The following is a 144,179-nucleotide window of genomic DNA, read 5'->3' on the forward strand; positions in this document are numbered from 1 at the left end:
CTTTGCCATACTTTTATTCTCTTTTTATGATCTCATATAATGGTACTCATTTAAAGCAAAAAGACAACTGGGAAGGAAGTGACAGAGAGATGCTGTTTTGAGTTAATATCAGAGCTCTTTTTTCATAGTAATAAATATGTTTATTGGCTCTCAAGTATACATACTTGAAGAGAGGTAAGATGAGTTCTTAAAACAAAATGTCTGTACTTTGCTAATAATCAGACATTTTTTCTGATGCTAGTATACTGATTATTCCAAAACTGTAAACCTTTATTTAAGAGTGTCTGTGATTCTCACTTTTGCTGGTAAGCAAGACAGACAAAGCTCTACCTTAAACTAGGAGCTGCAGATGGACTTTTTATATTCTTGTAGTTAAATACAACTTAACATTGCAAATTGAAAAGATTCTATACTGTCTACTCCCAGGAATTTACTGCAGTGCCATGCACACAGTGGGTACTCAATAAATGCATGGTAAAAGAATGAATGAACCGTGAAGTAGATTTCTCTTAGTTTCCTATCCAAAATATGTACCAGTTTATACACATTATCAATATAATTTATTTCCCTTTACATGGGCATCAGCCATTTTGATTTTTTCCCAAATAACCTCATGTCCATGTAAGCTAATTTATTTTAGCTGTTATTATAAATTATTTTGTGGCATTTATTTTATACTAATAAATCCATCATAAAGCATCCCACAATATTCTCTGTGTAGAAATAGGTTTCAGTTGGTTATGAATAGGAATTGAGTCTAGTTGATTGAGAAATGAGTGATAATTCACAGGGGTCTGTGAAAAGAGCTGGCTTCATTAGCTCAGAAGGCATCTCCTGCAGGGGCCACATTTCTACCCAGATGAACGATGGAGCATATGTCTTCTGACTTCCTTTGCTGTCAATAGATCTTCTCTGTCTGTAGTTATACCAAAACTGATGGATCATTTCTTTGAATGGTCTTGTGGTCAGAGTATAGAGAATTGGGTTCAAAGCACTGTTGATAGGCAGAATAAAAATCACTACCCAAGACGTTATGGTACCTGGAAGAGAAAAATGAAATTCCTTGAGTGTTTATAGATGTTTACAAGGTATGGAGACACCTTGTCCTTGTTTCCCCTAACCCCCCAGCCCCCCACACTGACTTTTGAGTCTTAATTTTTTCCCCTTGATATCATATAATTAAATACCAAGTCTGTACGTGTTTCCAGGACGCCAGTGTTTGAGGGAGGTGCTAACACTATCAAAAACCAGGTTTTTTTGCTAAGTAGCTTTTCTCGAATACATCAACAAAAGTATTCTATTGGGTAGAAATGTGTTTTACCAAGTGATTATATATTACTCAGATATGATTCCATCTTAGGAAAAACAATATTGTTTAGTATTTGAATCATACCTTTTCAAGTGTTTTAATTATTAGATAGTACATGTGATATTTCTCAGGATATATAGACTTAGCTTTAATAGATTTCTGCTATTTATTTGGTTTGAAAAACACGTATGCAGTTTTAGGCTTTTGACTAGATACTTATTTCAGTAAAAACATCTTTGGCTAACCTTATCTTAAAATTACTGCAGTATATATGCAACTACCTAATACTCAGATATTTATTATAATTTAATTTATGCTCTCTTCCCTCTTTTACTTATAAAATGTAAGGCACTATCGCCACCAACCATGGGATAAAGCAAAGTTAAAGTTGTATGTTTATAAATTTTTAAAGTGTGAATATATATTGCAGTATACTTACAGCTAACAGGATTTTATACATTTTTTTATTGTGGTAAAATATACATCACATAAACGTTTCCATTTTAACCATTTTTAAGTGCACAGTTCAGTGGCATTAACTACATTCACATTGTTGTGCAACCATCACCACCATCCATTTCCAAAACTTTTTCATCTTCCCACACTGAAACTCTGTACCTTTAAACACTTCCCTCCCCTCCCCCCCTCCCCCCCCCCCCCCCCCCCCTCCCCCCCATCCTGACAACGCCATTCACAAACTTTTCGTCCCTGTGACTTTGACTACACTAATTACCTCATATAAGTGGAATCCTACAGAATCTGTCCTTTTGTGACTGTCTTGTTTCAGTAGCATAATGTTTTCAAAATCTATCCATGTTGCAGCATGTATCAGAATTTCCTCCCTTTAAAGGCTGAATAATAACCCATTGTGTGTATATAACTCATTTGCTTTAAGCATCCATCCACTGATGGACCCTTGGGTTGTTTCGCTCCCACATTTTGGCTACTGTGAATAATGCTGTCATGAACATGGGTGTATGAATGTCTGTTTGATTCCCTGCTTTCAATTCTTTTGGGTATATACTCAGGAGTAGAATTGTTGGGTCACACGGTAATCCTATGTTTAAGTTTTTGAGGAACCACCATACTGTTTTCTACAGCAGCTGTGCCATTTTACATTCCTACTAGCACAAGAGTTCCAATTTCTCCACATCCTTGCCGGTACTTGTTGTTTTCTGTTTTTGAGAACGGCCATCCTAATGAATGTGATGCGCCTTATTTTTAAATATCAAGAGTGCCTTCTTCTGTCGTCTCTCACACTCTGGGGTAATGTTCCCTAAATTGCTATGTATTTCAGGAAGAAAAATTTCTTATGTTCTAAAAAAAAAATGAAGTAATTATTTGATAATCATTTTGACCTGTGTTCCTTTCTGGTCATCTTAAGCATGGGATTATCAGAATTTCAACACAGTGAGTATAATTTATTGGAATCATTGTTCCTTTGTTCCCATAGTCACTATGTTTTTTGGCATTTGTGGAAAAAATTGAACACGTGGCAGCCTCCAGCTTGCACCAGGAGAAGCTGTAACCCCCGCCATGCTCTGGCTCCAGCCCCCCACCCCTCAAGGCAGCAGCTGCCAGTGGCCCAGGAGAAGCCCTGGCTCACATGGGGCTCTGACTGTAGTCCCTTCGTCTCCAACCCCAAACCCCCACCAAGGTGACGGGCCTGACATGCCCCAGGAAAACCCTTGCCCCTGTTTGTTTCAGATTCAACTCTCCCACCAAAGCCACTGGGCATGTGCAGACCGCATAGGGCTGCTCCCACATAAGGACACAAATCAAGCTCAGGATAGGCAACTGTTTTGCCTAATTTCACAGAGACAAACAGAGAAAGTCAAACAAAATGAGATGACAGAGGACTATTTTCCAAATTAAAGAGCAAGATAAAAACCCAGGAGAAAAACCAAAAGAAGTGGAGATAAGTAAGTTACCTAACAAAGAATTTAAAGCAATGGTCATAAAAATGTTCACCCGCCTTGGGAAAGGACTAGAGGAGCACACAACTGTAACAAAGAAACAGAAAATGTAAAAGAGAGCCAATCAGAGCCGAAGAATGCAATCACTGAAATGAAAAATACACTAGAGGGTATCAACAGTAGAGTAAGCGATACAGAAGAATGAAACAGAAGAATCCTTAGCGACCTGGAAGACAGAATAGTGTAAATCACTCAATCAGAATAGCAAAAAGAAAAATGTAATTAAAAAAAAATGAGGATAGTTTAAAGGACCTCAGAGACAGCGTCAGGTGTACTAACATTTGCATTATAGGGTTCCCAGAAGGAGAAAAGAGGAAGGGGGCAAAAAATGTATTTGATTAAATAATGGCTGAAAATTATTTAATTTAACCTGAAGAAGGAAGCATCTGATCCAGGAAGCACATAAAGTCCCAAACAAAATGAACTCAAAGGGATCCACACTAAGACATATAATAGTTAAAATGGCAAGAGTTAAAGCGAGAATTTTAAAGGCAGCAAGAGAAAGGCAAAGAGTCACATACAAGGGAAACCCCATACGGCTACCAGCTGACTTTTCAGCAGAAATTTGCAGGCCAGAAGGGAGTGGCATGATATATTTAAAGTGTTGAAAGAAAGGAAAAAACCTGTAATCAAGGATACTGTACCTGGCAATGTTATCATTCAGAATTGAAAGAGCAGCAGCCGCATAGCACAGTGAGATCAGCTCGGTGCTTTGTGGTGACTTACAGGGGTGGGATAGGGAGGGTGGGAGGGAGGCTTAAGATGGGGGGCATATGGGGACATATGCATGCATATGGTTGATTCACTTTGTTGTACAACAGAGACTCACACAGCATTGGGAAGCAATTGTACTCCAATAAAGATGTATTTAAAAAGAAGAGTTTCCCAACAAGCAAAAACTAAAAAAATTCATCACCACTAAACCAGCCTTACAAGAACCGTTAAAGTGAAAAAAAAAAGGCCGTAATAAAAAGTAAAATATATGAAGGAAGAAAATCTTACTGTTAAAGGCAAATATAGAGTAAAGGCAGTGGATCAAGTACTTAAAAGAGCTAGTACTAAGATTAAAACCAAAAGTTTGTAAAGTCAAAATCAACTATAATTACAATAAACAGTTAAGGGATACATATAAAGATGTAAAATATGATATCAAAACAAATAACACGGGGGAATAACAATGTAGAGCTCTTAGAATGCATTTGAACTTAACTATCAGTTTGTGTGTGTGTGTATACATATATATATTATATATATAATATATATATATAATATATATATTATATATATATATATATGGCATGATAACTACAAACCATGAAACAACAATAGATACACACACAAAAAAGGGAAAGGAACCCAAATATAACACTAAGGACAATCAAGGGAATATGCTAAAAGAAGACAAGAACAGAGCAGAACTACAAAAACAACCAGAAAACAAGTAACAAAATGACAATAAGTACATACCTACCAATAACCACTTTAAATGTAAATGGACTAAATGCTCCAATAAAAAGCCATAGGGTGGATGAATGGATTAAAAAACAAGCCCCATCTCTATGCTAGCTACAAGAGAGTCACTTCAGAGCAAAGATACACACATTCTGAAAGTGAAGAGACGGAAAAAATATTCCATGCAAATGCAAATGAAAAGAGAGCTGGGTTAGCAATACACATATCAGGCAAAATAGACTTTAAAGAGAAGTCTGTAACAAAAGACATAGAAGGGCACTTATATAATGATAAAGGGGTAAACCCAAGAAGAGGCTATAACATTTGTAAACATATGTGCACCTAACATAGAAGCACCTAAATATGTAAAGCAAATATTATCAGACATGAAGGGAGAAATTGACAGTATTAGAAGATGGTAGGAGACTTTAATACCCCACACACATCAAGGGCTAGATCATCCAGACAGAAAATCAATAAGGAAACAGTGGCTTTAAGAGACACATTATACCAGTTGGACTTAATAAATATCTACAGAACATTCCATTAAAAACAGGAAATTACACATTCTTTTCAAATGTGCATACAACATTTTCCAGGATAAATCGCATGCTAGGCCACACAACAAGTCTTAGTAAATTTAAGAAGGCTAAAATCATATCAAGCATCTTTTCCAACCACAGTAGTATGAAACTAAGAGCGAATTACAGGAAGAAAAGTGGGAAAACACAAATTTGTAGACTAAACAACATGCTACTAAAAAACCAATGGGTCAACAAAGAAATCAAAGAGGAAACAAAAAATTACCTTAAGATGAATGAAAATAGAAACACAACCCTCCAGAATCTATGAGACACAGCAAAAGCAGTTCTAAGAGGGAAGTTTACAGTGATTCAGGGACACGCCAAGAAACAAAAAAATCTCAAATGGACAACCTAATTTTCTAATGAAAGGAACTAGAAAAAGAACAAACAAGGCCCAAAGTTAGTAGAAGGAAGGAAGTAATAAAGATCAGAGCAGAAAGAAATAAGAGACTAAAAAGTAGTCAAAAAGATCAGTGGAACTAAGTGTTCATTTTTTGAAAAGATAAAATATTGCTAAATCTTTAGCCAGATTCATCAAGAAAAAAAAGAGAAAGGATCAAAATAAATAAAATTAGAAATGAAAAAGTAGAAGTTACAACTGATATCACAGAAGTACAAACAATCATCAGAGAATACTACTAACAGTTGTATGTCAACAAATTGTACAACCTAAAAGAAATGGATAAATTCCTAGAAATATAAAAACTTCTAATAGTGAATCAGGAAGAAATATGGAAAAAGGTATTCCATGCAAATGGAAATCAAAAGAAAGCCAGAGTAGCAATACTCATATCAGACAAAATAGACTTTAAATGGAAGACTGTTACAAGAGACAAAGACTGACACTACCTAATGATCAAGGGATCAATGCAAGAAAAGGATATAACAATTATAAATGTATATGCATCCAACATAGAATCACCTAAATATATAAGGCAAATATTAATGGACAGATTTTTTATTTCTTTACAGGAAGAAAAAATTCATACCTGGTATTTCTACCTGAAGCAATGACAGAAATTTCAGTATAAAGATGGGTATCCAGCATAATGCATCGGTAAAAACAATAAAGAAAAAACGTTTGGCAAGGATCATCTCTTTCCTAACTTGATTCCGTACTTCGGTTGCTGTTATGGCACTTTGATGGATGCTGTAAAACATGCTTGCATATGAAAAAACTATGATGATAAATGCTGCTAAGTTAATACCTATAAAGAACACAAAGATGATGATTAATGAATAAGCACATTCTTTCAGAACAAGCAAACATACCCTTAGCTGCTATTGTAAAGGAGAAGATACAAAGACCACAATGTGTTTTTTGTTCTTTGTAAGAATTACTAAGGCACAAAAATCATTAATTAAAAAATTCTAAATATTGTTGAAGCTATAAGAATGATGAAATGTTTATTTTTAAAATGGCATATTAAAATTAGATTGTAGTGATTCAATGACTATCTTGGGCTTATTAAATTAATCTGTCTTGTGTTAATTTTTTTGGTAATTCAATTACTTTGTTATATTTTGAGAATATTTTTCACAAGAGGACATACTTGGTTGTCTGCTCCCAAGCCAAAGACTTGTGTGGCTACTTTGACTTTGTTCATATGATAAAGGCAAAGAGTTAAAATATGTTTTGCTTAGTATTATTAGGGTGATTGCATGAAATGCAAGTGTTTAGCATCTTGTCTTTTATTCAAGTGTATCATATAAGAATTAATATGATGAAGTGGTAATTTAGAAAAAATAATCCCTTTAGGGGATTCTGATACAATCCACCCTCAATGTCCATTCTGGTTAGAAGATCTGAAATAGAAAGTTGTAAATATTAAAAGGCATAATGAGATTCAGATTGTGATTTATTCTAGCATTTGAATGAAAGGGCTTCTAATACAGAGTTTCTTACCGAGAAAAATTGCCACTGAATAAATCTGGGCTCCAGTACTTTCTGTATCTTCTGAATGAAGAGGGAAGCATACCCCATTGGTGCCGTAGTAGTTTTTGAAAAATTCTTTATTGCTCAGTGGAATGAAAGCCACGATAAAACCGATAATCCAAATGAGAATCAAAACTGTAATGGTTCTGCATTTTCCAGGTCTTAAACATCTGAAAGGATATACAATGCAGATATATTTTTCCACTGTCAGAAACGTTAAAAGTAACACTGATACTTCTGTGGACAGAATGGCCAGGGACCCCAGAAGCTGGCAGTGAATACTCTCCATCCACAGCTGTGCGTGCTTGTTGTATTCTCCTCGAAACTTCAGGTCAAAGGCTCCGATCACAAACAAATAGATTCCCATCAGGCAGTCGGCACCTACAGGGATCAGTGAATTTCACAAATTTAGAGAAATAAATAGGTAAGATGGAATTATCATTAAGCAGAATTTTTAAAAAATGTATTTATCTATTTATTTTTGGCTGTTTTGGGTCTTCGTTGCTGCGCGTGGGCTTTCTCTAGTTGCGGCGAGCGGGGGCCACTCTTCGTTGCAGTGCACGGGCTTCTCATCGCGGTGGCTTCTCTTGTAGCGGAGCACGGGCTCTAGGCGCACGGGCTTCAGCACTTGTGGCTCGCGGGCCCTAGAGCACAGGCTCAGCAGTTGTGGTGCACGGGCCCGGTTGCTCTGCGGCATGTGGGATCTTCCCGGATCAGGGCTCGAACCCGTGTCCCCTGCATTGGCAGGCGGATTCTTAACCACTGTGCCACCAGGGAAGCCCCAGAAATATTTTTAATATTAGCCCCAAATAGCCAAGTTCCTTGTATCTTGGGGGCGGGGGAGGGAAGTTTTATTCTAAGAGTTCATTTATGGGTAAGGACCACTTCATCAACTCTCCCTGCTAAGCACTCTTAGAGCACCCTCTGCAGCCAATTATGTAATCATTCCTCTGTTTTCGTCTAACACACAGTCTGTAAGAGCAGGAGTCTTGTCTGTTTTGCTTTCTGTTCTAGTCCCATCACCTAGCAGTGCTGAGTAAATGAGTAAAATGCACGAGCGTTCAATTAGGGACAAGACTGGGAGGTTATAATTTGGTTCATCTCTTCCATGGAAATTCTCCCAGCTTAAGAAACTTAAGTCATTCAAAATCCCAGAGAAAGTAATCCAGAAGTTGCTATGACAGAGTAATGACTATGAATTTTGAGGTCTGTCATTTTGAAGATGTGAATAATTATGAAGTGCTCTGTAGTCAGTATAATTCTGAGGGGCTTCAATGAGTCACCCAGGGGTGGTCGAAGCAAAACTGTTCTCTCTGATTCTTTCTTCCCATCTGAACATCTTTCTCTGTCTCTTTTCAGACTCCTCCATCCCCCACATCAGCTGTTAATGTGATACACTTCTTGGTGTATTTGCTTTTCAAGCAGATATTACATATCAGAGAGTAGGTGAGATTTTTTATTTGACCGCGCAAGCATTCTATACAACGATCCTAAAGTCACATCACGGTATACATCGTAAGGCTGGCCCTAATCTTTAAACACCGAGGTTATATTCCAGCCTTTATCAGGGAAATTGAGCAAACTCAAAATTGTGTAGCTAACAATACAAAGTAGTAAACCATTTCTGAGTTCTGTTTCTTGGGTAGCTTGCAATGAAAAGACAGTTCGACATTCTACTTTGAGTGAGGGCGAGGGTAAGACATGGCACAGCACTTGTAAAGGAGAACATCGTATAGATTGATTCCTGCTTGAGGTAGGATGGGTAAATTATAGGCCACTTGACCAAGATTATAAACACCCTGAGGACTGGTTTCTTGCTTTTATTTAATTAATTAATTTATTTTTGTATTCCTCATTTAACATAATACCTTGCAATCAAGTTTCAAAAACTTAAAAAATTTAACACTGCCTAAAACACTTTCTTATTTAAATATTTCAAATTATGAATGGAAAAGAATGTAGAAGCTCAGAGACCAGAAAAACAACATTTGAAGTCAGTATCCATGAACTGGACATTCAAACAAGAAATAAACACAGCTCTGGAACCATGAAAGGGTCCAATTTGATTATAGTAAAAGATTTTACATGCTTTGATAAAATATGATTTTATTAAATAATAAAGATATTATTTATAATTTTAAATAAATTATTTAATAATATTAAATTCACTTTCTTCGTCAGAGAAGAAAGCAAATGAACAAAAGCTTCTTTATGAGAAAAAAATTAATGAATGAGCCCTTCATTAATCTGTGTAAAGTGGCTGAGTTTTCTTATTTTAAAAACTTATTTTCTTTCTTATCGCTAAAGTAATTTTATTTTCATTGTAGCGAACGTGAAAACAACATATAAGCAAAGGGGAGAGATTTTTAAAATCTCATAATTCTACCGCTCTCGTTACATATTGTCTAATAGCAACGCTTTCATATATTTTGAAACTGTTATTCCTCTTCAGCCAGGAAATACTCACAGCAGAGGGAAATGATCGACATGGCATGCAGCTTGTTCTCAGATCTGATATAAGGTCGCATACAGATGACAAAGATGTTTCCAAAGCATGTAACTGCAGACACAACCCAGACGAATACTCTCTGAATAATGCTCGCCAAGAGATCCTCTAAAGATGAGATTCCATCGGTGTTTGGTTTACAGCTGCGAACATGGGGTGCATAGCCACAGTACTGGAACTTCTTAAAATAGCTGACGTGCAGAGAGAAGGGAAAAGAAGATTTTAAACTGAACTCAGTGTCACTCTACATTCATATCTATTTTCTACATTCTCTCAGTAGAAAGAAAACGTCTTTATATGAGATTCAGAGGAATGAATGTAAAACATTAGGGATACTGAAGATTTAACCTTAAGTTTAATTCTCATTAACTTGGTTTTTAAAAGAATGTGTGGGTGAGAGCCGCAAAAAGACGTAATAAACATACAAGTGTTAGACATGTCTTAGAATATAAATCAAATGTTAGCATGTGATCAGGACAATCCACCCAAGGAAACTTGTCACTGGGTTTTCAGTGTTTAGTGCATGTGTTAATAAATCCACCGTTACATAACTCCTATGGTTGCTGCAACTGATTTTTCTTTTTCAAGCCCAGGGGAAGAGAATTTGTCCTCTGTGTTTCTATGGCTTTTCTAGTATAGAATTTGTGTGATCTGTAGCTACTTGCTAACAACATGCTTACCCTCACACTAGAGTTTGGTACATAATAGGGTGTTCGATAAATGTGTGTTGAGTGAATTCTTTCATCAGTAGAGAGACCTCCCTTGTTAATAAAACACCACCGAGATAATCAGTAATTACTACTGTGCTACCACCAACACCAGCACCGTTTATTGAGCATCTTCCAAGTATCAAGAATAACTTCTCAGATCAGCTCCATGAGCTTGATATCAGTATCACCATACAAGAAGATGACTCTTCAATGGAGGCAAAGTATCTGCTAGGAAATTTTCTAATAAATGCAGAAATTAGGATTTAAATTAGATATTTCTGCCCCTAAAGCGATGTACTCTGGCAAAAAATATAAGTGATCTTTATAGTATAAGGAGTTGTAGTAAAATACAAGATAAAAATTTGACAATTACAGTATATTGTCCTGTTGTTTAACTCTTGCTGCCTGGATCCCAGGATCTGCCGTGGTTTCTGCTCAATTCGGTTCTGCTCCTTGTTTCTTGGGTTTTGTGACCTACACCATTTTCTTCCAATAAACTCTGCTTTGCTTAATTTAGTCAGAGTGTTTTATGTTGTGTGCAACCAAGGAAACTTTTATGGGCATGCTCTCTGAGGAATTATGGGAAAAAAAACTCCCAGTATCCTCCGTTAGATTTAAAATACAAGCAAGATTATAGAGTGGTGGTGACTGCCATGACACTTTCTAAATTATTGGGAATTAATTACCTTGGCGTGGAGACCATTCGAATATATTTCATATATATACTGCTATATATTACATTCAATTAAAGAAAATGTTTCTGAAGCATGTAATTGATGGCATGATGAGATACACTGTTTGAATAAAAGATTTTTCATGGTTTACCATGTTATCCATACACTCTCGCACATCATGCCCTGACACTGTGGGCAATTTTCACTGACGAGGATTTCTCTCTTCCCTTCCTCCATTTACATGAATTATTTATAATTATTTTATGTTGTTTATGTAACTTCTTCATCTGGTCACATTTGTGCCATGTGCACAAATTACTAGCTGAGTGGACAAACGTGACTATCAGTGAGTGGCATCAGGGCTCGGGAGAGTTTACAAGCCTGAGTGGGTTCCCTCCACACTCCTGCTGTCTGACATTCAGACAAAACTCCTTTCATTCTGCCAGATCATGGAGAACTAAAAATCACCCCACCCAATACCAACTCTTTAAGAGTTAATTATTGTTTAGGCAAATTAATCAGTAGAAAATGTTAATAGATTGGATGCATTGGGTATGGAGGTATTAGCACAATACATGTGGAAACGTAAAAGACTAAAATCAAGGTGAAGAACAAGAAAAAACATCTGCTTACATGTGAGAGAGATTCGTGAGAGGTCTAAACATCCTTTGTTGGATATTTGAAATTTCAATTCCTTCTAGGCTGCTAAAAATATCAAATTAATTATCAAAAAAATGTTATGCAGGGTATAATAAAATGAGTTTTTGTGACAGACAGTTTAATAAAATTCTGTTAGTTAACACTTATTCGGAACCAAACATTCATACTTAACCTTCCCTAGGCACTTCCCCAACTCCTTTAAAAATGTTTTTATTAAAACATTTTTTTTATTGAATGAAATATTCTTTAAATTCTACAGTGCTTTACAATTTTCAAAAGTTTCACACACATGATTTCATATGATCCCATAATAACCCATTTTTTTCTCCCAATGCCTTTTTGATTCTGCTATTTATATGTATATATCCTGCTTATTTGAATTTTTTGGCTTCTAATAGAGAGTGGAACAATGTTTTTTTCATAGTAACTACTCAATATATATTTTTGAAATAAATGAACAAGCATTATCTTTTAGACAATATTGCAATAGCAGAGGCATTTTACATTCTTGAAGTTTTTCTAATAATTTTAAATAATAAATGTTTTTCTAATAAAATGCCATTTTACTGAGGGAACACTTAAAAGAACTGAAGCTTACCTTCTTAAGGCAATTCTTAGACCCTAACATAATTTGTGTGTGTGTGTTTATGTGTGTGTGTGTTGCAAGTAATGACTTATATCATCTAGAACATTCTATCTTGGGATAACGATGGCTATAATAAATTCTTAGATACCCAGTGCTAATGAAGGAATAAATATGCATAGATGCCTTCAGAGGATCAAGCAAACAATCCAATATAAGCTTCTGGTGATTACAGAAATATATGAAATGATTAATCATTATCTAATTTGTGGCTTATAAATACGAAAGATTAAACTAATAGCTATCTGTTTGTAGACCAGCAAGCACTCATCTTATATGTTTTTCTGGAGTTTAACCAATATCCTGGGACTAAAGCTTCTGATTTGAGATCCTATCAATCTTATTACATAGAATTTATTAGCTATTAGCATGTAAATAAAAATTACATCATAGAACTATCCCCATAGGTGTATACTTACAGAGACTTGAGTTTGACAAGGTAATCAAATTGGTTTGCTTGAATTTTCTGGATTGGGTTATAGGAAAGATTCCTGTTTTAAAAAAAGAGCAGCAATAAGTCAATTCTTAAAAAGTATTTGAGTAAAGAGAAAATGTCTCTTGACTTAGGGTTACTTTTAAACAGTAACAAAAAAAGTACAACAATGTCACTTGACCCCTAGGGCTCGTTGGACATTCAAATGGATTAATGGAAACAGAACTCTTAGGCCAGTGCACGGCTGTCAGTAAGTGCATTAATGACAGAGCTGAGAGAATGTAAGTGCGAAGGTGGGGAGGTCCAGAGACGGTCCCACCAGAGGAGCAGCAGGGTACCCAAAGGGAAGCCACACCTCTTTAGGTTTTGCCTATCATCAGGTGTGGTTTAAATGAAAGAAAGAAGAATCTCATTTAGTCAAAACTTGAATTGGTGAAATCACATTGAATGCTTTTTACAGTAAATCATGTCAAAGAGTGGCATATTGTGTTAGCAATTTGTGAGGCATGAAATGAAAAGTAAAAGGCTCTATAGTTAGAAATGAAGAAACAGAGGTCAGAGTGACAGTGTAGCTGAGTGTAAATGGAGAAAATTTCAGAATCTTTGCAAAACAACACCTTGAAACAAGAATTGTTGATTAAAGGGACCTTCTCAGGGCAGGTTCAACTTTTAAGAAATTTATTGCAGATTAGACCATTAGTTGGGTGGGGGAGGGGCAGTGACTACAGAAAGAAGGGAAGAGAGGAAGGATGACAATAAGAAATGTGTTGTATGAAAGAAGGGAAAGGGACTCAACAATCTATGAACAGAAGGAAACGACCTTAACATAATAAAAGCCATATAGGAAAGCCACAGTGAGCATCATAGCCAATGGTGAAAGGCTGAAAGCTTTTCCTCTAAAATCAGTAAGAAGACAAGGATGCCCACTTTTGCCATTTCTATTCAACATACTACTGGAAGTCCTAGCCAGAGCAATTAGGCAAGAAATAAAAGGCATCCAAATTGCGAAGGGAGAAGTAAAATTATCTCTGTTCACAGATGACATGATTTTATGTGTATAAAACCCTAATGATTTCACACACACATACACAGAAAAACTGTCAGAACTATTATAATAAATTCAACAAAATTGCCATATGTGAAACCAACACATAATAAACAATAATCAATAATCAAATGCATTTCTATACACTAACCATGAGCAATCCATAAAGAAAATTAAGAAAATGATTCCATTTACAATAGCATCAAAAGAACAAAGTACTTAGGAATAAACTGAATAAAGGTGAAAGACTTGCACTTTGAAAACAAAATGTTGCTGAAAGAAATTAAAGAAGACATCAGTTAAAGAAGACATTCTGTGTTTTGGGACTGGAAGACAATATTGTTAAGATGTTAATACTACCCAAAGCAATCTACAGATTCAGTGTCATCTCTGTCAAAATCCCAATGATTTTTTTTTTGCATAAATAGAAAAATCCATCCTAAAATTCGTGTGGAATCTCAAGGGAACCTGGATATCTAAAACAACCTTGAAAAAGAAGAACAAAGTTGGAGGTCTCACTTCCTGATTCAAAACTTACTACAAAGCTACAGTAGTCAAAACAGTGTGGTGCTGGCTAAAAGATAGTTGTATAGAACAATGGAATAGAATGGAGAGCCCAGGAACCAGTCTTTGTATATATAGTCAAATAATTTTTAAAATGTGCCAAGATTGTTCAATGGTGAAAGGACAATCTTTTCAACAAATAGTGCTGTGAAAACCAGATAGATATCCACATGAAAAAAAAAAAAAAAGAGCTTAGACCCTTAGCTTCCACCATGTACAGAATTAACTCAAAATGGGTTAAAGGCCTAAATAGAAAAGCTAAAACTTTAAAACTCTTAGAAGAAGTCATAAGAGAAAAGCTTCATGACATTGGATTAGGCAATGACTTCTTGTATATGATACCAAAAACATAGGTAACAAAAGAGAAAAAAAACAAGAATTGGACTATATCTAAATCAAAAACTTTTGTGCATCAGAAAACACTGTCAACAGAGTGAAAAGGCAACCTACAGAATGGGAGCATACATTTGTAAATCATATATCTGAAAATGATTTAATATCTAAAATATATACACTCCTACAACTTAACAACAAAAACCCAAACAACCCAGTTTAAAAGCGGGCAAAAGACTTGAATAGGTATTCTCTAAAGAAGTTACATGAATGGCCAATAAGCACATGAAAAGATGCTCAACATCATTAATCATTAGAGAGATGTAAATCAAATCCACAATGAAACACCATTTCACATCCATTAGATTGGCGATTATCAAAAAATATAAAATAACAAGTGTTGTTAAAGAGATGGAGAAAGTAGAATCCTTGTGCACTGATAGTGGGAATATAAAATAGTGTAGCCACTATGCAAAAGAGTATGGTGTTTCCTTTAAAAATTAAAAATAGAGTTGCCATATGATCCAATAATTCTACTTCTGGGGTTATATGCCCAAAGAATTGAAAGCAAGCTCTTGAACAGATATTTGTACACCCACATTCATAGCAGCTAAAAGGTGGAAGCCACCCAAGTGTCCACCAATGGATGAATGGATAAACGCCATGTGGTACTTACATACAGCGGATTATTATTCAGAATGATAATATTCAGAACTTCTGGCACATGCTACAACCTGTGGATGAACCTTGAGGACATTATGCTAAGTGGAATAAGCCAGTCATAAAGGGACAAATATGTATGATTCCACTGATTTATGAGGTACTTAGAGATGCCAAATTCATAGAGCCAGAACAGAGTGATGGATGCTGGAGGGGCAGGGGTTGATGGGGAGTTAGTGTTTAATATGTATGGAGTTTCAGTTTGGAAAGATGGAAAAGTTCTAGAGATGGATGGTGGTGATGGTTGCACAGCAATGTGAATGAAGTCAATGCCACAGTTGTACACTTACAAATGGTTAAAATGGTAAATATACATACTTATGTATATTTTAATCACAATTTTTAGAAATAAAATAAGTTAAAAAATAAAGGTACAAAATTCGTATCAGTCTTACAACTGTGAGAGCTCCTTCAGATCCTTAAAGACAAGTGATGAAAGATTTTCAATCTTATTACTTCCTAAATCCCTAGGGAAACAATTGCAAATGTCATATTATTTCCTTAAGACTTTACTCATAGTTCTGTACTTTATTAAAAAAACATTAGACTACTTTCAAACAATGCCATTAGTGAGTTATATTAATTAATAGAAGTCAAAACTTTAAAAAGGGAGTGAGATGGTATTGCTCACTCAGAGACAGTACTTGGTGGTATTTGATCTAGTTCTAATAGATACAATTTTCTAATTCAATTAGTATATGTGTTGTGCCCTTCTTCCTTTCTCTTCTTCCTCCCCTCGCTCCCTCCCTCCCTCCCGCCCTTCCTTCCTTTGCTAAAGTGGAAATACGCTTTGGAACCTTAATTTTTTCCTTTGCTTGGGTGTATTGTAATTTTCAACCGGAAGTGGATTAATTCAGTTTCCAGTTTCTTCCACAGCTGATATACACCGGACCTCATACACACCTGGGGCAGGATATTTTGTATGTTACTTCATGTACGTATTAGAGGTTGGGCTGCCTAAAGTGGTATGAACTTGTAGCTTAGTTGTGAGAAGATTTTGGACAGTAGCAGCTCTTCCGGTAGCTTTGACAGCGGCCACCTGTCAAAGCCTCAGATTCTTCTAAATAAGACAATCTTTCAATAGGCTTGAGTTCTTCAATGTCATCAAGAGATACTAAGAGAAAGCCTAACCACTTTCCCTGTCCATCTCCAAATCCTATCAGTTGCTACAGGGAGAAGCATGGGAATAGATCTATTTGTTATTGCAGTGCTTATAAATCAAAAGTTAGGTTATTCAACTTGGAAGGGCAAGATAGATTTAGACTGAGTGTTTAAAACTAAAAAGTAGCTCATGTAATCAATATTATAAATGTCTTTGCTGTAAATGTTTTATTTTTATACTGTAAACTGAACCTTGAGGCTGTTTTGGTTATTTATGTTTTCATGGGTGAATTGCCTGTGAAGATAGATAGATGGTCTGATTTGACAACAAAAGGAATGTTTCTAAAATTTCGTCCCTTAAAAGCCTTTAAATATCTTGCCACTGTCTAGCTTTCCAGCTCAGTTTCCTACCACATTCTACTCAGTCAAAATGACTTTCACCAGGGCCTGAAGGCATCTCAGTATTTCAACCTCCGGGTTTTTGCACGGGTGCTTCCTTCTGCCTGGAATAAGCTTTGATTCTTGTCCTTCTGGTGAACTCCCTATTCATCCTTCAAGATTCTGCTCAGATAAACAACAGGGATTTACTGTACAGCACAGGGAACTATATTCAATATCTTATAATACCCTGTAATGGAAAAGAATCTGAAAAAAGAATGGGTATGCATAACTGAATCACTTTGCCTACATCTGAAACTAACACAATATTGTAAATCAACTATACCTAAAAAAAAAAAAAAAAAGATTCTGCTCACGTGTCACTCCTCTGTGACCAGGGAGCTTAGGCGTCTTCTTCTCTGTTCTCCTGTATGTAGCATGGAGAACACATACAGCACTTATAACATCATATTAAAACTGTTTCTGTACATACGTTCTCCTCTTCTGAAGGATGTGATCTCTTTCAGAGCAAGCCCTGTACCTATTCAACTTGGGCTCTCCAGCATCTAGCTTAATTTTTGGCTAGCTATTCTTTGTATCCCTACCTAGAAGACCATTAACAGACTCGACCTGCTTCATATTTAGGTAAAAGTGGCGGCACAATTCCAGTTCTTTGTATGGAAAGCCAAGTAAAAGATGGATCTTGTTAGTGAGGCAATGTGAAAAACAGATTTCGAAGAGTCCACGAGGATATTAAGTCTTGAAATATCACGTTCGGCTGTTTCTAGTGGGAGTCCTGTTTCGGCTATTAGAGCCAATTCTGACATATAGTTCTTTTATCATGAATCATGTAATGGGGACCATTTGGCCTAGACCCTAAGTGATGTGTGAAAAGACCATTTTCTCAGTTTCGTTTTAGGAAAGTTGGTCTAAACTTAACTGGACTTGAGGTCCATTTCTGAATGGGCTCAGGAAACACATTATCACCTAGAGTAGTTGACTTTAAAAGCACAAAGTAAATCAGGCATGTAGCCACGAGTTTCTGCCATCAGAACTAAAGTCTACTGTGAGAAGTCAATCCTGATTATTGCCAATTTATTTGCCCTCATTAACTCTGTCAGTGGGATCAAGCCAGGAGAGGCACAGAGTATAGTCCAAACCCTCTCTCAAAGGGAGAGTCACTCATTTGAGGTCTAGACCCACCCATTTAAAGCCATCACCTCTTAGAAAACATGCCATTCTCATCCCTGTAAATCCGATTTTTCAAGCCAGCGTTGGGTATGGGACTCGGCAGGGTTTAGGCAGGACTAATTCTTGGCCTTGGTGCCCCTCTCTGCCCCTTTGTTGCTCTTTCCTTTATCTCTGAACCTGCATTAGCACTGGTTACGGACCAAGCTGTTGTGTTCCATGCTCACTACTGGTTACTGATACTTAGAACCTGCACCTCAGCGCCACCATGCAAGTCAGGATTGGCAGAAATTACCTTCTGGTATTCAGATCGCGGTGGCAAGTAGGATAAAACAAGGAAAAGCATGGACCCCTTGACGAGCGTGTATTTTCATGGCTAGATACTACCTTTCGAGTCACCTACACGCACCTCTCCCTACTACTGAGACTAAAATAATTTCCTATGTGTTGATGGTATGGTTCACTTGCCAGACACTGGGAGCTGTTACAGCAGGTGCTTGGTTCTGATATCTATTGAGATTTTCTTGTGCGTTTTGTGAATGATTGGTACTGTCTACTGAAAAATGTTTCGAGCTAATGGTCATGGAAAAATGGGGTTTCAGTGGCTTGTTTATTGATGTTTTGGAGCACAATGCTTCACTGGTTCCCGAGGAACGTTTCTGTCTGTGGCCTGTGTATTCCCTCCACCTGTCTTAGTTTGCAGGTAAGGTGTCCCAAGAAACAGTTTAGTTACACTCTTTAATTTTTATGGACAAGTTTTAATGAATCAAAGTTCTGCCCAGTTAATTGTCAAACATATACCTTCTGTCCATACTCCAGATTCTTTCTAGAACTCACAAAATCAAACTGGTGGCTAGCCTAAACTTTAGCAAAAACCCAGTTGAAGAAATTAATGGTAAAAAATAAAAAATTGTCTGAAGGACATGTACTTCATTTGTTGTCCTGTGTATATTTTATTTGGACAATCAGCTCCTATGTGCTTGGACCACAAGGCTTTGATTTATCAGAGAGTTGTCTTAATGTCCTTTGGAACTGTGTCATTGATCTTAAAAAAGGGACATTATAAATAGCTCTCTTTTCCATTATTACAGTCTGGGATGTTACCCATGGTAGTGTCTAATTTCCTTATGGATCCAAGATTACCCTTTGGTTTCAGAATCAGCAGAGTGGTGTCTTTTTATCTCCTGGTTTTTAAATCCTAACTCTCCAGGAAACTTAAAGATAAATTTGCTATCCCTCTCCAGCAGTGGGTTAGAGTGGTGCAAGATGTATTTTATTTATTGATCTCCCCAGACTTTGTTCTTTCTCCACAGCTATGTTTCCCTTACCTCACTTTCCTCAAATATTTATTTTATAGTTTTCCTTTACACATATATTTTAAACTATCAGAATTCCTTTGTGGCTCAAGGTATGCAGAAATAGTGCTAGGAAGAGAGAAAAATAAATCTTTCTTAAATGTATAAAAATGTATACGTGTGACAACTATGAACTGGAACAGTAGAAAGAAAATTCTTATCAATATATGTGTAATCGAGCTTACAATTCATCTAGTTTCTGGAGCGGTGCAAACGCGTTTTCACTGAGGTGATTAATTTTGTTTTTCCTCATTACCCTGAAAGTAAAAAGAAAAGGATGTTGCAGCTTCCAGAGGTAACTGATAGGTGAGTTATTGGAGAAACAAAGATAATTATGTGGAGTGCACTTTTCACGTCAAGAGAGGTTGAAGTAGCGTGATAAATTACCCAGTCTGTAATAACTTTAATCTTAAATTTCCCAGATCTTTCAATGATGATAAAAGTAAAGCAGTGTTCAAATTTCTAAGTGATTTAGGGAAGAGCTCCACATGGGAAGAGTGAAAACCTCGACTCCTGAGAATGCAGACTGAGCGTCAGCCCAGGGAGCTGCCTTAGGGTCGCCTCTGTAGGCTTCATGGTGTGTCTGTCGAACAAAATACCTCCCACACAATAGCACTGGTGCACTTTGGGCAGCTGATGTGATTTAGGGTGGAGATGCTGCAGGAAGTCTACTTCAAGCTGGACCAACTCAGAAGATCTCTAGTTTGGGATGCTGAATGAGACTGTAAGTCCTGACAGTTCATCTCTGCCCTGACGTCGTGTTATGAGATAGCATAAAGGACTAACTCACAGGAAACCTTTAAAAGATTTCCAGTTCTTGAGGCATTGTGGGACATGCCTGGAACCTGGCCTCGTCCCATCCTTAAGTATTTATTTCCTCTCAGCACTCCAAACCGTTACCACTTTCTCCCAGCATCCTTGGACCAGAAAAACACAAGCACCTGTGAAGAGGAAACTCACGAATGATTTCTTCATACAGAGGGTTCTCTAAAAACAAATACAAGTAGAATGGAAAAGAAGGGCTACATTTTTTGGATATTTATTTGGTCTGTGTCCCTTAAGTGCAATTTGGTTTCCTTTGGGCAATTACCATGAACTGTTTTGCATGACTGATAGAATCCTGCCTCTGAAGACTGCTAAACGCACTGCAGAAAAGTTCACACATTTCAGTGGCTTTGAGCCCACTGGAATGGGACGGAGGGCATAACTGGGTAAAAATTTTTGTTGTGTCAGTGGTAGCTATTGCATTGCCCGTACACAGGGGTCCTGTATATCTTAATATGATGATTTTCAAACTTTTCACATGGTAACCGACAGTAGAAAAATGCATTTTGCATTGGGACATAATATACACCCACACAACCCAAGATTCATGGAACAATACATTTAATCATCTGAATTGCACTCTGATGTTTTTATTCAATTCAATTCTATTCTTTTTCATTTAAAAAATCTGGCTCGGGACATACTACGTTGCTTTCGTCACCTGCTTGTGAGTTTCAATACACAATTTGAAAAATACTCTTCTGGAGGAATAAACTGCAAATGAGGCAGTTATACTTTTATACTGAAGGAAGCCCCAGTATCCCTCACTGTTATGGAAGAGGCACCCTGAATTTAAAGTAAGCCAGAGAGGAGTATAAGGAGAAATTATACTCGATAACATTCTAAGGTTTATCCTGGTGTCCGCAGTTACATCCTCAGGGGTGTGAACATTCTACAGTTTCTAAAAGTTATAATTAATTTCCCCCACAGTCTCTGCAGTAATAATTTTTATAGATTAGGACTTTAATTTGGTGTTTCTGAAACTGAGATCCAAGGGCAGATTCTAGGTGGTTTATGAGAAATGTTTTTTCCCTTAAATTGGGTCTTACTTGTAAGGTTGAGAAAAGCAGGTCTCACGTAAGATAGTACCATTGTGATGACCCACGTATGTTGTGAATCTGTGGTTATGCCTGGTTTGAACTTCAGTAATTTTGCCAATGTGCTTCCTTTTCAAAAAACTTCAAGTTGAGAGGGAACATTTGCTGTAATTACTATGCATGTTTATGCTAGATTCTGTTCGCATAAAGGATTCATTTTATTTGTAAAGAGATAAAACGATACTTCAAAAGGACAAAACATTACTTACAAAACAGTTAAATTACTGCAGGAAATAAAAGTCAAATTCCTTAAATTATGGATATGGTTGCCTTCAAAGTCCCTGAAATATAAAAATAAAAAATGATAAAGCTAAATTTTAATCACACACAAAAGTCGGTTAAGAATGATTTGTTTTCTAGTAAAATATTCTTTTCCCACGTACTGCTGATTTCATAGGGATTCTCACATAATGTAAGTGTAGCCACTTACATAATAGCCGAAATGATATATTTATATATAATGTTTCTTTTTTTCTGTGTTAGTAGTAAAAATGTTTTGAGTTGCGTAGGTATGAGGTGTTCATATGGGTACATATGTATCCTAAGGAGTGTGAAGAGAATGAAAAAAGGCACATGGAAAGCTTTTGTTGTGGTAACTACCAGCTATATAAACAGAAAGCACATAGTGATCTGCATTGAACACCCGTCCAGAGGTACCACTGGCATTTCTCTGAGTGGTGTGACTCTATCTGCTACAGCCCGCAGAAGATTCTACCATTGCTGAGAAGAGGCTACCGCAAAGCAGTGTTTAACCTCTACCTCCCTTGCCTAGACACTCGCAGAAAAGATTCTCCATAGCCTTTTACCCCTGAGAACACGCTTTCTTGCTTCATTATATGGCCACACAGGCCAGTGCAGAGGGAGACCCACAGCTGCCCTTGGCTCTCCACTCCCGACTCAGGGCGCTGCTTGGAGACCTGACTTGAGCTCCCTTGCTGTTTAATTGTCTCCGCTTCCTGGTTTTCATGAAAGCGTTCTTCTATTGCCTGTCTTTTATCTTGTCGTAGGGTTTATGGTGGAAGTTCATAGAACAGAGTTAGCCGAGCTCAGGGATACACTTTCAGAAGCAGCTACTGGCTCTTAGATCTACGTGTTTTACCCCAGCACTTACCTTACCAGTCACCATACCACGTAAAGCCATTCAGGAACAATTGCCACTAAAATATCTGAGCTGAAGTCTGACACAGCTACTAAAATCTATGCGGGAAACACGAGTGACATTAATGGACATGCCTATTTTTTCTGCGGGAGAGGCTGTATCTGGGAAACACGAGTGACATTAGTGGACATGCCTATTTTTTCTGCGGGAGAGGCTGTATCTGGGACAGTCAGTTTTATTGTGGCACTGCAATACAAATAGATGCTGACAAATCAAAGTCCATCTGGAAGATCTGGAAGGCCAGCATGTAAGCGTTCTAGAAATCAAGTCCATGGACTAAAAGGGTGTATTTACCACAGAGACGAGCAAAGAAGAGAGATATATTTGAAGTCAGACATAGGGCTTTTCTCTGTTGCATCAGACTGCAAAATCAGATTTACTCGTTGAAGGACACAAAGCATTTCAAATTTAAGCTCACAATCCATGGTGTCCAGAGAATAAGCTTCTTCTTACTATAGTGATCTAAGAAGGGCATATACTATAACAAGGTTTTTGTAGACAGGATTTCTGTACGTATGGAATGTTGTGTTAAAATCTTAAATCTTGATTCTAGATCACCCTTGTAAAGAAAAACCTCTATTATTCTATTAAACTGGAAATAAAGCACTTGTACTATCTTTTTTTGATTATTAGGCTTGGCCAAGGCTTTTGGCCTTCCATAACGAAGGTTATCATTGACAGACTGTTCTATTTCCTTTTCCGATTTTGTTGTTGTTACCAGGAATCTACCACCAGGGGGTGACGTTCTCCTAAGCCTCACAACATTTCTTGATGTTAGTTTCTTGTTAATTACACCTGTAACTTTTTTTTTTCTATTAAGGTAGCAAAAATCTTTACGTTAATATTAATTTACTATTTGTAAAAGTAAGAGGCATAAACTAGGGACTTCTGATTAAATTGTTAAATTCAATGTTGAGTTTATTTTAATCTTTATTTGTGAATTTGCTGTGGCTTTCTTCCGAAAATTAGAGGTTTTAGTTCTTGATATGCAGGGGTATGGCATACAAATCTGTTCCTTGTGCCAGGGCTCCAAGTTCTAATGGACCTGAGGGGGTGTTTCGCTTACTTAATGCCTGGATCACTTTTCCAACTTAATGATCTTCTGAATCTAACCACTTTTTGTCTCCCTCTATACATGGCGGAACTGGCTGAAAATGAAAATTTCGTTCTTGGATCTGAAGAACAATAACAGAAAATAAAAACACCAAGAATCTTGCCCTCTCAATTCCCTCTCTCATCCCCTAGGGGCTTTTTGTAAACACGCAAATCTCCTCTCCCTCTACTTCCTCCCGTACTTTTCTGGCTCCTATCTCACAGAGAAAATTGAGGTGATGAAGGAGGGGAAAGCCTTCGCCTTTCTGCCCGACATCCGTGATTTACCTGTATGTGCACCTGGTCTCCTACCCAGGATGCGATGACCTCCTTCTGCTTTAGGCTAATCCCGCGTTTTCTGAGTTTTGTTTGTGAACGTGTAGGTCCTAAATTACATGGTCAATTCTGGTGAATGTTTTTTGGGCGTTCTTCACTTTCAGTTTATATCTATTAAGCACAGGTACATAGAACAGAGACCCAACTATAACAGCATAACTACACAAGGATTAAAAAAAAAAAATCTAGGGTTAGGTAGTCCAAGGCTACTCTGGTAATTTTACTAAGTTGTGAGAAACCTAAGGTCTTTCATATTCACTGTCCACAGGTCCTTGTCTTTGTGTTCCAAGATGTTGCTAAAGCTTGAGCCATCATATCTGTCTTTTCTGGATAAGGAAAGAAAGGGAGGTTCTGCCTGTTTCTCTTTAAGGAGGTTGCCCAGAAGTTCCACACTATACGTCTTCCTCCTCATTAGTTAGGGCTCGGCCACGTGGCTCTGTCTAGATGTGGGGAAGTCTGGGAATATAGTATTTTAGCTGGGCACTTTGCCGCCCCAAATAAATCTGTTCTGTTATCGGGAAGGGACTTTGCACTTTGATATGTGCCAGTTAGAGTTAACTCGTTAACTATGTTATTTAGTTCTCCATATCCTTTTTTTGGTTTTCCTTGATCTTTCATGGACTGAAAGAGGTGGATTATTATTTCCTACCGCTTATGTATGTCTATTTTTCTTTTGTTTTGGTTGTTATATGAATCTATTTGGTGCATATATATACTCCTAATATAATATCTTGTATTGGAAACTGCACTCTATAGCATTTAAATGTCCTTCTTTGTACTGCTTAATGCAAATTGGCCAAACTTCTACCTACTTAGATAAAAAATGATGCCTACTTTCTTTGGTTTGCCTTTACATGGCATACTTTCGAGAAGTCTTTTATTTTTAATCTTTCTTAATCACTTAGTTACAGCTGGACTTTTTTGTACATAGTACTGAGTTAGGTTTTGCTCCGTGATCCAGCTTGAACATCTGTTTTTCTTTTTAGTAGGTAATTTTAGCCCACTTATGTTTATCGATCTGACGAATGTATCTTACCTTAGTCTGCTATTTAAAAATATTATTATGTGGTTTTATAGATTAAAAAATCTTTCAACAAATGGCTTAAAATTTTATTTATTCTAACATTGAAAAAGGCTTGTATATTCTATTGGTAACCTTTATAACTACAACTTTACGCAATACACCGTATCTTCTCTTTCTTAGAGAATAACAATAACATTTATCAATTTCCTATTATAAGAAATGATGGAATTAGTATGTATTGTCTTCCTTCCTTTTGCTTCCTCTCTCTCTCTCTCACCATAGGATTTTGATCAATATGCTACTTATTAATATTCACCTTAGGAATATCAAATAGCCACATATTGGTAGATTTCTTAGTTTTAAATGACATCTCTTGACGCCAGGCTATTTTTCTTTATAGTTTTATGGTTTCACTTTATTCCTTTGAAACTGCTTACTCAGTTAAGATTATTGTGGCTCTTGCCATATTGAGCCCTATATCATTCTGTGATACTTCTCTTTATCCCTGGTGATAGTCTTTGTTCAGAAGGCTATTTTTTTCCAATGCTAACACAGCCCCTCCATCTTTTTAAAAAAATTAGTGCTGCATTTCTTATCTTCGTTTTACAGCTTGAATATCCCTGTTTTCTCTGGTTGTCTCAAGCTTTTTTCTTTGCTTTTCTTTATCTTTGGTTTTCAGCAGTTTGACTATGATTTGTCCAGTTTTTTTTTTTTTCTTTTCTACTTCTGCTTGTTTTCTTTTCTGAGGTTCTTAGATTTTTTTTGGTTTTTTGTATAACATCATTTTAGAAAATTCTTGGTCATTATCTCTTCAGATATTTCTTTGAAAAATGAGCAGGACCCTATGTCCCCCACCTCTTGTTTGTAGAAAAGCTTTAGCCTCCTAGGCCTTCCCTGAGTTCCAAAGAGGAGATTTAATCAGAGAAGTGAGAAAATGGTTAAACAAAGGAAAATAGTCAAGCAAGACAAAATACTAATAGTTTAGCCATAAAAGAAATTCAAGGTCCTTTAGTTCCTCCTCAAGGGCAATAGATAATACCCTGAGCCATATCCTTGAGTTGTTTTGCGGACACTAAAACCGTCACCAGGTGGAGAAAGTTAATGGCATGTTGATCACCAGCACATAGACCCCAGGCTGGTTGGAACCAGAAGGTTGATGATTGAGATTCCCGTAACATCACCCTGTTACCTCACCACCAACCAATTAGAGAATCGTGCATGAGCTGATCACACACCTTGCAGTCCTCTCCATCACCCGCCTTTAAAAACCCTTCCCTGAAAACCAACAGGGAATTTGGGTCTTTTGAGCATGAGCTGCCCATTCTCCTTGCTTGGTACCTGCAATAAATGCTGCACTTTCCTTCACCACAACCTGGTGCCAGTAGACTGGCTTTGCTGTGTGTCTGGTGAGCAGACTCAAGACTTTTGGTAGCATCTTCTGTCCTGTTGTCCTCCTCTTCTTTTGTTGTGACAACTTTAATGCATTTTGAGACACTTTTATATTATCCTGTAACTTTTGGATTCTCTGTTCTATCTTTGTTTTACTCTCCGTTCTCATTTTGATTCAAATGAAAGCTTTCTATTGACCTATCTTCAAGGTCATTGATACTTTTGTTAGCTGTGTTCAGCCTGTTGAAGTAATTCTCTGATTCTTTTTAAAGCTTCCATCTCTTTGCAGACATTTTCCATGTGTGCATGTTTTGCCCACCTTTCCCACTATATCATTTAACTGATTAATCATAAGTATTTTAACTTCCTTGTTTGGTAGTTGTAACATCTGAGTTATCTCTGGGCCTAGCTCTGTTGATTGCTTTATAATTTGACAAGGATTGTTTCTCTTGCTCTTTCTGGGCTGGGGCTTTCTCAGCATTGTTGTCCCACATGCCCCAGAAGCCCCAACCCACTTGGCAACAGTGCAGGATCCTGGGCTGGAGAGGTTTATTTGCCCCTATTGCTGGAGTAGAGAGCTTTGGCTGCTACCGCTCCTTTGGAAGCAGTGGATCTATGCACAGTTCCGGGCTACAGGAAGATTTTCTGTCCCTCTCCCCATGGTGTAAAGACTTTCCTTCCTAAGAGGGAAGAGTCTAGGGGAGAAGGTGGGGTTTGTGCCTGCATGCCACCAAAGAAGACTCTGTCTGGTTTCCTTAATTACTCCCAGCTTTTTCCATGAGCTGGTGGAGGCCAGAGAAAAAGAGCCGGTAAGGAATAGCTGACTCCCTTGAGTGTGGGGTTCCCAGTATTCCAAAGGGTTACACTAGCCCACACTTAACCTTTACAGGTTTATTAAAATTTTAGCAGTTTTCTTTGTACCTGCTCTATGAGGGTCAACGCTTCACCTTGTGCTCTGCCAAAGGTGAAATACTGTATATGTCCCGTCTCTCTTGGTCACTCCTTAGAATTCAGTTTCCCTGCTTGCCTTATGACTGACAGGCTGGAGAAAATTAAGACTGTGTAGATTGTAAAGTCCTTCCTCATTGGTAGAGTGGGAGCAATATTGTCTTGAGGCTGCCTACAGCTTCAGCACAGCATTGTTGGAATGGAATTGTCATATATAATATGTATCCTTCCGTGACTTTTTCTTTATACTTCATATTATGATCTGGAAATTGTGCCCTGTCGATTGAAGCAGGGCAGGTGCATTCATCTTTATTGCATATGTGTGTGTATCCCATCTTATTTGTCCATCCTTTCCACGGCTTCCAGGACCTTGCTCCATAATGCATCCTCACTGTTTTCCATGTTTACAAATTCTTTACATTAGCGTCTTCTGCCTATATATAAACTTGCTTTGTCTCATCCCTGGATAAAAGTTTACTTTACCCTCTTGCTCTTTAGCTCATCTTTGGCTATTGCCCCATCTGTTCATATGCTTATTTATTAGTTATATTCCTTCCTTTTGAATTTCACATCTTTTAGTGTGGTGTTTATAGTCTTTTTTTTATTGCTTTGAAAGAACTATATTAAAGGTTTTAATCTGTTGTCTGTTGTATATCTTGCAAATATATTCTCCTGGGCTGTCATATCTCTTTTTGTTTTATTTCTATTTTTCTACTTAACCATAGTTAAACAAATGTTTGTCGACACATCCAACAGATTTTCTAGTTTACACTTTGCTAAATGAAAGTTCATGCACAAGGTAAAGATATTGTAATTAATTAAAAAAATGAATACCTATAAAGCAAAAATTATTACTAGCACTAAAATTGGGGCAACATTCACTCTCAGGGATGCATGTGGAGTGAGTTGTTCTGGATAGCTAAAATTTAAAGATTATAATTTTAGTAACAAAATTTAAAAAGTCCACGTCTTTAGTTATAAATCCTAATCATTTTTAATTTTTATCTGACATATACATTTGGCTACCTTTTTAAAAGCAAAGGAAAGATTTCTTTTTGTATGGGCATAAAATCTCCCACATTTGCTTCTGGTCTCAATGCATGAATTTTTAATTTACTCATATAAATATTAATCAGTTTTACTTCATTACTAAGTTTGGATCACTGAGCATGTAATTACCATTACTGAATTCTTTTGAGCCCAAATTTAATCACCACAAAGAATATTGCACTTAATTTCCCCTTTCCTTGATGACTTAGTTCGTCATTACTGAGGGTACTATACTGTCATATCAAGATGCCCTCTGGACTTACTAATGATTTGGGGGATGTTTCTCTTCCCCTAGATGGTTCCAAACTAGTGTGTTTTGACCAAACTTTTGGGAATTCCCTACAAATAAAAGACAGAGGGGATTTTCATATATAGAGTATATGCAGGTTATTGACTGATCATTTAAAGAAATATTTTGGATTTATTTCTTCATTTTTGCCTGTATTTTAAATAGACACATTTACTGGGTAATTGAGTTCTGCATAGGTAGAGTGATGCTAATTACCACAAACAAATCTACTGTGTGAAAAACTCTGTGGAACATATTCTGTTGTGATGAGACTTCAAAAATAAAGCCTAAGTATCATAGTCTTATTACACAGAATTTAGCAATGAAACTAAAGTGGCTTAGTCTTTCTGTACCAAATGAACAGGTGAACAGATTGACAGGGGGGAAGGGGTGATGTTACATAGATATCATAACATCCCTTCTGTCTTCCTTCTTCCTGCCTCCAAAGTATGTCTTGTGTTTTGGAGATGTTTTATTTTGGTAAGAGTTTAGAGGAGTTAGTTTAGATAATAGGGATGTTTAATAAGAAAATCATGCTAAAAGTATTAACAACTACCATTTGAAAAAGCCTGACATCTGAAATGAACTAGGCAAAACCAGAAAAGTTAGTTGCCTTCTTTAAGAAGAGATAGAGAGAACCCTCCTACACTGTTGGTGGGAATGTAAATTGGTGCGGTCACTATGGAGAATAGTAGGGAGGTTCCTTAAAAAACTAAAAATAGAGCTACCATATGATCCAGCAATCCCACTCCTGGGCATATATCTGGAGAAAACTCTAATTTGAAAATATACATGCACCCCTTATGTTCATAGCAGCACTATTTACAATAGTCAAGACGTGGAAGCAACCTAAATATCCATCAACAGAGGAATGAATAAAGAGGATGTGGTACATGTGTACAGTGGAATATTACGCAGCCATAGAAAGAATGAACTAACGCCAGTTGCAGCAACATGGGTGAAGCTGGAGATTATCACACTAAATGAAGTAAGTCAGAAGGCAACAAATACCATATGATATCACTTATATGTGGAATCTACAAAAATGATACCAATGAACTTATTTACAAAACAGAAAGAGACTCACAGACATAGAAAACAAACTATGGTTACCAAAGGGGAAAGGGGGGGAGGGATAAATTAAGAGTTTGGGATTGACATATACACACTACTGTATATGAAATAGATAACTAATAAGGACCTACTGAATAGCACAGAGAACTCTACTCAATACTCTGTCATGACCTATATGGGAAAAGAATCTAAAAAAGAGTGGATGTATGTATATGTATAAGTGAATCACTTTGTTGTACACCTGAAACTAACACAACAGTGTAAGTCAACTACTATATTTCAATAAACATTTTAAAAAAGAGGAGATACAGCAACTTACAGCCAGTGCAGCCTGGGCATGTGCTGACAAAGAGGTTTGTCAGGCAGGCGGGTAAGGATGTTATTCATCAGTGCTCTGAAAAAGAGAAACACAAAGAGTCTGAGTTTTCTGTCTCTTTTCTCAACTGAAGTCAAAACGTGGTTTTATCATTATTCTTATGAAGTCGTGAACATCTACTAAGTTCGTTGTCTTCTCACTCAAATTTTTCTCTGTAAGTCTTGATATACTTAAGTGCTTGTTAGTAATAAAATTAGACAAACGGTAGCCATCATATGGAGGAAGCAGTAACATTAGCAACTGAAGAAAAGTCCTGTGCCCTTCAGTAGTGGGTACTGAAAAGGAGGTGATTTTAAACAAACGTACTTTTCTTTACCAAGATTAATATAGGATAGTACTGGTGTGCTTAAGAATATATCAATAAAGCATGGCAGTGGGGCTGTGTTCAGTTTTGATGCGCTGACATTCTAGAAGATGGAAGATCTTATAAAACTGTTACAACTACAAAACAGCCTCATAGGATATGACTAGGAGATGGTTTTTAGTTGAAAATTCCATTTTAGGGTTTTAATTCCAAATGTCATGTTGTTAAACCCAATTTTTATTCATGCCTTTTCCTTCAGTTGAAATATTTGCATAAATTTTTAGTACTTACAGGAGAATAAGAGAATTTAGTCCATAAAATGTTAGTGGGGAAATTCGACTGAGATGATTCTCTTCAATTATCCTGCCAGCCAGAAGAAAAAAAATGGGTTCCTTTACATATTTTTCGAACATAAAGGCTAGTACTATAAAATGCCACATAAATTAAACATACAGCCACTCTAGTCTGTGGAGATCTTCAAAAACACCCGGCTTCAAGAAGGTTATTCTGTTATGACTGAGATACCTGAAAAAAGAGAAATAACTACAGTAAATTTGATACCTTCTTGATATCTTATAACAAGGAAAGGAAGAACAATAATTGTCCATCTTAAATTTTCTTATATGTTGTTCTCATCAGGCCATTTCCCTGTCCTCGGAGCCCTGAAAGTTCTCTATCACTTACCTTTTCACGTCTAGTTTTTCATTTCCCAATAATCAACCCACCATCAGCCAATCCCTCACTCCCTCTGTCTATTCATTTATTCATCAAATTGTTTTGAGCCCCTATGCTACGGCATTGTGCTAGGTGTGGAATCGCTTTCTCCGAGGGGCTTTGCATCTAGTAGAAGACAGCATGTGAGCAGGTAGTTATTGCAGCAGCAGAGGGAAAAGAACAAGAGCATACAGGTCCTCTGACTTTTCAGTGGAGGAGGTGTCGGCCGCTGCTGGGACTGGGGAAGCAGAGCTTGGAGGGGAGAGGGGACAGGGAGTGTTAAAGAAAGAGGTCTCTATTCCTGCCCTGCAAATAGATTCATCTGTGCCATTTTTCTAGATGCCACATATATGCGTTAATATACGATATTTGTTTTTCTCTTTCTGCCTTACTTCACTCTGTATGACAGTCTCTAGGTCCATCCACCTCACTACATACAACTCAGTTTTGTTCCTTTTTATGGCTGAGTAATATTCCATTGTATATATGTGCCACATCTTATCTTATTTGCAAAGCATAGACACATGGACGTAGAGAATAAATGTATGGACACCAAGGGGGAAAGGAGGGCGTGGGATGAACTGGGAGATTGAGATTGACATATATACATTATACTGTGTATAAAATAGATAACTAATGAGAACCTACTGTAGAGCACAGGGAACTCTACTCAGTGCTCTGTGGTGACCTAAATGGGAAGGAAATCCAAAAGAGAGGGGCTATATGTATATGTACAGCTGATTCACTTTGCTGTACAGCAGAAACTAAGACAACATTGTAAAGCAACTATACTTCAATGAAAATTAATTACAAAAAAAGAAAAGAAAAAAAAAGGCTCTTCTCAACTGAGCCTTGGATGAGGTGTATCATTCACAAAGCAAAGCATGGCTGGGAGTGATTCCAGGCAGAGGAAATGGCTTATGCAAAGGTGAGAGGTGTGACGGTGACAAGGTGAGGGGTCACGGTAAAGAGGCTGTGAGGGGATGCAGGAGATGCCCCTGGAGGCAGGTATGGACCTGCTCTGGAGAAAAGACACTGAATGCCTTGCTGGAGAGTCAGACTCATTGTACTTTGACCCGACTTTACTTCTCACCCTTATGCAGAGTGAACCAACTCTTCCTTCTGTTGTGCTGATCTCTTATGTGTTTATTTCTTTGTTTTCTTCCAAAAGCAAACACCAGCTTTTAACAACTTTCAAAATCACCTCTCTTCTTTTATAGAGGCCTTATTTATTTTTTTAAAAAATTTATTTATTTTATTTATTTATTTTTGGCTGCGTTGGGTCTTCGTTGCTGCGCGCAGGCTTTCTCTAGTTGCAGTGAGCAGGGGCTACTCTTCGTGCGGTGAGCGGGCTTCTCATTGCGGTGGCTTCTCTTGTTGAGGAGCATGAGCTCTAGGCACGCGGGCTTCAGTAGTTGTGGCTGGTGGGCTCAGTAGTTGTGGCACGTGGACTCAGTAGTTGTGGCACACGTGCTTAGTTGCTCTGTGGCACGTGGGATCTTCCTGGAGCAGGGCTCGAACCCGTGTCTCCTGAATTGGCTGGCAGATTCTTAACTACTGCGCCACCAGGAAAGCCCCGGCCTTAGAGTCTTTACGTGGCCTTTTCTCTTTTTTTTTCTGAAGAAAACTTTTGGACACACACACAACCACACACAGCCCAACAGAAGCTGGTAAAGAAAGGGAAATATTTGGAAAACTCTAATTCCACTTAACTTTGTCCTTTTGGTTTGGTCAAGTGGAGGTGAGACTCTCAAAGTACCTAAGGTTGCCAATGGTAGCAAAAGCACTGCAAAATTCCTTTCCTTCCATTTTGTCTTAAAATGGCAGAGAAATTGTCTTGCGTGTTTATTTTTGTCTCAGTTTCTCTAATGCAGCAACTCACTGCTCTGAATCTGCTGTCAGACAGTTGGGTTCCTGGCTTCGCTACTTGTTAATAGTGTGACCTGAAACAAACAGCGACTTCAGAAATCCTCAGTTTCCCCAACTCTAAAACGGAAATAACACCAATACCTAGTTCACTGGGCTGTTGAACTTTTGAGCCAGGCATGTCAGGAACACTTGGTGCATATTAGTAGAATGAGGTCTCTGTTCAACCTCCCACTTCAACTTCTTTCCTGTTCTTTTTCCTCATTGCCTATGATTCTCATGTGAGTATTTGTTCAAATTCCTCTTCCCCTGATACATGGACCACACTGATTTCTCTTTTTGCTACTCTGACAGATCTTAGAGCTGACATCCTGTAAAATCTGTCCTTCCAGGAATCTCCCGTTCTCCATCAGATTTGACTTTTCTTGGGGGTAGCAAAGAATAAGGCCCCATATTAGAGCCACTTCCTTCCCTTGCAAGCCTGGAGCCCCAGTTGGGCACAGGAAGATGTTAAGAATCTCTTCAACACTTGCCCTGAACACCTCAGGGGTTCCCTTAAGAGCCACTAGAAATCCTCTAGAAAGGTACTTGATCCACCCCCCATGCCCTGTGCTGTCTGATTTGCCCTGTCATCTTCATTTTTCAGAGTCATCCTTCACTGCTCTGGACCCAAAATAATCACTCCTTTTAGGGAATCATCTTAGCAGTTGTGGTCTGAACAACATAGGTTTAAGTCTTAGTTAAGTAAACACCCTTGCCATTCTCTAGCTGTTGTGTGTGGGTTGGCATTGTTTCCCCACCGTAGACTGTAAGCTTCCAGAGAGCGAGTGGGTGCCTCTCCCCGGTGGAAGCACAGGGTTCTACCTGCAATACTGGGTCATAAGGAGCTAGAAGGTAGCAGGTCTGACTTCTCTTTCTATGCCCCCCACGGTGTCTCGCTGAAGACCTTGCACACTGTGAGGGGTAATGAGTGTCTACGGATGAATGAAGAGCAGTATCTGATGTTTACCCATGAAAGACCAGAACCGTGTGACACTTTAACAGCCAGACGATATTCCCGTGCCAGGAAAAAACCAAGGCGCAGATGGAAGACACTTAAGTTTACTCTCCAGTCTGTACCGTCTTTCAAGAGCCTCCTGCACATCCATTGAACATTAAACCAAGCAGATGCTGTTCAGCAAGTTTTGAATAGATTTGTGACAGGCTGTAGAGAAAGGTAGGCAGAAGCATGATGGGGACGACTGCAGTATTGACTTTGAGTAATTTGCTAAGACACGAAAGAGCAGGGAAGGGATAGACACAGCCACAGCGGTTACTGTTAAGACTTTGGGTCTCCGGTGACCTTCTCTGCTAGTAAATGATTAGGTGGCCTTCTTGACTCAACCCCAAACTCTGATACAGCCAGTGAGGAATCTGACCGGAAAGAGTTTCTTGGGTTAAGGAATAAAAACTGGGGTAGGATAGAAGGCAAGGGGCCAGAAATAGAAATACAGGGAGCTGTTTATTAATGTGATTTTTTTGGGTTATATTTCCATTCAGTAACTTCTAGGTGACTGAAAAATGCAGCTGCCTGGTAAAATGCAGCTGAAATGGAACGGAACTTTGAGAAAGACTGTTTCATAAAGTTTAACTCTTAACCACAATGAGATGCTACTTCACACCCATAAGGATGGCTGTTACTAAAAACAGCACAACACAAAACAACAACAAAATCCCAGGAGGTAAAATGGGGCAGATGCTGTGGAAAACTGTATAGTGGGTCCTCAGAAAATCAAACGTAGACCTGCCATATGACCCAGCAATTCCACTTCTGGGCGTACACCCAAAAGAATGGAATGCAAAGACTCAAATATTTGTACACCAACGTTCATAGCAGCATTATCCACAATAGCCGAAAGGTGGAAACGACCTAAATGTCCATCCATCAAGGGATGAATATAGAAAATGAGGTACTTTATATATATATATATACACACACAACGGACTATTATTCAGTCTTAAAAAGGAAGGAAATTCTAATATATGTTACAACATGCCTGAAACTTGAAGGCATTATGCTAAGTTTAAGACGTGATGAAAAAGGCCTGACACTAAAGGGAAAGTATTACCTGATTCCACTTCTGTGAGGTCCCCTAGAGTAGTCAGATTCTTAGAGACAGAAAGTACCGTGGTGGGTGCCAGGGCCTGGGAGGGGCCGTGGGGAGTTAGTGTTTAGTGGGTGTGGAGTCTTAGTTGGGAAGGTGAACAGCTCTGGAGATGGATACTTGTACAACAGTGTGAATGTACTGAACGCCACCGAACGAAACCCTTAAAGAGGATTAAAATGGCACATTTGTTATATATGTTTTACCATAATTTTTTAAAAAAGCTTTGTTCTTTTAAACTTATCGTGCTTTATGTATTTGTAAAAGCAGAATTAGTGGGAAAAGAGTAACTGGAGAAGTCTTTGGGTTTCTTCCTTCATAAATTTTAACCATCGCCAGGCTTTCCCATGGTGATAAAGTTCATTCAATCCTCATTCCCGTCACCACGGCTTATGTATATTGAGTTCCTACTACGTGCCCGGTACAGTGTGCCCAATTCTTCCCATTTTCTCATTCGTTCCTTACAACAATCCTGAGGTAGGTACTGTTGTAGTTTGCATTTTACGGTAGAGGGAGCTGATGCTTAGAAAGGAAATTAAGTTCTCAAGTTCACACACCCAGTACGTGGTGAGGGAGGACTGGGACTGCAGCCTGTGTGACTCAGGGTCCCATGCCCTTGGCCCCAGTGCTGTGTCCACTGTCTGCCTGTCCCGTGGGCACTGTCGTGGGCGGGAGAGCCTTGTTGGGTGGGATGGGTCGGGCTGGCAGGCCACCACGGAAGGGCAGACTAGTTGGCGCTGGTACTTACAGTTTAGTAAGACTGTAGAGTCCTCGGAAAGCATAGACAGATACGGATCTAATCTTATTGTTTTGCAGGCACCTGTGAAAATGATTATTAAAAGGAAAACGTAAGGAAATGGAGTTTCAGTTTTGCAAGATGAAAAGAGTTCTGCGGATGGCTGATGGTGATAGCCCTGCAAAGATGTGGGTGTATGTAAGGCCTCTGAATGTACACTAAATGGTCAAGCCAGTACATTTTATGTTGTGTGTATTTTACCACAATATCTTGTGATAACCTATAATGGAAGAGAATGTCAAAAAAGAATACATATATTTATACGTATATGTATAACTGAATCACTGTGCTGTACACCTGAAATGAACACAACATTGTAAATCAACTATACTTCAATAAAAATTTTTAAAAAAAGAGGAAATGTCAAAAATTTCTTAAAAATTGAAAAAGGTAAACATAACAAAATAATTTAGTGGAGCTGGGTATCATGTCATTTTGTTTCTTGATTAAGTTCACATATGATTAGGCTAGTTTTTATTTGGAACTTCTAGTTATAAAGGTAGGCACATAAAAGCTAAATTTTTTTTTTTTTTGCGGTACGCAGGCCTCTCACTGTTGTGGCCTCTCCCGTTGCGGAGCACAGGCTCCGGACGCGCAGGCTCAGCGGCCATGGCTCACGGGCCCAGCTGCTCCGCCACGTGTGGGATCTTCCCAGACCGGGGCACGAACCCGTGTCCGCTGCATCGGCAGGCGGACTCTCAACCACTGAGCCACCAGGGAAGCCCAAGAGCTAAAATTTAATGTTTGAATTTTTAATGAGTGAAGCTTCGGTTTTAGTGTATGGTAATGCACTCACTAATCAAACAAGCCTAGAAGCCTTTTTAACTTTTTAACATTTTCTGCTATAATTCTACAAACTTGACAGTATTCAACACAGTGTTGGCAAAACGACAAGGTTGTGACATCGTTAAGACCCCAAACCGTATTGCATGTAAACCACAAACTGGCCAAGCAAGTCATTGAATTGTACTAATTTGACACCTAAGTTTCACTCCAAAAACTGTTTGAGGAAACTTACCAAGAGTATATATGACAAAAGAGAAAAACAGAAATAGAAAGAATCAGGTGGACCGAGAAGATCGACAACATTCCAGAATGTACAGGGTGGGACAAGTTTCAGGGGAAGCATATATTAGTATCTTATTTTTAGCCTGGAAGAGTCCCCAAACTTCTGAAACCAAAAGTATAATGTTTGCTAAAAGAAAATTTCCAGGAGCAAGAAGTAAAAACAGTAACACTTGGTTTTCATATTAAAAAACAAACAGCAAAAAAGGATCAGGTCTAGAAGAAGACAAATTAGCTTGGAAGGCCAAGGAAGTATGCTGGCTGCGGAGTTCATTGAGGTCCTGCTGGAGGTTGGGCCTGGAGTTAACAGGAGGTCAAAGGAGACAGAACCTGGAGCACAAGCCGTTGCATCCCACACACCCATTTAAGCCCTGCACATCTACGTACACTGGCCCCAGGTTGTGAACAAGGGCAAAAGTAAGGGCTTCAAGTCTTATTTCTTCTGCTGATGCAGGTCACCATTGTTCTTCAGGGTTTGCTGAGTTTATGTATAATTTTCACAGATTTTAGGAGTGATAAGGGATAAACCAGTATGGGCCAACTCTCAGTTAATTAGAAATTTTGACTGAAGGAGAGTCCCTATTTCTCCAGCATGCAAGAAACCTAACTTTGATTGTAAAATGTTCAGTTTGTTATATACCTAACACTCTCACAGAACATGCTGTGGTCCAATCATTTACTAGGCAATGCATCTTTCTCACTAATAAACAGAAAAACTTTGACAAGTATTTATTCATTTATTTCTAAGTACTGTAATTTTCTGTTACGCAATAGATTATATTGCCTGGAGGCGGAGCCAATCACCAATTAGAACTTTTTTGGTAATTAGGCTATTTTGATCTATTACTTGGAACAAATTGGTTGTTCAAGAATTCAATGTTCACTGTGTAAAATTGCTGAACTATTGAATCCTGATGTTTAGAGTTGAAGCCCGGACTCCTTTTAAACCATGTGGACATAAGGTGGTGCTACAGATCAGAAAAAAATCTTCCTACTCCAGAAATCAGAAAATAAAGGAAGTGTCCTCTTGAAGTTTGTGTATCAGGTTTAATTTTGAAAAGCTCTTCTCACTTGATTGATAAATGTCTAGAATACAGCTCTGGAAAGTCATTTTTATTAGAATTTAATTTTCTGATGTGAAATATTTTTCTGCAGGTAATCCGAGCTTTGAGAACGTTTCATCAAACAAAGTGGATACATTTTTCTTCTGATTCTGCTCTATCTTTATTTTCTTAAAGAAAAAGTACAGATCGATGATATCTGTATACCAGGGGTCTCTAGTGTAAAAACAAATCCCAAACCAGTGTAGGTGTGAGAATGAAACTGGGAATTCTGAGACGTCTTCTAGATAGTGTGATTCAGACACAGACTGTTTAAACCCAACAGTTTAAGCCTATGACAATATGATTTAGCCACAAAATTGACCTAAATAACAGATAACCATCCCCTGGGCCATTATGGATTCTGAGAGTACATAGGTAATCTTAGACTGAAGAGAAGCTAGCATTTCAGATAAAACTCAACCAATGAGGCAGATGTGAAAATGGAATTAAGTCCCTAAAAAACATGCTTGGAGGTTTCAAACCACAAGGACTTTCTATCTTAGGTAGAGATTGACTTTGCAAACATATGGAAGAAAATTCTTCTCTAATCTTTTTTATTTTTTAATATTTATTTATTTATTTGGCTGTGCCAGGTCTTAGTTGCAGCACAGGGGATCTTTGTTGCCACGTGCAGGATCTGTAGTTGTAGCACGTGGGATCTAGTTCCCTGACCAGGGATCGAACCTGGGCCCCCTGCATTGGGAGCGTGGAGCCTTACCCACTGGACCACCAGGGAAGTCCCTTCTCTATGTAATCTTGAGGGCAGCTCTGGTAAGGGGTCATTACATCATTCTGTAAGATGGGCATTGAAATGCAGAGAGTAAAACCTCTTGAGTATCTTCACTTGGGAGGAGTGTGGTTGGAGGGTTCATAGCACACGTACTCTGGTTTCTTTGGGGATAGATATCATGAGACTTTTCTAGGATAGCTTCTAGAATTACTCAGGAAAAAAAATGTTACCTGGTAGTCTCCAGCTAATGGCTAAATAATTCCCCAAAGAGGGGTTAGACTTAAGCAGTGGTGCAGTGTTTGTCTCTGCAGAAGTGAGAAGAAACAGATATGCCAAAAAATGTTAGTTAATTCAATACTAAGAATTAAAATTTTCCTTACAGCTTCTGAAGATCATGGTACTTCTTAAAGCCATCAGGAGGAAGTTTTCTTATTAAGTTCCACTTGAGTGACCTGAAATAAATGTAAATTTTGGTTCTTACTTAAAGGTTTTTTCTTTACTTTTAACAACATTACGAATAATTATAAACTTTATTTACTTTAACACCAGCTTTCAGGAGACATTTTGCTCCATGATGTCACTCTTGTATTCATAATATCGTTTAAAAATTTTTAAAGAGATTTTATTTGAGAGGTATTTTTATTTTTATTTTATTTTTTTGCGGTACGCAGGCCTCTCACTGCTGTGGCCTCTCCCGTTGCGGAGCACAGGCTCCGGACGCGCAGGCTCAGCGGCCATGGCTCACGGGCCCAGCCGCTCCGCGGTATGTGGGATCTTCCCTGACCGGGACACGAATCCGTGTCCCCGGCATCGGCAGGCGGACTCTCAACCACTGCGCCACCAGGGAAGCCCAGCACATACACTTGATTGCATCTTTTGTTTAGATAAAATGTGGTGATACTAAATACTTCATAAGGTTTTTATGAGGGGCTAACTAAATAAGTGAACATATAGAATAATTTAGAGTCAGATCTATCATGTAATAAATGCAAATAAATATCAGCAATCATTATAACTGACCAAGGAACAATGATATCTTAAGTGACAATGCATTATTAATAAAGACAATTACACCTGAATTATGATACAGTTTTACAGGGGTTGTTCTGGCTGTCAGGATGAAGCCATTCTTTTCTACTTACATTAAAGTCACATTTGAAGAAACTGATGGAACAGCTCGTAAATTGGTCTCATCACAATCAAGCTCTAAACCTCGGCAAAGACATTGCACGGGCACAGAACCGACCACTGAATAAAGAGGAAGCAGTAAGGAATGGGGATGATGAGGGACCAGGAATAGGAGGGTAATGAAAAGAAAGAAACAAAAAGCTATAAGAAAATCATATACAAAAATGTGTCACGTCTTACATAAGCAATTTGTGCAAAGCTTTAAATTAAGGTTCCAAAGTTTTGCTTTTAACATTAAAATGATGCTAGAACTTGAAGAAAAGGAAACATACATTTACCAGCCCATGCATTTAAAGAAAAAAAAAAAGCAGCCTGCCCCTCTCCATTTGTTGCAAAATGAATGAAGTCATCTGCTCTTTCTTATCCTTGGAGAGTAGCTACGTCCCAGGGTGACAGGACAGGGTGTGATGGACGTTAATGTCCATATTAAAGCTGCTGTTTAAGAATAAAGTATTAATAGTTTTAATGGAAGACGAAGCCCTTTTTAACTAGCAAGAAAGAGAACTCAACTCTGAACTATAGTGCGGGGAGATCTATTTTTTTTTTAATTCAGGAGTTCTTCAAAAGACTTCTTTTGGCTTATGTAGGGATGTAAGGATGCCTACAGCTTCACTTGAGGAAGTGAATATTTCTTATGCATAGCCATTCTGTTCTCACTGATGAGAGTTAGAAAGAGAGTGGAAATGGAATGTGCGCCTTTGACTACCTTGTGGGGCTATAGCGGTAGTCTTAAACATGTGACCTGATATTTCTAAAGTCTGTTAGAGACTTGCGGTGGTGTGTTCATATAGCTAAGCAACGAAATGGGCTTATTATTCAGAGTAATAGACATCATCTGACTGCTGACTTGATGGGGAATGGACGGTTCCTGGGAGCAATGAGGTGTGATCTTTTCTACATTTACGTTGAAGCTCTGCACTTAGAGCAGAGGTTACAGCCTCGAATATCTACAGGGGCAGGCAAAGCGGGTAGAGACTGCACGCAGGAGTCCCAGTGGGACAGCTTCTCTGAACTGTTGTCCTATATTACAACAGGAACATCTGTGGCCAAGTCAACCAACTTCCTCAAAGAAGCCAGAAAGACAATATTTCATATTATATAATTACCTACTTAAAAATAATAATGCCTAACTTAAAACATTTTAAATCATCATAGGACAAACAAAACTTCTTGTGAGAACTGTCTGTTTGCAGACTTTTAGTCTATAACCTTTACAGCAAAGCTTCTGAAGAGTAGAAAATCATCGTGATGGCAAAGCAGGCACGCTGAGGCAAAGCTGGGGGGTGACAGAGATGCACACGGGCGGCTCCAGCCTTGGAAACAGTCACGTGTCTCTTTGCTCAGCTATGAGGCCACAGGTGTTTTCCCTCTCCTCCCAAATAACTCTGCAGACTCCCTACAGGATCCTGAGAGCTCACGATCGATCGTAATTTAGGTTTTGTGTGTTTTGTAAACAGAGTCTGTGCCAAGAACTTTAAAACAGGTTTATGGTTGTAAGTGACCATTCTGGCGATGGAGCTCTGGAAACTGATTCTCTCTCTTTATCCTCTGCTAACGTGAGCGTTGTGGGGATGGGATGTGCAGGGTTAGGGTGGAACACGAAGGTCCCGAGAGGGACAGTATGAGAGGTAAAAATGGAGGGCGGTGAAGTTGGCATTAACCCAGTGTGTCTTTTCTATTATGCAGATTGAATTCAGATAATCCATATATGCTGATCACAAGGTTACCTGTGATAGGGAAAAATGAAAAAATAACACCTAAATATCCGGCCAGGAAAGAAGGAGGAAACAAATTGTCACTTACAGAGTATTTTGAAAAGTGTATAATATGGATACCTGATTATGCTAAAATGCTACCTGAAAATATGATAAGAATGGATTGCATAGAAAATTTCAACTATGTTCAAATAAAAAAAGATGAGTAATGCACGGCAAGTTAATGCTGGTAGCTTCTGAGTGGTGAAATTATGGCTGAGTAAACAATTCTTTCCAAATCTCCATACTCTCCAAATTCTTGAAGTTTAAACTTTATTAATATATTGGTTAGTGATGGATATGTTTTCCATGATATTTTTCTTGAGAGGTGACTTTGTAACTGTGAATTCCTCACATTCTTTCATCCAGCCAAAAAGTATTATAAGCCATTTTCAGTTACATTTCCAATAAATCCTTATTATAATCTGATTTAAATAAAGCAGTACAAAAAAAATAATAAAGCGGTACCATAGGGACCTCAATTTAAGTTTCACCCCTTAATTTTACGTTACACTTCCCATTTCATTTTTACACTACTTTTAAGCTTGAAAAAAGACATTGAATTATTAATTACCACCCCTCCCCCATCTTTCTTGAAAACTCTAATTAAAAATTATATATTTGTTCATTACTAAGAATTGATAAAACGTCGCCTTTGTATTTTTTGAGACTTTTTTTTTTTGTGTGTAGCTGCATTCCTCTTATGTAAGTATACTTAGGACACATTTCTCCCAGAGTTCATCATCTGGCAAAAATTTATTTCTCTTGCTAACTTGATCTGTTTTCCCCCTTTGTTTATTTTTGTTTTACAGACCAGACTATGAAAAAGTCATGTAGCCCATTATTTTTCCTCTTTGACTTAATGACTACAGAATTAAGAACTAGGCAGTAACTTTTCTTAGTGAGGATTTCCTTATCTAATGTTTCTTCTCCATTCCTTTTCCCACTCACCATGGAATTTTTGTCTCTTATGTCATGTTAATGGGTTAAGTCTGTTCGTAGCCATATTTTTATTGTAAATTGCCTCACATCCTTTTGGGAATAACGTGAAATATAAAAAGATGAAATTAAAATTTAAGAAATGAAAAGAAAATGATGTACAATGAAACAAGAAAATAAAAACTACATTTTGAGATCATATGGCTTAATCCATTAGTTTTTTGCCTTGTATGAGTAGTTAAATTATACCTGTTAACTTTTTCCTTTCCCAAAAGCTTTTAGCTCTTTAATGATAAAGCAATCTGATCTCCATATTTGACAAGAAGACAACATGAAGTTGAGATAGATTGCTGAGTGACCTGTGAGACTTACAGGAGGGATGTATACCCCCTTAAAGTGGGGTTTGCTAGCAGTTTTTTTTTAGTCTCTTTTGAGTAATGAAGACAAAAATATATTTAAAAAATTTTTAAAAGCTGTACTTTACAATTTGTGGTAGAACATAAAGGGAAAAATACAGTGAAGTATTCTTTTCCCCAACGCCTGCTTTTTTTTTTTTTTTTTTTTTGTGGTAGGCGGGCCTCTCACTGCTGTGGCCTCTCCCGTTGCGGAGCACAGGCTCCGGACGCGCAGGCTCAGCGGCCATGGCTCACGGGCCCAGCCGCTCCGCGGCATGTGGGATCCTCCCAGACCGGGGCACGAACCCGTGTCCCCTGCATCGACAGGCGGACTCTCAACCACTGCGCCACCAGGGAAGCCCCCAACGCCTGCTTTTTAACCAAGGTTTTGAAAAGCTAGGATTAAAATTACAACTTTAAGACACACATTTACATTTGAATAATTTATTAGAATAGAGAACACTTATTTAAAAGGAATTATGTATATAGATCTTTCTGATCTTAAAAATTATAGCTTACCCTCAATGTTATACCCTCCTACAGACTCTTTCCAGGGTTTTTGTAAGTTTTCGGTATGTGACTAAAAGTAGCTGATTATAATTAATACGGCTTTTTTGGTAGCTGTAAGGTGTGGCTTAGACTCCAGAAGCTTTCTCACCTACAAACGTTAAAATCCAAACAGCTTCTCTGCTCTTCTATTTTCAGTTTCCTTTATATCAGAGTTGCTTTTATATCAGAGTTTATAATGATTGTGAAAAGGGGGCATGAAAAATAGCAACCCTGATGGACTGACATTAATCTTGTTCACAACAATACCTGGCATGATTTATAACCTTTGCACTTATGATCCTTGAGTGATCGTAAAATAAAATCCTCAAATTAAGGCTGCGTGTCTACTGGAACATTATAATTTTGCAAATAGAAAGCTATAAATTCTTTAACATGTTGGATCCAACTGTTAAGAACATGGTGTCTTACTGTGAACCTATAGGCAAGGACCGTCATTCTCTCTGATTACTTACAGCATTCAGATGTTTCTGCCACAAAAGGATACCAGGAAGTCATTTTGTAGTAACTGGCAAAATATTTGTCAAGTTGCATAGACCATCCATTGTTGTCACCTAAAATAAAGATCACAGAGCCGAAAAGTTCAAGAACAGAAATATTCTGTTGTGTTGGGGAAATCAGGTCCTCTCTTTAAAATAATTGAATGACCTATATGAGAATAGAATCTATAAAAAAGTGGTTACAGGTATATGTATAACTGATTCACTTTGCTGTACAGCAGAAACTAACACAGCATTGTAAATCAACTCTACTCCGATAAAAATTAATTACAAAAATAATGAGTGATTGACAAACAGAGGAACGTCATCTGGGAGCTTGTCACAGCATTCTCCAAAAGGGACACATTATCTGTCTCCATATAAACTTGCTATTCCTCCTAAGTTCTCTGGATTGGTGAATGGTCCCTACAATCTATCAAACTGCTCAAAACAGAGAAATTAAGTTTTTTGGAATATGCTCATATCTGATTAAATACAATTTGTACAATTTTCCTCCATCTCCATGTTATTTTCTTATTTTTTCATGGCTCATTAACTCTTCCATGAAGATTACATTTGGGGAAGGAAAGGTAGATTCTAACATAAGTGCTTGTAAGAGTATACTTCCTATTAAAGTCCCACTAAAAACAAACTGGAAAGAAGATAGACTACTTAAACATTGTATTTATAGCAGTTTCCATCCTTTAGTATTACTTATTAGTTTTAAAACTTCTTTATTACAGAAGGTTTCAAAATAAACACCAGTAGCAAAGTAGTATGATGATATCTCAAAGATATTATTATATCTCAATGATATCATTATGATATCTCAGAGATGACTGATGGACCTCAAGTTTACCAACTGCAGATGTCAGCCTGAGACTCCAGCTGAGTGCCAGTAACTGGGTGGACAAGAGAAGCACCCCAGAAACAGCTTCTGAACACCCAGGAACCAGGTCAAGGTGCCTCCCCGACCCTTGGCATTGTAAAGACATTGTAAAGAAGGTGGCACCTTAGGTAGAGAAAGAGGAGGAAGGGAAGGAAATCTGAAAGAATGGGCTTGTTCAGGCAAATAGAGATGGTAGCTTGTTGTGACTGTGGGATTTAGTGCATGTTTGCTGCCTCTGCATTCTATCTTCTGTTTAGAATGCTTTCTTGTTCTTCAGAAGCTGGTAACGTAGATCTACGTTGTCCAGATCCCAAGCAGCTCAGGTTCTTGTTATAGAAAAGCTTCCACCGAAGGGACTCACTCCTGCGAGACTGGAAGTTTGTAGACACCAGTCTTGTGGGTGCCTAGCGGAGGCGGGGCAGTTATCGTGGCCAGTCTCAGGTCCCAGCTTCCTGGGTGAAGAGCTGATGTGCAGTAGTAATGGGGCAGATGCTTGCAGCTATGGTGGTGTTTCCCCCACCCCTGACTCTTGCTTCTATTGTCTTTATAATGATTCTATAAACACATTCTTCTCTGTAAGAAATCTCTTTTTTCTTAAGCAAAAGCAAAAAAAAAATCTAGAGTGGTTTCTCTTTCCTCCTTCCAGAAGGGATTGCAGATAACAGAATCTCAAGGATAGTAAGGTTGGGCTGTTTATCTGACCTGGATGGTTTTGAAGATAACAGTAGTCCTGTCACCATTACAAAATGGTACTTTCATAGTTTATGGCACACAGCAACCAAAAATAGTTGTTTCAATGATCACTCTTGGCTTCCTGGATTATGAGCCTCTTGGAAGGATAGACTCTGGCAAAGTGGATGCTATGGTAAACTCATCAGAATGAAAATGAGAAATGTCAAGGGCTGTGGAATGAGATGACTATGGAGATGGCCCCAGAGAGATTAAGGAAAGAAAATGACAAGCTCAGGGTATGAGGTCATCAGCTCAAGAAAATTCAGAGAACCAGGGAGCTGCCATGACTACCCTAAGATAATCTTTTGTCTCTTGGGACCTCAGGACTCAGATAGAAGCTGATCCAATGGGTTGCTAAGGTTACAACATAAGCTGGATTCACATTTTGTCCTGTCTTTTAAGGGCACATTAGGACACTGACTTGGAAAGAGAGGGACCCTGCGAATTGTGATGGGACTTTTGAACATGTTCAGTTGAATTTGCAAACCCTAAATCCTCATCCGACTGAGCCTTCCTGCCCAGCATAAATGGGTCCCTTCCCCTGTCTGACCAGGTTACTTTTTTGTTGGAGGCCTGCTAGTTACTTTACTTGACGAAACTAACTTGTCAACTCTCCTAGTAACTCCATTTCGTCATTATTGCGAACTTTACTTACAGATGGAAAAACTGATTCTGAGAACTTTAAGTGATTTGACTAAGAAAGAGAATTATTAAAAATAACGAAAGAATTAAAATAATACCATTATTTTAATGTTTTCTTTTCTAGGTCCAAAGATGATTGAATCAGTTTATACTCCTCTTATAGAAATTCCAACTTTTATACGACATTGTCTTTAAATATTTAGCTGTTACTATCTGTTACCTATTTATTGTTCTATTGCCTGTTTCATTTCCATTCTTGAGGCTCTTACATCAGCATTGTGTGAATTATACAAAAAATTATTTAACAACCAGAAGTAGTTATTAACTTGAATTTAAGCTTATCATTATTATTAGTATCCATGGATCAATGGAAGTATTGTGAATCATTTGTAAAAAAAATTTTTTAAAAATTAATTTTCATACTAATGTTATGAATTTTTATACATTTATAAACGTTACAGATGAAACACGTGGTAAGATAAGTCTTTTGGCTCTGGGTATGTTGAGGCACTGATTATTTTTACAGACGAGTTTTTGTGTATCTACAGAGTGAGGGTGGAAAGGTCTGAAGGACTCAACCCCGCAGGCTGCCAGGGCCTGGTTGGGGGGCGGGGGAGAGGGCGCCCATGCTCACATTTGTGTCCTGACCCATCCTCCTGGACCTCAGAACACAGCGATGGGACGCAGGTGAGGTGCTGCATCGCAGGGCTGGACCTGTATTCGCGGGTGTTGTCTCACTGCTGCTGCGACATTCATGAGACAGAGTGGTTGGGTGACCACTGGAAGACGTTGCTTTTCCTTCTCTCTTGTTCTTCAGCAGGCCCTGTATTTAACTGAGCTTTTCAAGTGAACTGTTGCAATTTGCTGCATTCTTACCATTAATAGGTGGTGCAGTGCTTAACATCTGTTCTAGAGGGGTTCACTATACCTGGTGTAGTTGCAACGCTTTAGTCCAACAAATCCAAGTGATGTAGTTATTTATGCTACTTCTCTGTCTCTTTCTCAATCTTATTATTTTCTCTCCTTTTCTACCTCATTGTACCTCAACACACACACACACACACACACACACACACACACACACACACACACACACACAGACACAGAGTTGAAAAGAGAGGGAAAAGAGAAAGAGAGGTGATGGGGAATTTGAGAATGCAGAAGGAAACAGGACAAGACGGCTTATAGTTCTCCAAGTGAGAGCATATGTTTTGCGGGGAGATCTCTTTTTAAATAGCAGCATCATCAAACAAACAAGCTTCTTTGCAATTAGCATTTACCTTCTTCCCTGCCTTCCCAAAGCATTTTCTTCTTCCCACCCATTACTTCCTCTCACCAGAAAGCAGGAACACAGAACATAGAAGATGTAGCCAAAGTTGCAAAGTTGGAAAGTTAGCATTTTTAAGAAAACAGCTTTTGGAATATGTGTTTCTATATCTTAAATCCCATACCCTTCATATTTCAAGGATGTATGGGACAGTGGGCAGAATGGTTTTTCATACTTTACTTGTGATCCCACTGAAATTTGACTCTGAGTTTTCTTGAGGTATCACAAAGTAGAGAGCACAGTACAAGAGGGTATTGCGTTAGGGGATGTGGTTCTTAGTATGTGTTGGTAGCGCTGTATGAAGAGCATTAAGTATGTATATTTACTAAAAATAGGGTTTTTTAAAACTAAAAACATGTAATGATGTTCTGAATAAGAATGAATGACGTAGACCAAGAAAAATCTGGTCTTACACACTGCCTGAATGAGTATGTGCTAATTCAATGAATGAATGAACGAATGGGTCTCTGTCCTCAAAGACACGTCAGAGAAAACCCAGTCTCCCTGATGTTATAATAAAATTTGGGAACTGGGGCACTTAACAAAAACACAGATTTCCAGGCTCCTCTACTGGAGACTCTGATTTATTTGGCCAATATGGGGTCTGGAGGTCTATATAGTCCATCAATGCCCGGGGGGGAGTCTTACAACAAGTTTTGGAAGAACTGCATTATGGGATTTTCTCTGACTAGAGCCCTTCTCATGTTGCAGTGGAGGACGGCTAGATTTAGCCGAAGAATCCTGTCAATCAGAAGGATCAGATTTCTTTTCCTTAGTAACGTTGCTGTTAACAAGATGAATGCAAGTGGTCCGTAATTTAAGGGCACTTTGCTCATATGTCTTGTTACACTTATTATAATCTGCTTCATACTGTGCCTATTTAGATATGTATTTTATCTCCTTATGAGAGTACGACAGGAATTAATCTTCTTAGCTTATGTATTTTTATTGCCTCAGTGACTTCTAAGGTACTTTTAATATAGTTAAAACATGACTTCTACTAGCTCTCATAAAGTATATAAAATAGTAAATCATTATCTCATTTGCATCTAGTATTAGTTACAATTTATTTTATGGAAAAGTGCGTTAGACACACCAATCTGAGTTCTGGAGAATGCATCTCTCTTCTCCATGCTCTCGCATTCCCCGGCATTGGCGCCGGGGGTGGGTGTGTGGCGTGTCAAGGGTTGACGTCTGGATGGGAATGGGAAAGGTCCAAGTTTCTTGAAGGCACTGCATAGTTGTGACGGTGCTATATTAGGCTTTCCTCAAACTGCTTCCCAGGATTCTTCTTGAGAAGAGAGTTCTGTGGTTAAATATGTTTGGGAAATGCTGAATCCTGTATCCCCACTTGGAATTAATAATGCAGGCTAGTACGATGAAAGGAAATCAGCCTCAAAGAAATAGCTTTAATTTTGTTTAACCCTTTTATATGCCATATTTTAATACATGTTGGGAACTGTTTGCTTCTGTATTTGCACAAAAAGACTCACAGACTTTGAGAATGAACTTACGGTTACCAGAGGAGACGGGTGGAGGGGAGGGAGTTTGGGATTGACATGTATACACTACTATATTTAAAATGGGTAACCAACAAGGACCTACTGTACAGCACAGGGAACTCTACTCAATGTGATGTGGCAGCCTGGATGGGAGGGGAGTTTGGGGGAGGATGGATACATGTATATGTATGGCTGGGTCGCTTTGTTGTGAAACTATTACAACATTGTTAATTGGCTATACTCCAATATAAAATAAAAAGTTAAAAATAAAAGTCTAGATGAGTGGTTTTCAAAGTGCAGATCTGGGACAAGTAGCATCAGTATCACTTGGGAGCTTCACAGAAAAGCAAATTCTTGGGCTCCACTCCAGGAGCTTTCAATTAGAAACTCTGTAGATGGGGTCCAGCATTCTGCATTTTAACAAGCCCTCCAGCTGATCTGATACCTGCTAACGTCTGAATTAATCACTCTAATTAATCACTTTCAAGGGGTTCTGAATTTGGTAATAAAATTGTCTGCGTTGGGAAGTGAATCATTTCAAAACTTTGACAGGTGTGCTACTCACCCACTGTGTTAAAATGCAGATTTCTGGGCCCCATTCTTACCTACTAGATCAATGTTTCTGGGGGTGGAGCTCAGGACTCTGCACCTCTCACCAGCCAGCTGTGCCAGATCACGGTCCCCAAACAGTCCTGTAGGTTTGCAGGGGTCATTCCTGGGCTCCTTTCATGTTTGGATTTTGAGTATTCAAAGTCGAGGGACTCATGCCTCTGTCAGAGAGGGAGCCAGGACAAAGAAGGGTGCCATGATGCTGTGTGTTAAATGTTCTACACTTTGATGAAACTGAAGGCATAAATCCTATTGGCTACAATGCGGTTAATTTATAAAGTGTGGATTTATGCCAAGCAGAGGATCCCTGATTCTCAGATATTTCCTCAATTCTCAGCACCCATTCTTGGGACACAGTGGAACATCTCTTTCTCAGAAATTAATGATGCCCAGAGTAGAGGTGCCCTGGGCCATTAAAATAGACCTTGAGGTGTCGCCTGGTCAGACAGACCAATTCATCAGACCAGTAGTGTGAGATCTCCTTGAATTTGAATGACAATAGCTGTTTGCTGACGGAATACATATGCCTCTTTCTGGGTACTTTTATTTTATTTTTTAAATTAATTTTTATTGGATGATAGTTGATTTAAAATGTTGTGTTAGTTTCTGCTGTACACAAAGTGAATCAGTTATACATATACATATATCCACTCTTTTTAAGATTCTTTTCCATATAAGTCATTACAGAGTATTGAGTAGAGTTCCCTGTGCTATACAGTAGGTCCTTGTTGATTATCTATTTTATATACAGTAGTGTGTATATGTCAATCCCAATCTCCCAATTTATCCCTCCCTGCCTTTCCCACTTGGTAACCATAAGTTTGTTTTCTACATCTGTGACTCTATTTCTGAGTACCTTTAGAGGCAACTCTGAAGAAATTAAGGCTGTGACATTATCCCGGGGATGTTTTAAAAGAAATTGAAGCCACTACAGAAACTGTCTTTTGTGTCCTATCTCATAGGAAGCGTTCTGAGCTGAAAGTCTTTGTGGAGTTAACTTAAACATCTTTGAAGCATTGTTGGATAAACATATTTGAAGTTAAAACGAGGTTTGTATTTATAGAAAAGCCAGGGGTTCAGCTACATGCATTTTTCCAACTCTATTTTGAGAATAATAAATAGGAAACCAGTCATTTTTGAATGTACAATGCATAGTTGTGTATCAACACACGTATTTATGACTTGTGTCACTTTCCCTCCTGTCTTTTTGACCTTAAAAAAGACAAACTACCAACTTTAATGGAATATTCTAAAATGAGAACAGGGAAGTTCTACATCAAACTGCCTGGCATTGCCATCATCCTGACAGCTGTGTAAAAGGAAATGAAGGGATATTTAGTGTTCCAGAATTTTAAATGCAGGCCCAATTAAAAATTAAAAGGATCTTTGAATACACTTCAAACATTCTTATAATCCTATTAAAAGGTATGTATCATCACCATCATACCCATAAATAAATACTGTTTGTCTAATTCTCATAGATTAGTGACAGGCAAATAATCGGGGTTATTAATAAAGTTTCCTTTCCCTTGAATTCCTTGCACTCTGCCCTTTTCCTATAGCAAGAGGCTAGAATTTTCCACCTTCATTGCCTTGGAAAAGGGATGACACAGATGTCTGCAGATAACAAAAGAATCAAATTCTTAGTATTTGATTGTCAAAGGCCCAGGTTTGAGCACTGACAATAGATGAGGAAAAACAAATAAAGAAGAGCTGGGCTCTGCTGTTCCCAGACCAGACGAGAGACTTGGACCAGAAAGGGAGAGGGGAAAGGTCTGCCTGGGCTGAACCAGGGGGAAATCAGAAACTCCTCACCTTCATTATATTTGCAAAGATCCTATTTCCACATAAGGTCACATTCTGAGGTTCTGGGTGGACATACATTTTTAGCAGATTCTGACTTACTGCATCACCCAAAATGTATTAGAGGAAGCTTCCGTTTTCCCTGTGGATCAAAGGAATACAAATACGGAAACAGAGGAACCAATGTCTGCATCCTTTTCCTGTAGACAAGGCTGTTAAAGTGCAGAGCAGGGTGATGTCCAGAGGCTGCCGAGGCGAGCATCTGAACTTGGGTCTTCATGGTGGAGTGATTCAACCTGCCTGCAACTGGGATGAGGATAGGTTAGCATGACTGTGATGGGGAGCCTTTTTCTGCACGGCCATTTGTTTATAATACAGAAGGAGTGCTAGCAAATTCTAATCTGGAAACTCAAAGAGTTCCTTTAAAATAAAAGCCTGGATGTAATCAATAAATTTCATAGCATTTGAGAATTTGATGGTACTTTATTTTATTTTTTAAATACATATACATATATCACCATATCTCCTCCCTCTTGCATCTCCCTCCCACCCTACAAACCCCACCTCTCTAGGTGGTCACAAAGCACCGAGCTGATTTCCCTGTGCTATGCGGCTGCTTCCCGTTAGCTATCTATTTTACATTTGGGAGTGTATATATGTCAATGCCACTATCTCACTTCGTCCCAGCTTACCCTTCCCCCTCCCTGTGTCCTCAAGTCCATTCTCTACATCTGCGTCTTTATTCCTGTCCTGCCCCTAGGTTCTTCAGAACATTTTTTTTTTTTTTTTTTTTTTACATTCCACATATATATGCTAGCATACGGCACTTGTTTTTCTCTTTCTGACTTACTTCACTCTGTATGACAGACTCTAGGTCCATCCACCTCACTACAAATAACTCAATTTCATTTCTTTTTAAGGCTGAGTAATATTCCATTGTATAGATGTGCCACATCTTCTTTATCCATTCATCGATGGACACTTAGGTTGCTTCCATGTCCTGGCTATTGTAAATAGTTCTTCAGTGAACATTGTGGACATGGCTCTTTTTGAATTATGGTTTTCTCAGGGTATATGCCCAGTAGTGGGATTGCTGGGTTGTATGGTAGTTCTATTTTTAGTTTTTTAAGGAACCTCCCTTCTGTTCTCCATAGTGGCTGTATCAATTTACATTCCCACCAAGAGTGAAAGAGGGTTCTCTTTTCTCCACACCCTCTCCAGCATTTATTGTTTGTAGATTTTTGATGATGGCCGTTCTAACTGGAGTGAGGTGATACCTCATTGTAGTTCTGATTTGCATTTCTCTAATGAGTAGTGATGTTGAGCATCCTTTTGTGTGTTTGTTGGCAATCTGTATATCTTCTTTGGAGAAATGTCTATTTAGGTCTTCTGCCCATTTTTGGATTGGGTTGTTTGTCTTTTGGATATTGAGCTGCATGAGCTGCTTGTAAATTTTGGAGATTAATCCTTTGTCCATTGATTCGTTGGCAAATATTTTCTCCCATTCTGAGGGTTGTCTTTTCATCTTGTTTATGGTTTCCTTTGCTGTGCAAAAGCTTTTAAGTTTCATTAGGTCCTATTTGTTTATTTTTGTTTTTATTTCCATTTCTCTAGGAGGTGGGTCAAAAAGGATCTTGCTGTGATTTATGTCATAGAGTGTTCTGCTTGTGCTTTCCTCTAAGAGTTTTATAGTGTCTGCCCTTAAATTTAGGTCTCTAATCCATTTTGAGTTCGTTTTAGTGTATGGTGTTAGGGAGCATTCTAATATCATTATTTTACATGTGGCCGTCCAGGTTTCCCAGCACCACTGATTGAAGAGCCTGTCTTTACTCCATTGTATACTCTTGCCTCCTTTATCAAAGATAAGGTGACCATATGTGTGTGGGTTTATCTCTGGGCTTTCTATCCTGTTCCATTGATCTATATTTCTGTTTTTGTGCCAGTACCATACTGTCTTGATTACTGTAGCTTTGTAGTATAGTCTGAAGTCAGGGAGTCTGATTCCTCCAGCTGCGTTTTTCTTTCTCAAGATTGCTTTGGCTATTCGGGGTCTTTTGTGTTTCCATACAAATTGTGAAATTTTTTGTTCTAGTTCTGTGAATAATGCCATTGGCAGTTTGATAGGGATTGCATTGAATCTGTAGATTGCTTTGGATAGTATAGTCATTTTCACAATGTTGATTCTTCCCATCCAAGAACATGGTATATCTCTCCATCTGTTTGTATCATCTTTAATTTCTTTCATCAGTGTCTTATAGTTTTCTGCATACAAGTCTTTTGTCTCCTTAGGTAGGTTTATTCCTAGGTATTTTATTCTTTTTGTTGCAATGGTAAATGGGAGTGTTTCCTTAATTTCTCTTTCAGATTTTCCATCATTAGTGTGTAGGAATGCAAGAGATTTCTGTGCATTAATTTTGTATCCTGCTACTTTACCAAATTCATGGATTAGCTCTAGTAGTTTTCTGGTAGCGTCTTTAGGATTCTCTATGTATAGTATCATGTTATCTGCAAACAGTGGCAGCTTTAGTTCTTCTTTTCCAGTTTGGATTCCTTTTATTTCTTTTTTGTCTCTGATTGCTGTGGCTAAAACTTCCAAAACTATGTTGAATAACAGTGGTGAGAGCGCACAACCTTGTCTTGCTCCTGATCTTAGTGGAAATGTTTTCAGGTTTTCACCATTGAGAATGATGTTGGCTGTGGGTTTGTAATATATGGCCTGTGTTATGTTGAGGTAAGTTCCCTCTATGCCTACTTTTTGGAGGGCTTTTATCATAAATGGATATTGAATTTTGTTGAAAGCTTTTTCTGCAACTACTGAGATGATCATATGGTTTTTCTCCTTCAATTTGTTAATATGGTGTATCACATTGATTGATTTGCGTATACCAAAGAATCCTTGCATTCCTAGGATAAACCCCACTTGATCATGGTGTATGATCCTTTTAATGTGCTGTTGGATTGTGTTTGCTACTACTTTGTTGAGGATTTTTGCATCTGTGTTTATCAGTGATATTGGCCTGTAGTTTTCTTTCTTTGTGACATCTTTGTCTGGTTTTGGTATCAGGGTGATGGTGGCCTCGTAGAATGAGTTTGGGAGTGTTCCTCCCTCTGCTATATTTTGGAAGAGTTTGAGAAGGATAGCTGCTAGCTCTTCTCTAAATGTTTGACAGAATTCGCCTCTGAAGGCATCTGGTCCTGGGCTTTTGTTTGTTGGAAGATTTTTAATCACAGACTCAATTTCAGTGCTTGTGATTGGTCTGTTCGTATTTTCTATTTCTTCCTGGTTCGGTCTTGGAAGGTTTTGCATTTCTAAGAATTTGTCTATTTCTTCCAGGTTGTCTATTTTATTGGCATACACTTGCTTGTAGTAATGTAGTATCAGTTGTTACTTCTCATTTTTCATTTCTAATTCTATTGATTTGAGTCTTCTCCCTTTTTTTTTTTTTGAGAAGTCTGGCTAATGGTTTATCAATTTTGTTTATTTTCTCAAAGAATCAGCTTTTAGTTTTATTGATCTCCGCTATTGTTTTCTTCATTTCTTTTTCATTTATTTGTCATATGATCTTTATGATTTCTTTCCTTTTGCTTCCTTTGGGTTTTTTTTTTTTGTTATTCTTTCTCTAATTGCTTTAGGTTTAAGGTTAGGTTGTTTGAGATGTTTCCTGGTTCCCGAGATAGGATTGTATTGCTATAAACTTCCCTCTTGGAACTGCTTTTGCTGCATCCCATAGGTTTTCGGTACCGTGTTTTCATTGTCATTTGTTTCTAGGTACTTTTTGACTTCCTCTTTGATTTCTTCAGTGATCTCTTGGTCATTAAAGAGTGTATTGTTTCGCTTCCATGAATTTGTATTTTTACAGATTTTTTTCCTGTAATTGATATCTAGTCTCATAACGTTGTGGTCAGAAATGATACTTTATACTATTTCAATTTTCTTAAATTTACCAAGGCTTGATTTGTGACCCAAGATATGATCTATCCTGAAGAATGTTCCATGAGCACTTGAGAAGAAAATGTATTCTGTTATTTTTGGATGGAATGTCCTATAAATATCAATTAAGTCTATCTTGTTTAATGTATCATTTAAAGCTTGTGTTTCCTTATTTATTTTCATTTTGGATGCTCTGTCCATTGTTGAAAGTGAGGTGTTAAAGTCCCCTACTATGATTGTGTTACTGTCGATCTCCCCTTTTATGGCTGTTAGCATTTGCCTTATGTATTGAGGTGCTCCTATGTTGGGTGCCTAAATATTTACAATTGTTATATCTTCTTCTTGGATGGATCCCTTGATCATTATGTAGTGTCCCTCTTTGTCTCTTGCAGTAGTCTTTATTTTAAGGTCAATTTTGTCTGATATGAGAATTACTACTCCAGCTTTCTATTGATTTCCATTTGCATGGAATATCTTTTTCCATCCCCTCACTTTCAGTCTGTATGTGTCCCTAGGTCTGAAGTGGGCCTCTTGTAGACAGCATATGTACGGGTCTTGTTTTTTTATCCATTCAGCCAGTCTATGTCTTTTGGTTGGAGCATTTAATCCATTTACATTTAAGGTAGTTATTGATATGTGTGTTCCTATTACCATTTTCTTAATTTTTTGGGTTGGTTTTTGTAGGTCTTTTCCTTTTCTTTTCTTTCCTGCCTAGAGAAGTTCCTTTAGCATCTGTTGTAAAGCTGATTTGGTGGTGCTGAATTCTCTTAGCTTTTGCTTGCCTGTAAAGATTTTAATATCTCTATTGAATCTGAATGAGATCCTTGCTGGGTAGAGTAATCTTAGTTGTAGGTTTTTCCCTTTCATCACTTTAAATATGTCCTGCCACTCTCTTCTGGCTTGCAGAGTTTCTGCTGAAAGATCAGCTGTTAACCTTATGGGGATTCCCTTGCATGTTATTTGCTGTTTTTCCCTTGCTGCTTTTAATATTTGTTCTTTGTATTTAATTTTTGGTAGTTTGATTGATATGTGTCTTGGTGTGTTTCTCTGTGGATTTATCCTGTATGGGACTCTCTACACTTCCTGCACTTGATTAACTATCTCCTTTTTTTCAACTATAATCTCTTCAAATATTTTCTTGGTGATTCTCTTTTTCTCTTCTTCATCTGGGACCCCTATAATTCGAATGTTGGTGGGTTTAATGTTGTCCCAGAAGTCTCTGAGACTGTTCTCAATTCTCTTCATTCTTTTATCCTTATTCTGCTCTGCAGTAGATATTTCCACTATTTTATCTTCCAGGTCACTTATCCTCTGCCTCAGTTATTCTGCTACTGATTTTTTCTAGAGAATTTAAAATTTCATTTATTGTGTTATACATCATTGTTTGCTGTTTAGTTCTCCTTGTTAAACATTTCTTGTATTTCTCCATTCTATTTCCAAGATTTTTGATCATTTTTACTATCAGGACTCTGAATTCTATTTCAGGTAGACTGCCTATTTCCTCTTCCTTTGTTAGGTCTGGTGGGTTTTTACCTTGCTGCTTCATCTGCTGTGTGTTTCTCTGTCTTCTCATTTTGCTTAACTTACTGTGTTTGGGGTCTCCTTTTCGCAGGCTGCAGGTTAGTAGTTGCTGTTGTTTTTGGTGTCTGCCCCCAGTGGCTAAGGTTGGTTCAGTGGGTTGTGTAGGCTTCCTAGTGGATGGCACTAGTCCCTTTGTTCTGGTAGATGAGCATGGATCTTGTTTTTCTGGTTGGGCAGGTCCACGTCTGGTGGTGTGTTTTGGGGTGTCTGTGACCTTTTTATGATTTTAGGCATCCTGTCTGCTAATGGGTGGGGTTGTGTTCCTGTCTTGCTAGTTGTTTGGCATAGGGTGTCCTGCACTGTAGCTTGCTGGTCGTTGAATGGAGCTGGGTCTTAGCGTTGAGAGGGAGATCTCTGGGAGAGTTTTTGCCGTTTGATATTATGTGGAGCCAGGAGGTCTCTTGTGGGCCAGTGTCCTGAACTCGGCTCTCCCACCTCAGAGGCACAGGCCTGACAATTGGCCGGAGCACCAAGACCCTTTCGGCCACTCGGCTCAGAAGAAAAGGGAGGAAAAAAGAAAGAAAGAAAGAATAAAATTACATAAAATAAAGTTATTAAAATAAAAAATAACTATTAAAAAATTAAAAAGTAATTTAAAAAAAGAAAGAAGAGAGCATCCAAACCCAAAAACATATCTACCAATGATAACAATTCCTAAAACTATACTAAAAAAAAAAAGAAAAACAACGGACAGACAGAACCCTAGGACAAATTGTAAAATCAATGCTTTACAGACAAATGACACACAGAAGCATACACATACACCCACACAAAAAGAGAAAAAGGAAAAAAATATATAGCTGCTCCCAAAGTCCACCTCTTCAATTTGGGATGATTCGTTGTCTATTCAGGTATTCCACAGATGCAGGTACATCAAGTTGATGGTGGAGCTTTAATCCGCTGTTTCTGAGGCTGCTGGGAGAGATTTCCCTTTCTCTTCTTTGTTCGCACAGCTCCCGGGGCTCAGCTTTGGATTTGGCCCCGCCTCTGCGTGTAGGTCGCCTGAGGGCGTCTGTTCTTCGCTCAGACGGGACGGGGTTAAAGGAGCCGCTGATTCGGGGTCTGTGGCTCACTCAGGCCGGCGGGGAGGGAGGGGTACGGAGTGCGGGGCGGGCCTGCGGCGGCAGAGGGCGGCATGACGTTGCACCGGCGTGGGGCGCGCCGTGCGTTCTTCCGGGAAAGCTGTTCCTGGATCCCGGGACCCTGGCAGTGGCGGGCTGCACAGGCTCCCCGGAAGGGGGTTGTGGAGAGTGACCTGTGCTCACACACAGGCTTCTTGGTGGCGGCAGCAGCAGCAGCAGCCTTAGCGTCTCAAGCCCGTCTCTGGGGTCCGCGCTTTTAGCCGCGGCTCGCGCCCATCTCTGGAGCTCCTTTAAGCAGCGCTCTGAATCCCCTCTTCTCGTGCACCAGGAAACAAAGAGGTAAGAAAAAGTCTCTTGCCTCTTCGGCAGGTCCAGAGTTTTCCCTGGACTCCTCTCGGCTAGCCGTGGCGCACTAACCCCTGCAGGCTGTGTTCACGCCGCCAACCCCAGTCCTCTCCCTGCGCTCCGACCGAAGCCTGAGCCTCAGCTCCCAGCCCGCGTCCACTCCGGCGGGTGAGCAGACAAGCCTCTCGGGCTGAGTGCCGGTCGGCCCTGATCCCCTGTGTGGGAATCTCTCCGCTTTGGCCCCCGCACCCCTGTGGCTGCGCTCTCCTCCGCGGCTCCGAAGCTTCCCTGCTCCGCCACCCGGAGTCTCCACCCGCGAAGGGGCTCCTAGTGTGTGGAAACCCTTCCTCCTTCACGGCTCCCTCCCAGAGATGCAGGTCCCGTCCCTATCCTTTTGTCTCTGTTTATTCTTTATTCTTTTGCCCTACCCAGGTATGTGGGGAGTTTCTTGCCTTTTGGGAGGTCTGAGGTCTTCTGCCAGCGTTCAGTAGGTGTTCTGTGGGGGTTGTTCCACGGGTAGATGTCTTTCTGGTGTATCTGTGGGGAGGAAGGTGATCTCCGCGTCTTACTCTTCTGCCATCTTGAAGGTCTTCAATCCTTTGCTATTTTTAAAGTGCTTCAGGTTATAAGATTCTACTTTCCCGGCCAAAATTCTATTTAACGCATACTATAGACCATCATGAGATCGCAAAGCACATTCATTATAATGTTGCTGATCTCCGTTTTCCAAGAGTAGAGAATGAAGGCCGAGAGAAGTAAGATGTGAGGGTGTCAGACGCAGGGACGGAGTCCCACCCCTCTGATGCTATTTTAATATTTCACTTTTACTACCAAGTTGGCACTCAGTTTGAAATCGACAAAGATAATTCCTGAATGAGACTCTCACACCTTTTTGTAATCAGGTTCCCTTGGTATTTACCCAGACCTATTCTCCCAAGTATCTAAGAGTTTTAGCTGAAACACTGAATGGTCCCTCCTTTTTTGGTTCGTCATTGTCACACTAAACACTACTCTAATCAAAGATTTCTTTTTTGGCCTCTTTTCTGATTGCGTCTGTGATAGTTCTGCATGGAGATGAATAAATGGGTTAGTAATATATGGCAGAAACATATGGGAATTATATCAAATGGCATAATTCGGGAAAAATTTGTACATTTCCATATTGGAGTTTATCAGTAAAGATCAAAGGTATAAAAACGGTGCAATCAATTTTGACCAGGACTTCCCTGGTTTGGAGTTCAGTCAAATGTAAACAATTCCTGGGATAGAATGAAAAAGATGTGAACTCCAGAGTAACTGCCAGTAGACATATATATATAAATTCTGTATTGCCCAGATATTTTAGAAAGAAGGGATCCTTGTGAATGCAACTGAAAACTTTAATCATTTTATATCAGAAACTTGATTTAAACTTTTCCTTGCATTGTGTCCATAAAAAATGTTCAGTGATTAGATACCTTATGCTTTTTGTACTGAGATGTTTTACTTTTTAAAAATATTTTATATTCTTTTGTTTTCTGTGGGTTTTCTAAGAGAACTGGAAAATTATAGTCAAATTAGACTACTTGTTTAAGATGGCTGTGATAATACAAAAGTAACAGTTCTTTCTAAATATAATTCGTTTATATTATAGTTCAATCCATGGGGAGGCAGTTTAACTTATTTGATGGTGTTTCATTTTTTTTAAGTGACTTCCTTAAATTTTATTACCACTATTTCCGTTTGACTTTTTTCTCCACTTTAATAATTACTATTGGTGTCAAGGTTAAGTAGCTTAAGGGAATAAGGGAGAGCTTTTTGGAGCTACTTTATTTAGGATGTATCTTTTAAAAGGTCTAACCAAGAAAAAAGTCCCCCCTTCCATTAGAAAAAGATTTTTTTTTTTTTTTTTTTTTTATTTTGCTGTACGTGGGCCTCTCACTGTTGTGGCCTCTCCCCTTGCGGAGCACAGGCTCCGGACGCGCAGGCTCAGCAGCCATGGCTCACGGGACCAGCCGCTTTGCGGCATGTGGGATCTTCCCAGATCAGGGCACGAACCCGTGTCCCCTGCATCGTCAGGCGGACTCTCAACCACTGCGCCACCAGGGAAGCCCAGAAAAAGATTTTTTATTTGACAATATACTAAGCTGTAAATGATCACTCTGAAAGTGATTTTTAGCTGTGGGTTTTCCTTTTATATCTAAGATATTGTATTTTATGTGATTGCAAATATATTTAATGCTGCTTATTCAAATATGCATGAGGTTGACATATTCTGAAAAGGACCAACTTTCTGACATGGTCATTTTAGACCAAATTTAAATATGGATGTCTTAAAAATGAACAGCTGGGGGAGCATAAATTATCCAGACACTACAAAATGAAGGAAAAAACCACAGCTAGTGAAGGAAATTAAAGTAATGAGAAGCAGGAAGGAATAACTACATCTCATAATTTTTATGACCTGGACTGTAAAAATGGTGTGAAATTCTGACATTCCTCTTGGGAAGTTCCAACCCTTTCATGCATGAATAGCAGCACATCTCAACTGGCCATCTTTGAGGTTTTGAGTGTAGTTCAATTTTTTGGAATTTCCAGATGACTGCCACTAGTAGAGTGTCAATTTTTCTTATAGAAACAAAAAAATTGATAATAATTGTAATCTTGGAGTTTGGTAGCAAGCTAGAATGCTTGCATGCCATACTGAAGTCTTGATTTAAGTTTAGTTCTGCTGTGGCTACTGTTTCGCGTGCATCCCTTACTTCCTGCGCACTTGGGTTTAGATCAGTGGTTCTCAAAGTCTGCTGTGCATCTGAATGACACAAAGAGCTTATAGAAACTGCAGGGCCAGTGGCAGAGTTTCTGAGTCCATAGGGCTGGGGTGGAGCCTGAGAACCTGCATTTCTAACAACTTCCTAGATGCCGCTGATGGGTTTGGTCCTGAACTACATTTGGGGATCTGCTGGTCTAGGTGAATTTCAGGAGAGTTATGTGATCCTGGCATAAGAAGACCAGGAACAGGTTAACATAATATTTGTTACAAAGACATGTCTTCGTAAGAGTGGATTATGATTTTCCCCATATTTCCGAAATTGGACGTGGGGATTTTAAAATGTCAACAATGGTGAATACAAAGATTTTAAAAGAGCGTACTCTTTTTCGTTTTTAAAATATTAATTGCTTTCCAAATGTCCCCTGTATTTTTAATAATTAGTAATAGTTGATTAAACAAATGCTGTTTATTTTCACATGCTAATATTTAAGGTATTTATACGTACATGTAGCTAGAACTTATTTGATCCATGCTCTGAATATTTCTTTTTCATAAAAGTTAGTAGTACACACCATTCCCTGCTCACGTCCGAGATCCCTAAGATGATATATTAGCAAGATCTTGGGGACAGACTGCTTACACCACCTTGTCTCAACTTGCTTCATACTTCCCTTCACACCTACAAACCAGTACTTCCCTGGTTTGCAGTCCAATCAAATGTAAAAGTTCCTCGGATAGAATTTCAAAGAGGTGAATTCCAGAGTAACTGCCAAGTATGGTAGTCAGTAATCTGGTCTGCCCAGATTTACTGCGTGCCCGTTACATGACAAGCATTTCTACCCCTGTAACTCGCTTCATCTTCACAATAAATTTGTTACTCCAGTTTCACAGTAAGGAACGGGACTTAGCACAAAGAAATGATTTGCTGAAGTAACAACAGACAGAAAGAGGCGCTTCCAGGATCTGAGCCTGAAACTTCCGATTCCTGGTTGAGGAATCTTGCTACAACTTTGTTTCTATTTTAAAAAGAGATCACAGGGAGATCAGCTCGGTGCTTTGTGCCCACCTACAGGGGTGGGATAGGGAGGGTGGGAGGGAGACACAAGAGGGAGAGGATATGGGGATATATGCGTATGTATAGCTGATTCACTTTGTTATACAGCAGAAACTAACACACCATTGTAAAGCAATTATACTCCAATACAGATGTTAAAAAAAAACAAAAACAGTAAGGCCGACTTAAAAATTGCTTCAAAATTTAAAAGGCTAGATCTCATGTTAAGTGTCCTTACCATAATAAAATTTAAAAAATTTAAAGTATAATGTTGGTATTTAGTATACATTAAGTGCTTAATAAATATTAGTTCCTTGTCAAAAAAAAGAAAAAGAAATCAAAGAAGGTAAGGGAAGGTTGTTGCTGTTGCGATTACTGTCGTAAACTGCTCACAACTACTGATTTTATATGGACAGATTTAGAGTGCTAGTTGGGAGAGACTGATTCCAGCTTGGGATGAAATTGTTTTTCTAGATTTCTGTTTTAGCCAATGGCAGGAATAAGGAAGCTTTTTGCCTTTTAAAAACTCTAAACATTTTGCAGAGCTGTTAAGTTACGAACACTTTTCTTGTTGAAAATGCACATATACACAAATACACGACATTTCATAGTTTTCAGGGGATTTACAGACCCCGCCCGCACCATGCCTGAAGATTTTCTTGATTCTCAGAGTCCACTGACCATAAGATAAAAACCACCCTTCTGGGCAACTCAGCCCAAGGGTGGGGTAGGCGTGGCAGGAATGTTTTTACAGCTACTTGGAAATTAAAAGCAACTCCTTGGATTTTTTTCTTTGGAAGTAAAGGTGTTAAAATCTGTACAGTGAGCAGCTTATAAACTTAATGGAGTGAGCTAAATAATCATTAAAATCTAATTTATGAATACTGAGGTGGATTTGATTTGAAAAAGAATGGAGGACAAGAGAAGGATGAAAATTAGAAGGGGAGTTGAGAGAGTAAAGGAAGGAATGCGGGTGGGCAGCTAGAGAGGAGGAATAGAAGGGGAGACACATGGAAATGACTGACAGGACAGAGAGGGAGAGGCTGTTCACAGACCTGCAGAGAGTGGAAAACACTGCAGGAAGGGGAGGGAAAGAAGAAACAGTTACGGAGGATGCATCTCCAACCTGAGTTTGCTTCCCATTAAGTACTGTTTCCACAAGAGTCATGCCCATGCTTGTCATCAGAATTCAATTCTAAGTTTGAAGAAATAGACCTGAATGTCTTTCCTAGTGTTATATTCTCTCTATTAAAATTTACCAGGATTCAGAGTAATGAACATCCTTCAGGACCAAATATAGAAATCTGCATAATTTATCTCCCCCCCCAAATAAACTACAGTTACATTTTCAGGAGATGGGGGAAAGCTTACCCACCTCCTGAATAACTGTCCCTGAATCAAGAGGACACATACACACACACACCCCTACATACACACATAACTACAAAATCGAGAATGTAGAAAAAAATCACTTCTTCAGATATCAGCTGCTGTTTCAATAAGATAAATAGACAAATCATGGTTGCTCCTGGAAATATTTAAATTAAAAGACAGACCTTCCTAAGGTCATGCAGGTGGGACTCTGAGTCACTGTGAGTTAATATTAATGTCTGTGGGAAAAGCAAATGTAATACCCACTGTGTCAAGCGTGGCTGCAGCCTGCCCTCCCTCTGTCTGAGGTCCTTGCACTTAACTTTGAGCTGCTCTCTGCAGGAGGAGGGCTCCACTTCCCCTGCTGGAACAGGGCTGGCCTTGTGACGTGCTTTGGGAGGGATATGGCAGAAGGGCCAGTGTCCCCAGATGTCTCAGCCCAGGTTGCAGGCACGGGGACAGAGCCAACCCACAGAGGCCCGCAGAGGCATCGAGAAAGCACAGCAGAGGCAAGAGGACCGTGTAGCTCATCTCAGCTGAGCCCAGCTGGGATTGCTGCCCCACAGAATCTGAGCTAATGCATAGGAAAGAATGGATTTTTTTAAAAAAAATGGAAGTATAGTTGATTTACAATGTTGTGTTAATTTCCAGTGTACAGCAACGTGATTCAGTTGTACATATATATGTCATAGTAAGTAAATATATATATATATATTTTCTTTTACAGATTCTTTTCCATTATAGTTTATTACAAGATAAAGAATATATTCCCTGTGCTGAACTCTACTCAGTACTCTGTAATGGCCTATATGGGAAAAGAATCTAAAAAAGCGTGGATCTATGTATATGTACACCTGATTCACTTTGCTGTACAGCAGAAACTAACACAACATTGTAAAGCAACTATACTCCAATAAAAATTAATTAAAAAAAAGAATATATTCCCTGTGCTATACCTAGGTCCTTGTTGTTTATCTATATAGTGGTGTATATGTGTTAATCTCAAACTCCTAATTTATCCCTCCTACAACGCTTTTCCCTTCGGTAACCATAAGTTTGTTTTCTATGCCTGTGATTCTGTTTCTGTTTTGTAAATAGGTCATTTGTGTCCTATTTTAGAGTCCACATACAGGTGATATCATATAGTATTTGTCTTTGTCTGACTTACTTCACTTAGCACGATCACCTCTAGGTCCATCCATGTTGCCGCAAATGGCATCATTTCATTGTTTCTTAGAGCTGAGTAGTATTCCACTGTGTATATATTATGTATACACACGCACAAACATATATATGTGTAAAACCGCATCTTCTTTATAAGAATGGATATGTTAAGCTAGTAAAATAAATGTAAGATTTCCTTAAGTGCCATATATTTTGTATTTCAACTTCGTTTTCTCATTTCTCTCTGTACCGAGAGGTCTCAGCAACTTGACCCTGGTCCTCTGTCCCCTGGTGCTACTGTGACCCGACCCCCGTCCAGCTGTGACTCGGGGCACGCTCACCACAGTTGTCCTCGTCCTCCTGGTTTCCACAGTCGTCCACGCCATTACAGTGGAGCAGCTGAGGCAAGCATTTGGTGGTGTTGCCACAGGGGAAGTAGCCCAGGGCGCATGAGACATCCTGCCCGCTCCCGGGAGCAACTGCGAGGAGGGAGGGGAGAGAGGTTTACCCAAGGCACTGCAAAGAGCGGTTTCCCCACGTTGCACAGACCTTCCTTCTTGTCAGCCTGGCAGGCACCACCGTTCGTATGCAGCCTCACCCTGCGCACCAGCCTGACGCCAACTATTTTCCAAGAACCTCCACCCCTAAAGGATGTTCTTTTCCGTGTCCCCAGAAGATGCCAGGATTCTCCGCTCTTTGCTTTTTCTCATATTTCCCACCTGGAATGTCCTCACCATCCCTCTTTTTCTATGAAATGTCTGCCCATCCTTTACAGTTGAGCTCAATTCCCCTCTTCTCGTTCAAAAATATTTCATCCAGTCATTTTAAAAATCAAGACTTTCTTGCATTGTTACCATTGGCTTAGAATTACGGCTGGTCTGATACTGGGGGAAGAGGAGGGGCGGAAACAGGAAAGCACAGCCCACGCTCACTCATATGGGGGGTAGTTCCTGAGGGCAAGGTCCTGCGCAAGACACCGTGCTGTAGCATCAAATAAAATAGTTCCCGACCCTTTCGCATTGGCTTCCTTTACTAAGTAATATGCATGTCATTTCATGGCTTAGTAACTCACTTCTTTTTAGTACTAAATAATATTCCTTTGTCTGAAGGTACCACAGTTTATCCATTCACCTAAGGAAAGGACATCTTTGTTGTGTACAAAGTTTGGCAATTTTTAATAAAGCTCCTATGAACATCTATGTGCAGGTTTTTGTGTGGAGGGACATAAATTAACTGTGCCATTTAAAACCTCAGATTTGTAGGATTTCAAAGATTATTGTAGAATCCAAGATAATTCTGTTGCTTATTAACTTTACTAAGTTTGTAAATCATTGAGACCTTATAGAATAGTAATAATCAATTATAAAGAAAAAACAGAATAGTTTGAACAGTCAGTAAAGCTTATTGTGTAAAAACGTATTTGTGGTCTATCACCAAAACATGAAAAGAATAAAAGTGACCATTTCCTTTGTAAGATACAGTGGAACATTTTGATAACAAGGCAGGTGACATTCTCCTAGGGGAGAAATCCATCTATGTCAGGTTTTGACTGTCCTTACTTGTTTCAGAGAACATCATTTGATAAAGGAAATAGTCAAAGCTATTTAATAATGAGCTTTTTACACATAGTGTTCTCACTTGTGAAATTATTTAAAAATTATTTTTCAATCTCTTCTCAACAAATTGATTAGAACAGAGTCAAGACACAGGATTTGTATACCACAGGATGTCACTGGTAGAACATCACACATTTCAGAGACCTGCATATAAATAATTACATATAATAAATACATATAAACACATTGATCTGTGTTGAGACTGTTTTATGTATTCATTAATTTTTTAAGAACCAACTTTAAAAATCAAGGGTTTCGGAAAAATTCTTTGATGAATTGTCAGGCTTCAGTCACAGAGACTGTTTGAAGGCATTTTAACTAAACATACCTGCCTGTGTTTTCATCCTGCTGTTTTGAAAATTCTTCTCTAACTTACTTTTATGAATATTGTACTTTTATGTCCTGTCTTTAAAATTTATATTTAGAAGCAGGTATAGTTCTTTTAAAACATTTTTATTTATTTATTTAATTAATTTTTGGGCTGCCTTGGGTCTTTATTGCTGCGTGTGGACTTTTCTCTCTAGTTGTGGCAGGCAGGGGGCTACTCTTCGTTGTGGTGCGCAGGCTTCTCATTGTGGTGGCTTCTCTTGTTGTGGAGCACGGGGTCTAGGTGTGCGGGCTCAGTAGTTGTGGCTCGTGGGCCCTAGTGTGCGTGGGCTTCATTAGTTGTGGCACATGGGTTCAGTAGTTGTGACTCGCGGGCTCTAGAGCACAGGCTCAGTAGCTGTGGCGCGCGGGCTTATTTGGTCCACGACATGTGGGATCTTCCCGGACCAGGGCTCGAACCCATGTCCCCTGCATTGGCAGATGGATACTTAATTACTGCACCACCAGGGAAGACTCAGAAACAGGTATAGATCTTTAATGATAGTGTCATGAAATTAGTCCTACATTTTCAAATATTATGATTCAGTAAATAAATTTGGAATCTTAGAGATATTTTAAAAATAACTTTTTTATTTTGAGATGATCTGAAACTTAAAGAGAAGTTGCAAATATATTATTAAGAATGTTTTCCCCTCTGAACAATTTGAGAGTAAGTTCCTGACCATGCTCCATCCCCCTAAAAGCTTTGGTGTGTATTTCCTATAAGAAAGGACATTCTCCTACTAGAAGGACATTCTCCACACTAGAACCATCAAAATTAGAAAATGAACATTGATCCCTTACTGCCATTGAAATCTCAGAACACATTCAAGTTTCACATATTGACCAAAAAATGTCCTTCATAGTGAGAGGATCTAGTTCATAGTCATTCCTTGAATTTTGTTGTCACAGTCCCTTAGTTTCCTTTGATCTGAAATCATTTCTCAGTCTTTCCTTATCTTCGATTATTTTTTAGAGTGTTCCTGAATTTTGGTTTATTTCATCATAATTAGATTTAGGTTAGGCACCTTCGGCAAGAAATTCACAGAAGAGATGCTCATGTCAACCCGTCAGGTAGTGCAAGATCTGCTTTGTCCCATTCCTGGTGACGATCACTTCGGTCACTTCATCATAGTAATGTCTCCCACACTTCTCCATCGTAAAGTTAACCTTTGTGATTAATAAGCATTTTGTAGAGGGGGTCTTTGAAGCTATGTAACAATCCCTTCTGCAGGTGAAGGTATTCCCCTGCTCCCTCCTGAATCAGGAGGAGAACAACCCTTATCACTAGAGAAGGAAAGTTGTCACTGAGATGAGTTTGCACAAGCAAACTACTAAAACAAGCCTCTCTTCCACTGGTTTTCCCATGGGTTTACCTGCCCACAACTTACCACCTACAGAAGCCCAATCGCCCCCTTCCCTCTCTTGTCACTTTCCCACAATTTATCATCTTTGTTAAAATAGTATATAAGCCCTCAACTCTAACCACTTCTTTGAGTTTTCACTTCTTTTCTATGGAGACTCCATGCATGTACAATTAAATATAATAATATCAATAAAATTTGTAAACTTTTTTCCCTGTTAATCTATCTCTTGTCAGTTTAATTTGCAGGTCCTATGTACAGAATACAATACTTTCTTTCCCAACCCCCTTGCTTCTCAGTGGCTAAGAGGCACAGCTCTGGCAATGAGACACGGGTGCAGCCTGCTGAGGAAGTCCTGAGGGGTTAGCTGTCCTGACACAAGAATGGATGGAGCAGTTGCCATGCCTTCCACCTTCTTCCTGCCTTTCACATGATGTAATGTGTGGAGCTGCAGCAGCGGTCTTGCAGCTGTGAGGAAACAAGCAGGCTTGTGAGGCCAAGAAAACTCACAGGGATCTGGGAAATGCCAGCCCTGAAACCTTCGGGTTAAGCAGCATCTTCCTTATGTGAGAAAAACAAACACATCCTTGTTTAGGCCATGGTAGGTCAGATTTTCTCTGTTTTGCAAAAAAAAAAAGAATGCTTTCCTAACATACATCAAGAACTTAAAAGTGTCTTTTCTATACACACACAGCCTCTTTCCAGATATGAAAAAAAATCTCATGTTGGCAATTTATTTGCAAGGATAGTTGAATGAGTAATTGAAAGACTGGTGGGGGCCTGGTGGAGGGGGCAGTACAGGAGGCCGCGCTCCCTGAGCCTCAGGCATGAATAACCTACACATACCTTCAGAGTTGGTGGGGTTAGTGTTCTCTGTTGGGCCGTGTAGATCAACTGGGGATGAAAACATCACAAAGCTATCAAATCTTTCCCTGGCAGCCAGTGTACTGAAAGCTCCAAGGGAGATGACCGGGGAATAAAAAGCCAGTTTAGGGTAAGGAGACATTGTTGGGACTTCCCACAAACATTATTTTAACTTTCCTGGACTAGAGGAAGGAAGCTTGTCTTTACTCTTGAGGAAAGAAGCCCTCAATGACGAAAATAACTTGTATGCATTTTATAACTTGGCTTTACATTAATGTATATCCATAGTTCTGAGCTTTCTCTGACCTGGTAGTAAGCAGTTTAATTTCATTTATCGTTTATTGCAATTCACAGATATCAGTGCAACAAAGAGAGGTGCTTGAAAAATGAGTGTAGAATTCTGCAAGGATATTAATTTGCCATTGGAAAGACAGCTCTGTGTCTTAGCACGAACAGATGCTTGCCTTCTTAGTTTGCATGATATACTCTTGCACTTTCATATTAAAATAGAAAAAAATATCCTATTTTGTTGTTAATATGCAAATCATGAGAGTAGAATTCATGGCCACTTGTTTTAATATAGAATATGTAATTGGTACAGTATATAGTCTTTCTCAGATTCTTTTCCATTATAGCTTATTACAAGATTGAGTACAGTTACCTGTGCTATACAGTAGGACCTTGTTGTTTACCTATTTTATATATAGTAGGGTATATATGTTGATCCCAGACTCCTAATTTATCCCTCCCCCACTTCTTTCCCCTAACCATGTTTGTTTTCTCTATTTCTGTTTTGTAAATAAGTTCATTTGTATCATTTTTTAAGATTCCACATATAAGTGATATCACATGGTATTTGTCTTTCTCTGTCTGACTTACTTCATTTAGTATGATAATCTCTAGCTCCATCCATGTTGCTGCAGATGGCATTATTTTTCTTTTTTATGGCTGAGTAGTATTCCATTGTATATATGTACCACTTCTTCTTTGTCCATTCCTCTGTTGATACACTTAGGTTGCTTCTGTATCTTGACTATTGTAAATAATGCAGCTATGAAGATTGGGGTGCATGTATCTTCTCAAATTAGTGTTTTCATTTTCTTCAGATAGATACCCAGGAGCAGAACTGCTGGGTCATAAGGTAGCTCTATTTTTAGTTTTTTTGAGAAAACTTCATACTGTTTTCCACAGTTGCTGTACCAATTTACATTCCCACCAACAGTGGAGGAGGGTTCTCTTTTCTCCAAATCCTCACCAACGCTTGTTATTTGTGTTCTTTTTGATGATGGCCATTCTGACAGGTGTGAGGTGATATCTCATTGTGGTTTTGATTTGCCTTTCCCTGATGAGAAGTGATGTTGAGCATCTCTTCATGTGCTTGTTGACCATCTGTATGACTTTTTTGGAAAAATGTCTATTTAGGTTTTCTGTCCATTTATTAATCTGGTTCTTTGTTATTTTGATATTGAATTGTATGAGCTGTTTATATATTTTGGATATTAACCCTTTACTGGTCATATCATTTGCAAATATTTTCTCCCAGTCAGTAGGTTGTCTTTTCATTTTGTTAATGGTTTCCTTTGCTGTGCAAAAGCTTTTAAGTTTAGTTAGGTCCCATTTGTCTACTTTTGCTTTTGTTACCTTTGCCTGAGGAGACAGTTGCAAAAAAATATTGCTACAATTTACATCAAAATGTATTCTGCCTATATTTTCTTCTAGGAGTTTTATGGTTTCCAGTCTAACATTTATGTCTTTAATCCATTTTGAGTTTATTTTTGTGTATGGTGTGAAAGAGTATATATCTTTTGTGGCTACATAGCAACCAAGACAATTTGGTCCAGTTCTGTTATTTTTCTGTAGTTATTAAGAAAGGAATAAAGAATGGCTTTTCAAAATATAAACTTACAATATTGGAGCTGCTCTGTTAAGTCATACATTCCTTACTCTATCTGTCCCTCAATCCTGATAAGCTACTCTTCACTGAGAATCTCTGTTTAGATGGTTCTATGTTGTTTGGCTCTAAATAAGGAAGATTCAGTGATTTCTGGATGTGAGGCCTAAACGGAGTAAGCAAACACGTTTTCATCTCTCCATTTATGTTAGTCTTGGGTGTGTGTGAATTTGCAAACACGCACACACCAGGCATCAAAGCAGGAAGGAAGAGAACAGCAGCAGGAGGACACTGAATGGCTTCATTTGAATCATTGTTTTTTGCTTATTTTAAGTTTGTTTAGTCTTAAATGTGATAGCAAGCTCTTTTAGATGAGGAGTGAATAGATGAGACAGAAAAGTTTAAGAATATGGGATTTAGTGCAAATGTTGCTAAGCTTACCTCACAGGGAAAATACGTGGCCTAGGAGTAGATGCATTTCTGAATAAGTTTTTTTTTTTTTTTTTTGCACTGGGTAGTTTTATTTTACAGAGGGGGTGAGGGTTAGGTGGTGTCAAGGAGTGACATGGAGCAAGTAATTTTTATTCTTATATTTTTCTTTTATTGGATGCAATCCTGGGCCACAGGTCGGCACATTCCTTTGCAGCTGGTCCTGTGAGGGCAGAACCTTTCATCTCGCCTTCATTGTTTACCATGACCCCCACGTTATCTTCAAAATAAAGAAACACACCATCTTTTCTCCGCTATGACTTTTGTTGTCGAATTACCACTGCTGGATGTACCTTCTTTCTGAGCTCTGGTTTGCCTTTCTTGACGGTGGCCATCACCATGTCACCCACACCAGCAGCAGGAAGTCTATTCAGTCATCCCTTGGTCCCCGTCACAGAGACGATATACAGATTTTTGGCTCCTGTGTTGTCAGCACAGTTGATCACGGCTCCAACCGGAAGACCCAAGGAAATCTGGAATTTCGCACCAGAGGACCCACCACGTCCTCGCTTCGACATCTTGAGCGCCAGACTCTAAATAATTTTTCGAAGGCTTTCTGACTACAGTAATTCAAGTATTAAATATATCTGGGTATATTTTTGCAGTGGGAATTTGTAAGGCACTGGTACCGGGAAATTAATAATTTCAACAGAGAATGGGTAGCAACAGACTCAGAACTGAAGTAAAACACTTAGCAGAGCCCTCGTGATGCAGGGGGCAGTTGACGACGGTGACTGCATGGCAGGGATGAGGCACTGGCTCTGTCAGCATGGTATCAGTTAGTACTTAATGTTGGTATAAGTGCATCTTGCTTTTAGTGATACTTGAATTAAAAATTTTGCAATTACAGTTTGTTTTCATTTGAATACTCTCATATAAAAATCACTCATAATTTAAGAAATTTATAAATTATTATTTTTTAAAAAGCACCGTAACTGAAAAGTTACTCCAATGCATAAGAAGTCAGGTAAATATTACAGTCAAAATTTGAAGCAATTTGGAAAACTTGCTTAATAATTTTAATTGCAACAGCAGAAATATTTTTGGATGAAGCACTTAAATCTCTTTCTTCTCCTGGAAATACTTTGAGATTAAGTGGATGGAAAAACAGATGAACAGTTACATGTACTGGTTGCCAAGTGAGACACAGTACTGAGTGAAAATCAGTGGCTTTCTTTTTTTCAGCTGGAGGACAAATTATTGTCATTCCCTTATAACTAAAACATACGTATCTGCATTTCGTGGGCCTGGGGGAACTGTAGTGCACAGAAAAGGGAAAGATGGTCCAGACTTTTTGCAGTGATCATAGCTTCTCTTTAACTTAATCGGGTGCCAGAGTAATTCAAGGGCCAAAGCCAAAGAGGAAGTACAGTGAAGCATTTTAATAATGTGGTTTTGAGGAAACTGACCTCATTAACCATATAGTGAGGTGATTATGCTGGGGCTGGTTATCATTTCTGGGGGGAGACATGATCTGACCTGGCTTGTGTCCAAATCTTGAATCCCTCTATCAGAACTAAAATCTTAAGGGTTTCAATAAACATATCTTGGAAGCTAAGTTCCTAGGGATTTATCGCTAATGGAATAAAACTGAGCTTTTACTTTTTGACAGACCTTGACAGAAGCGCACAAGCACTTACGAATGTGTCTAGGGAACTCATTTTCTATGGAAAACACTAACTCAGTGAAATTATAACCCTCATTCTGTAACAACATTAAACGTTAAAATGGAAAATGTCAGCATGGTTAGTCTGGAATCAATGCAGTCACTGCTTAGAGACAGTTCTGCTAACTTAGGTTCAAATAAAGGAGGTGAGTGTTGTTTAATTGTTTGTAGTGTTTCTGAATAGCCATGGCTTTTGCAAACACTAAGATAAGAGTCTCATTGGATTCTATGACTTATTACCAGCATTTGAAATCCTTTTTATAGTCTATGGAAAATACGCAGTATTCCTATTTTCTTGGGTAACTACCCACAGCATAAAAGGTATAGAGGCAGTTTGCTAAAATACTTTGTTAGGAAGCAAAATTTACAAAAACAAAATATGAAAAACCATGTACAAAGGCGAACTTTCCCTATATTTAACCCACTTATTTTATAGTTTCTATTTTAAATGCTAACTATCAATAAGTATTTCAGATATCCAACGGCAAAAGAAGTAAAAATACCAGTAGTAATAGGGGGTTATTAAATAAATATATAATGTAATTATAGAACTCGGCATTCTTGTATAGATATTCAGTTCAACAACTTGGAAAGTGATGTAGATATACACCTACTAATATAATAAGATATTCAGTACATATCACTGAGTTACAGAAAGTATGTTGAACAACAGCCTGTATAGTCTGGTTTTATTTGTATAAGATATATATTTATATCATTTATAAAATTCTGATATACTAACAAGAAACTATTGCCAGTGGTTGTCTTTGGGAAGTGGGACAATGATGGTAAGAGAAAGGGGTGATTTTACTCTTCAGTTTATATCCTTGGGAAAATTTGGACTTTTTTTTTTTTAAGTGACTATTCTTTAATAAAAATAATCTGGAAGAGGGATAAATTGGGAATTTGGGATTAACAGATACACAGTACTACATATAAAATAGATAAACATCAAGGACCTACTGTATAGCACAGGGAACTATATTCAATATCTTGTAATAACCTATAATGGCAAAGAATCTGAAAAATAATACATACGTATATGTGTGTGTGTATAATTGAATCACCTTTCTGTCCTCCTGGAACATTGTGAGTCAGGTATACTTCAATAAAAAAAATAATCTGAAGCTATTTACAGATGACTCAAATGCATGAAAATCTGGTTTTGGGGGGCAGTAGATGAAAATACACTGATTGTAATTAGCTGGTTTTCTTTAGACCTTTTGAAACGAGGTAGGACCAAGCCAGTGGCTCGCAGTCAGGGATGATTTTGCAGCCAAAGGGACATTTGGCAAAGTCTGGAGATATCTTTTATTATCACCACTTGGGGGTGTGCTACTGGCATCTAATAGGTGGAGTCCAGGGATGCTGCTAAGTATCCCACAATGCACAGGACAGCTCACCCCGCAAAAGTTTTATCGTCCTAAAATGTCAGTAGTGCCCAGGTTGAGAAACTCAGAATTAGGCATTGGTGAAGCACCAGTGGGAAAGAATCCCATGTCAGCAGCCTGTGAACACATGCGCTCGTTTGCAGGGCAGGCAGTTCATTACGTCTGTGGCTTGTTTATCTTCTAGTGGAGATTTCCTATTGATTTCATGAGATCTTAAAAGTAGATGGACATTACCAAGCAGGGGGACCAGTGCAGCTGTTGTATCTCTTGAAAGGCTGTGATTGCTGTTGTTTTGGCAGGTAACATGGGGAAAAGGCTGCCGTTTGTCCTGTGCTCTGGTGCCAGGGACGATTTTCAAGTTAGTTATAAGGAATCGTTTCTTAGCTACAAGGATCATTAAACAATGGATTGGGTTACTAAGAGAATCTCTGGAGGTTTTGAAAAATTGGATAGAAAATTTAAGGATATTCTGCCAAAATTAATGGGATCAGCCACAAAATATTTTCAGGCTGCTTGAACTAGTTCCATCAATCTATGAATAACATAAACAGATGTTTAAAAGAAGTTACCATTTAAAGGAACATTTTAGACTTCAAATTTGAGATTTTGCCATGTGTGTACTCTGATTGATATACACAGAAAACCTTGAAAAATTCAATTGTCTATACCTCAACAAAGCTGAAAAAAAAACAAAACCAAAACAAAGCAAAAAGAAAAACACACCAATGTCCTGACAAAATCCAGGTACTCAATATCCCTTCGTGATCTTGTCTTAGTCCAGTATCTCCCGTCTGTCTGCAGAACTTAACACAGCATTGACCCATGAACAGGTCTGTTTGTGGTCCCCAACTGTGCAGTGCACACTGCTGCCTCCTTCCAATGAGATGGGAGAGGGGCCTTGATGCCACTCGGCAGTGTTCTCTCTCCCATGCACTCTTCCATCTCCTAGATGATTATTTCCTTCCTTCTCTCCTTGAGCCTCCAGCACCTCCTGAGGCCACCCGAGGAGCCTCACAAATCCCCGCATGGACCCCCCCACTCATGAGCTCCACCTCTTCCATGCCCCCTTCACGTTGTCTAAATCCAGTCCCGCCCCTGAGCTCAGCCTCCATCCCTCTCTCCTGCTCAGGACGGATCCAGCGGTTCTCCCTTCTCTCTCAGCATCGTCCATCTTCACCTCTTTCCTGAAACATGCTCTTGTGTCTCCCTTCTTAAAAACAAGCCAGAAGAAAACACACTTCTTCCCCCATGCCAAGTACATCCTCATTTCTTATCTCCCATTTTTAGAAAAACTTGTCAGAAATTCTGTACTGGTATCTCTGATTCAAGTTTTGGGTGTAGCTTTACTTCTAAAGATTTGGAGATCTAGTGAACACAAGAGTAACCTTCTTTTATGAATTTGGGTTATTGTGTTTGTAACAGGGAAGAGCAAACCTGACTCCATATTGGAGCTGCTTCTTTTACTTTAACCTTTATGTTCTATTGCTTTTGCTACAAGTTAATCACTAAAGGGATGTTGCCTACAGCTTAAAGTGTCCACAGTGGCCCATCTCTGGGAACCCTGCCTCCCATGCCTGAGTGTTAAGCTAAAATACTTGTGTTTAGCTCCCAGGAAACGTCCTGACCAGGCGCACCTCTGAATGGCTGCAGGAAGGAAGACATTAACACATCTCCTCTCCAGAGTCTGGTTGGACCAGGAAAGACTTACAACAGCTTGTCACCATTTTCCCTTTACCTCCTCACCTCTCCCTCTTTGCTCTATAAGATAAACTAGCATCCAAACCCTGGGCAAGATGTTTCTTTGGGACATGAGTCCACCATCTTCTCTGTCTGCTGGCTTTCTGAATAAAGTCGCTGTTCCTTGTCCCAACACCCTGTCTCTCCATTTATTGGCCTGTCATGCAGCCAGCAGTATGAACTTAGACTTGGTAACACATTGATGCCTTAGGGGCTTTGAAGGCACTCATGTCCTATAACTTTGACCACAGACCCCTGTGCTTTTGGAGTCCTGTCAAATTTTTATGGTTTTTCCTCCACAATTCTTTATCAGCTGTCACTTCAACTATCATTAATCTGTCTGCTCTATAGAGTCAGTGCTCTGATTACCATTTCTAATTTATTACTTAAATCTGCTATGGCAGAAATGCAGATACTCAGTCGTTCTGTGTAGACCTCTTTGTAAAATGAGCAGATGAGCTATGAACGAGGGCCTGATAAAGGACAAGATTTCCTTCTTTCTCTTTTTTTAATGCCTGGGTTTTCAAGAATCAAAGTTTTGGAGATTCTAGGATGAGTGGTCTTTAGTTGGGTGAGATGTTATTGTAAACGTTGCTTAGGGTTTAGTATTCTGCCGTAGTAAACATCCAGTGAGCATATATTGAATGAGTGCACATGCTTCCCAACACACAGAATAGCTGGAAGTTCTAAATTTTGTATTTATACATTTCCAGCATGGGCCTCAAACTATGACACAACTCTTTTCACAACTGTCCAACCATCCCATTTGATTCCTTCTCAGTTCATAGATGACACTAGTCGTGCAGCCAAGAAATAAAGACCATGAATCAAGGGCTGTTGTACATCTTCTTAACAGGCTTTCCATCCAGCAGTGCCTTTCCACTCCCCCTCTCCCAGCTGTGATTCCAGTCTGGATTAGCTCATGTCTGGCTGGTACACTTTTAATGGCTTCCTTTGGATTACACTTTAGCCTTAGAGCCAAAGCCTCCACAACTGGCCACAATCTACTTTCCTAAACCTAAGAGTCCAGTACATTGGCCTTTGCACTCTCATCAGTCGTTTTTTCTTTCATGTTTTAAGCATTTACTATATTTGAGGCGCTAGCACGGAGCACTTTACATACCTTATTTTATTTCATCCTCGTAGCAGTGCCATTGAGTAGTTATTAATATTATCATGATCTTACAGCTTAGAAGGTAAGGCATAGAGGAGTAACTTGCTTGGGGAATCACAGAACTAGGAAGTGGCAGAACTGGGATTCAGACTCAGGTCTGTCCGACTTCAGAACATGTGTTTTTACCCACTGCCCTCTACTGGTCCCCCCACCCCCTCCACTGACCTGCTTATAAGACCCCTGAAAAACCATTCATATTTGTGCTTCCCTTTCTTGGCTTGTGACAGTTTTGCCGCATATCTTATTATCAGCTAAGTCTTACCCTTCAAGACCAAGGTCAGTTACACCTTCAAACTGACTCCCTCTCTGACTGTTTCTATTCTGGGTGCGCTGTCCCCCTTTTAAATCTTTCAGTGCAGGGATGAGATGCTGGCTGCTTCATAAAGGTATTTTATGTTGTGTTGCCCTGGGTGTCCCAAGATGTTTCCCAAAAGGGCCAAAGACAAGAATGATGCATCTAAATAGACATGGTCCCATTGCTACTTGACAGACGTATTGGAGATGGAAGCTCTACAAATTCAGACTCAGGGTTCAGAGGAGCAATGATTTACAAGGAAGACAATAGTCTATCACCCCACTTCTCCCTCCTTCATATTTAGAGAGTAAATTAAAAAAGTAAAAAGGGAAAAATATGGTTTTCTTATTATTTTTCCTTTTTGGAGAAGTTTCCAGAAACAAACAACTGGATTGATGAAGCCTCATGGAGAATTTTATATTTAAATGTCCAAGGTACGGGCAAGAGGGTCCAAACAGCGCAGAGTGGAACATAGGCACCATGTATTCTGAGCGGCAGATCTGACAATGCTGATAGTAGAGTTATGTTCTATTCTTGGGTGTGCCTCTCAACTGATGGGTGAATTTGGGCAAGGGTCTTCACCTTGCTGGATTTCAGCTCTCTTCACCTGTCAAAGGTGGAGACAGTACCAGTGGTTGTAATATTATTTGACTCTAGGAGGAAGATGAAGTGATGATAAAACTGTGTGAAAGTTCATTTTTCAAGGGGATGTAGAAGGGAGAGAAGATAAATGAAGAAAAATTGAGAAGGCACCTAGAATAAAATTGAGCAGGGGAGAATGAGTAAATCTACATAGTGTTGGAGGAGCCAGAGAATCTGTATTTTCCAGAGGAAAGGTATATCGGTATTCATTATACTACTTTTGTAGGTTTGAAATTTTTCAAAGTACAATAAAAAAGCTTGGTAACATATTTTAATCTTTTAAACTTATTGTAGCTGAAATGGTTTGTAAAGTTTCCAGGTTTTAGATTTTATTTTTTGGCTGAGACACGTGGCTTTCAGGATCTTAGTTCCCCAACCAGGGGCTGAACCTGGGCCATGGCAGTGAAAGCGCTGAGTCCTAACCACTGGACTTCCAGAGAATTCCCTAGAATTTTTATTATTTGAAGAATATTTAGCTCACTCCCATCTGCCTGGTATTTGGACACATACCCACACGGTTTTTAAGTAAATATGAAATTACCTGGACACCGTGTGTGTGTGTGTGTGATGCATGTGTGCTTTAAGCTTTCTCAGAATTATGGGTGTGAGACACACAGAATTTTAAATGCCAGAAATATTATTTATAAGATATGTCATTCCATATCATCTGTGTGTTTACGACTTGGAGTCTAATTTTGGAGTGTTATTTTTTTCCATCTTTGAAAATATTTTTCCAAGTGATATTTTTTTCCATCTTTAATCCAAAGGACAATTTCAAAGGCATTTACAGGCTATGAGGGTTGGACAAAGTTTTATCGGGCGTGACACAAATGTCTCACGATGCATAGTGGGGATATTATCTTTTGGGGAGGATATACAATAAGCAGGCTTCTAAATGCCATTATGGGGCAGCTCAGAGCAGGGACTGTTAGCCAACCGTACATCTGCAGGCTACAGATTAAGTGGCCACTGCTTCCTTTTTAGAATTCCCACGTGGCTGTTATTTTGTGAATGACATGTACCATGGGCTTAATTTGAATGCTTTTCCCTACAGCTACGTATTATTCAGCAAAGTCAAACAGGCTCATTTAAATCTGAAAGTAGTGTTCTCCTGATTCTGCCTTTTCTTGGAGTTACCACAACTGCAGACCATAGCAGTTCCCAACGCTTGGTGCCTACACGTGCACCCCCATGTCCAGCACAGGCTGAGTGTGCCTGCTGCTGGGCAGGGAGGGTGTCTTGGAAGTTCCCAATGTGCCCTTGTGGACTCTCAGTAGGTCTTGTCACTTCTCAGTTCCCTCTTCCAGAACATGGGGATTAGTAAAACTCCCTCCCAGGGTTTTTGGTTTGATTAGACAAAACCAATGGAGGTGAAAGAGCCCCTTGCTGCCTTTCGCAGAAGTCATATGTATTAAATGTGAATTCCCCTCCTTTTTAGGTCCACTGGTCTTCTTTATTTTATATTGGAGTGTAGTTGATTTACAATGTTGTGTTAGTTTCAGGTGTACAGCAAAGTGATGCAGTTACACATATACATGTATCTATTCTTTTCCAGATTCTTTTCCCATTTAGGTTGTTACAGAATATTCACCAGAGTTCCCTGTGCTATACAGAAGGTCTCTGTTGGTTATCCATTTATCCACTGGTCTTGATTTCCAGGTAATTTCTGTTGTAACTGACAACTGTGTTAAATTATATTTAACAAAATCTATACTGTACAACCTATGAAATTGTATGCAGCGTGGGCCAAATATTGGCAGAGGTGCTGAGAGTCACATGTGGTCCACTTGAACGCTAACACTGTCTCTGAGATCAAGTAAAGGTTGCTTATGCTTTTCTTTTCTTATAACAGTCTATCAGGAACTAGTAAATACTCCACTTAATCTTTTGTAGAGCTCTCCCATTCTCAAATCATTCATGATTGAGTTCTAATGAACATAGCCACCTAAGGGTACTTTGTGTTGCCAACTGCCCGACATTTTATTTCTGTTTATGCTGCCATCTGAAATTAAGAGTGAAGCCTGTAGAGGTGGGGTTGGGGGAAGGGGCGTCCCTCGGTGTAGGAGCTTTTCTCACCCTGCCCTGGACGGTGCCCCTGGAGCATCCAGGTCATCCCTCAGGGGGCTGAGGCCAAGCGGTGGCGTCGTCATTTCCTGTTCCCAGTGAGCCCCTCGGAACCCAGTGTGGTGCTGTGTGGCTGACAGGGTCTTGGTGCTCCGGCAGGGTGTCAGGCCTGAGACTCTGAGGTGAGAGCCAAGTTCAGGACATTGGTCCACCAGAGACCTCCTGGCACCATGTAATATCAATCGGTGAGAGTTCTCCCAGAGATCTCTCTCAATGCTAAGACCCTGCTCCACTCAACGACCAGCAAGCTCCAGTGCTGGACACCCCATGCTAAACAACTAGCAAGACAGGAACATAACACCATCCATTAGCAGAGAGGCTACCTAAAATCATAATAAGTTCACAGACACCTCAAAACACACCACCGGACGTGGTCCTGCCGACCAGAAAGACAAGATTCAGCCTCATCCACCAGAACACAGGCACCAGTCCCCTCCACCAGGAAGCTTACACAAGCCACTGAACCAACCTTACCCACTGGGGGCAGACACCAAAAGCAATGGGAACTACGACCTGCAGCCTGCAAAAAGAAGACCCCAAGCACAGTAAGTTAAGAAAAATGAGAAGACAGAGAAATACACAGCAGATGAAGGAGCAAGGCAAAAACCCACCAGACCAAACAAATGAAGAGGAAATAGGCAGTCTACCGGAAAAAGAATTCAGACTAACGATAGTAAAGATGATCCAAAATCTTGGAAACAGAATGGAGAAAATACAAGACACATTTAACAAGGACGTAGAAGAACTAAAGAGCAAACAATGATGAACAACAAAATAAATGAAATTAAAAATTCTCTAGAAGGAATCAATAGCAGAATAACTGAGGCAGAAGAATGGATAAGTGACCTGGAAGATAAAATAGTGGAAATAACTACCACAGAGCAGAATAAAGAAAAAAAGAATGAAGAGAATTGAGAACAGTCTCAGAGACCTCTGGGACAACATTAAATGCACCAACATTCAAATTATAGGGTTCCAAGAAAAAGAAAAAAAGAAAGGGACTGAGAAAATATTTGATGACATTATAGTTGAAGACTTCCCTAATATGGGAAAGGAAATAGTTAATCAAGTTCAGGAAGTGCAGAGAGTCCCATACAGGATAAATCCAAGGAGAAACACACTGAGACATATATTAATCAAACTATCAAAAATTAAATACAAAGAAAACACATTAAAAGCAGCAAGGGAAAAAAACAAATAACATACAGCAGAATCTCCAAAAGGTTAACAGCTGATCTTTCAGCAGAAACTCTGCAAGCCAGAAGGGAGGGGGAGGACATATTTAAAGTGACAAAAGGGAAAAGCCTACAACTAAGATTACTCTATGCAGCCAGGATCTCATTCAGATTTGATGGAGAAATTAAAACATTTACAGACAAGCAAAAGCTATGAGACTTCAGCACCACCAAATCAGCTTTACAACAAATGCTAAAGGAACTTCTCTAGGCAGGAAACAAAAGGGAAGGGAAAGACCTACAATAACAAACCCCCAAAATTAAGAAAATGGTAATAGGAATGTACATATTGATAATTACCTTAAATATAAATGGATTAAATGCTCCAACCAAAAGACACAGACTGGCAAAATGGATACAAACACAAGACCCATATATATACTGTCTACAAGAGACCCACCTCAGACCTAGGGACACATACAGACTGAAAGTGAGGGGATGGAAAAAGATATTCCATGCAAATGGAAATCAAAAGAAAGCTGGAGTAGCAATTCTCATATCAGACAAAATAGACTTTAAAACAGAGTATTACAAGAGACAAAGGAGGACAGTATATAATGATCAAGGGATCAATCCAAGAAGAAGATATAACAATTGTAAACATTTATGCACCCAACATCAGAGCACCTCAGTACATAAGGCAAAGGCTAACAGCCATAAAAGGGGAAATCGACAGTAACACAATCATAGTAGGGGACTTTAACATCCCACTTTCACCAATGGACAGATCAACAAAAATGAAAATAAATGAGGAAGCACAAGCTTTAAATGATACATTAAACAAGATGGACCTAATTGATATTTATAGGACATTCCATCCAAAAACAACAGAATACACTTTCTTCTCAAGTGCTCATGGAACATTCTCCAGGATAGATCATATCTTGGTCACAAATCAAGCCTTGGTAAATTTAAGAAATTTAAAATCATGTCAAGCGTCTTTTCCGACTACAACACTATGAGACTATATATTAATTACAGGAAAAAAACTGTAAAAAATACAAACACATGGGCTTCCCTGGTGGCGCAGTGGTTGAGAGTCCGCCTGCCGATGCAGGGGACGCGGGTTCGTGCCCCGGTCCAAGAAGATCCCACGTGCCGCGGAGCGGCTGGGCCCGTGAGCCATGGCCGCTGAGCCTGCGCGTCCGGAGCCTGTGCTCCGCAACGGGAGAGGCCACAACAGTGAGACGCCCGCGTACGGCAAAAAAAAAAAAAAAAGAGCAGCAGCCAACTTGTGTTGGCCGCAGCCGCTTCCTCTTTAGAGATGGAGAGCAACCTCCACGCTCCTTTAGGGCTTGCTTTCAGTTTCTTACATTCTAGACTATTTTGGGTAAGTTGCCAGAGTTACTTCCTAAAGAAAAAAACTCTTTCTATCATTCTGTGCAAAACCTCCCTTCCAACTGCTTATGCACTAAGTCTGAAGTCATTCTTGAGCGTGGCTCACAAAGTCTTCCTGGTCTTTCCAGGGAGCTCCTCCAACTGCACCTCCTAGCCTGTCCTGAGCCCTACTCTTAATGACTCCACCCAACTCCTCCTAGTTTCCCCAGGTCTGGCCCCGCCCACGCTCCACCTGTGCCTGCCCTGCCTCCACCTCTTCCCCCGGAAGCAGTAAGTGGCAGGTCTGAATTGAGTTCAGCTTGCTTGGTCCGTTTGTTCATCTGTCCCGTAAAATGAGAGATAATATTCGTAACTCTGCACCATGATTTTGGTGTTAGTATGGCGAGTGGAAAGAACTCAGATAAACGTGAATTCACGTCCTGCATTAAGCACTTAGGAGCCTGTGATCTTGGCAAATTCCCAAGTCTCTTTGAGACGGAGTCCCTCCTCTGGTGAGGGGAGGAACCATCGCCCTTCATGGTTCATGGGAGGATTTAATTAGACAACACTTTCAAGTGTTATCATTTAATCAGAACGTCAATACGGTAACGGACTCACAACTGTAGCAATAAGATAGCATAAATAATTCATGTTAATCACCAGACTATGGCAGCTTTGGCCTAGCACATTTCTTGTATCTAATCACATTATCAGTCATATTAAAAACTTGCAACAGTTTCCCCAGGATGAATTGAAAAGTAGTTTAGCTTCCTGGGAGCTCTTTGGAGACGTGTGTTTGTGACGGTCCAGCTTCTAGGTAGGATGGGAGCGTCATGACAGACTACTCTTTGTTCCTCTTATTTATCACAAACTCTTGTTTAAGACATTCCGTCAGAAAGGATTTGTGGAAGAAAGTTAACAGATAAACAGTTTTTCACAATTTGAATGACATTTCTATATTTTGGTGTTTTCGTCTATAGTATTGTAATTAATGTAGGTTAGATCAACAGGAGAAGAAAGCACTAGGTAAAATGCAGGGAAAAGAGATTGAAAGCAAAAATCACACAAAAGGTAGGTGTAAGTGAAATAAGAGGAACCAGTCTGGGCAACAGAATGGAAAGTGGGAGGAAATAGCACAGAAGGAGCATAGGATTTTGAGTCAGAATCCGAATAGGGTGGGCACTTTTTTGGGTGATTAAGAAAAACCTACCAAACAAAGATACCCCTCTGTGAATAACCATACTTACTACGATTATGAAAGTTTTGCCAATTCTGATTTTTTCCTTAGAAATTTCTTAAAAGTGGGAGTAAACATGTTCTTCATTAGTGTCCACGTAACACGGTTGGAAATACAGCTAAATATTTCATATTATATATCTTGCGTATTCTCAAAGAGTTCATATTTTACTAATGTATGTCGTTGTAATTATTATGTCAAAAGTCTGTGGCTTTGCGTTTATAATTCCTACTTGTCAAATGCTCCATGCTTTTAGGATGTATCCAAATATACTTCCTTCTTGGTTACTCCTTTATTTTTTTTAACCCCTCCCCACTCATAGGAGGCAGGTGGACTGTACTTGATTGCTCAGGGAGTGTAGAGCTCAGAAGAACCTTTGTAGAAGAGTCATCTGCCAAAAATAGACAATGGCAAAGCCAGATGCTTGAGAAAGAGAATATTTTTGAAACTTGGTATGCTTTTTTGAATTTGAGCATCTTGGCTTGACTATCAACACCAAATACTGAAGGACACAGAGCATTGAGCCTTTCCACAGCCTGTAGGGAAGGTCAAGCTTGCTTCCCTGAACTTGGTGATGGCTGCGTGTGACAACCTCCTGTCCCCTTGGAATTTAGAGCTCCTTAGGGGAAGGAGGAGGTGGGAATCATTAGAGAGTGGGGCTGCCCAAGCAGAGGTGGTTAGAATCTTAGATTCTAACGTGCAGCCCAAGGAAAGGGCATGACTCTGGCAGAAGCCATGTGCTCTGCATGGCACCAGGGCCCGGGTGGCTGTGGGTCTGAGTCAGCCCCACATCTCCCTTGCTTCCCGACACAGGAGGAAGGACCCTTGAGGTTTCCTAGGCTCTCCTGAGAAGGCTGGGTAGGAGCAGACAGTCCGTGTGAAGCGGCCTCTTGCTTGGGTGGGAAACGTGGGTTATCTGGCCGGGTAGCCGGAGAAGGCGGAAGTGTTTACATGCTTGGGTAGGTGCCGATGCTCACGCCCAGAGGAACGAGTTACATCTCACGAGAAGCTGGCAAAGTTACGTAGATAATTCATCTCTCTACCTGCCCCCTCACGTGGATGTTTCCGAAGCTGCCCTCGAACCTAAAAGCTTTTGGGCAGAATTGGAAAAGTGTGGAGCAGGTAGACAATTCTTAAGTGATTAAGATTGTATTTTTTAAAAACATGCCTGATTTTTAAACCAAGCTATTTCGAATTAGCAAGTTTATCGTCCTGCTATTTTATGCAGGAGTCACGAGCTCTGAGTTGTCACAGCAACATAAAATTTCATTTTCTGCACATCTGACTGTTGAATTAAGTAAACAAGGAGCCCCTTAAATGGAGGTGGCCCTCAAGCCATGGCAGCAGAGGTAAGCAAACGAAAACCTAAGCCCATAAAGCCCTCAAGGTCATGAACCCAAAGAGCTGGGACAACCGATCAGAAACAGCTGACTAACCTCTAAGCAGTAGCCAAGCAACGATTTCCTCACTTGGTCTCTGCAACTTTCTCTGTATGTCTCCCACTTCCCTTTCCAGTTTGGTGCTGTTCAATTCAAATCCATTTTGCTCACATAAACTATTAAAAATTTTAATTTGCCTCAGTTGATCTCTTAACATGAGATTTGTGGCCTAAAAGTATGGAAATTTGATATTATATATGATATCTGGTTTGGGTATACTTAATACTAATGATGGAACAAAACTGTTGGAGTGTGTGTGTGTGTAATAGTTTATAACATTTCCCACCACCCTCAAACTTCATGACAGAGAATGCTGGCATTGCCTTTTGACCTTCTTCTGTGAACTCCTCCTCTACCAAGGACGTTCTGAGGGAAAAAAAAAGGGCAAAGAATATTTTCTCCTGAAAAATGAGTCAGAATAGAAAGGAAACTTTGTGCCCAAGAACAGCAGAGAAGTGTGTAGTGTTGGGAGTGTAGCAGGAGTGGAGGCTGAGTGATGGGGAAATGAGAGGAAGATGGGGATCCAGGCGGCCTTGGATTGGACAGAAATCGGGGTATAAAGAGGCAAAGTCTCCTGGGCATAGAAGACAGATGGACAAGAAGGGAGACCATGGGATTTGATAAGACTCCTTTTAGGAGATCATGTGTAAGGGGCTTTCTTTAACTCCTTTCAGAGGAGTTAAAGAGGAGTTGTTCTAGATGAGTGTCTTTACCTACGAGCCCACTCCAGGCCCGTACCACATATAATGGCTTTAAAGGGTTACACTAACGTCATCGCCAACACATACACCTTGTCTTGTTCCTTCCCCTGTCTACATCACGGCCAGCTGGGTGGTTTCATCTCTGAGGGTTCGCTTTCTGTCTGCAAACACGATTTTTATTCCATACCACGTGGCATCATTCTTTCTTTGCTCTGTAACATGCACCTTGTTAAATTCCATTCTTGATCAGTCCTACATTCATCCTCCATTTGTCTATTCAGGCATTCATGATGACTATTCCACAGGCAAACTGTTGAGGGGATACAGTAATAGTAACATGCTTGGCCTTGACCTATCTGTTCTCATTTTAATTTAATAATTCTAGCTCGTGTTTATGCATGTCTATCTAGTAAGATATACATTATATCTGTCTTAGATTCTGAACTAAGGAACTTCGGAGGTAATGACTGAAACGGATCATGAGATTATATGGAAGCTACATAAACTAGCTTAGAAACTTTGAAAAAAGATGCCTAAGAGCCAGCAGCACTACAAAAGGATTTGTATAGGTTTTTTTTCCGATTATACTGAATTTGATGAACAAATGAGTTGCCAGATTATTTCAGGTCAACACTGGGGACAATTGCTCAGTTGCTGAGAAAAGTTGCTGAACTTCAACAAACAAAAACTATCCCTTTTTCCAGGGAGCACAAATTGTTGTGCTGTGAGCTCAGATGATCGGGGTAGGGACTGCAACCAGAAGGGCAGAAATAAAAATCTATATTTAATGTAGCCAAACCAGCCACCTCTCCCGATCTTAACACAAAGAGGGGGGTTAAATGGAGGTCAGGAGAAGCTAACAGACAGCCTGACTGCTGACGTCTTCTCATCTAAGTTTGAAATGTGTGAGAACGCAGAAACATTTATAAAGCATGAGGCAGTTTTGCAATTTCCAACAAATCGGCCACAGCTAAGAAAGTCAAAATGGCAAATCTTCTAGACCACTAAAAATCAGTCAAACATTTCCAGCCTGCTCTGGGAAAAACCTATTAAAATATCAAAAGGCTGGGGTGAGCAGCAGAGGATGAGAGAAAAGGTTGAACAAGAAAGATGAGGATCAGAGGCTTTGTGTGTGAACTCGATGGTGGCGTGATTGGTGTCCTCAGCGCCCGACACACCTCAGAACTTAATCAGTTATTTCACTAATTTATACTTGCAGTATGTGTCCTGTGTGAAGGCTTCCAAAAAAGCCTTTCTCAGCTTCTCTGATTTCACCCAGTAGATCCAGGTACACACATTTATAAATTTTGTTCAGAATGTGTCAGTTCATGTCCATTTGCGTATCTTGGTCTGTAACACTTTAATCTGAAATCTGTAAAGAAAGATGTATCTGTTGAAATGGCCGCAACTACAGAAATTTGCAGGGTCGTAACTTCCTTAACACTGCAAGGATCAGGTATTGGAACCATCTCACTAAATACTGCAAAATTAGCCAAAAATGTCCATGAATCCCAGTAACTAACTGTAAAATGCAGTGGGAGGATGGGGTATAATGTGCATATTGTGTGTTTAATAGGCAACTGTCCTCTGTGAAAGTGCGAATTCGTGAGGAGGGCCTCTTAGGGAGAAGAGGTGGGTAGAAATAAGAATTCTGTGCAAAATTTGGAGCCAAGAGATTCTTTCGTGTGGATTTTGTCAGGAGGGGTGGTGAGCCTGAGGAATAGAGAGGATGGTTCAGATAGAAAAGGGGAGAAGGAAGAACTGGTTGATTAGATCTGGGAATCAATATCTGGGCCACTCGGGGGCCAGGAGGGGAGGTGCTGCTGGGATTCTATGGGGATTTAAAGGAGGAGAAAGTGAGCCCAGAGCAGGACCAAAACTTGAAGGAAGTGGGAGAGTGCCCGAGGAGACTTGCTTACCTTCCACTTTATCTCTCCATGCCTGGAGCCAAAATGCAAAGACAGTCTCACCCCACATGAAAAGTAGGACGGCGGACTGGCTTGGTAGCCGAGAGTTTACTACCAGCGTGGGGTTTACTTGCTACTGAAGAGTGAAATGTGAGTACCTTTGGGGAGCATCACACAGCAACCAAGATGCCTTGCACGGCTTGTGTCAGCGTCCCTTCAAGCCCCACGATATTGGAAAACGCGTGAGCCCATCTCAGGAAATGTTGTCTGTGCTGCGGTGAGGCAACGGAGGGAAGCCAGTGTAGGGGCCTCTATTCATAGGAGCAGAGTCTCACCTGCACCCCGTCTCTCTGGTACCAGCCTCGGCGTAGACGCAGAGACAGAAGACGCGATGATTTGGGGGGTGGAAAGGAGGAAAGAGTTATGGGAGGGGTTAAGCACATAGGTGTTTGGTGCCCAAGCTATTGGAGGGTAAGGTAGAGAAAATAAAGCACCTGTCTTGAAACGAGAAGCAGTGAGATTCTGATCGTCTACCAACTAGTCCCGGGACGTAGACAGTTTTCTCCTGGACCCCTGCATGGCAATCTCAGTCTCATCCCAGCAGCACACGCCCAAGGCCTCTTTCACTTTAGCGGGACACCCCAGGGGCCCCATTCATTCATGGCATGGCATGTGATGAAAACGCTCTACTTTAAAGACAAGATAGTTGTCTGGGGAGCAGCATGGGAGCGAGGGATGCAGAGAGTGGAAACATCCACGGGCTCTGAATTTACTCTGACAATTTGAAAAGCCCCTTTCCTTAAACTTGGACCTGAGTGCAAGCATGGACTTGGGAAGGTGTCAGCAGGACCCTTCTCTCCTCTGCCCAGTCTATCCTGGGTTAAGAAAATGTTTATCTGCCAGGCAGGGTGTGTGAAACATGATGACACAAAGTCGGTGTATTGCGAAATCTTAATTTTTGAGGCTAGGATTTTGGTGGGTAATAAATGTAATAATCCCGGGTTTAATAACCCAGTCTAGGTTCTTTCTATTTAATGGTGATGTTTTACCCTTCTGATTTTTCTTGCCTATCCTGTCCGTCTTGTCCTACATATGAAACTGGAGACCCACTTTTAAAAGTGAGTAAAGGATAATAAAGCTGAAAAGAAAAGGGAGCACAGGTATCTGGCCTCAATTTCTTCCTACATGAAAAGTGAGGGTGTTGTACGCTGTGAGCTTTACATTTCCTTTGAACTCAGAAACATCTAATTTTATAAAACTTAAATTTAAAAAGTACTTGACAGACATAAGAGGAAACTGTTTCATCAAGTTGCGATTCACTGAGGACTCAGACTGCTGGAGACGGAAAAAGAGACTTCATGTAATGTTTCTTTAAATGAATTAGGTAAGAATCAAGAGAAAAGACTGTTAGGGGAAAATAGTGCAGCGAAATTGTTTTTCAGTGGATTCGAGCACGCAGTTGTGTGACCTTCAAGCAGACACTCAACCCTCTACCAAAAACAAAAAGGATGATTTAAAATCTCAGCTGCCTTCTAAAAAGAGTGAACCTTACTATTAGAGAATGTATCAGATTATCTGCTGTCCCTTTTCGTAGTAAATCATGTGGGCACCTTGACTAAAGGTGGGCCTGGATTTTGGGTTTAGAGACAGGGGCTAAGGAGAGAGGTCTGTGTTGTTCTTCACTATAGAATGAGAACTTGAGCTCCTGGGGCAATGTGGGTAGGGGGCAGGTTGAGGAGGAAGGATAGGGAGGGAGAGGGGGACAGAGGAGCTGGCAGAGTGACCAGAGTCCAGGGCTCCGTGTGGCCTGGAACAGCCAGTGAAAAAGCCAAGGGTCCCCCTCCCCCAAAATAATCTTCACATTTTTGGGGAGCACTGAATATTTTAAAAAGACATATTCATTATTATAGAAGGCGTAAGAAATAAGGTGGCTCTAGTTAATTCAGGTAATATTGAAATAAAACAAATCTATTTAACAGAAAATCAAATCCCCAAATTATTATATAAACTACAACTATTTTACAGGAAAATGTCAATTCCTAACACAAATATCCAGAGATCCCACTTAATACTGTCCTTTTTTCCACTCAACATTTACCTTTGCTGTGATAGAGAATAAAAACTGAATTTGAAATACTCACAACTTGCCCCTGTTTATTTCCAAAGAAGGAAACAGCTTTTGGTTTCAGTGATGGAGCCTAGTTATTCCGACCAGGGTGATGGGTGGGGATGCAGAGCTGAGAAGAGGAGAGAGTGTTGGACCACTGCACGTGAGACAGGAAATAGGGCTGCTGCGACTGTGGACACAACGAGGGGGGAAAATATCCAGGGGGCGGGAGAAGTGAGCTAAGAGGAGAATGAAGTCACTATGTACTGGTACTTCCTGTGGGTAAAGCTCTGTGCCATGGGCTGTAAGCAAAAGTGCTTTCCAAGCAAAATCTTGGAACCAGTACAGTTGAGTCTAATTTTCTATTCATTCGCATTATTTACACATCTGTCCTCATTCATCAATCCCCAGTGCACAATGAGAAGTGTATGTAAAGCAGATGGTACTGGCCCATAGGAGGACATGCATAAATATGGAGCATGGATTTCTCAAACTTCCCTGGGGTGAGGACAGCCTGCTCTAGTAGAAACTTTGTTTAAGTTTGGATTTACCAGTTCTGTGACTTTGGGCTCATCAATATTTCTCTATTGCTTAATCTCCAAAATGGAAAAATATCTAACGTGCTTCATTAAAGGCCAGTGGGCTAGATGAGGGGATCTGTTCAGGTTCGTTTTAATTCTAAGATATTGTAGCTTTAGAAAGCATTAGCACTTAATCATGTTTTACTAGCGTAGGCCATTCAAGGACACAGACTTGGATTGAAAACTCTTTTGCAACACTTACTAAGGGGTGATGCCAGGCTTGTGACTTAATATTTCTCATTTTCTGTTTCCTATTTTGTAAAGTGAGAATATCCCTTAAGGTTGTTACAGGGATAAAGTCAGATCATGTTTGTAAAGCATTTAGCACAGTTTGTGGTCCATGGAAAGCTCTCGATAAATGGGAGATATAATGACCACCACATCCATAACCATAGTCCTAGAACTTGACACTAAAGTGGTACAAATGTGTACAGTTTGTTTGTTGGGAGTTTTTTTTTTTTTTTTTTTTTTTTTTTTTTTGCGGTACGCGGGCCTCCCACTGCCGTGGCCTGTCCCGCCGCGGACCACAGGCTCCGGACGCGCAGGCCCAGCATCCATGGCCCGGGGGCACAGCCGCTCAGCGGCATGTGGTATCCCCCCGGACCGGGGCACGAACACGCGTCCTCCGCATCGGCAGGCAGACTTCCAACCACTGCGCCACCAGGGAAGCCCTGTTGGGAGATTTTTGATTACTGTTTCACTCCCCTTACTAGTAACTGGTCTGTGCAGATTTTGTTCATTAATGTATGAATGCATAAAGAAGATGGGGTATACATCCACAATGGATACTACTCAGCCATAAAAAGAGAATGCAGTCCTGCCATGGATTACATTTACAGCATGGATGGATGTGGAGGGCATCACACTAAGTGAAGTAAGGCAGATGGAGAAAGTCAAATACTGTATGATTTCGTTCAAATGTGGAATTGAAAAAAAAAACCAAACAAATGAAGTAAAACAAAAACAAACTCATAGATACAGAGATTAGATGAGTGGTTGCCAGAGGGAAGGGGGGTTGGGGGCGGGTGGGTGAAATGGGTGAAGGGCGTCAGCTGTATGGTGATGGATGGTAACTAGATGTGGGGTGGTGACCACTCTGTAGTGTATACAGATGTTGAATTATAATGTTGTACACCTAAAAATTATATAATAAAAAATGCTTATTTTTTCAGACAAAAAATAAGCCTAACTAGAATACCCAACTCCAGGCATTTCAGTTTAATAGGTTTGTCCTAATGCGTGAAATTAAGCTTGCAAAACGATTTAGTTCACAAATGTAATAATTTGTTTATCTTTATACAGTTGATGGTGCTGCATCAGACTTGTTAATTTTCTGTTTGAAACGTAAAGATGTGATTCCAAATTCATAGTAAGAACAATAGAAAATTGTTAGCAACCTTAAAAAATGTCAGGTGAACTGTTATATACTCTGTAGTCTGCAAATTGGAAAGTTTTTTCTTCCATCTTTTGAAGGTGGGTAAATATGCCAGTATTCTCCTGTTTCGTGTACTAAAGGTCTGGTTTTTCTGTACTGACGGTTAGTTCAGGAAAGGCTCTTCCTGTCTTCTTCCTCGTGGTTAGAGAAGACAGTTGCTATAAGATATGCCAGTACCGGGACCCAAGGCAAAGACCAGGTGGTCTTGTAAGTAGCCACTTGGAATCCAAAAGTGAGGACCTACCCAGATGGGTTGGGCCTTGGCAAAATACTATAATAGATCAAGTTCATATCTGGGCCCTTCTATGTCCTATTTCCTTACTTACTACCTGCCTAAACAAAGTGTTAAGTAAAATGATTGTTTTTTGCTTGATGATACCATTTAAGTAATGAGTAAAGCATGTGCTGATAAAGACTTAGGATACAATTCTTCCGGGGGATTGTTCTATAACTTTTAATTTTGCGCTAGTTTAGACCCACAAGAAGTGGCAGAAATAGTAAAAGAGGTCCCATATACCCTTCACCCAGCTTTCCCTAATGGAACCATCTTATCGTACCGGAGTACATTATCAAAACTCAGAAATTAACATTGGCACAATACAGCTAATTAGATAACAGATGGAGGAATTTTTTAAGAATAAAAAATTCTCAAAGCTGAAAGGAAATCTTTTCTGAATCTTAATGTCACCCCTCTCTGTGCACCCCTAGGTTTTTGCCCTTGTCTCACAGTTTGGTGACCCTAGATAACTTTCTCTCTCCTCCACTCTAACCCTTCAGAGCGGGGACCATGCTGTAGACACCCTTTAGTCTTATTGCTTATTAAAGTAACTGGCATTCGATAAATATTTTTGGTTAAAAGGCTGACTGATAATTGCTTAGGTCTATAAAGGGCTTTCCATTTTCAAAGCCCTGTGGTATACATTATCTCTACTGAGAATGTTCACGGTCTGGGAGAAAGAGCATAGACTACGAAAATATTCAAATCATGGCATTTATTAGCTTGAGTCTTGTGACAAGGTACTGAATGTCCTTGGTCTTTCCTTCCTCATGTGCTTAATTGTATCTACCTAATAGAGTTGTTCTGAAGATCCAAGGAGGTCACTTAATGTAATAAGGAACCGGACACAAGGGCTCTGGGAGGTAGATAGGGTAAAAGACTTTATTGCTATTTTACAAACTAAGGCTCAGAGGGTAAGTCATTGTGGAAAAGTATAGAGCTAGTACAGGGCAGTGCTGTCAAGCCCCTTCAATCTTCCATGATAGCACACTGTCCTTTCAAGGCAATGGGAGAGTGGGTTAACAAACAAACCACTAACAACAACCATGGGGTTAGTTACAGAGGTTTAAGACGCTGTCATTATGTGGTTTTCTTCTGCTATATATGCCCAGGAAATCCTCTCATTGGTGGGGCTTGATGATGGGATAAACTAACTGGTGAGTCATGGGTGTGGGTTGCTGGGTTGGGGGCCCCTGTCAAATGCCCCTCCAGCCCACCCACCCTGTTGACAGCATGTAGCCAGGAGTCTTGCTTGCCCAATTCTGCTTCTGGAAGGCATGGAGGGAGGAGGTTGACAATGCATTATCAACATTTTTTAAAGGTCCAAAGATAAATTTAAAAAGTTGGAGGGTTTGAAGATTATCATCTTCATCACTATTACCTAATTTTTGCTCATGAAGATAATTTTTTATTGACAAAAGAGAACATAGAACTTTTTTACTAAACATAGAACGTTTTTACCAAATGACTGGTTAACACATTAGCCAAATTGCTTCTCTACCTGCCCTGAATACCTTTTACATTCCCTTGAATCCCTCATCCTAGAATGCCTATTTGGAAGTATTCCTTTGGCTTATTCAATCTGCTCATTTTATTGAAATGGGAGAGGAGATAGAAAAATATGTTATGGATTTATGAGGGTGTTGGCTGCAAAAGTCAAAACACTTGGATTATATTAGAAACATTCAGTTTTTGGTGATGGTGTGCACTTTGACTTTTCATCCTCTAGTTAAAAAATGGGAATGTCAGCAATAAGATCAGAGACGGAGAAAGCTAGGAACTAGAATGTTTCCAAAGGATTTGGAGTCATTTCCTTGGTTACATGCAGCCCCACATCTTCGACTGACAAAGTGAGGTGTACTAAGAGGTCAGGAAGACTGGAGATAAAGGAAAAAAATCACTTTGGTGCAGTGCATGCCATCAGCATTGAAAGAGTTAGGACTGAAATTTACTTTGAGGTATTCTTCAATAGAATGTTTTAGTGTAAATAAACTTCTGCAAACTTTTAAGAGACAGAGAAATGGAAACATGCCTATGAATTCTAAATTTGTTACAGCTTAATAATTCCCAGCATCACAAGGTATGAAAGGGACCCAGAAAGTTTTCTTTCTTGATTTGCTTTGACTTTCCTCATCATGTATTACCTAAGAAACATTTTATTTCTATTTACCTAATAAACTATCAATAAGGTTTAATGAAGAACAAACTCTTTCCTTTGATTAAAAAGCAGATTTTCTGAAAATAAAACATGTATACGGAGAGGAAGCAAAAGCTGTCATGATAGCCAAAGTAAAATGTCCATTTGGGCTCCTCATGTGTCTGTGGTTTTCATCGCTTTCTGCTTTCCCTGGTTTTTCTTTCAAGGAATAGTGAGAAACCGTGCTAAAAATAAAAAAAGGAGTTTTCTGAATGCATCTTTCCCTAAGGAGGCGTACCTATGATACAAGTCACAAAGGGCTAGGATAATGAAGCGTTATAAACACACAGGAGCCGGGAGCAAATGTACAGACCTCCCCAGGATGTGTCAATGGGCACATTCCTTGAACACAATCTCTTTAAGGACCACTCCTCTTGAAATATACCATGGCTTATAAAACAATTGTTAATATCAAACCAATTGGTTGTTACGAAGCATAGGTTTACATGGCATGTTAGTATTCTAGTTTTTAATATAAATACCAGAAATGTATTCAGAGGAATCATTCTGAAGTGAGATAACAGTTTTATCAGAAAAAGCAGTTGCACCTTAAAAGCATTCATGTCAGTAATAAACATTTGTACTTTTGATTATTTCATAAAATCCTAAGGTAGACAAAATTAAATGCTGAGCATACTTACAGTATTTTCCAAAAATCAAGATGTAGAGGAAGACAGGACCGGATGTCATTTCCTTCCCTCAGAGAAACTGATTAATGAAAGTGAATACAATTTGATCCTGGCTTCTTAGTCGCATCGGCTCACAGTGGTTGTGTGCTATTTCTGTCTGCAATCTTAGCAGCTACAAAGCAGCTGCTCCCCCCTCCTCTCCCCTTGACTCTCCCTCTCTCTTTCCATTCCCTCTTTTTTCTTTCTTCCTCTCTCAGAATCTCTCCTCCCCACCCGCCTTCTCCAAAGTCTTAATATCCTTCTTTACACACACACACACACACACACACACACGCACACACGCACGCACACATGCACAGACAAAGCTGAGCAGGGATGAAAAGTTTCAGAGAACACACAGGCTCTTCTTGTTGACTCTAAGCATCATGTTTGCATGCCCTGTGACAGTCTACAAAGGAGGGTGCGTATGCACTCCGACAAATGTCTGAACTGATCAAAGTCATGCAGAGAGACAGGAATCGAGCTTGGAGATACATCAGAAGCCCAAAGTGCTTTTTCCCCTACGACGTGGGACTGGGAAATGGACAGAACTACACAGGGCAAAAATGCCTTTGTGGAATTAGCTATAAGGCAAGAATTAAAGAGTAACTTCCAGCAATCTTTTATGAGCTGTCTGAGTTTAGGCATTTGAAGGCTAGGATATTATTCAAAGAACAATCTAAAGGGATGACAAAAAAATCTTAAATTTTCTCAGACTTGTGAGTTTTACTACGGTGGAGACCATGCTGGGTCACTGGCTGTGGAGTAAAACCTTCCTGGGTTTGAGTCACAGTCTGCTTCTTGAGAGTTGTGGAGTTGCTAATTCTTGGCCGAGCCTTACCTCTCGGGAGGAAAACGTCTCTCCAGCCAGGTAGCTGTGATGATCAGTACAGAGCACACTGAATGTCTAGCATGGGTTCTAGAGCATTGTGGGTGGTTACTAAGTGGCAGCCGTTCACAAGATGATGACTTTTATTATTTTTAGCAGTGGGGGGAAAAAGCATGTAAATGTAAAGAACATTTGCATGGAATGCATTTTCTTTTTTATTTTAATTTTTATTGAAGTATAGTTGATTTACAAGATCATGTTAGGTTCAGGTGTACAGCACAGTGATGCAGTCATACATATATGTGTATATATGTATATACATACATATTCTTTTCCAGATTCTTTTCCTTTATAGGTTATTACAAGATATTGAATAGATAGGGGCAGGACAGGAATAAAGACGCATACATAGAGAATGGGCTTGAGGACACGGGGAGGGGGAAGGGTAAGCTGGGACGAAGTGAGAGAGTGGCATGGGCATATATATACACTACCAAATGTAAACTAGATAGCTAGTGGGAAGCAGCCGCATAGCACAGGGAGATCAGCTCGGTGCTTTGTGACCACCTAGAGGGGTGGGATAGGGAGGGTGGGAGGGAGACGCAAGAGGGAGGAGATATGGGGATATATGTATATCTATAGCTGATTCACTTTGTTATAAAGCAGAAACTAACACACCATTGTAAAGCAATTATACTCCAATAAAGATGTTAAAAAAAAAGATATTGAGTGGAGTTCCCTGTGCTCTACAATAGGTCCTTGTTGTTTATCTATTTTATATATAGTAGTGTGTATCTGTTAATCCCAAACTCCTAATTTATCCCTCCCCCAAGCTTTCCCCTTTGGTAACCACAAATTTGTTTTCAATGTCTGTGGGTCTATTTCTGTTTTGTAAATAAGTTCTTTTGTGTCATTTTTTAAAGATTCCACGTATAAGACAAACATCATATGATATTTGTCTTTGTCTGGTTTACTTCGCTTAGTACGATAATCTCTAGGTCTATCGATGTTGCTGCAAACGGCATTAGGAATGCATTTTCTTTAAACTAGGCTATATCATTCTTATTTTGCAACGGGATCACTTATTGCTAGAACAAAGGGTAGCACTTTGACATGAGAAATTTGTTTGTGAAGTTAGTCTCCTAACCACTCTTCATGTAGAATCTATTTAAATTACTTGACTTTATATCATTGACTCCAGTATATCATTGACTCCTATTTCTACATGGTGGCTCTACGGTTACACTGACACTGCTTTTCATTTTTCCTGTAGAAGTAGTTAACACCATGAAACGAGAAATGAGGTATACGAATCCTCACAATTCCTTCTTCATTCAGCAGATTTATTTAGTGAAAACCCCATTCTTTTGGTAGAAATGTTTGCGGTTAACTGGATTTGAGTGCTCATTTCATGTTCAATAAGTGTTTCTTAAATGTTTATTGTTTATAATAATACTAGAATTGTTTTAAGTGGTTAATAATTTAAACAACTATTCTAGAAATAGTGCTTCCTGGAAGGATGCTGTGGGACATGTCAAGGGCAGACCCATCAGAAGCTTCTCAACAGTAAAGCTGAGGAACTTGCTTGGGGAAGTGTCCAGCATAAAGTCAGCTGTTAATACAGAGGTTTTTGATGCAACGCTGATGTTATTTCGTCAGCTTTGAACATTTTGCCTGATGTCACAGACATACACAATTGACCAGCAGCCAGGGAATACTCTTCAGCACTGTATACTTGCGACGTATTTTTAATCTCAAATTATCCCTGCAAAGCTTCAAAATAATTTCTCATTTCATTAAGATGATATTAGATTTTGGTAACATAGCTATTTACCCTGAGGAACAGTTTTAGACATTTGATTTTTCAGGATAACACTTTTTTCTTATTTCTAGCAAAGACAGTGAATCTGGAATATTAGTTTTATATAGGCATGTTGGTGGAAAAAAACTGAGCGTATCAGAGACACATTGCAGCAGATACTATCTTTTACTTAGGGCCAGAGAGTCCTTTACTGTGAAGGACTGTCTTTTGCCTTGTACTGAAGTCTGTTAAGCAGCATCCCTGGCCTCTACCCACTAGGTGTCGATAGCACGCCCAGGTTGTGACAATTAAAAATGTTCCCAGATATTGGCAAATGTCCCCTGGGGGCAAACTTGCTCCTGGTTGAGAAGAACTTCACTGTAGCAAAAGACTTCCCTGAGCAATGTTTAAATATTGATTTTTACCAGATAATTGAAACAGAATTCTTCTTACTTATATTTAAATTAAAGTGTTTTCTCACTTTCTTGTTCTGCCGTTTTTAAAATTTTAATTTTATTAAAAAAATTTTTTTATTGGAGTATAGCTGATTTACAATGTTGTGTTAGTTCTTGTTTTGCAGTTTTGAAGACATACTTTAAAAAGTTTTAAAAACAAATAGATGTTGGTGGGGAGACGGATAAATCAGGAGCTTTGGATGAACACACACACTACTATATATAAAGTAAATAACCAACAAGGACCTACTGTATAGCACGGGGAGCATATTCAGTACTCTGTAATAACCTATATGGGAAATGAATCTGAAAAAGAATGGATGTACATATATGTATAACTGAGTCACTTTGCTGTGAAGCACCTGAAACTAACACAACATTGTATCAACTGTAATATAAAATTAAATTTAAAAAATAGAGAACAAATGAAACAAAAGAAAACAAAAAACCCAAAGAGACATTGTCCCTGCCTTGCTTTCCCTTCCTGCCCACGTTGTTCAATGATCAACCTGCACTGTGAGCCCCATAGAACCTGTGATGTCATTGCCTCTGATTGGCTGAGCGCATCCTGGTTTCCACTTCACGTCTGTAGCTGACACGGGCTTATAGAAGTCAACAACTTTTCTTACCTTGGAACTTCTTCTTGAAACCTTATTGCGGCTCTCTGAATAGTAACAAGATCTTCTGTTTGAAAATTACTTCTCAGAGCAACCCAGCGAGTCAGGCCAGATGAGCATATTATTAACCTGTCTGTACTATGCAGATTCAAGTTTCTAATCCTGTGGTTTTTCCATCCCGCTGTTACTGAAAGGACACTATAATAATGTTCTTCAGTATCCTATGTTAAAATTAGATAATGATAGTTAAGGGCTTTGGTCCATGCTTCTGAACCTATTTGCCATCGTCATTTTCAGCAGTAGGACCAGTCATTTTATAAAATGTTTGTTTGATTGTAGACCTGGGAAAGTCCCAGTGAAAGAGGTTGGTAAAAATCTTAATTAGGGCCTCATGATGTAGAGATATTCAGATAGCAGTAAGCCAACCCATACATTAAAAATAAGTGCAATCCAAGAGCCAAAATGTATGCTGTCACGTCGTTCATCCTATGGATGCATTTCTAATAGACAGCTGTCAATCAGGCAACACTTTTGGGATACTCATCATTGCTAAGCCACATCAAAAGACAATTTTAGCTGTCTCAATTTAGCATTAATTAAACGATTCTGGAATGAAATGACTTCTAGGGAATGATATCAAGCAAAATGTGCACCAGGGACAGAGCAATGGATAGGTACAGGTATTTCAAAATATATTTTGTACAAAATCTAAACAATTTCACCCTAGATGGAAATGATCTGAAGCTATTATGTCATTTTAGCAGAGAATCAATGATTAAATGGTAATTAGTCCTCGGGGCATGGTGGGGGGAGGGAGAGGAGGAAAGGTGGAGTGTGGGGGGAACCCTCCAGTACTGGAGGCTCAGGGGAGGCACCATGGGTGTTTCCTGAATCCATTCAGGCCCAGTGGGCCTGCTGGGGTCCTGGACCTTGTCCTCTGCCCTCCAAGGGCAGAAGCACACCTGGGCCCCTCCTGCTGCGTTGAGCCTAAGCCCCAACACCCCCACCGCCGCCAGAGCATTTTCCAACCCTGTGGGTCCTAAGTGTAGGCTCTGCCCACTGGCTAAACCCCAACCCTGCCTAAGCCCCACCCCCCACAGCCAAGGCCTTTTCCTGCTTTTTATTTCTTCTCCTTTGCTTTTTACTACTGTGGTTCCCTTTTACCTTCTGGTTGTTGTTTCATCTATATTTTAATTTTTTTTATTCTTTCTAACATATCTCTTAGTTTTCTAAGAGAAAATTTGTGGGATCTTGGCTCAGAAGCTGGGCACTGGGCCAGAATTTCTGCAGTGGGAGCTCCGAGTCCGAACCACTGGGCTAAGAGGGTACCTTAGATCCCAGGGAGTATTCATCGGAGTGAGGTCTCCTGGAGGTCCTCATCTTGGCTCCAAGAGCAGGCTCTACCCAACAGCCTACAAACCCCGGTGCTAAAGCCTCAGGCCAAACAACCAGTAAGACAGGAACACAATCCCACCCATAAAAAAAAAAAAATTAAGAAAAGGAGACTGCAAAAAAATATGTCACAGATGAAGGAGTAAGGTAAAAACCTACAAGACCAAATAAATGAAGAGGAGATAGGCAATCTACCTGAAAAAGAATTCAGAGTAATGAGAGTAAAGATGATCCAGAATCTCAGAAATAGAATGGAGGCATGGACTGAGAAAATACTAGAAATGTTCAACAGAGATCTAGAAGAATTAAGAACAAACAAATAGAGATGAACAACACAATAACTGGAATGAAAAATACACTAGAAGGAATCAATAGCAGAATAACTGAGGCAGAAGAATGAATAAGTGAGCTGGAAGACAGAATGGTGTAAATAACTGCCCAGGAGCAGAATAAAGAAAAAAAGAATGAAAAATTTGAAGACAATCTCAGGGACCTCTGGGACACCACTAAACTCATGAACATTCAAATCATAGGTGGCCCAGGAGAAGAAGAGGAAAAGAAAGGGTCTGAGAAAATATTTGGAGAGATTATCGTGGAAAACTTCCCTAACAGGGGAAAGGAAAGAGTCACCCAAATCCAGGAAGCACAGAGAGTCCCATACAGGATGAACACTATGGGAAACACACCAAGACACATATGAATCAAACTAACAAAAATTAAATTCAAAGAAAAATATTAAAAGCAACAAGGGAGGAGGAAGGCCTTCAAGATGGAGGAGGAGTAAGACGCGGAGATCACCTTCCTCCCCACAAATACATCAAAAAACTTTTACATGTGGAACAACTCCTACAGGACACCTACTGAACGCTGGCAGAAGACCTCAGACTTCCCAGAAGGTGGCTGACAGGGTCTTGGTGCTCCGGCCAGGTGTTAGGCCTGAGCTTCTGAGGTGGGAGAGCTGATTTCAGGACATTGGACCACCAGAAACCTCCCAACCCCAGGTAATTCAATTGGCGAGAACTCTCCCAGAGATCTCCATCTCAACACTAAGACCCGATTCCACTCAATGACCAGCAAGCTCCAGTGCTGGACATCCTATGCCAAACAACTAGCAAGACAGGAACACAACACCATCCATTAGCAGAGGGGCTGCCTAAAATCTTAAGTTCACAGACACCCCAAAGAACACCACCGGATGTAGTCCTGCCCACCAGGAAGACAAGATCCAGCCTCATCCACCAGAACACAGACACTAGTCCCCTCCTCCAGGAAGTCTACACAACCCACTGAACAAACCTTACCCACTGGGGGCAGACGCCAAAAACAACGAGAACTATGAACCTGCAGCCTGCGAAAAGGAGACCCCAAACACAGTAAGTGAAGCAAAATGATAAGACAGAGAAATAGACAATTGACTTTTTATTTTGAAAACTGTATTTCCTGTTAAGCACAGCAGTAAAATCCACCTTAAGATCCACTATAGGAATTACCATGGACTCAGCAACACTCCTCAACAAAATAATGGCAAACAGAATCCAACAGCACTTTAAAAGGATCATACACCATGATCAAGTGGGATTTATCCCAGGGATGCAAGGATTCCTCAATATATGCAAATCAATCAATGTGATACACCATGTTAACAAATTGAAGAATAAAAACCATATCATCATCCCAAGAGATGCACAAAAAGCTTTTGACAAAATTCAACACCAATTTATGATAAAAACTCTCCAGAAAGTGGGCACAGAGGGATCTTACCTCAACATAATAAAGGCCATGTATGACAAACCCACAGCAAACATCATTCTCAATGGTGAAAAACTGAAAGCATTTTCTCTAAGATCAGGAATAAGTCAAGGATGTCCACTCTTGCCACTCTTATTCAACATAACCTTGGAAGTCCTAGCCATGGCAATCAGGGAAGAAAAAGAAATAAGAGGAATACAAATTGGAAAAGAAGAAGGAGAACAGTCACTGTTTGTAGGTGACATGATACTATATGTACAAAATCCTAAAGATGCCACCTGCAAACTACTAGAGCTAATCAATGAATTTGGTAAGGTTGCAGGATACAAAAGTAATGCACAGTAATCTCTGGCATTCTTATACATCAATGACGAAAAATCAGAAAGAGAAATTAAGGAAACAGTCCCATTCACCATCACAACAAAAAGAGTAAAATACCTAGGAATAAACCTACTTAAGGAGGCAAAAGACTTGTACTCAGAAAACTATAAAACACTGATGAAAGATATCAAAGATGACATAAACAGATAGAGAAATATACTATGTTCTTGTATTGGAAGAATCAATATTGTGAAAATGACTATACTACCCAAAGCAATCTACAGATTCAACGCAATCCCTATCAAACTACCAATGGCCTTCTTCACAGGATTAGAACAAAACATTTTACAATTCTTATGGAAACACAAAAGACCCCAAATAGCCAAAGCAATCTTGAGAAAGAAAAATGGAGCTGGAAGAATCAGGCTCCCCAACTTAAAATTATACTACAAAGCTACAGTAATCAAGACAGTATTGTCCTGGCACAAAAACAGAAATATAGATCAATGGAACAGGATAGAAAGTCCAGAGATAAAGCCGCGGATCTATGGTCAACTAATCTATGACAAAGGAGACAAGGACATACGATGGAGAAAAGACAGCCTCTTCCATAAGTTGTGCGGGGAAAACTGGACAGCTACATGTAAAAGAATGAAATTAGAACACTACCTAACACCATACACAAAAATAAACTCAAAGTAGATTAAGGACCAAAATGTAAGATGGGACACTATAAAACTCTTAGAGGAAAACATAGGAAAAGCACTCTTTGATGTAAACCACAGCAGGACCTTTTGTGACCCTCCTCATCGAGTAATGAAAATAAAAACAAAAATAAACAAATGAGACCCAAAGAAACTTAAAAGCTTTTGCAGAGCGAAGGAAGCCATAAACAAGATGAAAAGACAACCCTCAGAATGGGAGAAAATATTTGCAAATGAAGCAACTGACAAAGGATTAATCTCCAAAATATATAAGCAGCTCATGCAGGTCAATAAAAAAAAAAACAAAAAAAAAACCCAACCCAATCCAAAAATGGGTTGAAGACTTAAGTAGACATTTCTCCAAAGAAGATATACAGATTTCCAACAAACACGTGAAAGGATGCTCAGCATCAGTAATCATTAGAGAAATGTAAATCAAAACCACAATGAGGTATCAACTCACTCCAGTCAGAATGGCCATCATCAAAAAATCTACAAACAGTAAATGCTGGAGAGGGTGTGGAGAAAAGGGAACCCTCTTACACTGTTGGTGGCAATGTAAATTGATACAGTCACTATGGAGAACAGTATGGAGGTTCCTTAAAGAACTAAAGATAGAACTACCATATGACCCAGCAGTCCCACTACTGGGCATATACCCTGAGAAAACCATAATTCAAAAAGATACATGCACCCCAATGTTCATTGCAGCACTATTTACAATAGCAAGGTCATGGAAGCAACCTAAATGCCCATCAACAGAAGAATGGATAAAGAAGATGTGGTACACATATACAATGGAAAACTATTCAGCCATAAAAGGGAATGAAATTGGGTCATTTGTAGAGATGTGGATGGACCTACGGTCTGTCATAGAGAGTGAAGTAAGTCAGAAAGAGAAAAACAAATATTGTATACTAACACACATATGTGGAATCTAGAAGAATTGTACAGATGAACCTCTTTGTAGGGCAGGAATAGAGATATAGACATAGAGAACAGCCATGTGGACATGGTGGGGGAGGGAAGGGTGGGACAAATCGGGAGATTAGGTTTGACATAAATACACTACCACATGTAAAATAGAAAGCTAGTGGGAAACAGCAGCATAGCACAGGGAGTTCAGCTCGGTGCTCTGTGACGAGCTAGATGAGTGTTATGGGGAGGGAGGGGATATATGTATATGTATAGCTGATTCACTTCTTTGTACAGCAGAAACTAACACAACATTGTAAAGCAACTTTACTCCAATAAAAATAAATACACACAGATGTAATTTATAGATTAGTATGGAGACAGAATACACATATATGGATTACCTGAAGTATATTTTTTACCGAATCTCTCAAGGAATGCAAATTGATTCCGTGAACACAATATAGTAAATGAGATATGAGAGAGTGTGAAGGAGACGACGAAAGAGAGCTAGGTGGGTCAACTCTGAAAGGTTTGTTCGGGAAGAATATCTGGGTAGTGAGTGTGGAGACAGGGAAGCTCATTTACCAATAGAGCATGCTAGAAACAACATTTCAAGTCAAAAACGAGTGAGTGCAAAGGATAAGCATGTGCAAACAGCAGCAATGGATGGGTTATGCCAGAAAATAACAAGAAATGGTAGTGGAGAGCCACGGGGTAATCAGTTGTTGGAGAGGGTCAGACGTTAGGTTGATTAATTAAGATAGCAGGGTAGGATTTATATTATATGTTGATATTAATATCTGAGCAATGAATTGATATAAATCAAAAGGATACTAATAAGGAAGATGAGTGTCATGACCATGAGATGTAGACGATGAGAGGGAGTAGAGGCTGTAGTGAGGCAGGTGACACTGCTGGGTCCCAGATGTACGTCAGCTCTTGTGGTCTAGTTGACTGCAGAGGCACGCAAACAAGCCACTGCCAGAAAGCGCAGGATCTTACCATGACTAACTAGTCATGAGCACACTTTGACTTAGAACCGGGGTGTCCAGTGGAAATAAAACATGAGCCACATATGTGGTTTAAGATTTTCTGGTAGCCATATATAAAAAAAAGGAACAGGTGAAATTAATTTTAATAATACATTTTATTTAACTTAATGTATCTAAATTAGCACCATTTCAACATGCAGTCAATATAAAAATTATGAATCAGATATCTTACTCCTTCTTTTAACTGTCTTTTAAATCTGGTGTGTGTTTCACACATGCAACACAGCACATTTCAGTTTGGACTGGCACACTTCGGGTGTTCGACAGCCATGTGTGGTCATGACTGTTATACCTGACAGTGCAGCTCCAGAGGATGGTGAAAGCGGTTTCTTTAAGATTCCATCAGGCTACGCTTTATTATATTAAAAATAATCAGAGGGTGTTACATGTATAAAGGTCTAGAGTCCTTCAGGAGGTTTTGGATCTGATGGTCACATAAAAAGAATTCTTTTATAATTAACTAGAATTTTAATAAAAACAATGGGGACGACATAGAGTTACCAAACAATTTTGCAAAGTAAAAACACTAATAACAACAACAAAAGCCATATTTACCATTATCTTTCACCATCATGTTATAAATGTAAGGACATTTGAATACCATAAAATTAGGGAAGATATAACGTTCAAACACGAAAGAGTTCTCTCAGTTGAATATGTTTAGTTTCATTAAAAGTGATGACATTGTCTTTATTTCTCTCATTTTACTGCAGACAAGTGCAAACTTCTCCAGGGTCCTATCTATGCATCGTGATTTGGGAACCACTGATCTGGTCCAGGCTCTGGGCTTCCTGGTAGCACAAGTCCCTTAGACCTCTGGGGGACTGCCAGCGGCTTAGCTTTGGACCACTCGTTAGCTAATAACCAGAAGTTTTAGAGTCTTGGTTGATGAATTATGGCACTGCCTTTGCAGCTTTCCCTTTTAGCATTTTTGGGAGTCCCTGACCCTTAGTTCGAAGGCTGCTACCTGGCTTCACGGCAAGGAAATACAGGTGGGCCATGTGTAGAGCTAATCTGTCACCCCACTCCACAGTACGTAGGGTCCAGCGATTGGAGCTTTATGGAGGGGCCATCGTTACCTCTGTCACTCAGAGGCTGTCCTGTGAGGCATCTTGGAGAAAAGCTGGGAAGCCAGGGTTTCCTAATTCCTTTGGCTTTTTCTGAACGAGAAACAGACTCACAGACATAGAGAACAGACTTCCAGTTGCCAGGGGGAGGGGGTGGGGGAGGGATGGAGTGGGAGTTTGGGGTTAGCAGAGGCAAACTATTACATATAGAATAGATAAACAACAAGGTCCTACTGTATAGCACAGGGAACTATAGTCAATATCCTGTGATAAACCATAATGGAAAAGAATATAAAAAAGAATGTCTATATGTGTATAACTGAGTTACTTTGCTGTACAGCAGAGGTTGGCACACCATTGTAAATTAATTATACTTCAATAAAAAAAAATACTACCTAAAAAAAAGTATGAGTGTTTTTATTTCTTTAGCAGTAATTTAAAGTTATTTTTTGTAACAACTTTTTTTTCTTATTAGACCTCTAGAATAGTCTACAACAGTTGTTCTTAGAGCATGGGCCTGGGAACTGGTTAGAAATAAAAATTCTCAGGCTGCAGCCCCATCTGCCAAAGCAGAGACTTAAGGGTGCAGCCCAGCAATCTATGGTTTCACAAACCTTCCAGGTGATTCTGATACACACTCAAGTTGGAGAACCACTGGTCTAGAAGGAGTGGGATCTTTCTTGTCTCATTTAAAAAAAATTTTTTTTGGCTATGCTGCATGGCATGTGGGAGCCTAGTTCCCCGACCAGGGATTGAACCCATGCCCCCTGCATTGGAAGTGTGGAGTCTTAACCACTGGACCACCAGGGAAGTCCCCTTTTGGTTCACTTGAGACATGAAAAAATAATGAAGAATTTATGTCCTCAAACACTGGTCCCGCTCCTTCTTTGAGTGGATAAAACCCAGTTGCTAAAAAAAACCATCAACATGGAGTGTTAGACAAACAATGGGAATTCCTTGTCTCATAGCTTTTCAAGTTGGCAATTTGGAAAACAAGCCACAGTAATAATGCAAGAAGATCTCAGGGGAAAAGTATGTTTATTTAATTTTCAGAGAAATGAATTTTTGAAAGTGGTTAAAAATTGTCACAGGGCTTTGTGCCAGGTGCTAACCAGAAACCCAGGTGGTCTAGAAGAAGATCAATCAGTGACATAAAATAAAACTATTTTATCTTTTTAATTGCTTATTTTGGGAAAACTTGTCTTAGGAATCTGAAGGGATTTGAAGCATGTTAAATGTTCTTTTTAATCACAGCATAGGGACCAGTGGGAGAAACTACATATGTGTACGAGAGGCTAATTTTACATTGCTTATTTTTGATGTTAACAAGAAAATCTTGCATTTTAAATGGAATATTTGAGGCCCAGTGATTTTAGAAAGTTCTGCTATGAAGACCTAAAGCCAAGCTCTACTGTTGGATCCAAGCCTGGACCTTCTGTATCTTTAATTCCAATTTAAACACCTGTTTTTAGGTCACATTGCTACTTTAAGTACAGTGAAGCAAATGTCACTGTGAAGGTGTCTTGTAGAAGGACTTTAATAGTTATAGGAGCAAGGAATATTGCCAAAGGTCATATTGCATCCAGGTGAAGTATTTACCAAACAAATTTACCTAAACTGATTTACTTTATTCAAATAATGTACATAGGTCTTAAGGCACTTCCAAGTTAATGTGTGGCTTCTTCCACTGAACTACTGAAAGTGACTTCTTTTGTATAAATAGGCTGTGATTACTAGCTGAATGCATTTTCTTTGTTTAGCAGCAAATGATATAAACAATAGTTACTGTATATCTAGTGTATAAGGAGGTTTGTCCTTGTTGACTTCTGAACTTTAACTTAAATACCTACCTATGCGATTTAAAAGAGTTTTCAGAATTTTGCACTTAAAAGAATTTGTGTGACTTGGGATTTAATTTGAAATTGTCTAATTTGAAAAGGTAAGAATAAATAAAGACAAATACGGTATGATATCACTTATACGTAGAATCTAAAAAAAGCCAAACTTGTAGAAACAGAGAGTAGAGTGTTGCTTACCAGGGTCTGGGGTCTAGGGGGGTGAGCGGAGTGGGGAGATGATGTTTAAGGGTACCAGCTTTCAACTAGAAGATAAGTATGTTTTGGAGATCAAATAATGTACAGCATGGTGATTAGGGTCAATAATATTGTATTATATACTTCAAAATTGTACCAAAAATTCATGTTCCCCTTCCTTAATATATAGTTTTTGCTAGCAAATGGCTGCCAATCAAGTTATTATATTTCTTAGCTCCTCTTGCATTTTAGGTGGCAGCACTAATTCTTGCCAAGGACCCAGAGTGTAATGATGTGTGATAATTCCAAGTCCAGGTGGTAAGAAGCAAACATACTTTCTCCAGCGTGCTGGCTGAATGTCTTATTCAGGGGTGACCTTGGAAAGCATATGTTGAAAATATTAGGTCATCTGTTAAACTATGTCCCTGAATGACTGTTGGAGTAGAACCCCTCACCTATCTTAAGAACACTCAAGTGATGGAACTGTATTAAGCCATTGAAATATTGGTGTTTGGACTTCCCTGGTGGTGCAGTGGTTAAGAATCCACCTGCCAATGCAGGGGACACGGGTTCGAGCCCTGGTCCGGGAAGAGCCCTCATGCCATGGAGCAACTAAGCCTGTGCACCAAAACTACTGAGCCTGCTCTCTAGAGCCCACGAGCCACAACTACTGAGCCCACGTGTCACAACTACTGAAGTCCATGCGCCTAGAGCCCATGGTCCGCAACAAAGAGAAGCCACAGCAATGAGAAGCCCACGCACCATAACAAAGGGTAGCCCCCGCTCGCTGCAACCAGAGAAAGTCTGTGCGCAGCAACGAAGACACAATGCAACCAAAAATAAACAAATAAAAAAAAAGAAATATTGGTGTTTGTTACCAGCAGCCAGTATTGCTCTGATTATTGTTAATAACTAACTATCTAGCTCCTTGGTCTTCCCCTGTCCATCTTCTCACTTTTTTCTTTATTCATTTTAGATTCCTTAGCTAACATTTTCTTGCTAATCTCGAACCGGGTGAACCTTCATCCTTATTTCTTACCTGCTGGGAAAAACCACAGTTTTGGATCACTCTAACCATGTAACTGTTTTTCTTCTGTCTCTACTCTTTGCTGCTGGAGAATATTGCACAACTATGTAGATTTTCACCAGGACATATTCAGGGTCTCCAACTTCACATGGACACTCAGAGCAACTCCAATTAAAAAAATTTTCCAAGTCAGTTTTGCTCTCACATTCTCTGTAGTGGTCATTTCAAACATCCACCCTCAACTCATTCTCCACCCCACTGCAGTACTTATTCACTTCCATAATCCCCTAAACCTTGGAGCAGCATGGCTGTGTTGACCCCTCCCTCTCTCTCGGTTTACCTTTCCCTTGTCTTCTGTGACATCCCGTGCTCCTGGTCCCTTTCTGCTTTTCTACCTTTTTATAGAGTCCCTTTGAGGATCTCTTCCTCCACCCATTTCTTGAAGGTTGATAGTCCTTTAGGTTGCATGTAAGTCTCTTCTTTATGTAATATAATCCTCATTAAGTCCCATGGCTAAAAACTGGTTCCATATGCAGATGACTCCCCAAATTTTACCTACAATCCTGTGTTCTTCCTAAACTTCAGAGACTTATATCCAACAGCCAGCTAAATATTTACATTTCTATGTTCACAGCTCCTAAAAGTCAACATGTCCTGGAGTGATGGACATCATTTTCTGTGCTAGCTTGCCTCTTCTTCTGTAAAACCTTGGAAATAGCACAATCACCCACCTACTGCCAATGTTAGAAATTGGGTATTTGATTCTCCCTTCTTTGTACAAGTTGTTTGTTTTCTGTCCTATCAATATATTGAGTCTACTCTTTATTCCACTGCCCTTTTCTTATTGAAGGCACCTCATCCATTGTGTGGATTATTGTGTCAGCCTCCACGTTGGTCTTCCTCTATGCAGTCTTAACTTTTTCAATCCATTCTCTATATTGCAGCTTGAGTGGTTGTTCTTAAATGCTATATTTTTCATATCACTCTCTTGCTTAAAAGTCTTTAAGGTGTCATGACCCCCAATAGCCAAAGCAGTCTTGAGAAAGAACAAAGTTGGAGACATCATGCTCCCTGGTTTCCAACTATGTTACAAAGCTGTAGTAATCAAAACAATATGGTATTGGCATAAAAACAGACACACAGATTAATGGAAGAGAATAGAGAGCCCAGAAAGAAACCCACACATATATGGTCAATTTATGACAAAGGAGCCAAGAATATACAATGGGGAAAGAATAGACTCTAGAATAAATGATGTTAAGAAAACTGGACAGCCACATGCAAAAGAATGAAGTTGGACCATCATCTTACACCATACACAAAAATTAAGTCAAAATGGATTAAAGACTTGACCATAAAACCTGAAACCATGAAACTCCTAGAAGAGGAGGCTCAACCCAACAAAATTAAGGCTCAATCAGGGAAAATATGTTTTGCATATATGATTCCTTTTCACACTTACATTTCCATTTATTAACCTCATTAAATATTGTTATTTTGCAAACCATCTTTAATTATTTCATAAGAGCCATAATATAGTAACATACAATAAATGCTTGCGAAGAAAATAAAAGAGGTTTTTCCCACAAAACTTATAGAAAATAACTCCCAATTGCTCAAGCATAACCGTGAAAATTGACTCACCAAAAGAAATTATTAAATTTTCATCTAATGAGTATTATATATTTTGAATTATTCCATTTACTATGTTAGAGAAGAGATGAACAAGACATAGTCCTGGGCCTCAAAGAATTTAAAACTGAGAGAAGTGTAAAAATGTACATAAATAATAACTTTGTGATAAGTCATGGTGACCTTTGCTATTACAGAGAGGAAGCAAAGTTCTGTGGAGCACAGAGAAGAAATTGTGAGGAGTTGGTATTTGATGTGGGCCTGGGAGAATGTGTGAGATTCTGACAGATGGGGAAGAAGTCACCAAGTCACACGGTGACCTCTATGCAAAGTAAGCAGCATCTGAGGATTGGGGGAAGACCAGTCATGTGAAGTGGGTCATTACGTTAGCAGAGGAGACCATGACCCAAGTAGGGGAAGAGGGTTCCACAGAGCTGAATTCCAGGAGAGACCTCACAGTAGTTGAGAAGTAGCAGAGAGTTTCAAAGCTACAGATCTAAGCTAAGCCAAAGACCAAGTGGCATCAGCTCTCAAAAATGTGCTGTTACAGTGGGTGGCGGTGTGGTGGTGGTGGTGTGAGTGTTTGCAGCTGCAAGGAAGAGGACAAGACAAGTTCTGCTGGCAAAGGAAATGGTGCTCCAGCTGGATTTAATTGTCTTCAGCACCAAGTAGAGCTCCTCCAACGGCACACGTGTAGGGAACATAGGCTGATTGATGAGTTTTCTGTTGGATAGTCAATTTTGGTTGCAGCTAGTTTTCATGAGAGAGAAGGAGAAAGAGAGAGAGAAATGAGAAATGAAGTGAGACAAAGAGGTTGGGAGTAGAATTTTACAGACCTCATTATGGTAAAATTAAAAAAAAAAATTTAGGGAAAACAAAACGTGCGCAGTTGATAATCAAAGAGTAGCTAAGGGTTTGTAAAGAAAAGCTCTCAGTCACACTTCTTCCTTTCCAGAGGAAGCTACTTTTCAATGCTTTCTTCTTGAAGTTTCAGCCTTTCTGCATATAGGATACACGTACCATTAACACTTGATTTATTGATTTTAAATATGATTTAGACACTTGATTTAATTTTAGACACTGTTTTCTGCTATAAGAGATAAAATTCAGCTCACTTACATAATTTACTCAATTTCCTTTTTACTTTATGCCAATATAGTTATTATTTTACTTTTGTTCCTCAAGATAAATTTAAATTATGTATTTTTCATTGAAGTATAGTAGTGTATAACATAGTGATTCATAATTTTTAAACATTATACTCCATTTATAGTTATATAACATATTGGCTATATTCCCTGTATTGTACAATATATCCTTGTTGCTTATTTTATACCTAATAGTTTGTACCTCTTACATTCCTACCTCTGTATTGGCCCTCCTCCTTTCCCTCTCCCCACTGGCAACCACTAGTTTGTTCTCTGTATCTGTGAGTCTGCTTCTTTTTTGTTATATTCACTAGTTTGTTGTATTTTTTAGATTCCACATATAAGTGATATCAGACAGTATTTGTCTTTCCCTGTCTGACTTATTTCACCTAGTGTAATGCCCTCCAAGTCCATCCATGTTGCTGCAAATGGCAAAATTTCATCCATTTTTATGACTGAGTACTATTTCATTGTGTGTGTGTGTGTGTGTGTGTGTGTGTGTGTGTGTATATATATATATATATATATATATATATATATATACCACATCCTCTTTATCCATTTTTCTGTTGATGGACACTTAGGTTGTTTGCGTATCTTGGCAATTGTAAATCATGCTGCTATGAACATTGGGGTTTCTTTTGGATAAATACAAAGCAAGGAGTGGTATTGCTGGGAATTGCTCTATCTTTAGTTGTTTGAGAAGTCTCCACACTGTTCTCCTTAGAAGCTGCACCAATTTACATTCCCACTAACAGTAACAGTGTAGGAGGGTTCCCTTTTCTCTACATCCTTGCCAACATTTGTTATTTGTGTTCTTTTTTTTTTTTATGATGACCATTCTGACAGGTGTGAGGTGATATCTCATTGTGGTGATTTGCATTTCCCTGGTGATTAGAGATGTTGAGCATCTTTTCATCGTCTGTTGGCCAACTGCATGTCTTCTGTGGAAAAATGCAAAATTATTTTCTCCCATTCAGTAGGTTGTCTTTTTATTTTGCTCACAGTTTCCTTTGCTGTGTGAAACTTTTAAGTTTAATTAGGTCCCATTTGTTTAGTTTTGCTTTTATTTCCTTTGCTTTAGGAGACAGACCCACAAAGAAAAGTATTGCTACAATTTATGTCAAAGAGTATTCTGCCTGTTTTAAATAATTAATTAAATAATGTATTTTAAATCTTGTTGAATACTATTGGCAATAACTCTTACTCCCCACATTGGAATGTGACTTTCCTTAACTTTTATTTCTCTTTTTCACCAAATTTCTGGCATTTCACTTTAAATTGTTAAGGTTGATAAGATATAAATTTTATTTTAGTAATTATAATTAATTCTTCTGCTTTTATTTAGTGATGGATTCTGAAACTTGAAAATCAGCAAATACTATAGACTTTGTTTATGGCTATGTAACTACTTTGCTCTGGCTCCCATTATCGCTTTGATTATATTTCATTTTTTTAGGCATCTTTTGTTTTTTTTTTCCTGAAGATTTTACTTTATGTTTCTAATTTGTTGCATTTGTTTTTGTTACACTCACAAGTTCTTAATAATTTCTCAAGAATAATATCAAATCTGTAATACTTTTTCTGAGATATCTTCTTCCCTGGAACTCTATATCTTCCAGCTACAAGGTTTAGCTATCTATGTTACATTTGGTACTGTATATATGTCTAGTGCCACTCTCTCACTTTGTCCCAGCTTACCCTTCCCCCTCCCCGTGTCCTCAAATCCATTCTCTATGTCTGCATCTTTATTCCTGTCCTCAGGCAGGTGTCTTTTAAGCTACCAGCATTCACAAAGCAAGGTCGGGTGTCAAGCCAGAAGCTGAAAGATGGTGTGTGCATACTAATGGTTCCTCCTTTGATAATCTTGGCATTCTTGTTGAGTAAATCCTTTAGATATTTTCCTGTTGTCTACCTTGATAAAATTGTGAATGTTTTTAGAGGTCTTTCTTCTCATCTCCAAAGGTGCTGTGAACACAAAGTGACATGCTGTAGAACCCAAGAGGAAGATACAAATGCTTTCTAGGTTATAAATGTCAGAATTGACTTATTAAGTTTCAAAGATGTGTTTTATAGACAATATCTATAAAAGTGAATAACAGGTGACAATGAGGGGTTGGCTTTGCTATTGACAATGGCAGAATATTAAGAAATAAGACACTAGGTTATAAATGTGGTTTATGTTATATTGGCATTTTGGTCTCTGTAGGAAAATATTTACAAGATGATGGACTCATGGAAGTAGGGGTACCATGGTCATAATGTTGCTGAAAGGATCCTTTATGTGACGTTGTGGTCCGTGGACCCTGCGGCCTGCACTTGTGGAGCTGTGGAGAGTCCCCAGGTGAGATTCCCAATGACCAGAGGTGCTGCTGCTCTTCACTGGGCATGGGTTCTTCTTACTGGAAAAGGCTTCCTATTTCTCATTTCTGTTCCTCTACTGCAATTGCTATGCTCCTAGAATTACAGAGCTAACTTTAAAAAATTACCTCTTGAAGTCACACTATTGACATCTATCCAGGGGGATCATACAGAACATATGTGTTAGTGGGTTACCTTTATGGTGGGCTCATTAGCCTGGGAGCAGGTAATCGATGAGAAAATTTTAATGTTAAAAAATTTTAATGTTTAATTTTAATGTTTTAATCCCATCTCTTATGTTGGTGCAGATAATTAACATGGTTTTCCTGCTCCAGGAAGTCATCTAAACCTAGTTCTTCTACTGTAGAACTGGGAGAGCTACCAAAACACAGCCTTTAACACAGGGTATAAGGGAAAATATGCTACAAGTAAGTCCCCTACATAGGAACGAGTTCCGTTCCGAGAGTGCGTTCGTAAGTCCAATTTGTTCATAAGTCCAACAAAGTTAGCCTAGGTACCCAGCTAACCAATCAGCTATATAGTACTGCAGTGTAATAGGTTTATAGTACCTTTCACACAAATAATACCTAAAAACAAACAAACACAAAAAATAAACATTTTTAATCTTACAGTACAGTACCTTGAAAAGTACAGCAGTACAGCACAACAGCTGGCATCCAGGGGCTGGCATTGAGTGAACAGACAAGAAGAGTTACTGACTGGAGGAGGGAGAGTAGGTGGGAGATGGTAGAGCTGAAGAATCGTCAGCAGTAGGAGATGGAGGGCAAGCTGCAATGTCACTCATGCCTGACGTTGATGGCACAGGTTCCGGTTCCTTGCTGGATTCAACTCTATCTACCCTCTTGAAAAAACGATCCAGTGGTGTCTGGGTAGTAGCTCTTTTTCTCTCATCATAGATGATGTGATAACACTGGATTGCATCCTGTACGGCTGCTGCAACCTTTGTGAACCGTTCTACCTTCAGGTCCTGTGCCTGAAGAAACTAACAGTGTCCCCTCAAATAAAGAAAAGCCCTTGCCATTTCCTGCGTCGTGAATCTCTTCAGTTCTTCAGTTACTTCTTCCTCTTGTCTCTCTTCATCCTTTCCCTGGGCCTCCTATTCCCGGTGCTTCTTAGCAGTACCAGCCACTTCACTGCTGCTTTTACACTTGCTTCCAGACACCCTGATCTTGAAATAAAATACTGTATACAGTCCTGTGCAGTAAAGTACATGAAAGCACAACCACTTGTAGAGGATGCACACATGTGACAGTGTACGCCAGACACGGGAACTAACTTACGTGATTGGACATGCGAACGCACGATCACACCTTTGCAAGTTCACAACGTGAAGGCTCGTATGGAGGGGACTTGCTCTACAGTCCTGTGTGAGTCAGGGTTCTCCAGAGAAACAGAACCAGCGGGGGGTAGGGAGAGAGACAGAGAGAGAGAAAAAAATATATATATATAAAGAGTTTTATTATCAGGGGATTATGGAGGCTGAGAAGTCACACAATTTGCCATCTGCAAGCTGGGGACCCAGGATTGCTAGTGGTGTAGTTGAAAGGCCTGAGTATCAGAGGGCCAATGGTGTAGATACAAGCTGAGCTAGAAGGCCTGATAACCAGGTGTGCCGAGGGCAGAGAAGATCAATGTCCCAACTCAATCAGTTGAGCAGAGAGTGAATTCAACCTGCCTCTGCCTTTGTGCTCTCTTCAGGCCCTCAAAAAATTGAGGATGCCTTCCCACGATGGGGAGGGTCACCTGTCTTACTCAGTTCACCAATTCAAATGCTAGTCTCCTCCAGAAACAACTCCACAGACACACCCAGAAATCATGTTTCACCAGCTCCCTGGGCATCCCATGGCCTAGTCAAGTTGACACACAAAATTAACCATCACAACTACCCAACCCAAGAGTTTGAGATTGACATATACACACTGCTATATTTAAAATAGATAACCAACAAGGACCGACTGGATAGCACAGGGAGCTCTGCTCAGTATTCTGTAATAACCTAAATGGGAAAAGAACTTGAAAAAGAGTAGATACATGTATATGCATAACTGAATCACTGTGCCGTACACCTGAAACTAACACAACATTGTAAATCAACTACACTCCCATATAATATAAAAATTAAAAAAAATAAAGAACAAACAAAAAACCCAACAACCCAACCTATGAAGCTGCCTTCTCTTTAGAACTTGACCTCAGTTCCATGTAGCTGTTCATCTACTCACTACCTCACGTTACACAGGTAAATTTTCATAGCTTTCCATGGCCATGTTTGTACCTCTTGTCCTGGCATAGACTTATGTTTATTTTTCACTATCTCTCCCTTTCTAATCAGGATAATGCCACCTGCCTTAACCTGTCCCATGAATTCAGCCTGTAGTCTCTTAGGCAAGGCTTTTTTTTTTTTTATCACTCCCAACTTGGGAACCTACCAAATTGCAAGACAAAGTCAGGTCCTTGAAGAACCAAAGGGGGTCTAGTAAGAAACCAATGGCATGCTTCTGAATATCAGGTTATTCATATTATTCGTGTTTATTATTCCAGCTAACATTTGTTGAGTATGTGCCCTGTGCCAAACACCAGAACCAAGAGTTTTCCATGTAATGGAAATTAAGATAAGGAAATTAAGACTTAGAGAACTAAGGAACTTGCTCAAAGTCACAGAGCTTCAGTGGCATTTAAGTGGTTGGGATTTGAAACTAGTTCTGTCTCAATTTGCAGTGTGTGCTCCTGACAAGGGAGATACTCTCTGTCTTTGTTTTCATTACATTTGGGAGATGGTGGCCTCAGTGCTGCCAGAGAGCAAATGTCTCAGCAGATCCCTCAGAGGATGGTCAGTAGCTGCCTCTAAAAACTGAGTGTCCTTCCTCAGATTGGTCTTAGACATTTATTTAACTCTGTCTCATATTCTTAGGCATATTTCCTGTAAATGTTTCCAGTCTGAGGTTGACTGTCCTTGTTCTATGTTTCCCTCAAAGGTTATAATGCCAGTTTGATGTGAGGGAGTGATTTTTTGCCTTCACATTCCTGCTACATAAGAATAAAGAGACAGCTGAGGTTTCCTTACGCAATTGCTGCATAACCTGCCCTGGCCCTCGCCCCCATAAAGGATGTAAACTTGCATGACCCTGGTTATTATTCCCAGGGTGATTTGAGAGTTTATGTGTGCCTATGTGTGTGTGTGCATACACACTGGGAGAGCAAAGATAAAACGTGATAAATCTTTTTTAACCTTAAGATCTCTTCCTTTTCTTTAGTAGTTGCACAAGAATCACATGTGAAACTAATTACAGAAGGTCACACTGAGTAGTGCACCAGTTAAAATGCTTTGGGTTTGCTTTGTTCATTAAAAGATTGAATATGGGGGAAAAATCGGATTTTTTGTAAAAGTTATTTCCAAAAGAAGTCAAATAATTCTATTTAAAATCACTAGGTTAGGCATCCTTCTATTTCAATGAAATGATTCTCTGAAAGAGGCGCATCTCCTCTTGTTTATGAAGATCTCTAGTTTATGAAGATCTCTTTTCTGTCCACTCCACTCAACAAATTGGTTTTTACCCAGATGTTTTATACATGCTGTATTATTTGACCATCTGTTGTCTCTGGCACATTGTTTTTCTCTTTGGGTTTTATTTATTTATTATTTTTAAAGTTGTCTCTCAGTGAGTTACCCATTTAATTATTTATTGAGATATTCATGTTAGCATGTGAAATAAAGACCATTTATTGTCTTTTAAAGGATCACCACTGCCCTACTTGGTAAATATGCACAATTCCCAGCTTGTATATAATAGGTGTTTCACGTACAGCTGTCAGTTCTGGGTGGTGGATTGCACTGGAGATGGGTCAGGAGAAAATGACACAGTATCCAGAGAGCTTGTGGAGGAGACATGAGAGGAAAGCATGAGGTTACAAGCTGGAGAAAGCAAAGTGAGTTACACTGAATCTGAGAAAAGCAAGTATCATAAATTCAGAGGATGAAGCTGACATCAGAGTCAAGGGATGGTGACATCACAGTCAAAGATGTCATGGGAAGTTCTACCAAGGACCTGGAGGAGAAATTTGGAGGCAGGGGTGTGATTAGGACAAGAAGCCAGGAAATAGGATCTAACAGAACAGAAATACAGAGACCAGAAAGGGGTCTCACGTGGATATAGCTCCTCATCTCTGGAAGTGAGAACTCTATGTCTGGAAGTTGGGTGGTACTTCCCAGCCTAGAGAAAGGCATGGCATTGAGGTTTTGGGTAAATCATCTCAGTAGGGGGAAGGCTAAGTAATCTTGGGTGTTGACTTCTTGACTGGCATAGTTTGAAAAATACTGATATAATATTGGTAACTGGTAAAGATCACTTGGGAATTATGGCATAAAATAGATATCAAATGCCAGTCTTTTTGGTGCCAGATACCAGCTAAACTCCAGATATCAGGAGTTACAGCTATAGATATTTGCCCATCTTTTAAATATTACTATATTGGGCTTTGTTTTTTGATAATCTTAAAGTATATCTCTACAGCACATAAAGAAGAAAACATGCAATTACTATAGAAATTCCAGTTTGAGGTTAGTATTCTCATGAAAATAACCAGTCCATTTTCCCTATACAACCCATTCCTAATCAGCACACATCACCCTTGCTGTGTCAGAAAACTCCAATTTTGACAGCAAGAGTTACCAACCACTTGAAGTCAGCCATATGATTCATGGATGCAAAACAGGCAATTTTGGGAAAGGCCAGGTGCTGGTTTATGCGACTGGCCTGATGACAGGCACAGCAGATGGCTCAGAAAGGCAGACTTGGGAACACTACATGTGGATCTTTCCATAAACATGAATCGTTCTTGAAAATTTTGTTCGATTTATTGGATATGGAAGTCTTCTTCCCCATCAGGGATGAATGTTTCCACTCACCAATGTCAAAAGACTAAATTTCACCATTAATTTTAGAAATCTCAAAGAGGAGAGCTTTGAAAGAGGTACAAGTGTTTACTTTTTTTTAAAGAGATATTTGAAACCCTGGCAAGGATCTTGAACAATAATTTGTATAAATTGGGATGCACTCATGGAAAAAGAGGTTATTATGAAAACTACTGGGATTCTGGGATACTGAGATAATGTCAGTATTATAATACTAAATTAGTAAACTTACACTTTATTTGAGTCATTTAATGTCTTTGTACCTCAATTCATCCTTTGAAACTGTAAATTAAGTTGACACACAGTACAGATAAGAGTTTATGTCTAATCCCTGGAATTTAGGTGTTCTCTATAAACTAATGACACTGTCTTCCAAATGAATTCATAAACCAATGAGATTTCATAAGAATCAGACATGGGAATGGCAAGCCCTGTTTACTCTTTGAAACTGACACATGACAGATAAAGGAAATTTACTATCCATTGACTTTTTTCCCCCTAATGTAGCAATTTTCTTGAGCAAAACAGAATTACTCCTTCTTCTTTCAAATTATTTTTTCAAGACTCATTTGAATTTGCTCATTGTGTTTTCATTCTGAATAAATCATGTGTTTTTAAATAGATCCTCCTTCTAAATATTTTATAAACAAAGTTTGCCTTTTAGATTAAGTCTGTTGTCCTTTAGAGTAATGATTTGGCTCTGAGACTCCTGTCTAAAATTTAAACCAGGAGTATAATATTTGTCAAAAATCATCCTGAATAAAATTAATAATAAAATGTTTTACGGAATTTCACTCAATTTACCATGAAAACACTAATTTGGGATCTCTTGTTAGTTTAAGGAAAAGGAGATATCAGTAGAAAAAAGAGCACACATTACTAAGAGTGATCTTTAAGTGAAATCATTGATTGATTGGATTATTTTATTCATTCTGTAATGAGATTCTTGATTCAAGTTACATATAACTTAAAAATAATGTAATTATTTGGTTTTAGGTGACGCTAGACATCAAATTTGGCTGTTTAATGGGAGCTTAAAATTTGATGCATAGAGTTTTCCTCCAGATATTCTGATCCAACTGGGCTGGATTTGGCTTTGGTCTTGGGAATTTTAAGAGTTTATAAGGTGATTCTAATGGGCAGCCCTTGCTCTACAGACAGAACATGACTCTGTCATCAGCTTCTGACACCACAGCCTATGGAATTTCAGGACAAGACAAGAGTAACTTAACTCAGGTGGTGACTGAGAGTGGTGATAATACCAAAGTTTTTGGTCAGTTGCTCATGTGTGAGGATGACCAAAAGGGGCAACTGTTAAATTAATTAAACAAGGAGGCTGTTAGACCTATGATGTTCTAATGCCATGGTGGCCAACATAAACAACCTCAAATCTAAGCTTATAAGCGCAAGGTTACAAAATTGAAAGCTAAAGACAACAAATCACAAATAGCCAACTAGGTTGTAAGCTATAGCCCATCAATAATTTGCTTTCTGTGCTTTCACCTTTTCTCTATAAAACTCCCTGTTGGTGGAGCTCTCCTAATCACTTGCAGTTTGGTTCTGCACACTTAGAATTGTTTTTTACTCAGATAAACTCTTAGAAAAGACATCAGCTCCAACAATAATCTTCACTAAGTAGGATAATGTACCTCAGGATACAAGGTACAAGATAGTGGGTAAATATTATGTCTACCACACCACCTCTAGCTAAGATGAATATTCAAGGTGATAGATTCTGTTTCATTCTTCTTATCTAGAAGATTCCACTTTGTAAAATATTGCCTTGGGTTGGCAGTTATGAAATTGTCCTAGATTTCTGGAGTGTTTACCTGACTAATTCTCTACTGTGTACTACTTCTCTGTTATTGTAGTGATGGGTATAAACCCATTCTTAAACAATGGAAATAAACTTTTGACCATTTCTAATCACAGTCTTCAGACAACAATATCACAACATAACAGAAGAATAAAATCATTTCCTAAGACTCCAGTGTGATTTCTCTTTAGAAATCTTTGAGAACAATTTAAAAAAATATAATGAAAAACCTTGCTTTCTTCTTCATAAATATCGAATGGTTACAAGGGCCTGGGAGACCTTTGTTCTGGACAGACTTTGAAAAATTTCTGGAGAAAGCTGATTGACTTTCTTATATGCATAATTATTCAGAAAATATATCAGATACCTTCCTAGCCAATGATGAGTCAAAGCACTGCATCCTTTAATTAAAATAAGGGCTTGCTACTCTAGGAAGTGAAGATAGGAAAGATGACATAAATCAGTGTATCTACAATCACAAATGTCATCTAGGTGTTTTGTCTGGTGTACACCTGGGTGACTGACTGTCTGCCTATCCCCCAGCCTCCTGAGTGTAACTAAGTAAGATGATCACTGCTGATTCCCAATTTGGAGAAATTTGAGTTTAGAGTGAACTGCAACCGAGGTTATCTATGAAGGTGATGACGACACATTTGTACGGCAGAATTTACCTTTAAATTGCTTTAGTTTCTGAGAAGCTCAGGAAGGCTCATCATGATGACCTTTCAATATTCCTTTGGCTGAGAATTAAACTATTTTGCTAATTATGTAACTGTATTTAGAAATGATTCCAATACCATCACTTTCCATGTTAAGCTGACTCAATGGAAAATTAGACTAATTCATGTAATAAAATGGAAACTCTTTAAGCTAAGATCTGTATGAGGGAAAATATAAAATAATACAAAGCAGGGAAGAAAGACTGTAAACATGCAGGTAGTAGTGTTTTACATAGTTACTGAAGTTGAGCAAAAAATGTGGTTCTAAACTTCCTGGTTTTCAAAGAAAAAGGGGAACAAGAAGATTACATGCGTTGTCTATAAACAGAAAACACACTAGTTCTCAGGGAAATGTTCACATAAATCACAGAAAGAGAGACAAGTACAATATCCAGAAATCATTGTCTGAAGGAGGAGAGCGTGACTGTACCCTTGTTCCTATTGGGTCAGTGAAATCTCTAGATGGTGTCACTTTTGTCAGGACTGTTGAAAAGGCTTGCTGTTACCTCTTGGTGCTCAGTGGATGCAAAATGTGCTATCATGTGTTTTCAGTAAGGCGTCATCATCAACCAGGCCTGAGGATTTGTGAGGAGTTGTGTTTACATCAACCCACCAATCCCCATAGAATGTCCGTACTACTGTTACACACATTGCAGTTGTATTCATTTCTGGAACTAAAATGATACCTGTGTAAACCATTTGGATCCCTGTTGCTTGTAATTTATGTACTATCTATCAATTGTTCAAGATAGAAATTAAGACAGGGATATTTACTCCTAGCAATGTTTCAGAATCTCCTATGGAATAATGTGTAAATATTCCCAGACCCCATATGAGTTCCACAGAATCAGCATATCTGCGGGTAAAGGTCCAGCATCAATATTTTTAAATAGTTTTGCAGGTAATTTTGATGCAAAGCCAGGATTGAAAATCACTACAGTTGTAGTTGCTGCTGTTTGCCAAAGAAATAGATTTATGTGAGGAGGAAGAGGAAGGCGGGGGGGAAGGCAAGGAGGATCTATTAACAAACTAGCTTAAAAAATTGATTGGCGTTAAATTCTGTATTTCATAATTGCCTTCAGAATAGAGCCAATTCCCCATAAAATCTCTTCATGTGCTATTTATAAAGAACATGGCATTTAAAAACTATAACAGCATAGCTATTCATTATTCCTCTAAAACATTAAATTAAAATTGACCTCTTAATATGTTGAAACTTCCGTAATAATAATGTGATCCCAAATAGAGGTCACTCCTGGCTACCTGTGTTTTCATGCACTGATCTCGTATATCTTCATTTTCTACTCTCCACTTACATTAGATTGTTTGCTTAAGAGGCTTCAAACAGTATGAAGTGGGAGAATGGCGGTCAAGTGGAGTTAAATGGCTTCCAGGAGTTTCCTGTTCGTACATCTTATTTCTGTAGTTCCCATGGCCTGGAACAGATGGCCTGTGAAACACAGAGGCTGTATGCAGTGTGACCTCAAACACCTCTGTTGAGGTAGTGGTCCAGACAGGTTATTGACACTAAATAGTTTTCAATGTTTGATGTCTAGCTTATCTCTGTAGCTAGGCTGTAGTTTATGCTGTCATGAACTTTATTAGTGCTTCTTTTATATCCAAGCCTCACACAGTATTTCAGTGTGATTCTGACAAGTTAGACTGTGTTTTTAAATAAGAAAACTCATTGTGTAGTTTAAACCAAAAGAACAGAAAACAATCCCATTCACCATCGCAGCAAAAAGCATAAAATACTTAGGAACAAAACCTACCTAAGGAGGTAACATGCCTGTACTCAGAATATTATAAGACACTGATGAAAGCAATCCAAAGATGACACAAACAGATGGAGAGATATACCATGTTCTTGGATTGGAAGAATCAATATTGTGAAAGTGACTATTACTACCCAAAGCAATCTTCAGATTCAATGCAATCCCTATCAAATTACCAATGGCATTTTATACAGAACTAGAAAAAAAAAGTCTTAAAATTTGTATGGAGACACAAGAGACCCCGAATAGCCAAAGCAATCTTGAGAGAAAAATATGGAGCTGGAGGAATCAGACTCCCTGACTTCAAACTATACTACAAAATTACAGTAATTAAGACAGTATGGTACGGGTACAAAAAACAGAAATATAGGTCAAAGGAACAGGATAGAAAGCCCAGAGGTAAACCCACACATCTACAGTCAACTAATCTATGACAAAGGAGGCAAGGATACACAATTGAGAAAAGACAGTCTCCTCAATAAAGAAGTTGTGGCACATATATACAATGGAATATTACTCAGCTATAAGAAGAAATGAAATTGAAATTAGAACACTTCCTAACACCTTACCCAAAAATAAACTCAAACTGGATTAAAGACCTAAATGTAAGGCCAGACACTACAAACAATAAATGCTGGAGAGGGTGTGGAGAAAAGGGAACCCTCTTGCACTATTGGTGGGAATGTAAATTCATACAGCCACTAGGGAGAACAGCATGGAGATTCCTTAAAAAGCTAAAAATAGAACTACCATACGACCAGCAATCCCAATACTGCACGTATACCCTGAGAAATCCATAATTCAAATGAGTTATGTACCACAATGTTCATTGCAGCACTACTTACAATAGCCAGGACATAGAAGCAACCTAACTGTCCCTCGACAGATGAATGGATAAAGAAGATGTGGCACATACATACAATGGAATATTACTCAGCCGTAAAAAGAAATGAATTGGAGTTATTTGTAGTGAGGTGGATGGACCTAGAGTTCTGTCATACAGAGTGAAGTAAGTCAGAAAGAGAAAAATATCGTAATTAACGCATATATGTGGAATCCAGAAAAATGGTACAGATGAACTGGTTTGCAAGGCAGAAACAGAGACACAGACATAGAGAACAAACGTGTGGATACCAAGGGGGAAAAGTGGGGTGGCTAGTGTTAGGATAAATTGGGAGATTTGGATTGACATATGTACACTAATATGTATAAAATAAATAATAAGAACCTGCTGTATAAAAAAAGGTATTTCAGTTCACATGATAGGGTATGAACACCGTGAACTTCTCGTGACATTGGACATCTTCAACACAGTTGCAATATGCACTTAAAGAAATAGGATAGAAACATCAGTATCATATTTATTAATATATTACATATTAAATGCTCATCTGTACATGACCTTGAGCAAGGAGATGTAAAGCATGAGAAGGTCGTGTAACAACAGGTCCCCACTTTCCAGGAATTACAGTCTGATTGGTTAGAAAAGACAATAAACTTTACCACAGTTAGAGAATTCTGTACATTTAACGTGGAGCTTACCCACTTTCTTCATTGTTACTCCTGATATTCTGAATGTCTGGTAGAAGACCTGCAAAAGCATAATGATTGACTCCATGACACATCTGGAATTCCTATTTATCTGGGTCTTCAATAGCACTTTTACTTCTAGTCAATCCCTTTTTTATTTTTTGCAACAACTGTCTCACATCCTTCACCCCACCAGGCATTTGTTCTTCATTATAAAAACCACTTTAGTGAAGTAGGATTGACATAGAAAAGCTGTACATATGTAATGCATACAACTTGATGAGTTTGGAGATAAGTATACACCTGTGAAACCATCACCACGGTTTATGCCATAAACACATTCATCACCTCTAAACTTTCCTCCTGTTCTATTTACTTATTGATTAATTAGTATTATTTTTGTGACTAATTCTTGGGTGCATAATCCTTGTTTCTGTCATTCCCTGAGGTTGGATTTGTCCATCTCCATCTTAATGACCCGGGTCTGCTCTATGTCTAAATTTGATCACCATCAGCTTGGTTCACTTGGGTCATTCTAAGGCTTGTGTTCCTTCATTCTGACCCCAATCACCCTTTGTACCCTTTTTTAGCCTCTGTATTTGTCTTGCAGTTTTGTTGTCTTTCCGTGATTTGGGCTTTTTTTGCTGTGAGTTTTCTTTTTGTTCTTGGATATGCTTCCCTTGAAAGTCTTGGTCTGTCTCTGTATGGTAATAACTGCTCACCATCTTGTCAGCACTCCAGTCCTGCCTATCCCTTCAGCTATGACATTGCACTAAACACACACAATTTCCTGTGCAAGTAATGCATGATCTTTCATATATTGGCTTCTACCTGCATTTCTATCTGCTCTCCAAATGCACAGCTTTTCTGCCATATTGCACTATTTATTGTCACCCCAGCAAGTCTGTATTCTGGCACCACTTGAGAGAGTTCAGGCGTGGTCTGTGCATTCTCACCTGAGGCAAAAGGGAAAACAATACAAAGGCATAATAAAATAATGAACAAAGAACATGGAAAATTTTTTCAATAAAGAAATATGAAAAAACAAACACACAGAGAAAACTGTAAAATACAGTAGTAGTCAAGTGATGGTACTGAGAATGAAACCTCAATTTCGGCTATCAAATTGATACAAAATTTAAAAATGATAAATCCCAGTATTGGTGATGTGTGATTGTTTTAATGGTACCTGGAATGTGTGTTGAGCAGGTATGGTAAGACATGCAGACACAGAAATGATCGCTGTGAAGGAAGAAGTTTCCATTATACTCACAACCCCCTACAAACGGGAGGTCTGGCTGCCATGTGAGGTCACACAGGAAAGCACCAGGGCAAGATGAGTAGACAGAGGGCAGAGGAAGTGCTGGGTAGGAGCCTTTATTGTGGTTTTCATGGGAAGGAATGGACCAGGTAAGCAAGCTAAGCAGGTTTGGGAATGGGTATTTTGAATGATTTTGGTGGGCTCGGGGCTGCTAGGGTGACCCCTAGTTGTCTAGTAACTGGCCTTGGGGTGATGGGGCATGGGGATAGTGTTCCCAGACAGCAAGAGCCTGATAAAGTGAGGCATATGGGTCTATGACTCCAATTCATTGGATTTCATATCAAAGATATGCTTCCAGGGCTTCCCTGGTGGCACAGTGGTTGAGAGTCCGCCTGCCGATGCAGGGGACACGGGTTCGTGCCCCGGTCCGGGAAGATCCCACATGCCGCGGAGCGGCTTGGCCCGTGAGCCATGGCCGCTGAGCCTGTGCGTCCGGAGCCTGTGCTCCGCAACGGGAGAGGCCACAGCAGTGAGAGGCCCGCGTACCGCAAAAAAAAAAAAAAAAAAAGATATGCTTCCAGGCAAGCCCTTTACTCTCTCTAGGAATTAGCTAACCTGGAATTAGTGGCTCCTTCCCATCAGCAAGGCTCCAGATGCCAGAGCATCAAGAATACAGCAAATTGGGACTTCCCTGGTGGCGCAGTGATTAAGAATCCACCTGCCAACGCAGGGGACATGGGTTCGAGCCCTGGTCCTGGAAGATCTCACATGCCGAGCAGCAACTAAGCCCTTGCGCCACAATTACTGAGCCTGCACTCTAGAGCCCGTGAGCCACAACTACTGAGCCCACATGCCACAACTACTGAAGCCCGCCTGCTTACAGCCTGTGCTCTGCAACAAGAGAAGCCACCGCAATAAGAAGCCCGTGCGCCGCAACAAAGAGCCCCTCTCACCGTAACTAGAGAAAGCCCATGTGCAGCAGTGAAGACCCAACACAAGCAGCCAGAAAGGAAAAAAAGAGTACAGCAAATAAGAAGATATAGTTAATACAAGGAATATGGACAATCTTGTATACATACCATGAACAATTATTATCTCTCTTGAATCATCGAGTTTCTCTCTATATAGAGGGGAAAAATAGAACTTAGAATTGTGAGCAGAGACTTGCAGGAGAAAAAGTTAGAGGACTTTTCAGCATCTGATTTACGAATTACTGCAAAGCTACAGAAATCGAGACAGAGTGGTACTGATATTAGGATAGATAAGTAGATCAATGCAACAGAATGGAAAGTCCCCAAATAGACACCCAGACATCAATTGCTCTTTGAAAAGTTGCCAGTTCAATTTAATTCAGTGGGCAAAGAAAAGTCTTTTCAACAAATGGAGCTGAGATAATTGGTAAATATCTGGGAAAAAGTGAACCTTGACATTCATCACACTCTGCACTCCAAATTGAGTGAAACATGCACCTAACTTAACAACTAAAATTATAAAATTTCTGGAGGAAAAAGAAACTTCTTCCATAAAAACAAAATCTTCTACAATATCTTCATGATCCTGGGGTAGGCAAAATTTCTTAGAGAGGAACAATGAATCCACTAACTAATAGAAAGAAAATGAAGAGCTCTCCCTCATTGAAATTAACATGTAAAGAACAAAGTAAAAAAGATGAACAGCACAATAAAAATGAGCAAATCTCTTGAACAGACACCTCACTAAAGAGGTTATTCAAATGGTATATACGCAACCTGACGAGTTACCAGGGAAGTGCAGATCAAGTCCACAGTGAGTTCCCCTCTGCTCCCCTTGGAATAGCTAAAGTTGAGAAGACTGGTAACACCAAACAGTGATGAAGAACTCTCACTTTGGAAGTCTGTGAGTGTTGGTTTGAAACCTTGGGAGTTTCCCAGGTGAAATTCAAAGCTGGCCCCTGTACACAGAGCTCAGGGGGAGGCTGAAGGACAAGGAGGGCCCCTCCACATTGGTAGATGGCAGCTTTAACAAACAAGGGAACCTACATATGAGGCAGTCTTGGACGCCGCAAGATGAGCAGATTTCCTCAGTCTCAAAGTTTATACAGAGGCCTTAACGGGGTTCACTCTTATATTCAGTCTGACAACCGTTACTCTCTCAAGGCTGCATCCTTGAAATGGCCCTAGTGTAGGAACGGTGGGCAGAGCCTACGTTTCAAGGACAAGGGGCAGGTGTGAGGAGTCTCCCATCGTCCGAGTCCAGGTCTCAGGTCACCTGGTGGTCATATCCTCTCAGTGACCTCCTCCAACAGGTAGCTTTATATAAAATTAAACATAGGTTTATTTTATGATACGTTATGACCTGGTAATTCTACTCCTAAGTATTTACCCAAGAGAATTGAAAAGACATGTCCACAAGAAGACTTGCATAAGAATGTCCAAAGCAGCATTATTCATAATAGCCTAAAACTAGAAACAACCCAAATGTTCATCCACAAGAAAACAGATACTTACACTGTGGTCTACTCACACAATGGAATATGAATCAGCAACAAAAAGGAACAAACTACTGATGTATGTAACAGCATGAGCAAATCTCAAAAATCTTGTGTCCAGCAAAAGGAGCCAAACAAAAAGCATACATAATGCTTGGAAGTGACACATGTCAGTTCATAGCCTGTTGGTCAAAGCAAAAGTGTCTCCACCTATGTACAACAAGCCAGGGGATGTATAATTATCCCATAGGAGGAGGATTGAAAAATTTGAAACATAATTCAATTTATCACACTTAGATTATGGTATAGGAGCAATCTCTATATTATTGCTTTGTGTTTTGATATTTTTTGGCAAGATTTTAATTTATCTTTTGACTAGGTTTTGGCAATGTAGACTGAAAAAATAGTTCTTTTGTTCTTGGTCCTATACTTAAGTGGAATCAATACTCAATCCCAATCTTTCTGCAGTAATTTTTCTATTCATTACTTCAGATAAACTGAAGTTTATCTTCTAGCAGTTTCTTAAGGAAAGATTTATGCAAATTTTGTTCCCTGGGTTTTAAAATATTTAAAAGTATTTTTCGGTTGTCTTTATGCTTGAATGACAGTTTGTCTGTTTATAAAATTCTTGGGTTGTACTTTCTTTGTTTGAGGACTTTGTGAGTGTTATTCTATTGTCTTCTAATGATGAATTATTTTTTTCTACAGAAGTCACACCTATTCAGAATTTTTACTACAGAGGTCACTTGATCATTTTGCTTAGATACCTTTCACTAATTCAGTTTTATTACAGTTGTAAAATGCAGTTAATGATACTGCCTCTTTCAGCGTTGTGAGGATTAAATGAGGTACTACCTGAAAAACATAAATATAAATGATTATTATTATTGATTAATATGGCTCCATTTTCTTGTAGAAATGTTCTTTTCAATCTGTGATTTAATTCTTTTGTTTCTGGAACATTTCCTTAATTTATGTCTTTTTTTATTTCTCTTTCTTTTCTAGTCCTTTGATTTTCTTCTTTGGTAACACTATATATGCAAACGTTGGATCTCCTTCACCTGTCTTCCTAAGCCACCATTTCCTTTCTAATGTTTAAAAATCTTAGCTCTTTCTATTTTACTCAATTTTTGTATAACCGTGCTCTAGTTTCTTACTGTGCGTATTTTTTGTTGCGCTGCTTCCAATTTGATTCTCACTTCTCTGATGACGTTTTCTCCTTGCGCTTCTTTCTCGAGCTGACCTAGCTTATTTTCCACCTTCTATTGTTGTTTTGCTGTGACTGCTCTGGGTTCTAGTATCTCTGATTTGTGTTTTTGTTTTTTTTTTTTTGCTGTGCGCGGGCCTCTCACTGTTGTGGCCTCCCCCGCTGTGGAGCACAGGCTCCGGACGCACAAGCCCAGCGGGCATGGCTCACGGGCCCAGCCGCTCCGCGGCATGCGGGATCCTCCCGGACCGGGGCACGAACCCGTGTCCCCTGCATCAGCAGGCGGACTCTCAACCACTGCGCCACCAGGGAAGCCCGTGTTTTTGTTTTAAAAAGGCTCTTGCTTCACCATGCTTTTCATACATAGCACAGTATATTTGGCTACCGTTTTTATTCGCTCCATGTCATTATTTCTTCAGTAATTAGTCGACACGCCATTTATTTATTTTCCTTGTTGCCTGCCTCCTTTTAAAAAATAGATCTTATGTCGTTTTCTTTTTTCATTATTGTTTTTATTTCTGAATGAATTTTTCCTGAATAATCTTTTTTCTTTTTCAGGAGAGTTTGATAAGGAGAATTCTACTTACGACATGGGGCTGAATACATTCTTTTCGCTTTTATTCCTCTCTAGTCAACTCAAAATGGCACTATAGTCTGTTTTTAATCATCCTTGCCTCCCACTCAGATGGTTGCCCAAATATAGCTCCTCTATATGTTTCCTAAATTATCTCTACTCCATGAGATATTTTACACTTGATGGCAAATAGGATCCAGGGAGCTTTCCACTATTCGTCTACATGCTTCATTTATCTTGTTTCAAGTATGCAACAGTTCCTAAAGATATCTCAGGGCATGCCACTCACTTTAGAGAACTGAGTTTTTGCTGACGTTTTTGAGCTTTTCAGCCACAATTGTTCTTTCTTCGTATCTTCCTGTACCTCCTGTCTGACCTTCCCAACTTTTTGTACGCTTTCTTTTGTTTTATGATTTGGAGGCTCAGATTGCTCTAGTTTAACCAAAGGTAGATTCATATTTCTGTGTCTCACCTTGTTTATGGAGGGAACCATGCTTCCTTTATTTCATTATGATGAGGTCAAAGTTCCTCTGGGCTCATGTTTATAGAGCCCAATCCATAAAGGTGCTCAGTGGAACAAAAGGGTTTCAGTTTCACCATGCTTGGCTCAGGTTGGGCTGTAGTATGTTTTTACGTAGCAAATTTCTTTTCTCCTCATCATGTGTATATGCACATGTCCAGATCAATATCTATATGTGTCTTTATTTAGGAAATAAACTGGGAGGGAAAATTCTAAAATATTAGTTGTGATTCTCTATGCATGAAAGGAAGCAATGAAGTCCAAAATCTTGTAGGTGTACCAGAGTCTGAGAAATTTCTAACTGTCTAGCGGGTCACAAATACCGAATGGGGGAGGTGTAGTGAGGAAGTCAGGGTGTGGAGCAGAAGTGTAGGGACAGGCAAATCAGGGGTGAATTAGTGAGCGGTGTGGGAGGAACGTGAGGCTGAGAAGCGCTGTTTATCTTCAAACTTGCATTTCTGAGCCATGTGGGAAAATTGTGTGCGGGTGTTTTGGTCTGATTTAAAGCCCAGTGTGTCAGGAGGTGCAAGCTTGCCATGCAGTACGTTCATCCCTCCATGCTATATTCACTCTACCAGCCTGGAAAATTCTTACTCGTTCTTTAAGGTACAGTTCGAGGATGATCAGTTCTCTCTAGCTTTCCAGACTCCTCTCATCTCCCCAGTCCACTTGGATTTCTTCTTGCTTCTCTTAGCTAGTTAAACATGTCTCTATTATAGCACTTAAAAGGTGCATTTAAATTATGACTTGTTTGTCTGCTTCCTTTTTCAGTTATGAATTCTCTGAAGGTGAGGATTTAATCTTACAATTCCCAGTTCCTACTACACAGCTTGAGATACATCGAATTCTTAATAAAGTTCATACATTTCATTGAATCATGTTTTCTTAAAAATTTTTATTGGGGTATAGTTGATTTACATTGTTGTGTTAGTTTCTACTGTACAGCAAAGTGAATCAGTTATAGGTACACATATATCAAATTTTTTTTTTAGCTTCTTTCCCCATATACATCCTTACCGAGTACTGAGTAGAGGTCCCTGTGCTATACAGTAGGTACTTATTAGTTATCTATTTTATATATAGTAGTGTATATATGTCAATTCCAATCTCCCAGTTTATCCCTTCCTCCCTTCCCCGCTGGTAACCATAAGTTTGTTTTCTACATCTGTTCATTTTTTTTGTTTTTTTTATTAGCATTAATTGTCTTGGCATGATGGGTGACTTAACAGCTTGATAATGGCTAGTTCAAAAGTCTTCAGTGCATCAGTTTAAAATTTGTATTGATGTTTAAAATATCTGTCTTCATTTATAGTTTCTATGATTTAAGTACCTAGAAATATTTAATATATCACAAATATTTTGGTTATAAAAACATGATTCATTCATTGCAAGTTTTCTTGACCATTCTGTGGAAAAATTCTAATTTTAAGGAAAGTTATAGAGAATAACATCACAGTGTGTAAAACTTTCATTGCTTGCCCTTCATGAATTTTTCAATTACTCTGAGGAATTTTAACTCTAATAAACCTGGACTAAAATATGTTTCCTCAGGCTGTGTCTAGTTCATGGCAACAGACCCACTGCAGAGCAACTCTGAGTTATTTCCCAATGTCTGGATGATCTTTGATCTGAATACGCTGTGTGTATTAGCCAGGACTAAAAGTGTGATTTGCTCTACTATTTTAATAAATAGAATTTATTGAACACTCACTATTGTCAGGCACTGTGTTAATGCTTTACACAAATTTTTGACTTTAATACCCCATTTTATTGATAAGAAAACTAAATTTTGGGGCTTCCCTGGTGGCGCAGTGGTTGAGAGTCCGCCTGCCGATGCAGGGGACATGGGTTCGTGCCCTGGTCCGGGAGGATCCCAGATGCCGCGGAGCGGCTGGGCCCGTGAGCCATGGCCGCTGAGCCTGCGCGTCCGGAGCCTGTGCTCTGCAACGGGAGAGACCACAACGGTGAGAGGCCCGCGTACCGCAAAAAAAAAAAAAAAAAAAAAAAAAAAAAACTAAAATTTGGAGAGGTTAAACAACTTGCCTAACCCCACCCAACCAGCAGGCAACTGAAACATGTATCCCCAAAGCCTGAATCCTTAGCCACTGTGCTATTCCACTTCCATAGGGATAACTGAAAAATAGCTACTGAATTTGACTCAAACAGATAAAAAATTGTTCTGTAATCCTTCCGGTTTTGCTTATGCAGACTCAAAGTCAGGTCTAGAGAGACTCAGAGGTTTCTTGGCAAATGATGCAACTTAACAGGATTTTTCAATTACTATGCAGAGTATCATGGAGCCAGCCTCAAACTCATCTGATTTGTGTGCTCGAAATTCCAATCCCTTGTGAAATGGCCACAGGGATGTTTTAAAATTGGAAAAAGCTTCGGTAGTATGGCCTTCCATGACCTCTTCTTCTGCCTCAGTCAGAATGATGATGTGAGACTTGGGAGAGCACGAAGGTGGAGACCATCTCACATCATAGCAACAAGGTTATGTGGCTGGCACACTGTGTGTGTGTTGAAAGTCTCTCATTCTAATAAAACACATTCAAAAATGCTTAGCTCAAAACCAGAAAGAAAGGCATGAATTTACCAAGAGCATTTTTTACCTCCTCTGCTTTGTAAATGCCAGTAAATAGAGAGTCTCAGAGTTAGAAATGGGTCAGGTGTTTGTGGGAAGGATGATATTGGTTCACAGATTTATATTTGTGATAAAAAATTTAAAAGTACTTCTAACGACCAAAGTGTTTTTTAAAACTTGGAAACAAAAGACTCCTAGAACACTCACATCCCCAAAAGTTAATTTGAACACATGGATATGGCCTTTTGCAATTTCATACATTAAATGTGAAACGTAATTTTTTGATATAAGGCCAAGGTAAAAAGCTAATCAGACAAACTGATGGATTTTTTTTGAAAAATGTAACATACGTTTTCTTAAAAACAAAATAAACCAACACATGAGCTATAATGAATGACTGTATATACTGCTTCTCCTTCTTTTTACTCTATAAATTTATGTTGTTCCTAAACAGAAAAGAAAGGGAGAGAATGTGAAGCGGGGGGGGAGCAGAGCACAGGTTATGGTAGCAGATCTTGCCTTCAGATCAACACAGTACCTGGGATGTGCGGTGAGCAGCAGAGAGAAAGACAGGTGATTTCCCACCTCTTGGGAGTCGTTTCCGAGGTGCAGAGAAGGAATAGCAAGTCCCTTGGCTAGTAGCAAAGTAGGCACTTGATATAAAAGAATGACAATGCAGTGAATAAGATAGTATAAAACCTACCATAAGATTAGACCAGAATATATTTCTACCTATAAGTATGTAGAAATATAAGCAAGAAATATAAGTATGTGGAATAAACTGGAGTACCAATTTATAGGAGAATTATTAAACCTGGAGGGCATTATGGTAAATGAAATGAGCCAGACAGAGAAAGACAAATACTGCATGGTATCACGTAAATATGTGGAATCTAAAAAAAAAGTCAAGTCCTAGAAACAAAGAATAGAAAAGTGGTTGCCAGGGGCCAGGGGGGTGGGAGAAATAAAGGGAGGTTGGTAAAAGGGTACAGACTTTCCTTTATAAGATGAATAAGGTCTGAGGATCTAACGTATAACATGATAAATACAGTTGATAACACTGTAGTGTATAACTGAAATTTTCTAAGAGAGTAAAACTTAAATGTTCTCACCAAAAAAATAAATATGTGAGGTGATGGATGTATTAATCCCCTCACAATGTATGTGAATATAAAATCATCAGGAGTACACTTTAAATATCTTACCATTGTATTTGTCACTTATCCTTCAATAGAGCTGAAAAAGAAGAATAGCCAACAGGAAAATTTGTAAAAAAAAAATAATTAAAAAGCAAAAAACCCCTCCAAGCCCCTTAGGAGTTAGTGTAGTAGCTAAGAATGGGAAATATTGTGTATCCCCTCTGTATATGAAAAATATGAATCATTCAATCAATCAGTTGCTATTTCCTGAGTTACTATTATGTGTGTTTTGATACGAGGGATGGGTTCACTCTTGAAACCGTTTATGAAATCTGAAAGAGGAAGTTTAGCAAAGTGATGGAGTTCAGGTTCAAATCTTGTTTCCAGCACTTACTGGTTGTCAATCTTGGGCAAGTTTCTCAACCTTTCCATACCTCAGTTTCCTCATTTGCAAAACGGGGATGATACCTTTGATCTGCTAGGACACGTGTCTGACCCCACCACCTGGCTAGCAGTGATTGTTTGTATGCTTCTTCCTGACTTTTGTTCCTGTCCGCTCTGTGCACCTTTATTCTCTCTTTTTTTTTAAAAAAAAATTTATTTATTTTGGCTGCGTTGGGTCTTCGTTGCTGCACGCAGGCTTTTTCTCTAGTTGTGGCGAGCGGGGGCTACTCCTCGCTGCGGTGCGCGGGCTTCTCGTTGCGGTGGCTTCTCTTGTTGTGGAGCACTGGCTCTAGGTGCGCGGGCTTCAGTAGTTGCAGCATGCGGGTTCAGTAGTTGTGGCGCATGGGCTTAGTTGCTCTGCAGCATGTGGGATCTTTCTGGACCAGGGATCGAACCCATGTCCTCTGCATTGGCAGGTGGATTCTTAACCACTGCACCACCGGGGAAGTCCCCTTTATTCTTTCTTATACCCACTTCAGGCCAGCAAACTCCACATTTTTAGGAAGGTAAAGCTCTGTGTTTTCTATAACATTTCTTCTACATTATTGAGAAGGAGGCAAACTACACATAAACTACGATTTCTTTAATTGTTAGGTATTTATCACATTTTAAAAGTGTGCTATTTTAAATAAATTTTATTAATGCAGTGCTTACAAAGTTGCATACTTTTTGAATCGTCTCTTTGAATCCTATCTCCACCATAAACCCTGCTAGTTTTAGTGCAAAATTTTGCAGAATGTGATGTTTTTCAGGAATGTGTATATTGCATTTTAGTATCTACTTAGTTATTAGAGTATATACCTCATAGAATTCTTTTTTTCAGATCAAATGGGTTAATACTCTTATAAACTCTGATGATGTCACCACCACTTACTATGTTTTCAGCACTGTGTTGAACACCTAGCATGCAAATGTTAGTTGAAGCTGGTACTCCATAAATATTCACTTTTATCAAAGGAAACATTTAATTAATTTACATGCTTATGGTGACCTGAATCAGGACCACAGGTTATGCCATTACATAACTCAGGGGTGAGGGGTATACACACCAAAGATGCTGCATATTTGTAATACGCATTATTATAATATACTGGTGGATGGCAATACAGTGTCTTGCTTTAACAAACTCATATCTTAATGATGGTAATAAACTGTCTTGAAGTAGAGGAGCCCTTTCTAAGTAGTATAGAGGTGCACCAGCAAAGGACTGGCCATGAATAGTCTTTTTGGCAATTATGAATAAAGCTGCAATAAGCATCCATGTGCAGATTTTTGTATGGACATAAGTTTTCAATTCCTTGGATAAACACCAAGAAGCACGACTGCTGGATCACATGCTAAGGGTATGTTGAGCTTTGTAAGAAACTGCCAGACTGTCGTCCAAAGTGTCTGTACCATCTTATGTTCCCATCAGCAATGAATGAGCGTTCCTGTTGCTCCATATCATCATTAGCATTTAGTGTTGTCAAGCTTCTGGATTTTGGCCATTCTAATAGCTGTGTAGTAGTATCTCATAGTTTTAATTTGCAATTACTGATGAAATAAGATGTGGAGCATCGTTGCATATGCTTATTTGCCATGTGTATATCTTCTTTGGTGAGGTATCTGTTAAGGTGTTTGGCCTATTTTTAAATTGGTTGTTTGTTTTCTTATTGTTGAGTTCTTTGTGTCTTTTGGATAATGACCTTTATCAGATGTGTCCTTTGGAAATATTTTCTCTCAGTCTGCGGCTTGTCTTGCAATTCTCTTGATACTGTCTTTTGCAGAGCAGAAGTTTTAAATTTTAAGGAAGACCAGCTTATCAATTATTTTTTCATTGATCATGTCTTTGATGTTATATCTGGTTATCTAGGTTTTCTCCTATGTAATGTTCTAGGACTTTTATAGTTTTGCATTTTACATTTAAGTCTATGCTCTATTTTGAGTTAATATTCATGAGGAGTATAAGGTCTGTGTCTAGATTCTTTTTTCTTGCATTTAGGTGTCCATTAGTTCCAGTACCCTCTTGAAGAGACTATCTTTGTTGCATTTGCTCCGTTGTCAAAGGTCAGTTGACGATACTCTAAGCGTGAGTCTATTTCTGGGCTCTCTATTCTGTTCCATTGCTCTGTTTGTCTGTTCTTTCACCAATACCACATTGTCTTGATTATGTAGCTATATAGGGAGTCTTGAAGTCGGTTAGTGTCAGTCCTCCAATTTTGTACTTCTCCAACGTTATTTTGGCTATTCTGGGTCTTTTGATTCTTCATACAACTTTATTTAAATTTTTTTGTATTAATTAATTTTTGTTGGAGTATAGTTGCTTTACAATGTTGTGTTAGCTTCTGCTGTACAGCAAAATGAATCAGCCATACATATACATATATCCCCTCCCTTTTAGATTTCCTTCCTATTTAGGACCCCACAGTGCATTAAGTAGAGTTCCCTGTGCTATACAGCGTGTTCCCATCAGCTGTCTATTTTATACATAGTATCAACAGTGTATACGTATCAATCCCAACCTCCCAATTCCTCCCACCCCCCCCCCTTTTCCCCTTGGTATCCATACATTTGTTCTCTATGTGTGCTTCAGAATCTATTTGTCTATATCCATAAAATAACTTGCTGGCATTTTGATTGAGATTGCATTGTATCTATAGATCAAGTTGGGCAGAGCAGACATTTTGACAACACTGAGTCTTCCTGTGTATGAACATGGAATATATCTCCATGTATTTAGTTCTCCTTTGACTTCATTCATCAGTCTTATAGTTTTCCTCATATAGATCTTGAACATATTTTGTCAGATTATACTGACATATTTCATTTTGGGGATGCTAATTAAATGGTATTGTGTTTCTAATTTCAAATTCCACTTGTTCATTGTTGGCATATAGGAAAGCAATTGACTTTTGTATATTAACCTTGAATCCTGCAAATTTGCTATAATTGCTTATTATTTCCAGGAATTATTTTGTTGATTCATTCACATTTTCTACGTAGATGATCACATCATCTGTGAACAGAGACAGTTTTTACTTCTTCCTTTCCAATCGGTATACATTTTGTTTCCTTTTTTTGGTTTTATTCACTTTTCCTATTGATTTTCTCTTTTCAATTTTCATTGATTTCTGCTCTAATTTTTATTATTTCTTCTACTTAATCGTATTTAATTGCTCATTTTTCTAGTTTCCTAAGATAGAAGCATAGATGACTGATTTTAGATATTTTTTCTAGTACATACATTCAATGCTATAAATTTCCTTCATGCATTACTTTTGCTGCATCCCACAAATTTTGATAAGTTGTCTTTTCATTTTCACTTACTTCAAAATATTTTAAAATTTCTGTTGAGATTTCTTCTTCAGACCATGCATTATATAGAAGTGTGTTGTTTAATCTCCATGTATTTTGGGATTTTCCAGCTCTCTTTTTGTTATTGATTTCTAGTTTAATTTCATTGTGGTCTGAGAGCAGACGTTGTATACTTTTCAGCTTTGGAGATTTCTATTGAGATGTCCAGTCTACTTATAAGCCCGTCAAAGGCATTTTTCATTTCTGCTGCAGTTTTTTTGGCCTCTAGTATTTGTTTTTGATTCTTCCTTAGAATTTCCATCTCTCTGCCCACCTTGCCCGTCCATTCTTACATGCTGTTTACTTTTTCCATTAGAGCCTTTAGCAGATTAACCACAGTTCTTTTAAATTCCTAGTCTGATAATCCCAACGTTCCTGCCATATCTTAGTCTGGTTCTGATGTTTCTTCTGTCTCTTCAAACTGTATTTTTTTTTGCCTTCTAATATGTCTTGTAATTTTTTTCTTCTTACTGAAACATGATTTCCTGGGTAAAAGGAACTGCTGTAAATAAACTTTAAGTAATTTGTTCGTAAGTTGTGAGGGGAAGGGAAGTGTTCAATAGTCCTGTGATTAGGTTCCAGGCCTTTAGTGAGCAATATTAGCTAAATTTAAAAATCATATTGTTCTCTACTCTAGAAATAAGCCTCAGTATAGTATATAAATGAAAAAAATGATAATAGTAGCAAAACTGTGAAATATTTCAGAATAAATTTAGTGACTGACAAAGCTAATATTTTGGGGCAGAAGGTTAATTCTCTAATAAAGGTGCTGATGAGATTGGGGATCCATCACATATAATAAATTAAAAAGTTAAGTTTGAGAAATAAGATAATAAAACGCCTACAATAAAATCTAGGATACATGCACCGTCTAGGTTTGTTGAAGATCTTCCTAAGAAAGTCTAGAAACTTAGCAGCTATGCAAATAAAGATAGACATATTTGATTAAAAGATTATAATTAGCAAAACAGATAACCAATATAATGGTTCATCTATTAATGTAAGAAATAGACACATAATATGACTAGGTCATTAAGAACAAATCCAAATGCCCAACAAAAACTGAAAGATGGCCAAATTAACTAATAATCAGAAGAAAGGCAATTTTAAAGTGATAACCACATACCACTTCACATGTATCATATTGACTAAACTTAAAAGGACTGCTAACAGCGATTGCTGCTGGGATACAGAGAACATAAATTCTCAAACATACTTGTGAAAATATCAGTTTGAGAACTTTTGGAAGAAGCAATCAGGAAATATCTATTAAAAATAAAAAATACATGTGCATTTTAACTGAGTAGTCCTTCACTTGGGAAGCGTCTCATAGAATTATGAGTCTCAGTACATAAGCATATATTTTCAAAGATATCTACTGCTGCATTATTTGCTATGGCAAAAATAAATGAATAAGCAAATGAATAATGGAATAAATGAATGCACAAGTAAACAGAGCCAAGTACACGTTTATCAGTAGAAGAATGGTTAAATAAATTATAGTATAGATACACAATTAAAAATAATTATAACTGTACTAATAGAGGTAGTGGAATTTTTGTGAGCTGTTGTGTGAAAAAAGCAAGAAACGTGTGTGTGTGTGTGTGTGTAATGAGATGGTTATGATTTTATTTAACGCAGGAGTGATATGTATGATATATATGCTGTGTGTGTGTGTGTGTGTGTGTGTGTGTGTGTGTGTGTGTATGTTTGTGTGTCTTGTCTAAACTTTGAAAAATGTAGATGATAAATTTTGATGCCAACCCCTGGAAGTGTGTTGCTGGAGGCAGGCAGGTGGTGTGGGCTTCAGCCCAGGGATGACAGGGAATAGAGGAGTGTGTCAAAAAGGAAAAGACTGAAAAAAATGAGTGTTTTAAACATGTGTGAATGATATCATCACATTCATACACTCATGTGACAATTACAAATACATGTACATGTAATATTTGAAAAGTACCTTGAAGGATCTACCCAATGTCGTAAGGTAGCTAGTGGCTAGTCAAGATTGGGACCCAGATAGGCCTGATGCTATAGCTGTGGTTCTTTCCACTAGTATAGGCTTTCTTAGTTTACAAATATGATTAGACATAGAAATAAATACATTGTTTTTTGGTAAGTGGAGGGTTTGGGCAAAGTAATGCAATGCTCTGAGTGATCCTTGTTGAACTTAAAATTTAACCATCCTTTAAAACTTCCACCAGCCTTTTCTGTACTTAGCAAGGTCAATATCAGTGATAGGTATGAGGGAGTTCTTATTGATTATATTTTCACAATTCTCACCTTTCCCACACTTTTTTTACCCCCTGGACTCAGATTTTAAGATCATGCAAAATATTTTGGTTATTTGAGAAAATATTAGCTGCTGTATCTGTGTCCAAAATTCACCTCCTGGATGTATTCCAGTGGAGGGCTTCAAGGTACTCTTTGGGAATTTCAATTGTAAAAATAACGAATTATATTTAGAGAGAAATTAGTCACTAACAAATCAGAGAAGAGCACGACATTATTTACATTGTTTATTGTTACCTCATGTTTATAATGTGAGATATTAGGTTGGATTTAAGTTTTCTGGGGTGGCAGGATGTAACACAAAGGCTGGGCTAAATGAACTGCAGGACTCTTGGTTCATAGACTCCAAACGGGCGAAGCTGCCACTCAGGGTCACATGGCAGATGCACGGGGATAGGGTAAGAGCAAGCTGGAGCCATGGATGGCAGCAAGGTGAGCTGGGCCGTGTTCCACGGGCTCCATATGGATTGGCTAATTGGAATAATTTCCAGTGTGCTGCTGGCATTGGCGCCGTCCCTAGGTGTCCGGTACCTGGCCCAGGTGATTAGGGTGGGTGCATAATGGCCCTGAGTGTGAAAGCCCCATAAGGTAAAGCAAGAGGTTGGGGTATGGACTGAATCCACTCCTCAAGAAGGGGAACTGGCCGGCCTCTAACTAGGGGCCTCACAATTGGGTCAAGACAACATTTCAAAACAGAACAGAACAAAACTATTTTATACTTTGTAATGTCCAATGTATGAGAATGCTTCCCAAGGAAAAGTCTGGTTTAATCTTTCCTTACCTTTGGTTCCTCCAATCAGTATCATTCTTGGCTTATAGGGCCAACTAACAATTTATTTTAGTAATAAATTTCATTTGCATAATTTCTGAATAATCAATAGGGAATAGTTGTATTGCTTTCTCAGTAATATACAATTCGTTAGATCAAGGTTATGAAAGGGTTTCTTTTCTTGAATTTGTACAGGTGTGCTAAAGATTATACATTTGCCACAAACCATGGGGCTTTAAATCACTTTCTTCTTCTAGCTCCTTTCTGAGAGTTTCCTTCTGTAATCTTCCCCCACATTGTGCATTCAACATGAAGGATCACCCTCTGCCTATGAAATGATCCCTGAAGCTGAGAATTAGAGTAGCATACAGCACCGTAAAAATGGCTTAGGCTTTGTTCCTCTGCCGAATAAATTAAGGAAACACATTTGGATGCCAAAGTTGCTTCTGAATGCCATTTCCATAAGTAAAAAGCACTGCTGAAATAAAGCATATTATACATGTACCTAAGTACAATGCACTGAAAACAATATTATGTAATGTTAATACTTCTTCCTTTGTAAACCCACTTTTAAAACTATTTTCTTTTTAAAATATCCAAAGATATAGCAAATCTTCAAAATAATAGACTGAGCGCTGAACAGATATTATAGGCATAAGACAGAGAACGTGTGTGCAGACATATTTGCCCCGATGCTTAATAGTTGAGTGTGGAGGGAGGATGTAACATTGGCTGGTGCTTACCCTCGTGCCCAGCACCTGCCCTGTAGTTTTGCAATCATGCAAACATCGCAGCAACTCTTGAACAATTGATATTATCTCCATTTTCACAGTGAAGGACACTGAAGCACATGGACATGGGGTAATCGGCACAGGTCACATTACCGGTAAGTGCCAAGGCAAAACTTTTCACTATAAGAGTGTTTAGTTCCCAGGGATGCACAACATGGTAACCGTTCTTTATCTTTAGAGTTATATATTTATTTGAATATGTTGGAAAAGCTAGGGACAAGCAACAGCTAGCTTGTGATTTCACATATGTTATTGCCAAGTTTTGAAAGTGAATCCATTGTAAAGATAAATGTTACATAACTAATAGTACAAATAGTATATGGACATGACAACATATTAGAAATAAACTTGCCCATAACTTTTTGCTCCTTCTTGACTCATTTATCTATTTATTTAATTATTTTTATTTTTATTTTTTGGCCGTGCCGCGCGGCTTGGTGGGATCTTACTAGCCCAACCAGGGGATTTGAACCGGGCCCCGGCAGTGAACGCTACAAGTCCTAACCACTGGACTGCCAGGGAATTCCCTCTCATTTCTTTTTTTACTAATAATTTTATACCATAGTTATCTACAGGATAAAATCCAAAGTTTGGGCATTATTCTATACAGCTAGCTCTAGCCAGCTGGCCTCAACTTATCCCCAGGACAAGATGTTTACTCACTGTACAAGAAGGACGCTGAGAGTAGAGCTCACTTGGAATGTCCACCACAACCCTTTCCATCTATTTTTCTATTTCAAGATCTACACTGTATTTCTTCCCCTATGATGCCACATAACACAGACTCGGGATGGTCTCATTTCTCTTCATTTATAGAGTTTATTTTTAAAAAATCAATAACTTAAATGTTAGGTCTGTACATTTTGGGTAATTAATCCATAAATATTTATTAGGTACCTCTGTATCTAAGGCACTGTCTTCTTGCCCTTTATAATCTTATAATATAATTGAGAGGCAGATGATCTACTTATGAAAAGAGAACTTATAAAAAAGTAATAATAGAGAACATAACAGTTATTACAAAAGGATAATAGGATTCATTGGAAAGGTCACACATTAGAATTAGACACCTGGATTTGTTGCTTATTAGCAGCAAGTTAGTGGGAACTTGGGTAATTTACTTAAGTGCTCTGAAGCTTGCCACACTG

At 39.0% G+C, this 144,179-nt stretch overlaps 1 protein-coding gene and 1 pseudogene across 4 annotated transcripts; both read right to left on the reverse strand.

The window, feature by feature from the left end:
• Window positions 1–738: 738 nt before the first annotated feature.
• Window positions 739–65,519, reverse strand: RXFP1 (relaxin family peptide receptor 1). Of its 4 annotated transcripts, none has more exons than XM_032632737.1 (17): window positions 65,396–65,519; window positions 44,247–44,345; window positions 40,091–40,196; window positions 39,329–39,400; window positions 36,003–36,074; window positions 30,984–31,055; window positions 30,822–30,893; window positions 30,170–30,244; window positions 21,699–21,770; window positions 19,753–19,824; window positions 15,941–16,012; window positions 12,870–12,941; window positions 11,781–11,852; window positions 9,725–9,954; window positions 7,228–7,638; window positions 6,311–6,529; window positions 739–1,040 (listed from the first exon to the last, which is right to left on the reverse strand). In XM_032632737.1, exons 2-17 carry the CDS (start codon window positions 44,323–44,325, stop codon window positions 739–741), a joined length of 2,070 nt encoding a protein of 689 aa, XP_032488628.1. In that variant the 5' UTR covers window positions 44,326–44,345; window positions 65,396–65,519. The 4 variants fall into 4 exon arrangements, with proteins under 4 accessions (XP_032488628.1, XP_032488627.1, XP_032488629.1 ...); XM_032632736.1 differs by having other exon boundaries at window positions 40,091–40,277; window positions 65,396–65,513; XM_032632738.1 differs by lacking the exons at window positions 12,870–12,941; window positions 15,941–16,012 and having other exon boundaries at window positions 65,396–65,513.
• Window positions 65,520–71,742: 6,223 nt separating this feature from the next.
• LOC116754025 lies at window positions 71,743–72,166 on the reverse strand (annotated as a pseudogene).
• Window positions 72,167–144,179: the final 72,013 nt, after the last annotated feature.

This window comes from Phocoena sinus, chromosome 5, assembly GCF_008692025.1.
Source record: "Phocoena sinus isolate mPhoSin1 chromosome 5, mPhoSin1.pri, whole genome shotgun sequence".
In the NCBI taxonomy this organism is placed as follows: Eukaryota; Metazoa; Chordata; class Mammalia; order Artiodactyla; family Phocoenidae; genus Phocoena; species Phocoena sinus.

Bases quoted from the DNA above. Each gene is read 5' to 3' on its own strand.
- RXFP1 (XM_032632736.1), bottom strand. From the start codon at position 44,325: ATGCAACTTGACAAATATTTTGCCAGTTACTACAAAATGACTTCCTGG. The intron at 31,056-36,002 runs GTAAGTACCAGC...CTCTTTTTTCAG, and splicing joins CTCTACAGTCTTACTAAACT to GTATCTCAGTCATAACAGAA. The intron at 6,530-7,227 runs GTAAGAAACTCT...TGTTCTTTATAG, and splicing joins TTCAGTGGCAATTTTTCTCG to GTATTAACTTAGCAGCATTT.